Source organism: Eleginops maclovinus, chromosome 2 (genome assembly GCF_036324505.1).
Source record: "Eleginops maclovinus isolate JMC-PN-2008 ecotype Puerto Natales chromosome 2, JC_Emac_rtc_rv5, whole genome shotgun sequence".
Lineage (NCBI taxonomy): Eukaryota > Metazoa > Chordata > Actinopteri > Perciformes > Eleginopidae > Eleginops > Eleginops maclovinus.
In genome coordinates, this window is record NC_086350.1 from 23,471,145 (window position 1) to 23,583,286 (window position 112,142).

Genomic DNA, 112,142 nt, shown 5'->3' on the forward strand with positions numbered 1-112,142 from the left:
GTTTAAAAACAAATATCTGTGTGGCCATATTAAATCAAATAATCTAAATTGGAGAGCAAGTCACAGTCAACTTATAATAAATTCATCCTTCCTTCATCTGTTGAGGCATCTTTTGGAGGAGGACAAAGAAATTGAAGCAAAGCACCTAGAGAGACGAGTCCAATTATATTTGGTCAGAAAGCTTTTAATATTTTAATCAAGCAAAGTGCACAAACACCCAATAGTTAAGATCTATATGAAATCCTTCACAGCCGCTGACATCTCTCCAGCTTATGTTAAGATTTTGTATGCTGTTACACTTTTACAAGCAAATTCAAAGAGATGTATAATATCTTTCAACTGCTTTAGTCACAGTTTGGACCGAACAAGCTACTCTACTGACAGAGTAGCCTAACTGTTGTTAGCATTGTTGTTGTTGTTGTTGTTGTTGTTGTTGTTGTTGTTAGCAATTGATTAATCTGCTAATCGGAGAAAATAAACACTTTGCATTAACTAACTTATTCTTTGCAGCCACTGGCTGCAACCACATAGCTTTTGTTTACCTTTTATACACCTGGACCAACAAATTCTGAGACATACAGCATGCTTTTAGACACAGTAAACTAGTTTACTGTTTAGCTAGCTGTTGTTAACAATGTAATAAGAACCAACTTTTCTGATGCTTAATGGGACAAATGAAAACATTGGCTTAACAAATGTATTCATTGTAACATATTCTCACTTACCACAGTCACGTTTTTCTTTTCCTCTTCCTCTTGCTTCTGTTTTCTTTTATTATGCCCTGAAGGGTAATTTCTCCTCATCTTCAGGCCGCGCTGAAATTATGAAGCATTTGACAGTGCACTAGTAGCATGGGGACCCTGTAGGGGTGTTCCCAACGTGTCATTGCAGTCTTCTACATGGCAAGAAATTTAAGGAGGTTTCATGTTGCCACTGCTGTGTACCAATGTTAACAGCTGTCTTTGGGGGCCTCCTTCCCAAGTAGCAAAGGGACCCTTTTATAGGGGTTCTGGAGATGTCATTGCAGTGAGTTTTTCATAGCCATTTCAATGTTGTCGTTGCTGTGGACCAACATTCATAAAATGTGGATAATCACATAACAACTTTTGGGCGGCAGTGGCTTAGTCTGAAAGGGCTTGGACTGGGGTCCAAAGGGTTGCCGGTTCATGTCCCGACTGGACCAAAAAAAATGGAGTGAGCTGGTAGCTGGAGAGGTGCCAGTTCTCCTCCTGAGCCACTACAGAGGTGCCCTTGAGCAAGGCACCAAACCCTGAAACTGCTCGCTGGCGCCTGGTACCTGGCAGCCTCCCTGCTCTGCATGTGTGTGGTTGTGTCTGTGCATGTATCCTCCCTGTGTGTAATGGGAGTAAACACTACAGAGTGGGGAAAGACATTTCCCTGTAAGGGATTAATAAAGTATTTCTTCTTCTGTTCAGCAACCAAATATTGAGCTGGGCCAGTACACTTGCCTTTGTAACATTATGCTAAACATTACAGTTGTTTTAGGAAAGTACTGAGAACTTTTTTTTAAATACACAAAAAATGAGGATTGCGAAGCTAATTTTATCCCTCGGACAATCAAATCCAATTTTGATTGAGATATTGTTCTTTGCAGTAACCAATTTTGGGCTCAGAGACAGTGTTGGCAACTATTGAGATGGTTTATTTTATGAAATATACCTTACGTACTTGCTGTACGTTATTTTAAGAACCCTTTCGCTCGCTTTAGTAAAATACACACAAATTTAGACGAAAAAAGATTATTAATCATCATCATTGAACTTAATCTTCTTGCAAAGCCTATTTTTAACAGGTTTTTTTTATTTTACTTGGAGATTAGTTTAACAATATACAGTATATTCCATTTATGTGTGCAAGCGGTAAAAGGCTGCAATGTTGGTATTGTTACCAAACCCACAGCTGGAAATGATGAGGAGCAATAATGCAGTAAGACATGCTGCAATACTTTATTCTTTTTTGAATTTGCCTTACTAAAGACCATATTTCCCAATGTTTTGCATTGTGATGCAAGATGAATGTTTCTTCTTCAAGCTTTAGTCTTTTTTTCTCTTGAGATTTGTACTAAACAAGTGGAAAGCTCAGGTATTTACTCTTTATTCCAAACGTAACTGCAGAAGGTTTTCTGTTTCATACAATAATCAGACAGGTTTCCCACAGGCACATTCACAATGGAAGCACAGTGTACAGTCCAGAGGCTGATGGGTATCAATGCTACTATTATATGATAAGAAATATAACAATGACTTTTAAAATTCTTCACTTTTTACAAGCAAATATGAAAGGGTAAAAGGTTCAGTAAACAAAGCTGTGAAGTGGGCGTGGGAGAGCCCCTTTATTTTTTGCAGCTGTAGTAACATCCATTGTGTTTCCTGCTTCTTTCCCAGGGAATCTGGAAGTAGGCTGACCCCCGAAGTCATCAAAAGCACAAACATGTAAACAACCCTTCCCAACACAACATTTGGCAATAACTCATGAGCTTTGTAGTACTGCTTATAACATCTGCTGTGTTTTTATAGGTGGAAAGTGTAGCATTTTCAAAGCTACACGTGTCAGAGTGTCTGCACTTGCTAAGTATAAAGCTTTTGCTTTTTTAGTTTTACATGCTTTTTATAAAATGCTTTGAAACAGCATCAGTCAAGCAGTGGGTTGCCCCTGTGAAAGACCCTGACACGTAAAAATATGACCATTGTTCGCTACTAAAAGGTTAACTGGAACATGTGATTTATTGCCCATGGAGTGAGCTCCCCCAAGATACGCAGCTTCCTCCAGTGGATGGGTCTTTGCATCCTCAGTGTTGTTGTGCCAAGTGTGTCTGCTTTTTAAGGAACTTGCAGTAAGTGTCAATCATCTAGTACAGAAACAGATACAGTACATACAGAGCTGGCAGGCAGAGTTCTGGGGCTCAGTCACTACTTTGAAAGATGCAGGTTAAAATCCCTCTTGCAGTCCCTTCACGTGTCAGCCCCTTCTCAAATATATCTCTAATGAAGGATAAAAATCAACTAAATAATCTTAAAAAGGACATACTATGCTAATTTGTTCAGGTTCATATTTGTTATTTTTCTGGTCGTTTTTCTCACAGGCAGTATGTCTGTGCTGCAGCACCTCTTTTCAACCTCTGTCTGAAACCAGAACCTAGTCTGCTCTGATGGTTAGCTGGCCAATTGGTCAGGTGAAGATATCACTGTTCTATTTCCTTTAATACAGTTCCCCTCAGCGCTAACAGGTGTTTAGCATTTACAGCTAACTCTTTTGTTTTTTTTACAAGATGCACCTGTTTCTTTCTGCAAATAGCAGGCAGCTGTTGTCAGCAAAACTTCTCTAAACAGTAAAAATTCTGCCCAACACCAAACACCAGAAAGACAAAGCTGATAGCTAGTGGGTTAGCAGCTAAAGTGGCTTAAAATTAAGGCAGATATTCCTCCGTGTCGGTTCGATGTGTAAATACGTCTTTCCTATCTTATTGGCTTGTCCGCAATAGCATAATATTGCCCCCAAGTGGCCAAAAATCTATTCATGTGCTAGCCATTTTAGCACTAGCGCATGATGCAAATCAACACAAAAATGAACAATACACAAGCAACCACTCTAATTTGTATTTTTTAGCAAAATGCTCTGAAGGATCTTCTGTCTGGTAAACATTACGCAATGTCGCCTATTTGTGAAGAGTTGTTTTTATTGAGCATGTTTTTATGCCCTGCCTTTGTCTTAAAAGTTGAAAGGAACAACAAAGTTTGCTGTCTTGGTTAGAACTATGCAGACTCTGTGTTGCTGTTAATACAAGTTACTAGTAGCTTAGTGGAAGTTTTGACGTGACAGTCAAGTCAACTTGAATAGTTAATGCCTTTATTCACGGATAAAAATCAACCTTGTTACAGAAAAGTAACAAGTTGAAAGTATCCATGCTAGAAACATAATTTCGGAAAAAAATATTGATGTGCAATGAAGAAAAATCCCCCGATGTGAAAAACTCTTTAGATGGTAGCCTTTAAATACGAAGCAAAATTCAACCGTATTCTAAACTTAATAAAACAAGAATTCATTATACTAAACTTTCTGCTTTTATATTGTGTTGTAGGCCTTTCATACTAAATTAAATTATGCTTTTACTTGTTTTTTTTATTTGGAGTATATTTTACTCTTTACTAGGATTGTGTTTTGAAAAAAGGAACTGAACAGGTACACACCATCCGTGAACTGCAACACTGGTTGGTGTCCAGCTCCGGGGCCTTAATATTCTACATGGCTGTCCCTTTGTCTCTACTCCCTCATTTCCTATCATCTCTCTTTTGTAAAGCCACAAAAATGTGCCCAAATGGCAGAATGGTGCTTTAATGTAAGTCAGTCCAACTCCATAAACCTTTTGCTGTTTTTTAATTAAAGTCTAGTAACCCACATTTGCATAAAATGTACTTTGTACGTTCTTATATCAGCAAATTACAGTTTATACTTTTAACTAGGAGTTACTACTAACTGTGCCTGTGTATAATGTTGTGATATACTGTATGGTGCAGTCTGTATGGACATGACCTAGTGAATTAAAGTGCACTCACAAATGCCTTCCAGCAAAGCAGTTTAGCATTAAAGTGAAAACATAGATCACATGGAGGGAAGTCCTTTGTCTGAAATATCTGAAGCAGCAAACAATCAGATCAGAGAGGCTGAAGAGCAGAGATGAGTAAAACAGGAGGAAGAGCATCTGGCTGCAAGTTCAGAAGGAAGGGGGCCTCTCGTTGTATGTTCCTGTTTATATATCTGCGGCCTGTATGGAGAACTGGTGGGGTTCTTGGCTTGTTGATGTAGAGTGAGAACAGTAGGACAGCAGGAAGAGCAGTTCTCAAATAAGAAGCTGCTCTCTTCTTCATCTTTTAATCTCTGATTCATTGATGGCCAGTCACAATGGGGCAGACTAAACTCTATTTTTGGATATCATACATGAAATACCGGTGGATCTCGTAAATGTTTCCTAAATCTTCCTATAATTCCTGCGCAAATGTTTACCATTATTGCATGGCACTGAAAATTCAAAGAAAGCAGAGGAACTGATACAAGCTTCATGTATTGCGCTGACTGAACACCACTGGATTCCAGAGCCATCACTTCCTCAGTGTAACGGCACACCTAATCCATGACAATTGTTTTGCATTAGTTTGCTAGTGTGGTGAAAACGGAGGAAAAGCATTATGCTGAAGCATGCACAAGGTTACACAGGAATGGGAGATACAGGACAACATCACCACTGTAGGAACAGAAAGCGCTTGGAGTATGAAAGCGGTAACGAAAATACTACTACACTAGAACTTTAGACCGTTAACTGCTGTTAAATATCGTAGTTTAGCATGTTAACATTTGTTCATTTAGCACAAAGACACAAAGTACAGCAGAGGATGATGGGACCCACAATGTAAATTTTAGAGTGATGCTAAACGGCAGTGATGCCAATTTAAAAAGGCTTTAAGATCCATCCGCTGGGAACTATGCAAATCAGTACCTTCATGGCAATCTGTGCAAAGAAATCAGATGATCAGCAATGTAAGCAGGGTTCATCCTCTGGCGACCATCAATGTCTGTACAAAAAAATCAACCAATAGTTGTTGAGCTGTCTCAACCAGGAACAAAGTAATGGACTGTGTCGTAGCGGGGCTAAAAGTATTTTAAAATGCGTCACACTGTTCCACTACTTGACAAGTAACTCATTCATTCTGGTAAACACACACACACAGACACACAGACACACAGACACACACACACACACACACACACAGACATACACACACACACACACACACACACACTACATTTTATGTTGACTCAATCCCCCATAGACCATCGTGCCGCTGTAAATAACCACTAGAGCAGTGATTCTTAAACTAGGGGTCGCGACCCCAAACGGGGTCGGCAAAAACTTCCGTGGGGTCGCAAAATTATTTGTTACTTCAGTCGGAAATTAGCTGTTATAACACCTGGTGAAACAACGAAAAATAAAATGTCAATACAATGAAAATCTGCCTTTTTCTCATTCCTACACGCTGTTAAGAGGGAGAGAGAGAGAGAAAAAAAAAAGTTGCCCAGCTTTAAATGGCGTTTCGAATCGTTTATTGGTCCTATGATAGAAACAATGTAACAATCTGCGCCCACTGTTCAAACTCAATTTCTTCCCGGTTTTTTTACAATACGTCATAGTTAACTCGCCACGTTACTAGCCACGTTTGTGATACTAGCCACTTTTTTAGCCACTAGCCTAGTTATAACTTTCATCAAAAATGGACAGGTGGCTGCTAAAAAACAATGATTTGAGCTCAGAAGTGCCATCTACCTCCAGTTGTGCACCTACTCCTCCGCGATCCTCAGATGGGACAAGTTTGGCCGGTGGTGAGAATAAAAAAGACCCACCAACGAGGCGTCGCCGATACCTGAAAGAATTTCTTAAATATGGATTCACGTGCCAGGTAAAACATGAGCTCGACCACCCACAGTGTGTTATTTGCGGCGATGTTCTGGCACATGAAAGTTTAAAGCCCACAAAAATGAGACGACATCTCGAAAGCCGACATCCAGATGATGCTCAGAAACCCATGACATTTTTTTTACGAAAAGAAGCTGCGCTGCATGGGCAAAAGACCGTTGTGCATAGCCAAGCTACTGTGCCCACCAAAGCCTTGGCAGCGTCATACAAAGTGGCCCACCTTGTAGCCAAAGCACAAAAGCCACACACAATTGCTGAAAGCCTCATCCTTCCTGCAGCAATTGCGATGACCACAGCAATGCATGGTGAAAAGATCGCAAGTGTGCTTAAACAGATTCCCCTCTCCAATGATACCATGTCCAAACGCATTAACGACATCGCTAATGATATGAAATGCCAGCTCATCGAGAGAGTGAAAAACAGCCGGTTTTCTTTGCAGTTAGACGAGTCTACTGACTTGACTAATGTAGCCCATTTAATGGTTTTCATTCGCTACAGTCATGACGGGAAACTGCATGAGGACATGCTGTGCTGCTCTCCGATGGAAGGAAGATGTACTGGTGGAGACATTTTTAACTGTCTTAATGGTTGGATGGAGGAGACAGGCCTGGATTGGGATAAATGCATAAGCATATGCACTGACGGTGCCGGGGCTATGATGGGAAAACACAAAGGGCTGAAAGCCAAGGTCCTTAGCGTTGCACCACATGTCAAGTTCACACACTGCATTATCCATAGGGAGGCCCTGGCATCCAAGACACTTGAACCCGAGCTTAACAATGTTCTTCAAACAGCAATCCAAATAGTGAATTCGATCAAATCGCGCCCTTTAAATTCACGACTCTTCGCCCTTCTCTGCCAGGAAATGGGGTCTGCACATGAATCCCTTCTTTTTCATTCAGAGGTAAGGTGGCTTTCACGGGGCAAAGTTCTTACACGCCTGTTCGAGTTGCGAAGCGAGGTGCGCACCTTCCTCTCAGACGTGCATTCCCCTCTTGCAGACCATCTCACTGACTCGAGATGGTTATCACGTCTTGCATACCTGGCGTGCATATTTGACAAATTAAATAGTCTCAACCTGTCACTACAAGGCCCCAGCACAAACATCCTGACCCTCTCAGACAAAGTGAATGCTTTCACAAAAAAATTGCAGCGTTGGGCAGCCCGTGCAGAGAGTGGGGACTTTGAAATGTTCTCGGAGCTGCACGACTTTTTGGAGAGTGACATGAATGCCAATTCATTGAAAGAGTCAATAACCTGTCATCTTCGTAGTCTCCTCGACAAATTCAATAAGTATTTCCTCACGGAGAATGTAGAGCCTTTTGACTGGGTACGACAACCATTCACCAACTGCTCCTCAAACAACCTGCCATCTGAGCTCGAGGATGCGCTGATTGAGCTGTCCAGCGACCGCACATTGCAGGCGTCGTTTGCCTCAAAAACTCTAGATGAATTCTGGCTGTCAGTTGTGCAGGAATACCCCGGGTTGTCCAAGGCTGCCATGGACATCCTCACGCCGTTTGGATCAACCTATCTGTGCGAAAAGACATTTTCGTCCCTGGCCTACATAAAGAACAAATACAGATGTCGTCTCAACAGCATGGAGGAGAATCTTCGTGTTGCTGTGAGCAGCATCGATCCCCGAATTGACCTGCTATGCTCGCGGAAGCAGGCCCATCCTTCTCATTGACATGGCGTCCGTATAAGAGGAAGTGAGATCGTTCCAATCATACACACTCTCTGTTGACTCTTGACTCCCGTTTGATTTGGACATTTGTTTCATTGCTTTGTTTGTTCCAGTTCTTGTTTGCGTTAATAAATTGTTGCCGCCCAGGCCTTTTCTTACACATTGCCTATTTGTTTTTGCTTGATTGACAGTCGTTACCATGGGTTTGCAATGCATAACGTTGTCCTGGCAACGCGATTTACAGCCCGCCCCCAAACAACCAAACTGCAGATGGCATTGCTGTTTCTTTCAAAATGTATGACTATCACTCAAATCATTGGAGACGCAAACTCGTAAATTAATTCACACAAAATCGTTCCTTTTCCATAAAATAATCGTCATACATTGTTAATTTGTTTGGATTGGAACAAAAAATCGGTTGCTACGGAAACGTGACGTCACACTTACACACTTTTGGGAAAGTGGGGTCACCAAACCTCTCCAGTTTTTTTTGTGGGGTCGTCAGACAAAAAGTTTAAGAACCACTGCACTAGAGCACCAAAAGTAGCTGGAAATAATCCCCACCATTTGCAGCTTTAAGCAGCACTAGCCTCTCATTCACCTCCTATAAGGATGCGCGTTCATGCTCAGAGTCACATATATTGTACAGTTCAAAGCTTCTGGACTCCAGTCAGTCTGTCCATTCATACAATCAAGGGAAGCCCAGTCCAGACTGAGTGTGTGTCCCGGTACACTCAGGCCCATCTCCCCGCAGCCAAACACAATAAACACTCCCAGAGGTCGGCTTCAATCGCCATCTCTTTAGTTTGTATCAGGTGGAGACCCAAATCACAGCGCATAAAAGAGTTTAAACAAACCGCCCTCAGGACCCCAGGCGTCTGGGTGGGGGTCATCAAACATCCCCCCCGCTGTGTAAGAAGGCTTCAAAGAAATCTGCTGGAATAGGGCGGGGGTTGAGGAAGAGGCACAGATTTTATTTTCAAACGTATGGTGCTACGAGAAGAGGAGGAACAATGGGGATGTACCATAGACTGTATATATACGGGATGTACACATTTCTTAGAACATCTTTGAACGTGCAAAAGGACTCTTGTTGTTTTTTATTTAACATTATTATCATTCAGTTACAAATGCAGATATAGTTTTATTATGCTGTAATTCTCCAATGTGGAGCAAAGTTACAAAAAATGTTATAAACTGCAATTAATTATTTTTCAATTGGCTAGTAAAGGAACTGACTAAGCTGTTTATGTAAACAGTAGATTGTTAGTTCGTTTATTTATTTAATTTTTATGTCATATTTTATAAACGTTTTGCTTTTATGCAAAAATGGTAGTAAAGTTGAAGTTTTAAGTTGCATAAAAAGAAAAGACTGTAGTAAAGTACAAGTCACCCTTCATTATACTTAAGTAGATGTACTTAGTGACATTCCACCACTGCTAAAATGTCACCACTTCATTATATAGTTTTAGAAATGTCGTGAAATTTACATTCTAGCGTGAAAATTCTGAATTTATGCCCAAGCAAGTGTTTCGTTAGGTGACACTGACCTTGACCTTTGTTTGACCACCAAAAACCATGGGTTGGAAGAAGAACTAAGATCCTTTTCTTAATTAAAACTACAAATACTATGGTCTTGAAATACTCCACTACAAGTAACGGCCCTGATTTTGAAATGTGTCTTAAAATGGCCCAATCAGTATAAAAGAAAGTACAGATGACTTCAGCCACGTATCAACAGTAAAAGTATCTTTTTATATTATGATGGTTAAATGTATGGTTAAATAACGTTGGTATTATGGTTACCACATGTAAGAGCATATAAGTTTATCGATGTGGACCAAATTTAGATCAGAAATATACTGTGTAGATTAGAAGTAATGTACTGCATTTGACCATATCAGCAATGTGTTTGTATCTGCAGAAAGTGGTGTGGGTGTAAAAATGTATGTGGTAGAGTAAAAAGTATGATATTAGTCTATGAAATATTATTGGAGTACAAGTACAAAAGTAGCGATAAATGAAAATGCTCAAGTAAAGTACAAGTATGTCAAACAATTACTGTACTAAATGTAATGTGAATTACTTTCTACCAATGCAGAAATCTGATCACTTCCTCCTCGAGTCAAAGTGGATTTCTGTGCCAAATATTATCACATTTAATCGAGGTGTTCCTCAGATAATGTGTTCACATGGACAGAGTGAAAACATTGGCTATGGCTCCTAGTACTAGGATGGGTTAAATGCAGAGGACCAATTTCACTGTGTGTGCTCTGCTGTGTGCATGTATGTGACTAATAAAGAGGGTTTCATCCTCCGATTCTATCTAACTTACATAAAGGTGTCTCACGCTACATAGAGAGGCAAGTTAAAGAAACACAGCGAGATACAGATCCTTTTCACATCACACATACTTTATTGTTATACACCATCTATATATATATATCAGTTTCTTTACAATCATTTTTACATCTATATCATGTGACACCTTTGGGTGGTTTTCCCCATTCTCAGAAAAACACATCATGGTTGCACAGCTGCCTATAAGGAGCCATCCAGGTGGAGCAAAGCATGCTGGGAGGGGAGAGGGGCCCACTGAAACGCCCACAGGGCAGGAATGTCGGCTGCCCACTTAGCAAATAAACAGCTAAAATACAGTATGTACTGCATACACCTGCTAAAACATCACACTGGGCTACACAAGGCAGGGAACACGTATGGATGGTGTAATGAGAAGAGTACAGCATCATGACAGAGTCCCATCATATGTTTAGAAAGGCTGACAGTGATACGAATCTCCATTTTTGAAAGAAAACAGCAATGTAACATTTGCAGTGGAATAATTGACATTGAACTCAAGTTAGAAAAAAGGCATAAAAAGGATAATTGTAAAATGTAGATGCCATGGAAGATGAAGGCAGTCAGTGGTGCACGATTTCAAATACATCGCTGAAACACGGCTGAACGAAATGAAGGCAGTACTGGGTCCTTTGTCTCCATGAAACACTCAATATGCAAGAAAAGAAAAAAGCTACGGTGCAACATTCTCAAAACTTCTACTGGCTGTCAGCGTCTATAGCAAATGTGAAGCCTTCAGAACAGGTTAACATCATCTGCATAAAGTTGGATCTTTGACATACATATCCAGTTTGTCCATTCAGAATATGGCATCCACAGGGGGGACAGTGGGGAGAGGGAGCAGGGTGTGAATGCCTGAGACTCAGGAGGGAAGGAACGGCTGTTTCTAAGTAGAGGCCCCGTTTGGATAGTTGCATTGTTCCCCTAGGATTATAAAGACAGCCTCCCACCCCTCCCCCAACTCAACTGTACGTACACAGAGGAAACTAGAAGTAGCCAGATACATGTGGGTTTCTGGATTATAGTGCAAATTCCTCTTCTCGAGTTAAAGACGTATGATCAGGCATGTCGGAGGAATTACGTTAGAGATCATTTCAAGTTGGGTTTCCAGCGAACTATCCGTCGTGTAACTTTTTATCCGTCCTACTCGTCTTTTTTTTCAAACCACTCCTTCTCTTTCTAATGGTGCATAGTAAGATTCACCCAGAGTGCGGGAACTACTGGACCGGAGCCCAACGGGCACCCTGCCTGACTTCTTTGTATGATGCAAGGTTGCATAAGCTGCTCTTTCTGTCAAAATGACAACATCCTCATCTGCAATGTCTCTGCAGAGTAGTTGTATCAAGTGGAAAACACAAAGGAGGGTTTGATTAAATGTAGAACTTCGTAAACTCGGAATACGGTACATGAAATGTTCCTTAACAAGATAAAATGAAGCCGAAATAAAAGTAGAGCTTTCGAGTTTGAGTAAAAAAAAAAAATAAAAAAAAAATGTTAAAAGAAAATGGAACAAAAATCCAGCATCACAACAGAGCTTTACATGCTTCCTTAAATCACCCTAAATTCATTGTTTAATGATATCTGGTTTATAGTAGCCTTTATAAACTCCATTACCCATAATCCCATAGGTCTGACATAATAACAGTAAACGCTGGGAGATTTATAAAAGCGGAGATAACACAGATTCTGTTTTAGAGATAGTTGAAAACAAGGTAATGAAGTTTTTGTGCAAACATTTCTTGGGAATTGTAGTTTTTTTTAGGTGTTACAAACTTGTTTAGCTTTTAAAAAAATCACGGAGGCTTGGAATTGTAGAAGCCGCTGTAGTAGATGCCAATTTGAGTTAGAATATGTAAAACCCAAGGAAAAGGCTTCATTCCCCCAGAAAGAAATCCTGAATGAGAGATAACATTTAGTTTTAGTAAGCAGTGAAAGCCAATATAAACACATTTTTAAAAGTGCTTGACAGGCGTTGTGATATACAAGGAAATTGTAGTCAGTTGGTCCCACTGTGTCACCTGTCAATTTGTTTAACCATCTTACTTTGATTAATTCCAGCCACAAATATTACACAGACAAATGTGAACCAGACAACATACAACCAACCAAACCAGAGAAAGCAGTTCCCTCAAAGTATACAGACTTGAGACCATTAGTGGACCTGAAAGTCTAATTATCCACAGGTTAACCAAATTCCTCTACCAGTGTGCTGAAGTCATTGGCTGGAGCTCAGCGGTATGTTGTGTTTATACTTTTGAGATATTATACATGCTCAAACATGTGCGAGGCTTGAATCACACGCTTGCATTGGTGAAACTCATGGCAGTGATTCGGAATATTTAAGGCACTGTAGTTTGAATACTTTAAACTCCTGTAAGACAAAAAGGGGATTGGGAGGGAACTGCTTCTCTTAATCAGCATTTTCCTATAATGCATTTATGTGCTACAGTGACCTGGCTTTTTAGTGCGCATCAGTAACGTTTCTTTTAAAACCTTCGGTGTGTGAGGGATTTCTGAACGTCACATACCGCAAGAAACAAGGGTTTCTGAATGTCAGTTGTCCTGTACACAGTATAATCCTTTTGTAACAGATTAAAAACCATACATTCTAAATCGTCTTATTAATGTATAAAGACAAATTCAACGATGACCCCAACACCCCGCCATACAGGATTAAAATCAGCCCTCGAAGATATATTATGTATTCTACAGGAGAGACACAACTCCTTTTTTATTTTTGGATCTCCTGGGCTCCCTGCTGTATAATTTTATGGATATGAACATCCCTGCTAGGAACTGAGGTGTAGCACAGACTGCGGCCAGCACATGGTGCTGCTGATTTATTTTATACGCTCCCTCTACACTGAGCTGCAGGTAAAACCCACATATGCTGTAACTAATGAGCTGTTAATGTATAATAGATAACATTTATGTTAAAAAAAAAAACCTCTGTAAAACTAAGTATTTCCCCCACAGCAACCATCCCTTTTTGCAAATTGTCTGCACCAAAATCAAAACATGGTTTGTATTAAAAAATAAATACATTCAGTAAAACTGAAGCTCCTGTGAGGAGACTTCATCATGCTTAAAAATGGGTTTTTGTTGAGACTGCAAAAAAAGAAAGCAGAGTCCGGACAGCTGATCACAGAGTAAAGGTAGTTCTGGTGGTGTTACTGTGTGTTCGGGCTCCGGCAGCGTCAGTATGTATGTTTGTCATCTTCAGCCGACGGCACCTCCTGCAGGAAGGGAGAGAAGGACGAGCGCACGGTGCGACCGCACAGAGACTGCTGCACGCGAAAGTTGTTCACCATACCCTTCTGCACTTCCTCCTCAGCTGAGGTGAAGAGAAGGCTGCGGAAGACCGCCAGCTGAAGGTGGGGGAGAAGACGCGGTCAGAAAAACATAACATACACAGGTTCATTTAGTTCATCCTGTCTGTAGAAGGGCATAAATCTAAGGGAACAAAATGCTGCCGTGCAGGTTTGTTCAGCTCAGTGCGACTTCCTTCATTGTTCAAATAGTTGGGCACACCCCACGATAGAAAGGATTGTTGTAATGCTGTACTGAAAAGGACTACTGATAAGCTTTTTAATTTTTACTTAAAAGCATAACCGCTACTTAAGATTGCCAGAGACTCCTGTCGAATGTGAACAATCAATCTCCTTTTAGCTCTGTTTTGGTCTTTGCAAACTCCACCATATGTCTCTAAATGCTGCACTGTGTTTACATGCTAAGGTTTTATCCGTCGGCTGTTTGTTGCAGCGAAATGTACAGATGTTTATTAGAGCAGAAAACAGACCTCCCCTATGTTTGGAAACAAGTTTCACATGAGGGGAGATCGTAAACCAGACGAAAACAATAAGCTAAAAGACCATAAAGAAGTCCACAAAGCTGCAGACTTGGATTGTACTTTTCTGTGGGTTACGCACAACCCTTCACGTTATGCTTACGTCATTTGATCGATTCTTGGTATAAAAAGTGGATTTACAACAGCTTCGAGAGGAAGTGAAGCAATAAGATAAAGATGTAGCGCAATATTAAAACATTATCAACAATAAAGTAAAGCTGCACCAAAAGTCATGCTGCTTGTTATTGCCGTAGAGTTCATGTAAGTGATGGTGCTACTTGTCAAGAAAAAAGAGGTCAGTATAAAAACGATTCGGTATGTCAGAATATGAAACCATTATTTAAATAAATAAATATTTTAAATAATTATTTTACCATTTTTATAAATGTTGTTTTACCATCCCTTTTGTTAAAAATAAAGCAGAATATTGTGTATTCTATAAAACATCTTAAGAGTTTTAGAAATGACATCCCTCTTTTTTGATACATTTTGACTTTTGGATTTAACAACGCCTTGGAGTAATAATAAATGTTTGGAACACACAACTGGGAAACAATCCCAGTTAGCCACCACTGGAACAGAATCCTTAAAATATCCTATAATTCTACTGGTGCTATTATTAATATCAAAAAGTTTTATTGTTAGTGCAGCCCAATCAATATCTGCAACAAATAGCATGTTTAAACAAAAAGAATAGACATGAAATATTTGTTTGAATCTCACAAACACACACACACACCTGGTCATGGCTGACTTCTATGTGCTGCTTCATCACCATCCAGGTGACGGACTCTGTGAGAGGTGGGGTTGTCAGAGAGCCGTGGTAGGTCCAGTAGTCATCAGTGTTGCTGGGTAACAGACAGGCTGGGTCGAACCGATTAAACTCCACTACACTGCTCTGCAAACACACAGAGACAACAGCAAAAAAAATCAGCCTTATGTTGAATTATTTTAATGTTACGGGCACGAGACACCCAAAATCATAGAAGAACCTAAACTATCCACACAGAAGCTCTTATATTTAAAAGATAAAACACTACACTATCCTGTTATACTCGACTCATTCATGTATCCGTGGAAAACAACACTATCATTAAAGCCCAGGCGGTCACCATAGAGGAATAAAGACATTCTCTAAGTAATACAACCATCATTCTCTAATGATTATCCAGTATAAATATGCCGTGTAACTGTTGCATTTCCTTTTATCGGACAAACAGCATTATCAGACATTATTAGCGATAAGCATGTAGTAGCAGTAACGTGAAAGAGGGCAAATCATGACCTCAGACAGTGCCCTTAAACACGTACAGCCAACACAATATAAAGATATATTAATATTTTACATTTAGAATTCATTTAATATTCCTTTCCTTAAACACTTCATGTACACATTATCCTGCTTTATATTGGCCCTTCAACAGTGTTTTATTTGTCAGATCTTTTATCTTCAGTCGTCTGTATATGTATACTCTCTAATGCCGGTTTATTTCTATTTGTATTTGGAGTTTCTATATTTTAGAATTGTTTATTTCTACACTTTTAATTTCTAATATGTGCTATGCCTTGTTCTTTTATGCTTTTGCAATGAAAACATTTCCCAATTTGGGGGCAATAAAGTACATCTTATCTTGACTCATTTTCTGAAAATAATGTATTTTCATTACATATACTAGTTACTCCTAGGATGATTAAGCCTCAAAATCATTCAATTCTAAACTGGCAAATTAATTAATAATGATTAATGATGTATTGAAAACATCTTTAGCATTTTAATTCCTGGTATTTAAACACTGACACTGTGCATAACATAATGGTGGTCATTTGTAGGCCATGGTGGATACAATTGGTCTATTGTGGATATGCAAACAGGAATTTGTTATTTTTAAGTTCCAGATGTCGCTGCTGAATATAGTTTATGGGTTAAAACAGTTCATCAGTATTTATTTTTTCTGATTCCTAATCAGTCCTGTAGTGTCTTCACTGAACCACCAGAGGGCGTCGGTATTTACCTTCGAGGGAATTGGTGTAACCATGTTATCAGATTTTTTATAGATTTTAACTCGGCCAATATATCTATAAAAGGCATCAGAATGTTATCTTCAAAAAACAAAAATGTGCGTGTGTGTGCACTAACCTTGTGTCTGATAGCAGGCAGAGCGTCTACCAGTTTCTGCAGCCCTTCGTGTCTCTTTCCCACCTACACAAGGATTAGACACATTAATCTGTCACAGTTTAAAGATGCAAATGCAAAACACACCATGTTATGTATACCGCCTCATGTCAATTAAACAGGTCATCAAACATGTGTGACGTGTGTACCTTCAAAAAAACCCCAATGACAGCCAGCCCATTGTCCTCCATCACTGCCTCCTCAAACAAACTGTATTTGTCAGAGTTCCAGTGCACCAAGTGGAGCTGAAAACACACGCAGGATACAAACACATCACAAATCAGAGATCCTTTATTAAAAATAATTACAATTATAAAGATAAGTAAACATATTAAAGTAGAGGGTGCAGCGAGAAATAAGAACATCTAACCGTAACAACTATATACTGCACATAAGCAGTGTTGAAGATTATAATTATGTGTGTGTGTGTGTGTTTGTCTGTCTGTATCCCATACCCTTGATCTTTTAATCCCTTGCCCATTCAATCTGTCCTCCAAATGACCAAATAATTCCTTCTTTTCAAAATACGAGTTTATACTTGTGATTTTCTGACTGATTTGGAATATGTATAATGTACTTCAAAGGAGAAAAAAAAGGGAAAAAATGAGAATTTATTAAAGATAGAACAGGCATTAACAGTGCAAGCTATATTATTGTTGTAAACGGATAGCTACTGTTTAATTTGACTTTTTCTGTGGCTTTTCCCAATTAAACCTTTAAATACCATAGATTGAGGTAAAAGGGATGTTTAAAAGAGGAGCGGATCTTCAACTGGTTCATATTTAAAACTACCAGTCAAAATTCAACAATGGCTGAATTAAAACAAGTGATTTTTTATGATCAGGTACAGAAACATACATAAATAGTAACACAATTATTTACCCAAAGCCCTAATCATTTCACAGTGTCACTGACAGCTACAATGCTGTCAAACAGGACTGTAACTTGATCCTCTGCACACACACTTACACACACAAAGACTGAGTGATGACAGCTATGACATGGACACATTCCCATTGCTAAAACAAGAACACACACGCACAGTTAGTGGAACCTTGTGTTACATAAGTGTCCCGACGATAACGGAACAACATGAAAATAGATTTTCAGTGTTCACGTTAGACCACAGCACTCATGTCCATCCCACTAAGAGAAAGTAAACATTCCATGTTTGAATTTGGCTTTATTGATACAAAGGGAAATGTAGAAATACCGCTGGATCAAAGACTGACACCAGCAATACAAACAGCTATACAACTCTCAGTATTGTTCCGGAGATTTCCAGAACGCTCTTGAATAGAAAATAAATGAGATTGCAAGGTAAGTCAACACCTATGATGTTTTAACAGCGCATTCTTGATTGGTTTTTTTTTTCTCCGTTTCTCCTTTCTCTTTTAATCCTTAGGAGAAAATGTGGGCTTGTGGAAAGTTTTTTTTTTCCCTCCGTTATCTCAATACCTGTGTTTTGAAGTACATATCTGACTTTTTCTCCTCTCGATGACCTGGTCACACAGACCTGGCCCACAGCGCATTTATATGTAAAAATGTTTTATACATGACAAACGCTTGTATCCAAAGTGACTTCCATACACTTAAATAATGTACACATGACATGATGTACTACATATATTTGACGCACCTGTGATGCACCAATTCTTAGCTACTCTAAGACATTAGCCACGTCTAAGCACAATGGTTTCTCTCACTAATAAAAAGAAGTCCTCTGTTTAAATGTATCTTCAAACTTCAAATCCGTGGTGTTCTGTTGGGAAATGTAGTGGCTTCAACAGTCAAATCGTGGAAGATCTGACGAAGGAAATTAATGGAAAATTCCATAAACCACTAAGAAAATGCATGTGGTCTAAATATACATTTGCTTGAACTAACAGTGGAGACTGGTACTGACATGCCCCCTGGTCATATTGGCCCACCCATTTTGGTTAGATGCCTAAAAATAAAGTGTGTGGTTAACACAAGCTGAAGAGAGTTTCACGTTTTGTTTTGTTTTGTTTTGTTTTGTGTCTAAATGTCTAAAGCATCTATGTGGCATAAAGACGTTCAGAACAAGAGACTAAAGGAGACTACCTTATGCCTTCACGGTGAACATTAGCCACCTTTAGCTTAGCGGTGGTGATGTGAAGTCATGTGACCGTGGTGAGGTTTGTTTATAGCCTTTCGTTAGCTTTTCAGTTCTGGTGATTGCATTTATGCTTCAAAAACGATTTAAGTGGTGTAAAGATGTGGAGATTATCCTGGGGGAAAATACCCTAAGGTTTCATAAAGGTGTGTTAGCCACAGATATTATTCTCTGCAATGTTGCTATTTGTTGATGCAAGCCTTTCGATGCTAACTCATGCTCCGGCCTACGAAATACTTTATCACTGAACCACTCTATTATACTGCAAAGTGTTGTTGTTGTTGTGTTGACCCCCTGGACATGCTCACAATATTGCCATGCAGATAAAGAAATGCCTTAAGGGTATGACATATTATTACAATACAATAAAGGGAATGGATATTTTTCGAGGGTTACAGAAATATACTGGATCCGTCCTAACTGCAGTTTGAAGCTCACTCCCTGCTATGTTAGTGTATTGTTACATGTAACAGCATGTTACCTACCTCTGCAGGGAACAGCTTCCTGTCCACGGTGTGCTCCGATCCCCAGGCGTTGCTCTCCCCCCAGTGGAAGTGGAACTGGCACAATCTGAATTTGTCTTGCAGAGGGCCTCCTTTCACGGCTGCACCAGAAAGTAACAGATCATACCGATCAGAGCACCATACTTTGACTTCACAGCACTGTTTGCCATATACTTGTTCATAATAATCTTAAAGGCCAATTGAAACCCCCGTCACGTCACGTTTGACTGTGGCTCAGGGGGTTAATAGGCATCTACTCATCGGACAGTGAGTGGTTTGATCCCCAGTCAACATTTCAAAGTGTCCCAGAACATTTCTAGAAGGTAAGGTCAACTGTGTAGAAGTACTTTTTAAGTTGCTCTGGAAAAAAACTGTCATTACTGCTAAAAGACAAGTAATGTGATGTTAATGCTAAGTGTTTCCACTGTAGTCATGGCAGCGGTGACTGCAGTGGACCAATGCTTTGAGTCAGAGGCAAAAGTTTGAAGTTATTTTAAGTATGGAATAACAGCAAGCGAGTCAAAGTTTCTGTTAGCCAAACGGCTAAATTCAGCTAAACAAGTGAAGTGAAGGGAACCTTGTAGCTAGTTTACTGGTTACAAACTGATGTTTCTTTTAGCTGAGCTAGTTTGTAGCAGGACAAGGGAAAGACCTAAAACAATCCTTGAGATTCCCTGAAAAAAGAGGGAGTGGCTAATCAGGCCACCCCTGGGAGAAGCTGGGGAAACCATTAAGAGAATGAAGCCGATCTAACGAGAGAAAAAAAGTGGATTATTAAGAGACTTCTTAAGGGAAACAAGGCTAATGTTGGGAGTTCTTCTTCACTTTACCAGGAGCTGTTGGGAAACCAGTCATCCTCTTCTCAGTTAACCCTGCATTCTAGTGATTCACCCTGACCTGAGTCACCCTCAGATAAGTCTACTCTCCATACATAGGCCCCCCCCCCTTGAGCTTTACACTTTGGACTATTAAAAACAACTTTACTTTCTAACATCCCTATTCCCTGGATTACACTCTTTTTTTTTTTTACACTCTTCATCCCCAGAGTGACAAAGGACAAAAAGGACTTCTCCCCTCCCCCAGACACACATTCACAGTCACTCACCTTATCACTCTCAAATAATGAATTAAGGTTTTGGGATTTTAATTGCCTTATTTGTTATTTTGTTGCACTTGAGTTTCTTTGGTAAAAGATCTGTGGCATGATATGTTTGTTTTGATGTGCAGATTATGATTTGAGCTTAAAAATACAGACATTTTGTGTTGAAAGCAGATTGTTTGATTATTGGTTTTCTTTTGTTACTTCTGTAGCTAGGTGACCGGGCTATCCCTCTGTTTCTTTATGTTTAAACATGTCTTTTTAAAAGTTGGCATATAAAGTATTCATCTGTCTGGGGCCCAAATTTAATTGACTTATTCAGGGATAAGACCCACGCTACAAGTTCAGAGAATATATGCCGTTAAAACACAGTAGTGATGCTGTTTTCCTCTCATTGATCTTTTTGAGTGATCAACACATTTGATACAATAGGAAAACCTTCAACAGATCGAGTTTGAAATGTTTCCTGCATCACAGCATCTACATTTGCAACATCAACAAGGATAAATGTGAAGACAAGAAACAAGAGAATTTGTAACATGACGTTTAAATTATTGAGGACAATATGTTCAAGATTCTTTATAGTAATATAGGATTGATTGTTGTACAAAAGTGTGCTCCAGTGTAAGTGTACTGCATTTTTGGACCCTGTATCTCCGATTTGATGGCAAGCCCCAGAATATTCTTATTGTAGGTTAATTAAAGGAGATTCTGAATGGTTGGCTTGAGCTGATAAGAGTTTTGACTACTTGCCTTGAAAGTGTTTCATGTGGATTATAGTAAATGTCCCCTTGAATAAAGGTACTCTGATTAGGAAATAGATTGATCAATATTTGGGAAAGTACCTGATACATTTTTAAAGAAAGTTCAAATTTGAGAGCGGAATTTATTGTGTTGCATACGTGTTAGTGCACCCCGACCCCAACCGTTAACCTAGAAGAAACAATGAACAGATTTCACAATCCTTCTAAAAAGAACAGTATGCTCGTCATCCAAAAGAATCATATGTCTGTCTAGTATTTGCTTGCTCCTCCAAAAGGACGAAAAGTCTGCTGAGGAGCAGGTTCCGTCCAGGAAATATTGTATAGCTGAAAAATCAATTACCTTTTTTTGCGAGTGAGTTTTTATGACTCCAGTAAAATGCCAGTAATACTACGCACACATGAGGGAAGGAAAGATAAGGGGGTCAAAAACATCTATTTAAAGACCGAACTTAAAGTACCCGCAGTCCTGCCTTAATCCCCACTTTGTTTACTTTGAGTTTAACTGGTGATTAAACGCTGTTCCCAACATTGTAAACCTGCTTTTGTTCCTTCAGTCCCAGACTAAGCTCTTTAAGCACAGACTGAGGGCATGTGACACCTTTTTTAAAAGGAGTTAATTTGAAGTTTGAAGCATTTGTGATTAGTCTTTATGCTTTGGAAAGTTGTGTTGAGTCGAGCGCAGTGTTTACCATCACTTTAAAGATAGTATATGGTAGTCTTTGAGGTCAGGAAAACCACTGGAGTCACATGACGGTCACCAGATCTATTCTGCTTTTTATCAACAATAAGTGTAGCATTGACGATGGGGTTCTCTAACACACAGATGGCTCTTTAAGGGGTGGATAATCTTTTTGTGAATTAAAACATGCATTCCCCATGCTGAGATTTCCTTAAATCACATTGAGAGGGAAACTACTGACTTTATTTCTGATTTATTGGCAAGATTTTGTACATTTTCACACTCCTTTGTAGATGTTTTAAAACGATTTAGATCTAGGAAACTCAGAACTACTTACTGGACTTGTCTGTGGTGTCATCATATTCCACCAGGAAGGAGTAGCCGTTGTTCCAGATCTGTTGGCAGGTGTTCGGGTCGTAATCGGTGACCAGAGGCTTCAGCTCCGAATCATAGATGCTTTTCCGCACCACGATGTCGATGGGAGACTGGCGATCGCCTCCCGGTATTGCGAGGGGTTCCTGCCACATGGGATGCACTGGAGGAGAGAAAGCAACACAAGGAAGTAAATTAAAGAGAAAAGTCATTTTGAAATGTAAAAAGCAGTCAGGACTTCTTCTTATTCGTGTCTGCTGTTCAGGAAAAGGACACAAAAATCTGAAAAATGCTGACACCTACTTTTCATGTTGTGCTCTGCTGCTTCCTTCATTCTACAACAGTCCATTTTTAAGACAAACTCTGTAATAAATAATATAAAAGCTACTCAGTGCTAAACACACAGGTCCGTCTTCTTCCTTGAGCTGTTTTAAGGAACTGAATGAATATCGAAGAAGTGAGTAATAGTACTTCCTTCTAGTTTTCTCAAAAGGAAATTACAAAATAAGAGAGAATGGGCTGGCTGTGCAGAATCTGACACGCGGAATGTCCTGGCACGCCCCCAGCTCCTCCACAGCAGGGGAATCCGACCAGGACCTCTGGCCGGTCAAACTGCTGGCTCGGGCCAATGTCTGTCAACGTCCTGACGGCCAATTACACCAAACTCCGCTCACTTTCCTTTCCCCCCTCCTTCTCATTTCCATTATCCTATGAAATCCTTACAAAAACATCAAGGTAGAAATTGAGTAAAGGGTTGTACATTTAATTCTACAAGTTGTTATTGTCACAGGGCACAAAGGCAGCTCAGTCTTTTGTTTTCATGTCCACTCATCCGTCACAGGGCTTAAGGTTTCCACTGAGAGCCGAGCTGAACAGGTCCGACTGGGAGCTGACCTTCGTCTTCATCAGATTTCAGCGGCTCCTCCTGGGAGAGCTGGCTAGCTGACTCTGTTATTGCACAGACACAAAATAACTGCTTGCAAAGCCAATTCATGCTCATTCGCAGGGTGATAAATCAGCCGTGGAGCTGAATGGTGGCGTGTCAGTGTCACGGTGTCACTCCCGATAGCGCCACATGATCCCCAGATGTGTGGATAACTAGCTCTAGCTAACTAACACCAGCTGAGTCTACATCAACAGCCACAATAACCAGAGCGCAAGTTCCACTAAACATCAGTTCTGCTGGGCCGTTGATCAAGATGCTTGTTCACTCAATATAGTCAAGATAAAATCTAAAAGAGCACTTTCTAGCAGCCAGTATCACCACCTTGAGCCATGCCGTGAGAAACCATACCCATTCAAACTATTCTATCAAGCTGCAGATTAGGGCTGCATGATAAGAGGAACATATCTGATGAAGTGAATAGCTGGATAACAGTAATTTTGGAGAGATAACTGATGTTTGAGAGTATTCGGTTCTGCCTTTGTACTTCTCATAGTATAATGTTAATACAACAAATTGCATTGACATTACTGACATTACTTGACACCATTTTTTGAGTTTGAATTCATAATGTTTGTTTGTTTTTACATTCCAGTCAACTACTTTTACAATCATTTTCCAATCTGTTCAGTATGGAAACCAAGTAGGTGAACAAACAGACATATTTGAACCTTTTTAACGGCAAAACGATAATGTAAGGTTTATGTTCACTTTATAGTCTTGATTCTCCAGTTTCCAAACCGACAGGCAGGTTAGGATAACTAGCAACTCTGAATTGCTTGAATGCGTGAGTATGAAAGGCTCTTAAAGATTCAGTAGGTGCTTTGTAACAATGAACACAAAATCCTATAAAAATATGCTTGCTATGTAGCAGTCAAACATCGCCCACAATGACACAAAACACTAAAAGAGGGTGCCAAATAAACGTTTAAGTCTAACATCCAGTATTAAAGGGATGGATAGTATAGTTTAAATTATGTATGTATATGGACAGCCTACGGTATAGAACAACAAATGAAAATCAATGGCTGACTAAGGATAAGAAGTACTCAGACCTTACACCTGGCATTTTAAAAAGCTGACATGCCTCCCTACATCAGGGACCCACACACTGTCCCTTTCCTTTAAGTCACATGTTGCTACCTGGGGAGTGGGGGAAGCAGAAAGCAAAAAGAAGGCCAAAGGACTTCACATATAAACACATTTATGGTGGCCAACCATCCATAAAGCTTTGAACAGAGAGTGCCCAACACAAAAACCTTGTAAAAGTTAAATATGAACTCTGTTTATCATTATAGTTGAACATGAAGGCTCTGCTGCTCCGGCATATTTGTTCCATCTTTTCGTTGTTTTTTTTGGTTGCATGTTGACTATGGTATGGTGTTGATGTAACGGGTGTGGTAAGGAAGTTATGAGGACTTGTCGGATGAGCTTCAGAGTCTTTATATTCCACGGGCATAACATTTTTTTAAAGGAGAATGACTCATGCCACTGATAAACAAAGACATGCTCTTCAGTTTGCATAAAACATGTTTTATCATGACTGGGTGTGCATGCTATAACCGCACTATTAAACATTTGATCTTAACATTTTGTTTGCATCACATGATCTTCGTTCTGTGTACTATAACCAGAGACATGTGGAAAACAAACCTCAATAAGGATTTATACAGTGAAGATGTAATGGAGTCAGTAAAGTCATAAACTAATAAAAGTGTGTGGTTATACTTTCAGATTGCACACAAAAAGAAGAATGGAATGTTGAGTGTACTTTTAAACAAACTTTCGTAACACCAGTGGTGATACCGAGTGGAGTACTCAGAACTGAGAATTTCCATTTGTATTATTTTTTTTCTTATACTACCATTATTGTGCCTATTACTCCTTCAAATGTATCCCGACAGCTTTTATTTATTTTAAAGATTCATATTATTAGCAACTATTAACACTTTATAACAAATCATGTACAAGTAAGTATACATTAAAATGTCCAGCAGAAGTATTCAACATAAGTAAAATTAGCTCCAACTTTACCGGCTGGGATAAACACGCTCATGTATCAATAATCACATTCCAGTAATTTAATATAAATGATAATGAAATGGGCCATTTCACATTTTCATACTTTTTTTTGTAAATAAAAAAGTTAAACCAGTACTTTTCCACTGCTGCCTGACACTATACATAATAGAGTGACTTGACATACAGGCCCCCTATTTAGGTGAAAGGGCTTCAAATGGCCCCTAAACATAAGGACAACCATTGCTGTTTGAAAAACCTGGAGCCTGGGTCTGTCCCACTCGCAGCTGAGTCAACACAGAGATCAAGAGCATCCAGTCCGGGCTTTCCAGTGCTCCTACTGCACGTTTTCAGATGACAACAAAAGTGACCATTAACTGATGCTATAGGGCCAACAATGACAGGCCCCTGTAGGCTTAAGAGACACAATTCGACCAAAAATCAAACCATTTCCTTGCTTATACACACACTGCGAGAGTTTACAGTCATGTCTGAGGTTTAAATGTTCCCTTTGAAGGCAGTATTATAAGGATCCGCTGTGTTTTCACGCTAGAAAAACATACCCATTGTGCACAGCTCATTTATAATAGTACTTACTCTGTGACAGCACATATTTGCTGGAACATGCCGTGAGGTTGCATCTCCGGACAGGCGTTATCCGGTGACGGTTAGCTTGTCTGACGAGCTGTCGATGAAGCTGAGAGGCGAGAGGTCTTATTACGGATGACAAAGTCACCATATTGATAAAGCTTCCGTTAATAGCCTTGCAAAACGCGGTTACAAATGCGCTTTCCCCCCGCAGGCTGTTTATTTGACGCTAGCTGTTAGCACAAAGTTAGCTCTCGGTAAACAGACTGTTCACAACAAAACTATCTTCTACTTGTTCTACTCGCTGTCTGCCCTCCTACCGTGTGCCCGGGAGGCGGGGGAAGGGGCAGGCTTTACACACATTCAAAATGTGACCGCAGAAACCCAGAAACTGTTTGTCCTGGAGCTATGGCGTCATTTAACCAGGTAGCGTCAGTGACGGATCAAACACTCGATAAACGAGCAGATATCGCCGGCCGCGGCCGTCGGAAAACTGTTTGTTCCGCAGCGCTGAATTGAGAGGGGGGGCAACAGAGTTGACCAATCAGAGGCCTGCACTGAGGGGCGTAAATGATGATGATGATGATGAAGGACAGATTTAATACAGACCGATGGGGTGTTATATATATATTCCACAATAGTAATCATCAGCAAATCACAATACCATAATGTTAGTTATAATAATTAACATTAGTATTTAACAATATTGAACGCTATATTGATATACCGTAAGTATAATAATAATTGTCATTTTAGACAAACGTTGTTTTTTTATCTTTAAAATCCCTGGTTACTTTAAAAAAAGTGTAATTATTGTTTATTAACACTGCTTTCCAATTGTGGTGTGATAATTGTCAAATGAGTATTGCTGCTTTTAATTAAGTGAGTTATCTGTAAATATGCTACATTACATGTCAAGGATATTCATTCAAAAATGTTACTGCAGGTAAAGTACAATATTACATTGAAGTATCGCAAGTAGCTGAAATACATGATGTTAAGGCTGTTCATTTATTGTGTAATGGGTCGGAGTAGTTTATTATATGTAATACAATCATAATCAGACTGTTTTCTTCTCTATCTGATACAATCATTTTATTTTATATTTTTCTTGAATTGTTAAATGTAGAGCAAGTAAAGTCACGTCAGGAAAAAGTGATTTTCAAAAGAATAGCCTGAGCACATGTTCTGCTTTGGTCTATGAAAGGTTGTTTATATTCACAATATTTTTTCTATTCTGTAATGCTCTGTAATTCCTCTAAGTAAACAATATATCACCAAGCTTGTTTATAATGTATATTGTGTGGTGGGATCTAGGGTTGCATAATGGTTACTCTTAAGAATGTGATGCTCTGTACAGAGCTGACCGCATGACTGTCAGACTTTAATCCCTGAAACTAACAGATAAATTGAATCGGAACGCGAAGAAAACAGATTCATGTGCTGATGATGGTACACCTGCAAAACAGAGAGCCGTGTGTTATATTAGTGTTTACTTTCCATCATTCTCTGAACCTTCACAGTCATGATTAACAAGCCCTAATGGCATAAAAAACCACTCTATGGATTACCTTCCCTCTACAGTTTATAATATCAGGACGGATATGTAGCATAGTAAACACATACCAAATGACTGGGATTTTGTACTTAAGGGGCTCTATTCTGCTCATTTTCAGGTTCATATTTGTATATTTTGACATGTTTTAATGCTTTAATGTTCACAAAGCTCTTTATTTATGTCATACTGCCTGTGCTGCAGCACCTCTTTTCACCCTCTGTCTGAAACCAGAGCACAGTCTGCTCTGATTGGTTAGCTCAGTTGTGATTAGTCAGCAGCTTAGAGGTGTCCCTCTTCTTAGCCAGTCATGTACAATGTATGGGAGCACTAGCCAATAGAAGCAAGTGTTGCATAGTGATGTCATTATGTTATGGAAGTAAACCAAAGAGTCCAATCGAGGCATTTCAGGCAGAGGGGGGAACCTTTACAGAGCAATTACATGCATAAACACCTATATAAAAACACTACAGGAAAGGAAAAAAACCACAAAAAAACAAGCATAATAGGGCCCTTTAAATTGAAAGGGAGTCAGATAAACAAGACAACATGCTGCATTTTGTTGAGTTTATTGGTTTCACCAAATTGGTCCAACGGCATCAGCCTTTCAAAAACAAGTCAGATGAAATATGAAATAATGCACACTGAAACAGGAGATGGACTGGAGAAGACCGCAGGAGCTCAACTGCTGTGCATTGTTACTTCAGTGAAGGAATGCAGTGCCATCAGAGTCACCTCTACAGTACACTGCTTCATTAAACTACTAATAGCCTGCATCTTAAGCCTTTGGGATACACTTTCACTGTGCTACTCCATGGCCATTTTAGTCACTTTTCTTTCCTTTGTCTAAAAGCTGGACGCCTCACTGTCGCATAGTTTTGGAAGGCATGGTTACAAATGTGCAGCCAAAATGTCTGAGTTCTAGTAAAGAGGTAGCAGACTAACAACCCCCCAGCACATCATGGCCCCTTTCTCCATCAGTATCTCACCTACAGTTACAGTAGCACAAGCTGCAGAAACCTGGGTCTCACCGTCCCTTTATAACCGATCATCAATACAATCCAAGAACATTTTTTGTTTTTGACCTGACCACAAAGCACAAAAACACCCTGACTTGTGTAGCATGAGAAATACAGTACGTTTATAAAAAATACAAAAAAAAGCTGTTTTCTTTCTTTTTTTACCATCAAAAGAAGCATTTTATAGGGAACAGGGAATAATAACGATAACAAAAGTTACATTTTTTCTTCAAAATGTAAAGTCTATTTACAGCATCGTGTCAGAAAGGAGGGAGTATGAAAGCACAAACACAGAGTTTGGGGGGGGAGGGGGGTGTCGAAAGATGAAGCAGGGCAGTAAATTGTTCTTCATAAAAGAGGTGTTTTATTCAAACCTGTCAGTCTCCAGTCAAAACAGTAAGCGTTTAAAGAGTCCTTCAGGCAGGAGGGGTTAGTCCAGAGTGATGATGTCATCGTCATCATCATCATCGTTGGTGGGGGCATCTGCTGCACCTGACTCGTCCATTCGCAAACGTTTGCTGGAGGACTCTCCGGTTTCGGCGTCCGAGTGCCTCCTCTTACTGCCGCTGGATGGTGTGGCTGCTGCAGAGCTAGACGACGCCTCTTCCTCGTCAGACTCGACGATCATGAGGTCATCTTCGTCTGCCGGAGCTGAAAGGTAGAGGACAACAGCGTACACAGATGGTGAAGAAACACATACCATTTGTTTCCACCATCACAAGAATGCTCCAAATAAATAACTGAATTGCAATTAAGGTCTTCATAAAGTAAGTTATGTTTTGTAGAGCCACAGCATTTATTTTGTGTTGTTGTAGGTCAACTATCATGAAGACGACTTAAGCGATGCAAGAAGATGCCATCCTATGACAGAGCCTCAGTACAGGCAGTGTCCAGCTGCAGTTCTCCACCTGCGCCACCTTCTGGCATGGGAGGTTATTTTAGTGTACATTTTAACACTTGAGTTTCTACTGACTCGGCCATGTTTAGACTAGGAACTGACAATTATTTTTATTGTCAATTAATTTGTAAATTAGAATTTCAATTTATTGACGAGTAGTTCCAACTATAAAATCCCCCAAAAGCTGGTAAAAACATGCAGATAAGTGCTTTGCAAAACCCAAGATAACACTCAAAAGTCTTATTTTGTCCACAATTCATTGATTTGAATTTCCTGTAAAAGAGAGACACTCCGATAATTTTGAAAGCTCTTTAAAAATGACTAATTTATACTAATCGGTGTATCTTTGGAGCTCAATACATTTGAAAAAAAGGCAGCTCCCCTCATTTGAATGAGACCAGTCTGTGTAGTGAGGGGGTTAGCAGAATAAATTACCCAAGGCCGCATTGAAACTAGCTTATCTTTTCGTCTTGAAAGCAATGGAAGGTGTTTGCCAACCAAATTGGTGCAAGAGCAAATTCCTGGTGGATTAGTTTGGGACTTGAAAGCTTTATTTTAGTGTTCCTTGCCATCGTTACAGTAAAAGAGAAAACATCAGCATAACTTTAGAGTAGTCAATTGCTATTATAAACTGCTGTGCAGTGCCTTGGTGTTTGATAGGCCTTTAGATTTACACCTATGATTCTTATATCTGCACATAAAATAAAAGCCCGTACACACACGCAGTCACTGGGGAAAAAATACAATACAGTTTATACATTCCTGCTCAGTGTATTTAACAAAGACCCTTAACCCAAATTAAAATAGATAAAATAAATAAAGTGTTCGTCTCATGCTGACCTTTAGAAGAGGTGGATGGCTGGGCGGAGTCATTGCTGCCATTAGTGACGCTGTTAACCTCTTCTTTGTTTGGCTGAGGGGGGGGAGCTTTGTCCGGGGCATCACCTACCACCTCAAACTCCACATCCCGCTCCAGTTCCTCACTGCCAAAGAAGATGCACAGACTTTGTTAGTTTGTTCCGTTGAGTCACCATCAAAAACAAATCATGGGAACTCAACACAAGTTACTGTGCACAATGCATTTCATTCATCAAGGCCTATTCACAGAGGGACATACGTGTGCAGGACATTGACGAGGAGTGTGTAGTCTTGGAGGAAGTCATCGACTTGGAGGCGGCTGCCGTTGCGGATCCCGAAATCGGTGAGAAATTTGTTGTTGTTGCCTATTGACAGACAGGTATGGTGTTACACACAAACCTAAAAACATGCATTTGTTGTACTTGACATGTAGGCATAATCCATTCTGTCATACTTGAACACCAAATTGTTTAAAGGCTATCACACCCAAATATATATTTCCATTTTTTAAGAATGTGCAATCTTGTTGCATTTATAAACAAGCCCAAACCCTTTTTAAGTGCAAGTTGTTAATGTTTCATTACTCTGAATACCCTCTGAACTCTGCACAGCATTTTCTCTGATCTTCTCATCAAGGATAAATGAAGAAATCCAAAAATGCTCATTTTATTTTATTTTTTAACTTTGAAAAGACAAACTCTTCTGAGACAGAGGATGCAGACAAGGTTTACTGATCACACCACTCATGAACACATAAACAGTGATGCTTTTCACTTGTTTTTTTAAATTTCCACCTTTTGGGCCAGAATGTGTTTTAGGATAATTTAGTTGCAGAGATACAACAGCGCCCTCTGCTGTCGGCACTAAGAGTTGCTACATGTGATGCATTGAGATGTGTTTTTCCTGCTTCCTCCTTACTTTCTGTCTCTCCTTCCTCTGAGGAGATGAGGATGGTCCCTTTCCCATCCTCTATCTGAACATCCGGAGCCACCATGCCAAACCTCTCCTTTAGGATCTGATCAAAGCATACAAGATCAAGTCAACCACAAGCAGGACCAGAACAAACATTTAAAGCACATGACACCATTTAGGCAATGATTACAATTCCTCAACAAGAATTCCCTCATTCCATAAACATAATATACTGTGGTTCATATCCTCAATGGTTCCACAAGCCATAAGACTGTTGAACACCTGTCTATAATAAACCTTTTATCTATACATTTCAAATATCCACATCTTTATATATTGTCATCAGTAAACAGTATGTATTCTACTGTACAGCATTTCATTTTACATTCTATTTTATGTATATACAGGAGTTTATTTATTCTTGCAAAATTATATTACTTGAATTTTTATTTTTTTATTTCCTATTTTGACGTGTTAACTATTTTGTATGTCGCACTACTGGCTGGGCCTGGGACTTGAAGTTTTCATTGCCGATAAATACGTGTTAGCTTTTTCCTCAAGCAATATAGGCTATGCCCAGTATTGGGTCTTAAAAAAAAGAAATTGAGAGTCATCCAAGAACCCAGTAACAATATCTTGGAACCATGTCTTCAGTTTGAACAAATGTGCAGTATGGGAGTATGACCTTCAAACAATTCAGTTCAAGCTGAAGGGATGGACATTTTAAATACTTTTAATTTAAAATAAAAGTGTTGGCATAATTTACAATACTGTTGTTTTCAAGACCTTTGTGAATGAACGACACAAGTTCATGTTGGTGTATGTGTGAAACAGGTTGATGATATTACCCGGTCCTGCAGACAGAGGACGGTGGTTTTGTGGACGTTCAGTTTGACCGTGACTTCGGGTTTGCTGGTGCAGACGTAGCAGTTGGCGCAGGGCGGATCCAGGATACACGGCACCAGCAGCTTCTTCCTGACGTTGGGGCACTTATTCAGGAAGATCTGGAGGAGAGGAAAACAATGACCAGTGTGAAAAAACACTAAAGAGCTAGCAGTAGGGTTGGGAGATTGGAGGAATATATTGGTGGATGGTACGCCAGGTGTTTTTAAAGTCTGCATTGATAAATCATGTTAATTAAGTTGTATTATTTATTAAGTGTTCATTTATCAATGTATGCAAGGCTGCCAAGTGTGTCAAAATGAGAATAACATATATAGCTCAGATCAAAGCAGTGCAGTGTACAGTTTATTTATCAGTGAATAAAGTTACTGCTCCTCAAGATCCAAGCCTAACTTCAGAAACTGCTGATTAAAGAAAGATGGTTAGCTCTGAACAACTCAGGCTACCTTAATTTTGGTTGACCTTTAAGGTCGGCCCAAATACGATCCTTTTAGTGACAAGCCGCTCCTCTTTTCTCAGGTTTTCTTTTTTTGTTCTTAACCTTACAATATGCTAATGGTAAGTTAAGTACAAATATTTGAACTATAGGTAAATATTAGGGCTGTCAGTCGATTAAAATATTAATCGCACATTATTTACCTGTTCTAAATGTACCTTAAAAGGATATTTTTCAAGTTTTTGTAGGTGGATAAATATGATTGCTTTATAATTAATCGTAAATTATGTTTATAATAAATAAACAATATTTATTATAAGTTATAATGCTATAATTATTATTAATTATAAATAATGTAGATATTTATTCAAGACAGTAAACATCATTGTTATTGCAACAATCTGCGACGAAGTTATGAATCTTGTTTAAAGTGGCGTCTCTCCAAGGCTCCTAAGATGGTCGTTTTGACTCTAGCAGCGCCTCATCCTCCACAGTGTTCACTGACCTACAGTCTGTAGCCACCATTTAGCTATTATGCTGTCCTCTGTGGGGCTCTCTGTGGTCAGCGAGTGATATTTTAAACTCGGCGTACTCCGGGGGAAACTTAATTCACTTTGCAGCACGTACATATTACCTCGGTCTTTTCGAGAAATCCACCCGGCAGGGCTTTATAGCTCAACTTTCCATTCAAAAGTGACTTTTCCTTCTCCATTTGTAGTGTCTTTCTGCTGTGATCCACAATGTTACCATGGTTTCCTGATATTTTCTTAAACTACGGAGCGGGCCCAGGGTCACAGAACGCACACGCGTTAAAAAAAATAGTTCCGTTAAAAGGAAGGTGCGTTACCGCCGTTAATAACGCGATTAACTGACAGCCCTAGTAAATATCCTAAGCTGCACTAACCAGTCCTGGTACTAACCGTGCGACAGGACTCCAGTTCCCCAGACAGGATTTTCAAGCCCTCAAGCACAATGAGTCCAGCAATGATAGCGTTGGTTGTAGCAATAGCTGGGATGATGTTTCCCGCCATGGCTGAAACAAACAAAAAGACCACACTCTTAATTCAGGCTTTTAAAATGGGGGGCCTCTGAATGTGCACTACAACTATAGAAGGTAATCAAGATACGTTTAACCACTTAAGATCATTTACAATATTCATTATCAAAAACAAAAGGTCAATGCTACATGATGGTTTGATTCCAGAACTTACACTTCACATCGAAGCGACTCTTCGTGTTCATGCTGAAGATGTGCATACGAAGGTTAGCTGCTGCTGTAACAAAGTCCATGGCTGGGGGGTCATCCTGAGAACACGAGGCGGCAGGGAAGGCATTAAACACAATGCAAGTAACATTTCACTATGGCTGTGTATTGGGAGTTGAAGGTAATTTCATTTAACCCTGAAAGACAAGTTACTCAATGTTTCTTAAAGAACTTTACTATGCTAAGATTTACTGTGGCCCCCTCAGTGAGTGTTTGTGCATTACCTTGTCCCACACCAGCTCGGCTCCTTCTCCTTTCTCCTGCAGCATTGAGCGGAGAGTCTCCACGCTGTGCTGGAACATCTTACAGAGACCCCAGACACTCAGAACCTGCTGGTCCTTCAAACCTGAGCCCACAGACGCCTCCTGAGGACCTGCCAACAGGTTGAGATGAACATAAAAAAGGTCAACAAATGAACACCAGAGACTGGCCTATAATGTTGTTGGGACGTGTACTTGTCAAACACAGTATGAGATCATCACCTTTTTACTCAGGCTTTTGCTTTTTCCTGCAATACTTCAATCTGATTCACTGATGAAATAGCACACAATAAGTCCATATCTGGATATTAAGACCTGTTGTTCCTTATAAATGGCAGCTAATGAAGTTCTGCTAACTAAATGCCAAACAATCTGCATTTCCTAGAACTTCTTCACAACAAAATCCTTCCAATGCGCAAGTGGTAAGCTTTAAAGTTGAAGCTTAACAGCAGGACAGGTTCTGTTTGTTTGCATCTGTAGAAACTTAACACAGCTCCAGAACATTGAAAGTGACAGCTCAATAGAGCTGATGTCTGAAAGTAGGGCTGCACAATCAATTGGTAATGTACTAGTGCAAAATCTGAAACACAGTATGCTCAATGTTTAGTAAAGGCCAAGTATGTTAAAATATCATAATGAACGTTTGGTACAGATCCTCTTAAAGGTCCCCTATTATGCAAAATGCACTTTTTTAATGTCTTTTATGCATAAATGTGTCCCTGGTGTGTAAGTACACTTACAGAGTGTCAGAATATACAACCCTCTCTCTTTTCCTCCTTACCCACATCTCTAAAGACGGGGGTACAAACGAGCTGATCCAGATTTGCTTCGGTTATAACATCATATCGGAAATGTGGGCTGGCTTAACATTGACTCCTGGCAACGTCCCGCCCGAGTGACATGTCCCAACCTATCACCCGCAATATACAGTCTTGCGCAGCACCTCTGTGTGTGTGTATTCAGCAGGATGTCTGCAGGAGGGACTTAGAGTTGTTGTTTATATAATACATATAATGTCTCTGTTCTCGTGGTAAACACTGAGAAGTGTTTCAGAAATAATGCTGGATGTGGTTTGGAACATAATATGGGGTTTAATCACGGCAGCGTTTAGCTGAGTATATTCTCCAATAGAAAACTTTCACAGAGGACAGAGAGCTGCATGAGCTGCAAAGGGGCGTGGACAACTTCAGCTCAAATGTAAAGCTACAGTCACAGAATCAGCACTTCAGGAACGGCTGAAATAGAGGGGGATGAGGCATGCTACAATGGTTGATCTGTTTGGTATTTCGAGCAAAACACTTCACAGACACGTTTTGTATACATATGGCCCTACAATATATAGTTCAAATAAAGCATAATAGGAGACCTTTGAAAAGAGTTCAAAATATAAATCACACCATGATCATTTAAACACAGTTTTCAATGATAATGTGAATTATTACCAATTGCAATATCACTCACAAATGAAGTAGTTTTTTGCCTCATATCTGAAAGTACAACCAGGAAAAACAGGAGTAATCCACATTTTTAGCATGCAGTGCACTAATGTCACCAACTGAAAACAGCTGTCCAGCTGTGGCAAGCAAAATGTGTGAATTGAGTCTCATCTCCTGCAGCATGTGGTACTGTTTCTATAAAAGCTCTTTTCTCTGCACATAAACATCAGGTTCCAAAACTTTTCGGCTCACCCTAAAAGCTAAAATAGGGTTTGCATTCCAGATACATGCTCATTATCTTCCTGACAGACAAGTTGTTTTTTCTCGAGGAGTCGCAAAACACTGCCACCTATAGCTGCTCTGCCATTCCATGTTTCTTATCTTAATTGTGGTCTTTCAGGAATGTGGTTTATTGCTTAACAAGCCTGTTACTTTAACCATTTAACCAACAGTTAAGCTGCCTGTAAACAGACGTACCACTGTTCCTCAGCTGGTTCCAGTCCAGAGGTGTCGGAGCTTTCCTCTTCTTCCACAGCTTGTCCATGGTCAGCAGATACCTGATGTCATCTTTGAAAAGCTGGGGAGAACAGCAAATCAGAACAAAGCGCGTTACTGTACTGGTCTTAACCACCTGTTTTGCAGAAATGCTGTATGTAAATATTAATAATAAAACGACAGGAGACTTTTAATCCACCGCTTAAACATGTTACTGGGTTTACCGCTATGTGGGGCCAAAGTAACCCATTCTTTGTTTGACAGAAATGTTGTGTTTTTAAGGGACTGCATTCATTTTTTCACTGGTACCTTGTGGAAAAGTTTAACAGGGTCGTATCCTGTGGAGCGGGCCCATTCCTTGGTGGAGACTCGCTTGATGTCCCCGTCCTTTTCTGAGGCTGTGGCACGAGCTGCTGTTTCTTCGGGATTCCCTGTTTGCAGAACACACACATTTAAAAGTAGGCTACATGTGTATTTCCTGCTGTATCACTATCCATTCTGCTAAATTATTTCATTAGTTATTGGGGGAAAAATGCATTGCCAAGCTCTCACTCACATGAAGCCTCTGGGTCCGCTGTGTCTGGGGACACCTCCTGATCTGCGTCCTCTTCACCAAAAAGCTGACTATGGTGGCAATAATCAAACAGAGAAAATGACCATAAGAATAAATCATACTGGTAAATATTGTTAAGAGCAAGTGTAGTTTTTATAGTGCAATGCATCTATGTTGGAAACTAAGTCAACAACGATGCTTGTTCCGTTATGGTGCGATAGAGTCTTACTTGAAGAGGTACTTGGCCCAGACGATGCAGTGAATGGGCTCAGATGGCGTGTTTCTGATGGTGCATCCTGGGAAGGTTTTCTGGGTGGGTTTAGGTTGGCACTCGTAGCACTCAGTCAGTCCCTGAGGCGGAAAGGAATAGAAGGAGGAAAAAGTGCGACAGAGACATAGTGAGAGGCCGTACAGTGGGTGGCCACATTTTACTGCATAGCAAAAATGCAATCAATGAAATGTTTGAGTAGTGCATGAATTTTACCACTTCAAGTTTCTGATCAACTGTTTTTTTTTAATGAGTTTGTGGTTATATGCCTAAAATATGTTCTGTGGTTAACACTAACTGAAAAGATTTTACGTTCTGTTCCATGACATAAAACACGTCAGTAAACACCCCGCTTGTGAGTGTCTTAAGTTTATGTGTCAAAGAAACTAACAACGTTGCAAACAAGGGCGCAAATTAGACTACGAAACATCATCACACTGAACATTAGCTGCCTTTAGATTAGCTGTGTTGACATGAAGCCATGCGACTGTGATGTAATGTATTTTTGGCCATAGCTTTTTATTTTGACGATTGCATTTATGCTTTATAAATAATACAGCAGTGTTAATGTGTGGAGATGATACTGCTGAAAGAAAACATGCAAGTATCATAGACCTTTTATTTTCTGAAAAATCAAAAAATCCAATGGAAAAATCTTTTTGTCGAGTAACCAATTGCTATGCTACTTTCTGGTTCTACCTACAAAAACACATCACCACTGCAACACTATGTTGATGTCATTACAAATCAAATAATGAAGTGCATGTTCTACCTTCTTGATGACTGTGACTTGTCCCAGGTATCCCGCAGTGCCACTCTCTATCAGAGGGATGTCTGCTGCCAAACACATCCTGTTCACATGGTTACGAGCCGCTATGGAGACAGAAAGTGTTTTATTTTCCTCATTATTTCAATGTGTTGGCAGTTAGGAGGAACACTATGTGTGGGATGGGAGGTCACGTGAGAACAGTACCTCTGTTATCCAAAGCATTCATCACCAGGATAAACTGTCTGAAGAACTCCACATTGTAGTCTGGGCTGTTGGGAAAGAAAAATAAACACCATTACTTTCAAAACTCTGTATTTAATTTAATAAATTAAAAATAATAAGAAATAAATAAACTCACTTCATGATGCTGTCATGGTAGGCAGTGATATTTGCAGTCGGACAAAACGTCAATGCACTCTCCTTGGCCACCTGCAAAACGAAACAAAGCAACCAACTGAGCAAGAAATGCAGAAGCAGCACATCAAAAATGTTTCAGTCTACAGTGTGGTGTGGTTGCAGTGTTTCAGCATTGAATTTTACAGCGAGCAGTAACAGAGGATAATTTTCTGAGGATCTCATACCTGTGCTTTAGACTTGCCGACATGCTTCTTCTGGAATAGGAACTGTCGGTTCAAGTTGCTGACATCAATTGTGTCCAAGTCAATCTGCAAAATCAATTTGGTAGTCAGTCACATATCACAAACAGGCAGCTACAATGTACATGTCACAGCATTGGATGCAGCTGTTTGTTTATATTTCCTTTTGGATACCTATATATGTCTGAGCAGATGATGACAGATAGGAAGAGTTCCACAATGTAATTAGGGCCTTAAACTTCTTAAATTCCAAAGTAGGGCCACACAATTCATCGTATTGTAATCGCAATATGGGTTAGTTAATATAAAAAAATACTTTTCAATAGCACTGTGCATTGTGTTTCAAAAATGATATTTCTCTCTAATAATCCTGAATCATATCACTATGGCAATATTGGTCAAAATAATCCCAATTACGAATTTCTCCAAAGCCGCCTGGCCCTATACCGGACTGTTTTCAGTTATCTTCTCATTTTACTAGAGTACACATTCACCGTTACTTTAGACGTCTTATTAACTTCATTCAGGTACAATGCACATTCCAAGAAATGAGAAACTCCTCCAGTTTGAGTTCAAGGCCCAATCAGCTGTTGTTTAATAATGATTCTTGTGATATTTAACATTCATTTATATTGCCTAAGATTGTTGGTTCCTTGTTTTTTATGTGTAGTTATTGTCATTTTAAATTATGCTGTTTGTGTGGTAGTCTATAAATGTTTCTTGCACCTACCAGTCTCTTGAAATTAGCCAATATCATATAATTCAGTAAATTAACCTAAAGTCAAACATACTGTTTTCAAAAGTCTCTAAATCCTACAATCGGATCCAGTGGGTCAAAAATGTCCAACATATTAGATTTTTTTTTTTTTAAATATTACGCATATAAACAAAGGGGCGTCCAAATGACAGTGCAGTTGACACAACATCTGAAAGAAGTTTACTAGCTGACTTTGCACTGTTAATGGCGCCAAATACTTCAGCTAATGATGCTACACTACACCTCCAGGCGCAGTCTGTGCAGCACAAAGACCTAGCTAGTGTGTGTGTTAGCTAGCTAGCTAACACACACACACACACACACACACACACACACACACACACACACACACACACACACACACACACACACACACACACACACACACACACACACACACACACACACACACACACACACACACACACACACACACACACACACACACACACACACACACACACACACACACACACACGAGAGACGGACCACTTCGATGTTCTTGAAGCCGGTGAGGACAAGGTTCTTCAGGAGCTCGCAGCCGATACCACCCGCTCCCACCACCAGCACCTTGCAGGTGGAGAGGGAGTCGGACAGTTCTTTTCGGAGGGGACCCATCAGTTGGACCATGTTGACCGGCTAAAGACAGATTCCAAACCTGTAGCACAGAGAGGCTAGCGGCTAGCTTCTTTTTCTACAGAACCGGAGTCCCGCCTACTTCCGGGTTATTAACTTCTTCTGTGGTGTTCTGGGGTTGCTGGTTATTGCCTTAGCTTCCTCTGCTGGACGGTTTGCAACGCAATGTCGAGGTGCGCGTTTTTGAACCTGTGGTGTGCATAGATTCATTTTAGCATATCAATGGTTTGAACTATTATACTAAAGTGGTGTTTTCCTCTTAGTTACCCACATAAATATAACAGACGTAAAGTGTAGTATTTGTTCTGTACTGTCCCTGCAACAACTTGAATAAACTATTATACATGCTGGGTGAAATAATCTCGCACTAAAAAAATAAATGGAGACAATGAAAACCTGACATATAAGGTACAGAGCATAATACAATAACTGTAACTATGTAGAATAATAACATAAATAAAAGAGAGCTGGCCGGACAAAACTGGCCAGCATGGGAGACCGTGCTTTCTCCTCCCTCGGCCCTCGTCCGTGGAATCAGCTACCAGAAGATTTAAGGACCTCTGCATCCCTCTCAGTCTTCAAGAAAAGCCTGAAGACCCACCTGTTCCTCACCGCATTTTCCTGACTGTGCTTCATTTTATATTTAAAGCTTTTACGAACTTAACCTTTTTCTTTTATGTTTTTGACACTCTGAGCCCCAGTTGATTTTTTATTTTTTTATTTATGTATTTTATTAAATATGATCCTTACGTAGCTTTTATTTCATTTTAATTTATTTCTTTCTCCCCATAGCATTGTGAAGCACATTGAGAAAACGTTGTTTTTAAAGTGTGCTATACAAATACAATATATCATTATTATTATTATTATTATTATTATTATTATTATTATTATTATTATTATTATTAATAATAATAATAATAATAATAAAAATACTATTCAACTAAACATTAAGGATGATATTAAGTTTGCACTTCCACATTTGCTTTAGGGGTCATCATATAATTTCAGTTATTAATAAGCTCTGAGAGACTTATTAGCATCTTTATTTTCATTTGTCCTCTTATCAATGAAGGGTTGCCAAGTCTCATGAAATATCTGAGAATGAAATATGAAATATATATCAGAATCCATACCGTGGATTTGCAAAATCCAGAAATAACAAAAAGGAAGTTTCACTTTTTGGGGGGCTAGTTTATTTAGTAATGGAGTACAAAAACGTCCTTTGCCAAGGTCACTTAATCAAAAAGTGTTCGCATCTAATATCTGACAGCACATGTAACAAACACCATTGATATGAGCTACAGAGACTATTTCTATTTTAAGTAGTCTGTTTGTTTGTTCATACCATATTGAAGCTTGTTTTATGCCTCAGGAATCTATGTGTTTGAAATAGGCCCAATAACGGGCAGATCATTTAAGCCCTTAGAAAGACATTCCATGACATTATTATGTTTACAAGGGGGTGAAAGGTGTATGAGTCAATGATCAAATGCTTTAAAGTTACTTACAGTGTCCAAACATGTCCAATAAGGCATGTTTACTCAGGGTTACTATAGTTTATGTGCACTTATAGCTGCAAGTAAACACAATCTATTATGGTCAGGATATGGTTTTCGCAGTTGTCGAACTAAAACACATGTATAAGACTTAGGAAACAAATCAACCATGAAACCCTTTAAAATTAGGTAATTTCCTGATTATGAGTTCACCTGCTGGGGTATTCTGTATCCATGGTAAAAGCAAAGTATGATGACTTTTTAATATGCTGCCTTACTTTGCTATCTTCGTGTTATAGTTTAAAACATGAATTAGGGTGTTTAAAGATCAAAATGCCACTGAACAACAAAGCACACTTGTATAAATAACAAGTACCTACATACGTATAGGCAGTATAAATGTTACACAGACCTTTATGGGAGCATTAAAGTCTTTTCTAATTTATGGTTTTAATCTGTAGACCATATAGAAACACCTTGTTTCTCTTAATTTTGTCTCTTTAAAACATATAATGGTTAATTGTGAAACACATTACAAAAGGTCATACGTGTTTTTCATTGTTATAATGATGTTGCACCTTATACTATGTTACTTTCTTAATTATTATATTTCCACATAAAAAAGTCTGAAAGAAGTGGAGGTTACGCTGAACTTGAAAGCATCACAAATGGACTGGAAAGTTCAGGCAGTCCGGAGACTCCTGAATGGGAAGTCAAGTTTATCCTTTTGTGTTATCATGCAAATGTTTTAATACAAAATCAAAGGTGTAGAACTACTCAGACCGTTTACTTAAAAGTAATTCTATACTCAAGTAAAAGTACACAAGTAATGGCATCAAAATGTACTTAGATAGAAAAAGTTACAGTACTCATTTTCCAGTATGGCCCATATCAGATTTATAAAATATAAAATTTTTGGCAAAACAACATGTATTTATAAAAGGAATACTTTATTGTTCGTAGAAACAAATTGATCTTCCTTGTCATCTTAATGACGTTCTCTTGTCAATGCTGTTGGTCATTCATTTACATTCTATTGTGTAAATAAATAGGTGGGATTCAGGAGAATCAATAGGGCAATGGGTAACGTTCCACGTTGCATTTGTCCCTGTGCCTTCTGCCTCGTACGTGTGTGTTCTGACAGCTTGATTAATCATCGCGTTTGAGAGCCAAGTGTAACAGAAATGTTCTGTAATTTGTTCATAGTCGTCCAGGGAATGTAACTTTTTCACTGGTCCGCCAGTTCCCCGCCTCCAGCACACACTCACACGGACACCCAGCACCGCGCAGTGCTAAACGCAGTCAGAGGAACCATGGAGCCGGCTGCTCGGCTCTGCACCGGGCTGCTGCTCGTCTTTCTGCTCGGGCTCCATCACTCCTCCGGCTTCTGGATCATCAACGTCGTGTTCCCGCCAAACGCCAAATCCATAGTATTGAGCAACAGCACTCCACCTCTTATTATCGGTAAGCCAAGCGAAGGGACTGTCGTTAATGTGTAGTCAATGTTTATTAGTCACATCTATTTGAGCAAATCCATAATTTAATATCTGGCAGACCAAGGTTTAACAGGGGTCCTGAAAGCCTCTAGCTAAAAGTGTATGTCTAAAAATATTATATTATTTTTTAATTTGTAACAACTAGCTTTGATAACACTGTAATACATCAATAATTATAATCAACATATCATATATATTACTCTGAAATGGACAAATCTGCACAATGACTACTTTTACTTTTGGTATTTTAAGTATATTCTGATGCTAACCCTTTTGTACTTTTACTTGAGTAATGTTTGCAGTGCAGGACTTTTACTTGTAACAGGGTATTCCTACACTGTGATATTTCTATTTTACTTAAGTACAAGATATGAATACTTCCTCCACTCTGTGTGGGAAAATGCACCACCAGAAATGACAAGTTTGCTCCTGTATTATTTTTTTGATCTTGAGGCCCTGTGTCAAATTTAAATACTATGTTCTTTATTTCTGTGTTAACAAGCATATTTCTCAATAACTAAGCAACTTATGTCACCTTTAACCAATTATGACATCATAGAAACATGTACACATTGCAAAAACGTTCTTCCACTTCTCCTTCAGATATTGGAAGAAACGAGAGGTTAATAACAGCTTTATCTCTCTAACTCACTGTCTGTGTATTGATGTCTCTAGCCTATCAGTGATGCCGTAGACTGTATCTGTACATTTGACCCTGTATTTACTGTTTGTGACCCGCTTTTTTATTTTATTCGCAAAAAGGAAATAATACAAATGTAGGGGATGGAGTAGAAATACATGATAACAAAAGAATCAGGGAAATATCACATGGACAAAGAATATTATAAAAGAAAACAGATATTAGGTATGTTGATTGCCTTTCTTTCAGACTGATTGGAAAGTAATTTCACTTGTTGCTAAATCCTTATTATATATATTAAACATGATATTATATGTAGAAATGACATAACGATGTTGAAGGAAAAATTATAACAATGCCGCAGAAGTTTCAAACATTTACAGATTATTTTTTTAATACCTTTCATTTACACACCGCCCCCTGAAAGCCTTGGCATGGATTAGAGACAACATGTCTGTTTGTCTCCTGCTTATCTAGGTCATACTAAGTCTTTTCAGCCTCAAAGGGCCAAAGTTTGATCCGGTGGTCATGCTCTGTAGGGGTTTCACGCTTCTGGTCTTGTGAAGACCATGAATTTGGCCCTGTTTCAATTTTTGGTCAGTATTTCCTTCTTCTACTTCCCTCCCCTCTGACCTTTAAATCCGGATTCCTTCTTCTATTTTCATACTGGCTCTTTACTTTCATTTAATCACATCACTTTAGGAGCCCTGCTGTGTTAATCACACTACCTCACTGTTATCTGTCTGGGTGATGTTTTTCATTTGTCACGCTTTTAATTTTATCCCGTGAAGTATTAGAAGGTCTTCTTGGTTAGACGTCTTAGATTAAAAAGCCATACGACATGAGATTAGTTTTACATCTAGCTTGACAAATACACAAAGATACACCGCTATATACATCTCCATACAATTTTGTAAACATGATGACGCTAAAAAACAAGGTCACCCACCCAGATAGAGGAAAGCCGCCCCAAGTACAGACAATAGATAACAGTAAGTAGATAACCTGTCTGTTCCTGTGTCTTCGGTCATTTTCATCATGTGATTTGACAGGGGCCAGTTTTAGAAAGATGGACTTTGACTTTGGCTTGGATCAAAGCTCAAACTATAGCTAATAGCTAATAAGCTATGAATTTGAGAAAGAATTGGACTTGTTTGGAATCGTTTTCTAAAGGCTAAAAAAGGGCCAAAGAAAAGTGTCATACTGCTATGTGCCATACAGTCCAGCATAAAAGGTTTTCCTTCTGGAAGAATTCAAGAGTTACAAAGTCATTTTGGAAAGAATTCAGTAAAAGATAAGGGAGTTACTATCAGAACTGAGAGTTTTCTTGCACAATAGTAAAGAGCTGAAAATGATAAAAGTTCAGCAAAGCTCTTTTTGACACGTCAGGTTTTCCTGTATGTGATCAGATGGATGAATGAGTATTTGTTTTACTTTAATATGTCATGTTCTTTATACTAGTCTTTATTGAACAAGGATAATGCATACAAATACAACCCTAACCCTAAGTCTCAAGGAGAGAAAAGTTACTATATCATGGTTATGGCTAAAGGCTAATTTCCATGTGTGCAGGTACACACATAACAATCAACAAACACTTTAAACATTTGTTAATGTCCATCACTCTCACCAAAAGTGTTAACTTGAAGGGTACCAATATGTGTATTCCTACTACATAGTAAAATCTGTTTGTGTTATTAACTACTGACCTTCAAATTGTTACTACGATGGCTCTGGCATCAAATGACAATAAGAATGCAATGACTTTATGAATAGTTATATCAGAGATTAAACTAATTCCTATTCAAGAAGTTAGTTTAGTAGGGTTCGTTTGCGCAACCATTATTAAGAATCAGATTTTGTTGTTTATTTTAGGATTTCACTGCAGAACTTTTCTCCTCCCACAGCCTATGACCTTTTGTCTGCAGTCAAAAGGTCGTTTACCGAACATAATTCATGCAGTCTGCTGCAGAGAGTTGAGGGTTTCCACATGTGGAAAAATTGAGAAATCCCGTGCCAATCACTGTTGAAACACAGAGAAAACCTGCTGTTAAGTCAAAATAAACATTTAAATACGCAGTTTTATTTATTTTTAGATCCAATGTTACATATTCTATCTTCCAAAAAAGTATAAAGAGTATAGATGCTGTGGTCTTCAGATTCTGTTATGAAATAAAGGATATACCAAAGTTAATATTGGACATACTTTTTTATATATTTAATGAACCATCCCAAGATATTGTGTGATCCAAAATTGAGCCGTAACTCTGGTCCTTTCCAGATGTAACAGCCTCCCTCTTTTACAGTATAGGTTAAAAACAGGACAGTTCAATGACCAGTTATCTACAGCAGCAACCTCTTCAGCTGGTGACCCCTTAAAGTAAGGCAAAGTTGAATTGCAACAGCTTGTTTCAATATAAATACCAAAGAGGAATTTCTCATTCATAACTTTTAAGATAGTTTTACTTGCTAAAACCCTGAACAATCCAAGAATAGTTTTAATCTTTGTTACCCAATCGATTTCTAGCATTCATTTATGTTTTTGTCATTTCTGCATATTCTTTAGAACGTGATCAAGAGAACAATAATGGATTACTTGGATTATTATATGTTTAAGACGATTGATCCGAAGTAAGACCATAAAAATCCCTAGAGGATGAACTGTTGTGTCTTGAGCTTCTGAATGGTAATGTTAGATGTATTTTGATTCTCCTGTATACCCAGTAGCCTACTGACCTCGTTTGTTGGTAAATTGGCGTAGGGATCTTGCCGAAAATGTTTTAGATGTTGTTTTTTTGCACGACACCTATGTGTATGATGTTAAGGTCGCCAGAAAATGTGCAATATTAGTTCAGGATGATTCCCAACACATTGGTATGAGCAGATTTGGACAGTTAAACATTTTTGGTGCTCCTGGAATTGACTTCTACTACGTGGATCCTGAGCCGTGGATGCTGAGTCGTGGATCCTGAGTCGTGGCTGTGCCTTTCACTGTGGTCTGGCCTGATGCTCACCTTATTACTTCTTTGATAGCCCCCATGGGATTGCTGATATCCACCTGGACTCAAGGTGTTGTTATTTGAACACACGTGCATTTTCAAGCATTTAACTATCTATGTTATAAATGTATTATCTTTTTAATTTTCACAAGACATCTATTGCACGTCTGTCCGTCCTGGGAGAGGGATCCCTCCTCTGTTGCTCACCCCGAAGTTTCTTAAATTTGATCCCCAATAACTGGGGGGTTGCTTTGGAAGTTTTTCCCTTGTCCGATGTGAGGTTCTAAGGACAGAATGTGTTGTATTCATATTCTGTACAAACTGTAAATCCATGGAGACAAATGTAAAATGTGTGATATTGGGCTATATAAATAAAACTTGGTAAGATTTTCTTAGCAGAAACATTAGAGAAACAATAAGATAAATGTGTGGCACATCAAACTCATCCTTTAGTATACATTTTGAGGAAAAAGAGACAAATTCAATCTTCGACTATACAAAGTGTGAATCGTTTATTTTCCAGCGAAAAACTAAACAACGAACATTTTGGAAACAGTACTCTCAACACAAAGAGTTGAGAGTAAAAACTAACCCACTGATTCCGTTACTGTGTTAGCGTGAAGGTAAAACATCTTGGAAAAGGCATAGTTGTGAATTATGTCCTTAGAAGTTGGATTCTCTGAAACATTGGGGTTGTCGCGAATCAGGGGAAACACTTTAGACTTCACCTTACAGTGTTTCTCTTGAAGTTACATTTACTGATGTAACATGTGTATGTGTATGTGTTTGTGTGTGTCCAGTGCCAGGGAATTTGGGGAATCGTCTGGAAGCTAAGATAGACAAGCCGACGCTGGTCCACTGGATGTGCTACAAGAAGACTGAACACTGGTTTCCCCTGTGGATTGACCTCAACATGTTCATGCCTGTAGGTGTAGACTGCTGGATTGATAACATTAGGTAACACTGACTGCCTATTAATTCCTATCCTCTTCTGTAACATGTATTAGGTTTGAGCATCTTAATGAAAATAGAGTGGTTCAGATATAAGTATGTCAGCAAATACCCTGCTTGTGAATGTCCAAATCTTCTTTGTGTCATGAAAATGGTGGTTGATTAAATGAGACTATTTAATGTCATCATGTCAAACGTTAGCCATACTAGCTTAGCATGGGAGACGTGAAGTCATGCGACTGTAATGTAGTTGGTTAATAGCCTAACGTTAGCTATTTATCTATGGCAATTGCATATACGCTTGCGCACAGCTAGTTTGGGCATGGAGCCTGGCAGGTTACAGCTAGCATTTTTTAAAATGGTTTTACAGTGACTAATAATATCTGAAAAGAGAAAAGATATTGCTCTGCTTAATTGTCCTCTCTGATATTAAAGTCACATTGGAGAATGTTTCTGCCTAACTAGACTTTCATAACTCCCCTGTCCATTTTTGTGCCCCAGACTTGTTTACAACAGGACGACTCGGCGGTCATCCAACTCACCAGGGGTGCAGGTGCGGGTGCCAGGGTTTGGGCAGACATATCCCATTGAGTTTCTAGACTACAACAGACTGGCTGGTGAGAACAATGTACTGCTAGGTTATGGGATTTCATGAAAGCAATGTTACCTAGGAATTGTGCTCTGTTCCTACAATATCTAATAACATATCCTACATGCACTTTTTAGCCCAGCTGCTTTGTACCAATTGATGTTGATTTGGCACCTGGCATTCACTGAGACTGCTGCTTTTGGGTTTTGCAGGTTATTTTTACACTATGGTGCAACATTTGGTCAACGTGGGCTACACACGGAATGAGACAGTCCGAGGAGCACCGTACGACTGGAGATTAGCTCCTAGTAAGTAGCAAATCTACACACACAAACACACAAGAGCTTTAAAAAATATATATATTGCTGATTTAAGCATGGGTGCATAAAAACTGCATCAGAAGGGAGAAGGAGCCTGGAGACCAACTGTGCTTGTCCTTCCTGAGGTAAGTCCTGCATAGTTGGTATTTGGACTCCCTTTCGCTATAATGGTTTTAATAGGTGAAAAATAATTATGTTAAAACATTAAATGAGAAAACAAAACTAAAAATGGAACTCATAAAGAGGGATGATGTTCATTTTGTAAATAATTATCTCATTAAGAGTTAAATGGACAATAAATCATCAATATGGCAAGGGCCAAAATGCCAAATTAGAATCTTCAAAACGGTAGTAAAAGAAACCATGGGGGAAGTCATGGTGACTAGGTCCACTTCTTATAAACAGTGTTTGGTTAAGTCTCCATCCAAAACAATGTGGCCACCTGGGGGCAGCGGAATAAGCTATAACGCATTTGCTGATTTGCCCATCCAGCAAACACATAGCAACATTAGCATTACATTTGAGTTGTGTCTCTGGTCCCCTGATTAACATGAGTTTGATATTCACCCTCTTTCAGCCTTAACTAACTGCAGAGTAAAATATCTTCATTTCTAGGAGCTAAATGCTCCACTATTTCCACTAGCTAGTTGCTAACATTGTCTTTCTGTCTTTTTAAACAGTGGTTTTATCAGAACACAAGTTATATAACCAGATTAATGCAGTAAAGCTGTGGTCTGTAAAACTATAAGCTGGGAGACCTATATGTACATAATCTGGTAAGGAGTATAATTATGAACATACATTCTCCGACTCCTACAGTCCTTCTTGGCGAAATCAAGGGGCCTTAATGATTTGCGGCTCTTTCCATACCTGATACATCTCAACTCCTCCAACTAACATAGAATGATAAACCTGACTCAACTATTTTTAGCCAGTTTTAGCCCATTGTCTTGTTTTTATTTGACACAAAGTGACCAGCTGGTGAAGTCGAACATCTAGCAGCTAAAACATTTGGTTGATGGAGACCAAAACAAAGCTTAACACGACTCCAAACAATTAAAAATATTGCTTTTGTGTACTTGATGCCTAAATATGCGAGCACTTGATAGCATGTTAGCCACAGAGTTACAACTAAATCTGTACTGGTACCGTTGGTGGTTCAACCAATAGCTAGCATAGCATAAATGGTTAACGACTTGCTAGGTAAGTTAGCCCAACTTTGAACTTGCCAAATTGTGCACTGGTGTGTCCGCTCTGTATAGCTCTTCATATTATCACTAAAAGTGTAGTAAAAAACAAACTCTGTAGACAGCAGTTTGCTCATAAATGTAATATGTTTGCCCCCGTGTCTGCTTATACAGTTGTTTTTGCGTTCTGCTCTGTCATAATATAAATTTGTGTGAGCTGTCCTGTCATAGGCAGTGGTTGAATTCACACACTGTTCACATTTTAGGTACTTGAGTATTTTGAAATTATACTGCTTGATACCTTTATTCCACTTTATTCTTTATATCAGTATTGCAGGCTAATGTGCTTTTTACTACACTACATACATCTAACAGCTTTTGTTACTACCTACTAACTACATTGTTAAAACAAAGATAAATATATTATTAGTATTATGATAGATTATGAGACAGCATTATAGATTAAACTACAATACAGAGTAGTATTTAAAGTAAGTAAATGAGCTCCAACTTTCCAGCTGCAACATTAAAGTGATGAACACAATAATGCATCCATAATTATAATCCCACAAACAAATAATATTGCCATACTATTAGTATATTTTGATGCTTTGGTACTTTAACTTGAGTACAATTTTTAAGTGCTGGACATTTATTTGTATCTGAGTATTTTATCATCTCTTTTACTAGTACTTCTTCCACCTCTGCTCAGAGGTAACTACAGTCATTGAGAAACTCTGCCCTCTGGTGGTGGAGTTGGGAAGACAATTCCCATCTTGCCGCTCTCTACCACCTACAATGAAAAAACTGCTGAAATGTTGACTTTAATTAAATGTATTATGTCAACAAATGCCATATGACCCTATTAGATCGGTTGCAATAATATTAAGTTAAACCTATTTAAACGTAATATTTGGGCTTTCAATTAACCTAATACAGTTATCTGTTAACATAATACATTTAATTAAAGTTAACATTTCAGTTGTTTCAGTGTACCTCTGTGAAACAGTGTTTTCCATAGAATGGGACACAATCAGTATGAGACATCTTGATCTCCATAAAACTATCAATAAATATGGGTTTCGATAAATTATCAGTATCGCTAAAATCCTAACAATGCCCATTTTTAGTCATAATGATAATGATGAGATAAATGATCCGGTCATCATCCTGCAACCCTCCTCACACAGATGAGAACACAGAGTATTTGTCGAAGCTGCAGGACCTGGTGGAGGACATGTACGAGGAATACCAGAAGCCTGTCTTCCTGCTGGCACACAGCATGGGCTGCCACTATGTCCTCTACTTCCTCAACCACCAGCCTCAGGCCTGGAAGGACAAATACATCAGGGGCTTCATTTCTCTGGCAGCTCCATGGGGGGGCGCTGTCAAACCACTCAGAGTCCTGTCGTCAGGTAATGGCTGTTATCAATCAACAAATAGTCTTTATATATATTTTAAAGAAGAAACAAAAATGACACCTTTGCATACGTGTCATTTACACTGGGGACGCAGTGGATAGATCCTCAGTCATTTTTAATGACTTATTTTGTCACTTTTATTTTAAAATGTTTCGTGGCGGTGGTGTGAGATTTCTATATTTCTGACTTTCATTTCAGGGGAAAATGACGGCATCCCGATGATTTCCAACATCAAGATACGCGAGGAGCAGAGAATGACGACCACTAATCCCTGGATGCTGCCCTCAAAAGCCTGGCCAAGCGACCACGTGTTCATCTCCACACCCACCTTCAACTACACCAACCAGGACTACCAGCGCCTCTTCACAGACATCAACTATGAGGACGGCTGGTAACTAACAATTTTAATCTAATCAGGGTTTGCCCCTGTTAATCAGCTTAGTGGTTGTGTTGGTCTTTGTCACGATAGAATTCTTTGATCACTGATGAGCCATTTTTAAAGGTGTTTCATGCTGAATGAGTATTAGTTTTTCTCAGACTGTAATGACAAGGTTATTGATTTAAAAGAATAATTAGACTCATTCATTACACAAGAGCAAGGCAATCGGAAAAAGACAGTGACTATAAAAAAAGAGAGAGCCTGCACACTTCATGCTACAAAAACAAAAACGACAACATCTCTGGTTTCTCTACATATATATTTATAGTGTTCTTTCTTTTTGATAAGACTTTTCTGAAGGACAGATACAAGCATACAATGTTATAACTAAATAGTGTTTTCCCATCCATTTACATTTTTACACCCCTCCCTCACACACACTTAAATGTAAGTTCAATCCAAAATATTATTGATCCTATATAGGAAAAGAAAAGAGAATAAATAAATAAACAAGGAACAGAACAAAATATTGAGGAGATAAATTAGTTAGTATTCAAAAATAAACAACATTAAGTAACAGTGCATAACATTGAATACAAAAACCAAATACATTTTTTTTCCAATGCTATTGTGTGAGTGTTTGAATGACATTAAGATAATCTATCAAGCACAGCCATTTCTTAGAGAAGTTATTTACAAAAGGGAAAATGTTAATCTTAATTTCCTTTCTTTCCATCCTGGTACTGCAATCCTATAGCGGTGGAATGCTAAGTACTCGTTTAGGTCCCTTTATAAAGTAAAGTTATGAATGTGGAAACTGTAAGCAGGGGATATGATTTTGGTATTGGAAGCATTAAGGTGTCAGTTTGTAGTGCATGTAGTATTGACTAATCATTGGTTGCATGTACGTTAACTGTCCATGTGTGGAGTAAAAAAGGCAGAGAGCACTGGCTGAAATGCAATATTGGTTTGGTTTAAGGAAAATTTAGCTTTTAGCTTTTTTATAAATTGTTTCGCAATCATACACAGAAAAATTCCATCGGATGGAAATATATTGTAGACCTCTAATTTCTAGTGGCTCAAGTTGCAGATCAGACTGTAAACAATGACTGGCAAAAGGCAGAGGAAGTCTTTGCCCGGATATCCATTATCACTTATGCAGATATCCCCCTGGCAACACTGTAATACATCAAATGTTGGCAATTTTCCCCAGGGATTAAATCATCGTTAGATTGAAATCCAGGTAATCAGTATGAATGACCCTTTTCTGAAGTAGTCATATGATCCATTGTTAAAGTGTTTGTGCTTGTATTCACTTGTATTTACAACCCCATAATATTCTTGTTGGTTCCAGGCACATGTGGGAGGACACCAAGAACCTCACTGGTGACCTCTACCCTCCTGGTGTTGAGGTGTGGTGTATGTACGGCGTAGGCCTGCCAACCCCGGTGACTTACATTTACGACGAGGAGTTTCCAAACAAGGACCCGGTGGACTTTGTTTATGCCGATGGGGACGACACGGTGGACAGCTTTAGCATGAGCCTTTGCAAACGTTGGGTGGGGCAGCAGGAGCAGCCTGTGCATGTTACAGAGTACAGAGGCCTGGCCCACCTGGACATAGTGTTCGACGAAAAGGTGATCAACCAAGTGCAACAAATCATGGAGGGCCAATCAGACTTTCCCACAGAGGTTGATGTCCGATCCGGAGCTGAATAGAAGAGCAGTTAATAGGTTAAACAATAACATGACATGAGGTGCTGTATTTTCTACATAGTAGACTTCAAAATCTGTTTTAATGTCAAACATTAGCACATTTCACACATGTCCAACTTTATTAGCACCCCCTCTTGTCCAAGGTAACACTTTTAAACTTATCTGGACCAGCAACAAAGCTTACCTTGACCCACCCAGCCCATAACCTCGACCCCCTTATCTAAACTAAAGGCTGATGACTTGTTTGACCCTGATCTGTTTATTCCCATATATAAGCTGTGTAGCTAGTTTATCTTCCTTATACTTGTTGGTCACCATGATGAAGCTTATGGCAATGATCATGGTATGCCTAATTACCCCAATAATAACAGACATAGTAATAGGGATATTTGTTTTAATGATGGATTATTTAATGTTGTAGTATGTGTAGTCTTCCTACAGTCCATTAAGACAACTTCAAATCCTGATACATCTTTACAATCTTTACAAACTCTTTGGTGTGACTGTTATGAATATGATAAAGTGACCTAACCTGTAGCTTGTTTTTTTTTTTATCGTTTATGCTGTGATAGTAATATTTCTATTAGGGTGTATAATAGAGATATTTATATTCTTAAATACATTAAGCTAGTGATGTGATTGTTGCTGTTCTGTAAACATGCCAAATGTATTTGAATGTTTCCACTTACAATAAAGATTATAATTTCACAAAAAACACGCTAATGAAATGTTTACAGGGACTGAAGACACATGTCAAACTTTATCGCTCTTTGCGTCTGCGGTTGATTACTCGTGCCTTGATTGCTGAAAGTTGTGTTTCTGGGTGGGTTGCTCTGTAATCCTTACCTCGTGACCACTACCTTGTTTACTGTTCATCAGTCAACGCTGTGGTAAATCTGATCAGAGGGCTTTGACAGCAAACCAGAGAAGCTCCGCTCCAGACTGACACACACCAAAGAGGCTACCATGACCGCTTGGCTATGAGACATCTGGAGCCATGGCGGCTTGGCACCGGATAACCGCCCTATCTTCGCTGCTCCAAGTCGGTTTGTTATTGTTGTTGTCGGTTGGGAGCAGCGGGAGAACGCTGGATAAATGTCTCGGTGGCAAGTCTTGTCAGCCCCCGAGACCCCCCGTGGTCCTCAGTAAGTGTTTTCTTCATTGTATTTAAGCTTGTTCAACACATTGCTGTTGTTTAATAATTGCGCAACAACCTGGCAGCCAGCACATCAAGAGCTAGCTACGGTGAGCAATATACAAGATGGACCAAACTCCCTTCAAAGTTTAGCCTAGTATATACATGTTTGAATTGTGTAAACAATATAACGTTTCAAATAAATCTCAGCAATGTTCAGATTACTATTGGGCAATTCGGCTCGAATACAAATATCCAATGTGTACTTACGTCGATTACATTTTAACTTGAGTAAATATTCGGCCCGTTGGTTCATCTTCATCTTCCACCAAGACGCCCAAACATTGGTCTTAGAGAACAGTGTGTACCACGGGTTAAATGTCGAATTTAACCTGAAATGCAATTTAAATGATTGACGTTGGTGCCGAATAAAAATCAGGTTAACATATATTCCGAAAATGTATTTGTTCGTCGTGTGTTGAGGATTGAATGAGGCTGTGAAGGGATGTTTTTAAATTGTCATATTTCTGAAACGAGATTGGCCTCGTACTTTCAGGGGAAGGATTTCGGATATAGGGAACCAGAGCACTTATTACCACACAAATGTTGACATGTTAGTTAACCTTTAACCCCTTTATATTTATCAAACATAACGCAGTTTGTTCTCTTCAGTGTGAGAGTGTATTTGTTTACAGGCAGAGCAGTGATCATATGACTTGAGTTATGCATGCAGCCAATCATGTTTCAAGATTACAGAGGAAGGCTCTATCTGTAGACGTTGTCCTACAATCAACTTGTGTACCTTTTATTTAAATTTCAATCTAACATCCATGCTTAGCGATATAACATTACCCTTATCAGTTTACATATCTGCAATTTCTCCTCTTAAGCCACTCCTTTTTTGAAAGGTTCTTGGGTTTAGAGAAATCTTAGCATTGTTTACAACAGCAGCCTCTGTCTGTCCTCATAAGTGTTTCATAAAAGCCTCTAAAGCTGCTCGACCTACAGTGATCTTTTGCTGTTTGTTTGTTATGGTGGTTATATACTTGTGAGGAAAGGTGTCTTGAAGTAATTCTTACTTAACCTAGTGATGATGCTATTACAAACCAAGTTCCTGCAGATTGAATAACACTGTTTAAGATAAGGGATTGGTGGTATAACACACATCAAAAGAGAAAAGAACCAGTTACCACTGACTATCCTTTGATTTAATTATCAATAATACAGTAGATACAAACTGCCATTCAACAAGCCTTTGAGTGCTTACTGTCAATCAAATAAGTGCAATTTATTACATTTATAGACAAAAGCCTGTTTGTTGCTTTTGTACGTTTGTTTCACATTAACGACCTGAAGGGTTTTTTTGATTCCGATTTGCAGTCCACGCTGTAGTGGCCAATATTCATCATTCTAGACCAAATTTTTACATCACAGAAAAATTAACATGGACTCGAACTCACCCCAGGTCATATACCAATTTCTTTATGTTAAATTTAAGCCAAATCATCAGGAACATTATACCTTTTCTTTTTTAAAGCACTAAACCAAAGTACACATTATATCTTAACATATTGTACAACTTTCTTTCCATTTGAACGAATAGAGAGAACAAATCTACTTAGTTTCAGTCTTTCAAAAACATCACTGATGTCTTTTGAAATATTATTTATTTTCAGTGTAAGTGTTTAAATCTCTATGCATTTGCTACCAGGCATTCATCATTGAGAACTGGCCAAATACATTACTTCACAGCTTTGGGTTATTCACCTCAATTCCTTAATGTTCCAGTGGGATACATTTGGCTTACATCAGAGCTAAGATAAACAATTGCAGTACACATATACAAGTACAACAATAAAGTCTAATAAAAGAAATGTGAATGTTTTAAAATAGGACTGGACAGAATAATGTGATACAGCGCCAAATATAAGCCAAAAAGTGCTTGGGTGGAAAGTAATTATTACCTTTGTGCATGTTTATTGCACTAGTAATAAAATGAAAACTTTAAAGGAAAGCAAAATAAAAGCTATATCGTCTTAATTCAAGTTTAGTTATTGATAACTGACAACAAGTATATCCATTACTGAAAACAAGTGTATATGCCATCAGAATTGATTATAAATCAAATCTATCCACATTACATTGTTTTGGGCAATCTTTCATTGAAAGCAACGTTACTGAATTGTAGCTCATCGCTAATGTAGCTTATTGCTAATATAACGTTGCTTATGTGACTCTTTGCTAATGTGGCTAGTTGCTAATTTGACCCTTTTAAGCCTAATTTGCTAATGTGATATTTTACTACTGCAACTCATTGCTAATGTGTCTCGTTGCAGTTCCGGGGGATTTGGGAAACCAGTTGGAGGCAAAGCTGGATAAACCCAGTGTGGTGCATTACATCTGCTATAAGAAGACAGACTCCTTCTTCACTTTGTGGCTCAACCTAGAGCTGCTGGTGCCTGTGGCCATTGACTGTTGGATAGACAACATAAGGTATGACGTGGTTTTCTATGTGCACATAAAGTACTGTTTGTCAGTCAGGAACTCACCAAATGCACATGATGTTCTCTCATAAAGTTTGTTTGTGTTGTTTGCCATCAGAACAACAGATACATATAATGTTTGTTTTCCTGCCTAATATTCCATTTTATAATTATTAGATAAATCCGTGTGTTATTTTTCTGCGGTAAGGTGACCAAAATACGTTTCGCCTTTGCTGTTTTTGTAGGAATCACTTAATTAAAAGGGAAAAAAAAACATTCTGTGGGGCAAATTCCAAAAGTGCAAATCCCTGGAGGGGCTGTCAACAGGATAGAAATGGGGTACATGGGTTCAATGACCTCTCTGTGTAAACAATTATCAAACTACATTGTAAAAACAGACCTTTGAACCCCCATTAATCAACAATGTACAGAAGGAAACCAGAGGAGGAGTTGGAACGCCTTAAATGTATCCATCAGCAATCAACTGAAACTTAGGTCACATATTTAGCCATTCCACTCAGCAGATGAACAAAAAAAACATCAACTTATCAGATCACATTATAGTGTAGCTTCAATAGTATTCAACTTGGACAAAATCCTGTAATTCTGAGAAGATATATTTTTGTATCTTTTTTATTAAGAAATGTCATTCTTAAAAATGCTGTTGTGACACATTGTATTTATTTCTGTTGAGTTGAATTCTCATCCAAGAAAAAATCTTAAATTCAACATGTAAACAGCAGCAAAATAATTGGTTATCTTGACTAACACTGCTCTTATTGTGAGACTAGGGCAACCTGAGAAGATATCTTGTGTAACTGGCTGTTCATGTGACTGGCTGGCATAGGATTTTGACAAAACACTCTTTGTTTTGCAGATGCACAACAGTTTATGTCAAGCTAAGGCATCTCCTTAGATTTAAGGAAAATAATTATGTGATAATATTTTTAGGCAAAGTCTGCAGTCATTGGAAAGTATGAATTCTAAAACGTGACTATGATTTGATAGATTTAGGACTCTAATTTTGACGATTTAATTCCCATGAGACATGAGTCATGATACAGGCTAAATGCACATGTTACATGTGTAATTCTGAGTCAGTTTCAATCACATAAATACATTCTGACCAATAACACCAATTAGACAACAAGCAATAGACAACTACTAATACCAAAAAAATATGGCATTTGGGAAAGGCCCTTCCTGTCGTCTTGACAGTGTCTCCTTGCTGTAACCAACAGAACCAATAAGCTTTATTTGAATTATTGTGCGATTACATCGATAATACAAAATAAAACCACTTTTAGCTATTGGAAAAAAGGTTGGCAACACTAACCAGGACATAATACACAATATTTTCCCGGAAAACCAGACCTGGTGGCAGACAGGATTGCATAGTCATAGCGAGACCTTTAAGGAACCAATCAGAATGCAGGTGGTGTCTTATTCTTGAGCCATTACATTGTGCAATCATTATTTTCTTCATGATGCTTTGTTGAAGCAGAACTGTTTTCTATTGCCACTTGGATAGTTTTTGCACCTTCTAACAAAATACTCAAAATCCAGTTTGATTTCTTATTTATTTACCAAAGATATATTGCTTTAAAAAAAATCTAGATTTCAATGTGTGACATTACATTTTACACATCTTTTCTCACATCTGCATGGAAGTTTTAGACGGGGAGTTGTTGTCACAGAAAATGAGGATGTGGGACGATGGTGATTAAAAATGGGAACTGTTTCTGTGCGGTGTAGTGAGATGCATTTGTGAATGTGCATGTGATCCACCACAGAAGCAGAACTGACCCTGATCCAATTCCACTTGTGACTGTGTGTCTGTTTGTGTGTTTGTAGGCTGATCTACAACAGTACCACACACAGCACCTCGCCCCCCCCGGGTGTGGAAATCCGTGTCCCGGGATTCGGACAGACGTATTCTGTGGAGTATCTGGACCCCAGTAAACGTAGTGTGGGTGAGTCAAATGTCCAAAACCGTTCTTGGGAAGAGTGGGGACCAAGCAAAAAGTCCTCTCCTTCTAATGAGTCTTCACTAGGGTGGATAAACAAGAATGAAATGTGTCCGTATGAGACAGAAATGTTTCCTTTTCATAATGTTTTCTCTGTGTGTGTTTCTCCTAGGCATGTATTTCTTCACTATAGTGCAGGCGATGGTAGAGTGGGGCTACACCAGAGATGATGATGTCAGAGGAGCGCCCTATGATTGGAGGAAAGCCCCCAGTAAGCCACCAAGCATACCCATTTACATTAAACCCCCGGACCGTTACCCTAAATGATGAGCCTTCGCCAGTAAAACCCAAATTACCCTTCCTCATTCTTGTGGTTTTCACAAGTTTTAAAAGATGCTTTAATAAAACACTCATAAACTGGTTATATTTGGAGAACCTGTATGTGGTTTGTGTCCAAGATGGAAATCAAGGTCGTTTTTAAAATGTCCCCTAGAGTGTTTTTTGTTTATATATTACAAAACATATCATGAGGGAAATGAGCTGAGGGAAATGAGCTGGGCAAACACAGAACACACAGTCAGACAGCCAGAGTTTCAGGAGTCACATACCCAAAGAACCAATAAGGGCTGCACAGTTTCCATCAAAATCACAAAACGGACTATTGTGATATTTCAAATTACAGTAGGCACAATATTTGTAAAATGCTTAATATGTGCTGCAGACATATCTGCGCCTGTAAATCTTATTTTACAGACTTAACAAAACATAATTGTTGAACAGATCCTCTTTAAAAATCAGCCCATGCTCATATAAATACGTTTTTTTTACTATTAATGAGGATAGTTATGCAAATTCAATCTTGTAAATCATATCACAAATGCAATAACGGTGAAAGAACTGCATTCAGTTATTTTCTCTAAATCAGTCATCTTGTGGGCTGGGGCTTTCCATAACATACGCATAACGCTACTAGGAAAATGACAAGTTTCTGGGGTATTTAAGTATTTTTCAAGCTGTCTTGTATGTTAAACAACCACTACCACTGTTTCAACCACAGCTAGTTACAAGCTATCAAACTACATGAAGAAACAACAGATGCTAATTAGGATTACCATTCTGATACGTCTGCTTGTCACACGTGTTGCATTACAGACTTTAGGCTCAATCTTTCTGAAACTATCCCTGCAGATCAGCCAGCTGCGAAGACACATGGTGTTATTTTAATGTGGGAAAAGCATGTTCAAAAAATAATAACTGTAGTCGCATATTTCACATACCTGTTTTTGTATTCAAAACAAATGTATTTCTTCCCAGAAAGACACATAACATCTAGTAAAACAGGTATGAAATGCTCGTCAAGTAGGATAATGCAAAAAATATTTTCTAGCATTAATTATTCAGTTTTGATCTCTCTTACAATCAAACACTCCAATATACTCCTTAGCTGAGTTCTGTGCATTGTGGCGAAAATCACTACTTTAAATCATTTAGAGAATCATTTAGTAGGCATGTTAATTGGATTAAGATGCATTTGTGTCTTTCAATTTCCGTGTGAATGACTTTGTAGATTATGAGGAAACTAAACAAAAACAATGTTCTAGCCAGTCATGGGCTTTTTGTGAGGGGTGTTCCAGGCAGAGAAATCCGAATGGCCTCTCTATCGGGCCTCATATTTGACCTGTCACACTGTTGTTGCAGCCCTATATCTCCATTCCAGGAAGTAATGAAACAAGTGTTGGAAGTGCTTCAAACTAAAAATGAAAATACCGGGACTCTCACAGCCAGTGAGGGAACTTTGTTTACTGATCTTCTCTGTTGTTGTGTCCTCTCTCAGATGAGAATAAGGAGTATTTCCTGGAACTGCAGAAGATGATTGAAGAGATGGCGGAGAAGGCAGGAGGGCCCGTTGTGCTCATCGCTCACAGCATGGGCAACATGTACACCCTGTACTTCCTTAACCAGCAGCCACAGGCCTGGAAAGACCGATACATCAAAGCATTCATCTCTCTGGGACCACCGTGGGCAGGGGTGGCCAAGACCCTCCGGGTGCTCATCTCTGGTAAGAGATGGAACCACTTTTATGGAAACTGTTTTTCTTGAAAAGGGGTTTTTATCTAATCTATCACATTATGTTTTTTAGGAGATAAGATAGGTTATCTTGCTATCTTCGCAAATCCAGAATGAAAAAAAATTATAATAATAAGCACACAACAAAAAGATTAAAAAGAAAAAATGATCCAGACTGTTTTTTGAAAATAAGATATATGACTTAAAACATAACCACATATACCTGCAGTAATGGAGAAACAAAGCATTCACTAGTTATTTTTTGCATAAATGGTACACAAAATGCCCGACACAGATGAGTTACCGGGTAAAATATTTACACCTCTAATTTAAAGGTCACGAAACCAACTGATGAAAAGCCTAGTACACAAGCAGCTTTTTAAATGCAGGACATATAAAAGAGTCACAATACCTACACATCTGATCCGACTTAAAATTCTGTAATGCTGTTAAAGATAAAGATTTTAAATTGCACTTCGCACATATAATGTCACATACTACAAATTCCAAATGCCTAAAACATTAACTAAGCAGACAACACATTGGTAAACCTAATTCTTGCCCTTTTGAAGGCCACCTAGTTCAAATAAACATTTTCAATGCCTCGCTTTACTGTCAGACCGTGTCAACTGTCTCAAATCTATGCTCTCATCAAAGCGACCCGACTCCATTGGCAAAAAAACGCAATTTAACCTTGCAGAACATGGGAGTTTCTGGTCTAATGCTGCCTTTACTGGTACTTTTCTTTGTATTATCGGGTGACTTAGAGGACCAAACTAACCATTTTAAGCATCAGAGTCACAAAATACCACAAGCAAAGTAACCAATCAAGGCAGCAATAGAGTGTGTTCAGCAAGGTCAAATTGCCATTTTTGTCAATGGAGTCTGGTGGCTTTGGAGAGAGCATGGCTGGATATAATGGCATCAGTGCTCTGTCAGAAAGGGCTCTATGATGGCAAAGTAAAATGGTAAATATAATATTATAGTGTACCCTTGAACTGATATTGATGTTTAAGGATGCCACAGTGTTTTAGCTGTTTACCCTGCCCACAGCATTATATTGCTTAGCTTCTGCGCTCCTGTCTGGTTTTCAAAACTGGGGGTTGGCCAACTGCCATCTACTGTATGTCATACACCGACTGTGGATAAGTAGGTCATAAAACCCCACTTTGAAACTATCCAAACTGTCCCTTTAGAAGTGTGTGTTTTAATGTTGTCACCTTAGATCATTACTGGACAGTAAGCACCCTCAAATGTTTAAATACTTCCCATAGAGAGTTAATGTGTGGCATTTGAAATGATGAATGAACCGCCGTTGTTCCTTTATTAGTTTACTTTATAACCTGTCAGACCCTGTTGCATGAATGACCGTTACATCAGCTCCAGTGTGTTGATAAAATATTTTTAGGAAGCTAACAGTAAAACTCTCCTTGTTGGTTTATGGTCTGTGGCTGTTCTCAGCTCATTTTCACTTCTCTGTCACTAGTTTCTTTTCTCTGTTCCTGCAGGTGATAATAACCGCATCCCGGTGATCAGCCCGCTGAAGATTCGCTCCCAACAACGTTCGGCTGTTTCCACCTCCTGGCTGCTGCCCTACGCCCACTCCTGGACCAAAGATCAGGTGGGTTTTTTTTGTCGACTTGTCTGGGCTTTCCTAGTTTTCAGTATAGCATTGGAAACTTCAAAGCTTTGTTTATAATTAAAGCTGACCAAAGTCAAATATAGGTGAATATAGTGAAGCGTTTGGCCAATTTATTTATTTTCTACGTGGTAAAAAAAAACATTTTTATATATATATAAAATAAAACAAAATCATATTAATGGGGGATAATAACCCCAAATATATAAAACTATAATATTTATAGTAAGATTAATCTGATTGCAAAACTGCTATATAAAGGGGTCTTTGATATGTCCTCATAATGTCCTCCAAGTGCTTCCCCTTCCTTCAATTCATAGTAAAACACAAGGGCCAAATAATAGAGAGGTAATTATATAAAAATATATACATACATAGAAAATGTGAGCAACAGCACTGAGCAACAGTTATGTTCCGCCATCCATCACCAGGTGTTGGTGCAGACGCCCACCACCAACTACACCGTGTTGGACTACCAGCGCCTCTACAAGGACATCGGTTTCGAGGACGGCTGGATGATGCGGCAGGACACAGAGCCTCTGGTGGCTGACCTCAACCCCCCCGGTGTGGCTGTACACTGCCTCTACGGCAGCGGCATCCCCACGCAGGCGGGCTTCCAGTACACCGACAAGTTCCCTGACGTGGAGCCCACGGTGGTGATGGGCGACGGGGACGGCACGGTGAACCTGCGGAGCGCTATGCAGTGCGGCCGCTGGGTGGGGAAGCAGAAACAGCCCGTGATGTTGAAAGAGCTGGACGGGAATGAACACGTGAACATGCTGCTGAACTACACCACCGTGGCTTACATCAAGGACGTGCTGTTCTCTCCGTGAGGCTGGCAGGAAGTGACACGTCTCTCCGGACAGTGACTGCCAATGTATTGTTGTGCATGCCACAATGCTTTAGAAAACATCGTAACATTTTAGCAAACTGATTATAACTTAATTTTATGCCATGGAAAGACGAATAAGTTGACTTTAATTAAATGGATTATGTCAACAAATCACCCACAATTGATTAGGTTTGTTGAAAGCAATAACATTACGTTTAAAATAATATTAGGTTCAACTTAATTTTATTGCTTTCAAATAACCTAATAATACTGTAATTTGTTGACATAATACATTTAATTAAAGTCAAAATTTAGTTTTTTCAGTGTAGCTTCAATTATCAATGTATGCTAATGTCAGGTTGTTTACTGTTGAGTAATCCTAAATACAAAGACTTTTATAATGGTATCCGCTTTCAAACCCAAGATTTTACCTACTAAGTCTACAATAGGACGTGTGTATGTGCAAGTCAACCAGGGATATACTGTATGTGCCACTTTCTTAGGTTATTCATCAAAGTACAATATTTGATTAATGTTGTGAAAGAGATTTCTGACTCTGTTAGGCTCAACAGCAAAGCACGTAGTTTTTGAATATTTCCCAGTGCAACCGGTCAAGTTCCAGTGCTTTTAGTAGACACTTGCTTATTAATCGAATCGTGTGCTGAAGGACTGGAACCACACATGGGATATGGAAGTTGGTTTCAGTCTGGTTGAAGCCACTCAAAGCTCAAAAAGCATGAGGTGAAGTCCACTTACTAGCTTTTGCAGGAGATTTCAATCACGTTTCACAGTCTTAATTGAGTCAGCTCCTATGTCATAATGAATATATATTTTTAGCTTAAGATTTGGGGCTTTTTTGGCCTTTAATTATATGGTAGAGGCGAAGATAATCAAAAAGGAGCGAAATCGGATCAAATCCTGGACAATTGACAAATAAATTAATTTCAAATTTCTAATCGACCAAAAACAGGCAGGTAGGGAGAGGCTATTTGTTGGAGTAAGTGTCTCATCATTGTGCATACTTTAACCTGCTTTATTAAGCTTTCACTTTCCATGTTCTGTACAGTACATGTTAAGTAGTTCTGTACATTTGTTGTGCCTCCACGGGCTGGATTGACACAGGCACAAATAAGGGACATATTCTTTTAGGTCAGATTTTAGATCTTTTATTTACTGTTTCATTTGTATTTCTCTATTTTTAAAGTTCCAGTGCAGAGTTTTGTCCCTGTGGACCAGCCATCAGAGTCTCTCTGGCCCCAGTGATTGTTCTGTGCCATGCAGCCCTCTGAGGGCCACACCAATGATACTCTGCTGTGAACTATCATGTGTGATAAATGTGTCCAACTTGGTGTTCTATAAAGTAAAACATTTCAAATATCACATTGAATTATCTTTTTGTGCTCTAGGAGCAGTCAGAGAAAATTGTCAGTGATGACGTTCAGTCCTCCTAACCTTTCCTCCTCTGTGTTCATGTCTGTGTGGGAACCACTATTGAGGTTACAATACTGACAAAGCCCACAACTTCCTTTTATTGAGGCTTCACCCCTTTGAATGTGAGGCTTCTCACATGCGTCACAATTCTTTAAAATATTATTTTCGGGCATATTTTAACCTCTCTGAACACAACTCGTAGCATTAGCATACAAAACAAATAAGTAGAAAACCAGATGGAACTTTATCTATAAATATTTTTAAAAACCATAGAATGGTGCAGGAATGAATCCCAAAACACGGAAATTAGTAAGCATTTTAGCACTTCAAGTTACCTCGTCTCAAAGTCAACGCTTTTTAACATGTTTTTGGTGAGATGCCTGAAAAAAGGTCACAACACAAGCTGAGATACGTTTTGATACACGGCAAAAAATCAGTCAGTAATCACTCTGCTCCTGAATTTCCGAAACTTCTATGAATCATAAAAACATCGGTTGCTAACAAGGAACTAAAGAGCCTTTAGCTTAGCGCTGGTGTTCCCTTATAGCCTTACGTTAGATTTTTAGTTCTGGCAATTGCATATATTCTTAAAATTTCATGTGGTGGAGATTATCCTGCTGAACAAAATGTGTACGTATTCTAAAAGGTGTGCTTGCCACAGAGCTTATTTTCTGAAATGTTCCAAAATCTAATGGAAAATCCCATCACATTTGTTGGCAGAAGCTCTTCTGGGTCAGCCATCAAAAATACAAGGGGAGCCTTGATTGTCTTTGTTTGGACCGGCACCATATCCGGCAGCAGTGTCAACACTAAAACATTTTCTTAGCTCATTAGTGTGTGTCAGAACAAAACAGCTGTCAATCTTAAGAGGTCAGGGTATTCTTGTATCCACTTTCAGGGCTTCAGAGGGAAGCGGAAGGTTTTATTTCCTGTTCTGCAGCGCAGCTCCTCGCAGTCCAACTGCAGCACAAAGGGTCCTTCTTCATGGTTATCAACCAGACTCTAACAGGCAAAAAAGCAGGCATTGATTAGCATTTACATTTAGTGCAAGATATTTAGTCAAAATTCCTGTAAGTGAGACAAAGTCTTTTTACCCAAAGTTATCTCGAGTGCTGTCAGTAGTGTTCAACACAATACACATGCAAACAAATGTGGTGTTATCTAAGGCAAACATGATACCTAGACTCTACCTAGACTAGAGCTCAACTGTTTAAAGTTGGGACCTTTTTAAATTGTTAGACAGAATATTGGCCTCTTGGGTCACATGGTAGAAACAAAAACAGATCTGTAAATGATGCCTTTGGGATCAGTCAGTGTGAATACCTGTGTACATTTAGCTTGAGATACTTTAGGCCTATATAACTTTAGTCTTCTTTAAGGCTAAACAAATAAAGGATCTGGTTTCTTCTTCGAACGTTTGAGAACTTTAACTTTACTGTGTGCCAAAACTAAAGAGATTCCCCAATCAATAAATACATAGTAGAAAACAAAATCTACTTTATCTGTATAACAAAGATATGGTCAGTAAACACTTGAAATGTATTACACTGCACAATTGGATGTTACTCTCTGTAGGAAAATAACATTACAGTACCACATTAAATTCATATCATAAAACTGGCCAAAGGTTCACTAGGGTCACTGTAAATGTATTCTGTACCGCAGACTCATTATAAGTTCCCATTAGAAATATTATAGTGATAAAACAGCAGATAAAAGAGTTCCAAACGGTCCTATTAATCTAGGTTCTTTTCAGCGTGACCCGACCCAAGAGAGTCTTTTTAGATTTAAATAAACACACGTTTTTGAAAAGGATGCATTGCTGCAGAATGGAGACATTTGAAAAATGTATTTTTTACAGCTTTATATAATAATAATAATAATAATAACAACAACAACAAATATACTTATCAGTGCTTACTTTGTGACAAACTATGTGAAACAAACAACTGATAAATGACCCCCCTTACAGTATATATGGGCAGAACATTGAAATGATTTAAGATGTAAACAAGCACAGAGTGGTGTCAGTGCACCTGCATCCCCTGAATGCACTCCTCCTTCATCTGTCCCGTCACGTCTCCAGCACACCAGGCCAGACTCACGTGGAAAGAAGGATCCTAAAAAAAACACCAGGGGGAATGTTATGGAGGAATGTGCACTTTTTGGGGAATGAATTCAAAGGACAAAAACACTCATTCACAATCCTTAATTGAATAGTAATTATTTTTACAATAAGTCATATTGGAAAAGCTGGTTGTTTTAATGTGAAAAACACACCTGTCATATTAGCTCAATATCCATATTTAATTTAATAGTACCTAAACAACAGTAAGATACTAATTCAAGCTTAAAGAGTGACACACACGGGTCTCGCTATATATACGAAGGATAAAATGTGTCGCTCAGTGACCTTATAAAAAGTGTCCAGGTGAAACTCCGTCATCGTTTTGTCCACATCATGGACCAGGTCCAGCAGCTGAGCATGCCCAGTACACACCTCCATCCCTAGAAACGTCCTGCAGGGGGACAACACCTGGAGATATAAGATATTTCTCACAGACACAAGATTAAAATGCATATTTTACAGATAAGTCAATAACTTTTTTGCAGCTGTTACTAAATGTGTTATGTAAGATGTGGATATATTATTGATACTGTGATATGAGACTCGGTTATCCATTTTGTATTTGTATTATCATCCATTTTCACTTAATGCTTTCCTACAATTGTGTTATTTTATTAGAATTATCATTATATGGCCTAATGTCTTATCATGGTTTTAAAGGCTGCATTACAGTAAAGTGATAAGAATTTCTAAATTCACCAAACTCTTTTATTATCTGCCTCAACCACGTGTTCTTTATATCCAAATAAGTGATGAATATTTATCAAAAATACCGTTGTCTAAAAATGTGTGAATGTACCAAAGGTCAACTCTGCAATAATGTGGCTGAACCCATATGGAGGAGTTTGGTTAAAAAGATGTTGTGATATTTTCTGCATATCGCCCAGCCCTATGACTATATACCTATAGACCTATGACTGAACGATACCAACACAGAGACTTTTTGGTTTATAGTCCATTTGCAACTGACTTAGGTAAACATGTATAGGTTATAGTATATATGTTATGTAATGAGGAAGAGAGATGATAAAAGCAGTGCCTGTACCTGGTCCTCTCAGCGTTACAGTAGACCCTCAGTCTCCCTGCTGTGCACAGAAACCTGGCAACATTAACACAGCTAGGAGACATTTCCAACATTTCAGCTTCTGATGCGACTTCACTATCTTTTATTAACATTGTTCTCTATTCCACTTACCCCAGTGCAAGTTAAGCTGCTGCTGCATATGCAGTTTTACTCACCTTACCTGCAGAGTTCCAATATTTATTTTTGATTGCCTTTGTCGTATGCTAAGTACTTCCTCACATGTGCATTTTCACTAAAAACCTTAGTTTTTAATAAACTTCAGACTAGTAGTGCAGCTGTGAAAGTGTAAAACTTTTTTTTAAACAAGGTTTTAGTAAAAAGGCTTGTGTAATGGGAAGAAGCTGGCATAGCACTGAGTTATTGAGACTTTAATTATACTTAAATGTATAGATAGATATACAGTGGGGAGAACAAGTGTTTGATACACTGCCGATTTTGCAGGTTTTCCCACTTACAAAGCATGTAAAGGTCTGTAATTTTTATCATAGGTACACTTCAACTGTGAGAGACGGAATCTAAAACAAAAATCCAGAAAATCACATTGTATGATTTTTAAATAATTAATTTGCATTTTATTGCATGACATAAGTATTTGATCACCTACCAACCAGTAAGAATTCTGGCTCTCACAGACCTGTTAGTGTTTCTTTAAGAAGTCCTCCTGTTCTCCACTCATTACTGGTATTAACTGCACCTGTTTGAACTTGTTACTTGTATAAAAGGCCTGTCCACACACTCAATCAAACAGACTCCCACCTCTCCACAATGGCCAAGACCAGACAGCTGTGTAAGGACATCAGGGATAAAATTGTAGACCTGCTCAAGGCTGGGATGGGCTACAGGACAATAGGCAAACAGCTTGGTGAGAAGGCAACAACTGTTGGCGCAATTATTAGAAAATGGAAGAAGTTCAAGATGACGGTCAATCTCCCTCGGTCTGGGGCTCCATGCAAGATCTCACCTCGTGGGGCATCAATGATCATGAGGAAGGTGAGGGATCAGCCCAGAACTACAAGGCAGGACCTGTTCAATGACCTGAAGAGAGCTGGGGCCACAGTCTCAAAGAAAACCATTATTAACACACTACGCCGTCATGGATTAAAATCCTGCAGCGCACGCAAGGTCCCCCTGCTCAAGCCAGCGCATGTCCTGGCCCGTCTGAAGTTTGCCAATGACTATCTGGATGATCCAGAGGAGGAATGGGAGAAGGTCATGTGGTCTGATGACACAAAATAGAGCTTTTTGGTCTAAACTCCACTCGCCGTGTTTGGAGGAAGAACAAGGATGAGTACAACCCCAAGAACACCATCCCAACCGTGAAGCATCGAGGTAGACACATCATTCTATGGGGACGCTTTTCTGCAAAGGGGACAGGACGACTGCACCGTATTGAGGGGAGGATGGATGGGGCCATGTATCGTGAGATCTTGGCCAACAACCTCCTTCCCTCAGTAAGAGCATTGAAGATGGGTCGTGGCTGGGTCTTCCAGCATGACAACGACCCAAAACACACAGCCAGGGTAGCTAAGGAGTGGCTCCGTAAGAAGCATCTCAAGGTCCTGGAGTGGCCTAGCCAGTCTCCAGACCTGAACCCAATAGAAAATCTTTGGAGGGAGCTGAAAGTCCGTATTGCCCAGCGACAGCCCCGAAACCTGAAGGATCTGGAGAAGATCTGTATGGAGGAGTGGGCCAAAATCCCTGCTGCAGTGTTTGCAAACCTGGTCAAGAACTACAGGAAACGTCTGATCTCTGTAATTGCAAACAAAGGTTTCTGTACCAAATATTAAGTTCTGTTTTTCTGATGTATCAAATACTTTTATTGCATTATATCATGCAATAAAATTCTAATTAATTACTTAAAAATCATACAATGTGATTTTCTGGATTTTTGTTTTAGATTCCGTCTCTCACAGTTGAAGAGTACCTATGATAAAAAATACAGACTTCTACATGCTTTGTAAGTGGGAAAACCTGCAAAATCGGCAGTGTATTAAATACTTGTTCTATATTATAGTATATTTCTGCTTTGTTAAATGTGGCCAACATTTACTTGATTTCACTGAGACTTTTCTCCGTTTTTTTTTCTACGTTCACCGTGGGAAGGCTTGCTTCAGTATTCACAACAAGTTCATGGTAACCCACTGTGAATAATTAATAAAGAAATGGTTATTTTTGAGGGTAATACTACTGAAAATGGCTTCCTGTACATAGTGTATATGCTCTGCAAACACACTGGTGTCAAGCAGAAAATAAATCAACAAATCCCTTCAAATATATGTTTCCTTCTTTGTATGGGTATTTGAGCTTACCTCTTAGAGTGCATCAGACCTGCCTTCAGGCTTTGGGTGAAGGGTTGGATCCAGTGGTGTCTGAGCACCACCGTCTGAGACAAGCTGAGGTGAAACTCCTCCTGCGGGGTCAAAACTGCACCATGGGCATTGGCAAACAAGAGCAGCTCATCCAACAACTCCCTGAAATCTTCCTCGGGATGGTCTGATGTGCAGAAGAGAGTAAAAGAACACAGATTTTATTAATGAGAATCGATCTATCACCAGCAGCAGTATAGTGTGTTGGTCTTACATGGTAAATAAACGTAGCTGGCCCAGTTGCCTCTCTCATGTTTGAAGGAGCGGATGCGTCCACCATGAAGAGAGCTGTCTTCAGTCTCTGCGGCCACTTCATCTGGAAACATGGCCAACAGGCAGACAGGAAGAGGCAGCCTAATGAAACACAGACCAATGAGACCATAGGTTAATCCTCCAGGAGTTTGCAAGGAGAGGAAGTTCAGTAAGTTACCTTTAAAAAAAAAAACACTTTTGGTCATGTTACAAAATATGTTAACTGCATCAACCTGCATATGTGGTATATGGTTCTCTGTCTGTCTGATTGGTGTGTTGTGGTGTTGGAATGTACCTAAGAAGATGTACTCAAGTATTGTAATTAAGCTCAAATTTTAGATACTTGTACTTGTATTGAGTATTTTCGTATTATACTATATTTTTATATTCAAAAAACTTTTTTTTACAGCCTAAGTTACTTACGTTGCAGATTCAGATTATTAATAGAAAATAAAAATCAACAAATAAACTAAGCTACCCAGAACAATAAAAAGTCACTCAAATAAACCGTAGCTATACCAATTGCAGCATAGAAATGATGAACACAATAATGCATCAATATTTACAATTTCATTTTGTATATATGATTCTGAATTTGGCCATATTACAAAACTAGTACTTTTAGTAATTTAAGTGTCTTTAAATGTCAATGCTTTGTACATTTAATGGAGAATTATTTTTGAATGCAGGACTAAAGAATGTAACAGTATTCGTATTTTTTTAAATAAAAAGTTGAGTACTTTTTTCAGTTCTGCAGACTGCAGCCAGGTTCTATTCATAAATATACATACACACCTTGTTTTAGGAGCCTGTTCTTCAATTTTGTGTTTCTTCCTCGCTGGGCTGCCATGGTTACCCTCCTCTTCCTCTTGACACTTTCGAGAAAAACTTCTGTTTTCATCAGTCGCCGATGCCTCCTCACTTTCCTCCTCCGAGCTGCTGCTGTAGCCGACCAACATCCTGTCTGTTGTAATGTGTCAGCGCATAGCTAACCTTAAACATACACAAACATTTGCTATAAGACTAATATGAATGAACATAAATATTTAAAGTTAAAATGTAGGCCAGATAAACACGTTGGCTCTGCTTAAAAACGTATTTTGAGCGCGTTAGACAACCAACCGGCGAGTCGTCAACGCAGCCCTGTGCTTCCCGTGTAAACAACCTGTTGTAACACTAATTTTGGTCCCAGTGAAACAGAGCCCTAACTCTGATCAGTTCTCCTTCCAGAGGTTTGAAAGGATATGCATATTGACATCTGTCAAAATACATTTAAGCCCTCACAATATTTCAAAAAGGTGACAGTTACAGGTCAAACTAGAAGGAAATAAGAAACACCCTATTTTTAAGTGTTGTCTTATAAACATTCAGTTACATATTTTTATCTTTAGGACATTATTTGCGAATAAAAGGGGCGAATGAAGAAGAATCGGAGGATGAAACCCTCTTTATTAGTCACATACATGCACACAGCAGAGCACACAGTGAAATTTGTCCTCTGCATTTAACCCATCCTAGTACTAGGAGCAGAATGAGGAATGAGTAAACGTTTGCAACAGTAAAGCCACGAAAACCACCTTCCGTGTGTGTGTGTGTGAGCATGCCAATTAACTCTTGGTTTATTCATGTTCCCGTGCGCGGGCAGGGACTCGGAAGCTAGCTGATAGCTAGCTAACAATTTATAGCAAAATGCATGTGTTTTCGATTGCTGAGAGGATACCGTAGGAGCCGAATAAATGTATGCGTGAAACGACAGCGTTTATGTAGCAAATTCGGAAACCTTGGCAGAATTTTTACCAATTTGTATGACCCACAAATAACATATTTTCCGGCCCCTGGAGCAGAGCGCTCTAACAAGAGAGCATCGTTTGCGGATGTGAAGAAGGAACCTAATGTTATTTGGGTGAGTAACGCTAGCTAACATACCGCAGACTATCATTTTATCGGGGATATTTAGCAGGCTTGACTGGACTCCCCAGGTATGTAAATACAGTATTTCTCATCACTGTTTACATGCAACACACGCTAGCAAAGGTGTCGCTGCAGTGATAGCTACTGGACTATTATTTTCCTACGGCTAGTCCGTTAACGTTAGCTATTCCCTGCGCCTCTGTGGCTGAGTTAGCATGTGGCTAGGCTAGCTGGCTAACCTATCCTGATTACACTGATCTTTGCCTGGAGAAGAACAACGTTATGATGCGCAGACGCTGTCTTCCACTTTTTGTTAACCGCGAATCGTTGAGCATTTGGATTCCTGCTTAAACGTTTCCAAAAATAACAGGTTTAATAAAGATTTACATTTACGGCTAGGTGTTTAAGTGTCAAAGTCTGTATGTTACTGATTGATTCAATGCTGTGCAATTCTGCGTTCACGGTGCACATCTCAAGTTGTTTCAAATACATTTTATTGTAATATGAGGATTTTAGCAACGTCAACATGCAGTACATGTAATTGAAAATGTATTTTTTCACAATATATATATTTTGGTTGATTAATTATGACTGATGTAAACAGGCTTCCAAAAGTTAACCTCTTCTATAGTTGCTAGATAAATAACTAGAATACTTGCTGTGTTATTTTTCTCGAGAGGCTGACTGCATAGTCTTGACCCAGCAGTTACCTAATATTATAAACACAGAATACAGTACTTATACTTGGTAATAATACTGAACGTTGTAATGAACCTGTTTAAGCAGAGTTTATTCAAAAATATCAAAACTGATGTATACAATTACATTTGTAATCTTTCTACCATTTTGAAAAGCATTATGCTAAAACAATATTCATTTTGACCATGGTATACTGTCAGTTTGATGAGTGGATGTTGTAAATGCCACATAATGTTATATCTTTGCTTTTGAGTAGTAGCTCCTTTGTTTGCACATTGATGTTCTGTCTCACCTTAATAATTTTTTCCTACAGTTACCAGTTGAATGCCACAAATGAAGCAAAAGTAGGAGGTTTACTTCCATCCCTCCACACCCGATCTCCACTCCTCTGCACAGTTCCACTTGGTGAAATGGAGTAAGCTTTTTCTTCTATTTTTTCAAAACAATCTAAAGCCTCAGCCAATGATTTAAATATGTTTCAATCTCCATTTCTTACCGCAGTTGGGCCACACCAGCTGCCAAACTGAATCCCTACTCTCGAGCCCGCATGCCCGAGGCCTGGCAGCAGCATGCAGTCGCTCCACCTCCAGTCGTCCACACCATACCTCCATCTGCTGAGAACGCATTGGGCTGTGCAGTGTATGGCATCGTATTACAGCAGGATGCTACGTCTTTACAGCAGCAGCAGCAGCAGCAGCAGCAGCAGACCCAGCATGGACAGCACAGCACTCACAGCCAACCACATAACAACAGTCAGCAGCTTGGAGGGGGGCAGCTCAGTCAGCAGCAGCACCCCGCCCAGGCCCAGCAGAGCTCCCTGCAGGTAGCAGCGGAAGTAGGACACAAGTGTGGGGCCTGTGGACATGATATCTCCCACCTGGCCAACCCACACGAGCACCAGTGCATGGTGAATCAGGACAGGTCATTCCAATGCACCCAGTGCTTGAAGATTTTCCACCAGGCAACAGACTTGCTAGAGCATCAGTGTGTTCAGGTGGAGCAGAAGCCGTTTGTGTGTGGAGTTTGTAAGATGGGCTTCTCTCTACTCACCTCTTTAGCCCAGCACCATACGTCCCACAACAGCACCAACCCAATGAAGTGTTCAATATGTGAGAAAACCTACCGACCCGGTTCTTCTGGCAACACCACGCCCACCTCAAATACTCCCCAGCAGCCCAGCAGCGACGGGGCGTCGGCAAGCAGCAGCTCATCCATTCTACCATTTCCCTCAGCACGAGACCGGCCGTACAAATGCTCCGTTTGCCAGAAGGGCTTCAAACACCTGTCGGAACTCACGCGGCATGAGAGGGTGCACACAGGCGAGAAACCCTTCAAATGTGACACATGCGACAAGTCCTTCAGCCAGTCGTCCCATCTCCAGCACCACCAGCGGACACACAGCAGCGAACGGCCGTTCAAGTGCGCTGTTTGTGAGAAGAGTTTCAAGCACCGCTCTCACCTCGTGCGCCACATGTACGTGCATTCGGGTGAGCACTTATTCAAATGCAACTTATGCGAGCTGCACTTTAAAGAGTCGTCGGAGCTTCTCCACCACCCCTGCCATCCCCAGGGTTCCAGGCCATTCCGCTGCGCCACGTGTGGTAAAGGTTTCAAGCGTCCGTCTGACCTACGGCAGCACGAGCGCACACACTCTGAAGAGCGTCCCTTCCACTGTGAAGAGTGTCAGATGAGCTTCAAGCAGCAGTACGCACTGGTGCGCCACAGACGAACGCACAAAGACACTACGGACCGCCCGTTCAAATGCAACCTGTGTGACAAGGGCTTCATGCAGCCCTCGCACCTCCTCTACCACCAGCACGTCCATGGCATGGACAACCTGTTCAAGTGCGCCTCATGCCAGAAGGAGTTCAGCCAGTCCGGAGAACTGCTCAGACACAAGTGCGGCGAGTCGTCCAACAACTCACCGGACAAGCCGTACAAGTGTGACGTCTGCGGAAAAGGCTACAAGAAGAGTTCTACGTTACAGCGGCATCAGAGCTCTCACTGCCAAGAGAAGCCTCTAAAGTGCTCGCTTTGTGACCGCCGCTTCCTGTCTTCTTCAGAATTTGTCCAGCATCGATGTGACCCGTCTCGAGAAAAGCCGCTGAAGTGCCCTGAATGCGAGAAACGTTTTAAATACTCCTCAGACCTGAACAGACACCGGCGCGTGCATACAGGGGAGAAACCATACAAATGCGGCCACTGCAACAAGGGCTTCAAACAACGTGAGCACTTGACCAAACACACGAGCACACACTCCAGAGAAGGCCAGTTTAAATGTGTTTGGTGTGGGGAGCGTTTCAGTGACTTGGGCTCCTTGCAGGATCACACAGTGCAGCACACAGCCGATGGTGGGGGTTACCCAGTGCCCCAGTGCTTATAAAGACTTTTTCTCTTAAACAAACAGTCCCTAAACTGTTGTTGTCTTTTCCATCCATATTTGCAGGATACCATTATTGCATTTGTTCCCAACATCAAATGTTTGATGCTTTGCTAACCCAATTCCCTTTTGTTCTGTCACCCTGTCATTCCATCAGATGCTTCTTTTTTCTTTGTTCCACCTCTTTTTCTTCTTTTATCTGTCCTCTCCCCTTTTTATCAGCACCATTATCAGACGGTTCAAATTGTAAAGACTGCAGCCACTCTAACTGCCATTAGCCAAACTTAAACCAGAAAGAAACAGGTTCCATAATGCAAGTTGATGCATGAATACTTATGTCCCTCGTAATCTATGGAAAAAAAATATTATATCCTTAAATTGTGTTATGTATGACAGCTATAGTTTTATTTTTAATTTGGCACAAATAAAGAGCTTTTTGAACATGAAAGCATGGAGACATGTCACAGTAAAGGCACAAATTACAAAATATGAACCTGAATATTAGCGTAATAGTCCCCTTTTAAGATGCACTTAATGAATCGAGTATTTACCTCAACTGTCTAACTGATAGTGTCCACTTCTTTTGTTATTTCTTCCTCACTCTTTCACCCATATCTCTCCTCTGCTCTTCAAGTTTTCCATTCATATTCCTCTCATCTTTGCTTTTTTTGTGTCTTCCTCTTCGTGTCTCAGCCTGTTCAGTATCAGACTGGACATTTGACTAATGCTTCAGACTCAAAATGCTTTTGGTTGTTATCTCCCTACAGTAAAACAGAAGCAGTGTATCAACTTCTTTAGGCCATAAATGACTCTCTTTGGGTTTTAGTTAGGGCTGTACCGATTGTATGTTGGCAGCTTCTGTTGAGCTTTCAAATGAAGCTTCAAAAGTCAAATATGTCATATTTTATGAAGACATTACACTAAACAAAAAAAAATCTTAATGGAGCACTTGTATAAATTCCCAAAAATATGATCCCTTTAGCTCTTTTTTATATCGTGGTTCTATAAATGTAATTCATGGTGCTGTTAGATAATACAGGTGCACTTCAAATGCAAAAAAAGCTGTGCAGCATTTGAATGTTAATGTAATTTGACAAATTAAGTTTGGGGAAACTATTCGGTACAGCCCTAGTTTTAGTAAACTTTTAATAAAGTTCATGAAGTGGCAAGAGTTTTTCGATAATTATCCTGTTATACATCTGGATGTTTCAAAACAGCGGCCAATCCCAAAGGTGTCTAGACTAAAGCAGCTGAAGAAAACCTTTAAAAAAATGATACCACTGTTACCCTTCAGTATAGATACATTTATGATTCACACTAATATAATGCTCATATTCCTGCAGACGTCCGTCATGTTTGACTTATTTGTACTGAAAATATCCAACTTTGAAAGTTACACTTCCTGTCTCAGTCTGTACATACTATGGATGTGTGTCCATTTCTTACAATGTATGAACATTTTTTTTGTATTCTTGCTACTTTTTACCATGTGAAATGTATTTTGGAAAATGTTCTTTTTGTAGTCCATGTTGTGATTGTACTGGTGTGTTGCAGGGAACCTCAAAGAGCACTCTGCATGTGTGTGTGTGAGTGTGTGTGAATGTAAACAGGATTTTGTCAAACAGGGAAATCCAGACTGTAGAGAATTGTATTAGCAATGTTTCAGTAGACCTGCGCCTTTTTTTTTGTTTTTATATATATCTATATATATTTGCTAACCTTCCTGGTCTGCTGTTTTTGTTTGTTTTGTTAAACATTTTGAAAGAAATATTAATACCGTTGTTACATGTTACGTTGAGGTGGACGCTGTGTCCTACCAGATTGAATGACACCTTCCTGATCTTCGAGTGCTATGAGATTGTATTTGTGCTAAAGAAACCGAAGTTGGTTTACAAGTCAACTGTGATCGCCATGTTTCCCTTTTTCCTTTTCAACTGCAGTGCTCTTCCCCCCCTCCCTCCACTTTGATTCATGGTTTGAATGCAGTATTTCATACAAATGGAGAAAGCCAAGGGGATATAAGTAACGTTCGATTTGTTTTGGCTTGCAATTCTTTTGTTTTAGCATTTCAACCCTCTGCCCTTTGTTAACATCCTCCATTTTTATTTCCAGAATCTGGCATTATAGGACTGAAAACGACGTATTGTTGATGTTTAAAGACAATATATATTCCTTGATGGAGAAATCAGGCCCTTGGGATCAGTTTAGGACAAAAAGGGTTTGATTTTGTTGTATGTCTGCCAGAGTACACAATGTCTAAATATCACTAAAATCCAAAAGAGTGGTAAATGCCAAGAAATACAAATGCTAAAGGACTACATTTGTGCTTTTCAGTAGGTCGACTCAAAGTGAGAAATAATGAGAAGGAAAAAATGCATTTGTTAAATCTTGATTAATTCTGATTAAAAACTACATCCCATATCCAACATAGTCAGGGAAAGGAGAGTAAGATCTCCTCTATAAGCACAAATTCAATAAATACACCCCTCTTCATTTTAACTGGTGGTTTACCCCTCCCACTTTCATCCGTTTCTTTTACAGTTCCACTAAATGTCCCGTCAGAACCCGGTGTCTCCTGCTCTCTGCATGCTTGCTGTGTTAGTTCCTGTGTTCTGTTCCTTGGACCTGGTCCTCCTGGTCCTCCACAGCACTGTTCCCTCCTTTAGCTTTTTCAAATTGTAAAATGTACTTTATGTGAATGATGTTGAAAAAAAGAAAAGGAAAAAAACATTGTGTCAATGTAAAGTGTGTGTACATTCATGCTAAAACTATCTGTATGTATGTATGTAGCATTCAACTACACACAGCACTAACAAATAAAACCTTTTTTCATTTATAAATTACTTGGGTTGTGAGATTATTTAAAGAGAAAATGTGTTATTGTGACTCAAGGGAATTCTGATGTGTTTTGTTTTCAAGTCAAAACTCACATTTTCCTAACTGCTTTTAATGTGTGATTAAAGTGAATAATTATAGTGGAAATACAGTTATAGTGTTTTGTACATTTTAAGTGTTATTTTTTTCATTATTTTTGTAATTCATTTGACCCTGTTGATGTTAAGTGAAAGTGCATTATACATTAATGTATTAATATTACTGATTACAATTTAATAGCTAGTAAATGTGATTGTATTTGATTGCCATCGTTTTGCTCCTCTGTCACATCCTCGCCACTAGACGGCGCTGTGTCCCGGCTGCTCAGCGCTGCATCACATTCCTCCTCTTCACCCCGGCAGCCCGCGGCTTCACATCCGGGCGGCGCTCTCGCTCCTCTTCAATCGCAATCCTCTTCCCTTCCCTGCGCTCTTGACCGGGAGGTCCGTGGCTGCAGAAGAAACAGAAGAATCCCGAGCCCTCCGTCGGCGTCTGGTACTGGGCCCTGAGGCGCTGCTTCCCCGCACAGCCGGTTGCACATGACGCGTGCTCCGCCGATGGTGGTGCACGGCGCCGAGCGCTCCCCATCGGTGCGACATCTACGCGCTGAAGTAGCATCGCAGGCTAACGTCAGCTAACAACATCGATCTTTCTGCTGCTCCACCCCCTCTCCCTCCGGCCGACCCCCGTCACCGAGCCGTCACATCAACAGTTGATTGAAAGCTAACACTGGACCACCGAGGGAACCCCCCCCATCCCCAACCCAGCCCAGGCTAGAGCACGAAGCCCACCGGTTACCACCCCCATTTCCGAATTTAGGGCCTGCAACGACAGTTGCCTCAGAGTTTTAACCCGTGATATTTAAATCACCGACCCCCTTTCCTCCTCCTCTGTGGCCTTTTAGGGGTCCGCTGTATCTACCTCAACATCACGATGCCTCCCCGCCCCTGTGTAACCTCAGTCGTACCATCACCCCGACTCTGACCAGCCTCCTCTCGAGCCCCACCGACATCGGCTCTGCTGCTTCTGACAATCCCACCCAGGAGTGCTGCTCGGCGGGCACTGATTGCGGCGAACCCCATTGTACATCTCCGCTTCTCTCCATCCGTTTTCTCAGTCTGACTGCAGAGGGGAGCTAGCTGGCCTGTTCTACTTCACACCCACCTACTCAGCAAATTTAGTCTATCCACTACCACCCCATCCAGTGTGTCCCCCACCCCAGCAGACCTCCGCTCCGCAGCGCCCGAGCTCCGGGTCTCGCCATGCCGGGTCCGGTGGCCGGTAGCAAGTCCCGTGTTTACGCAGACGTCAATACGCTGAAGAGCCGGGAGTACTGGGACTACGAGGCCCATGTACCCAACTGGAAGTGAGGACATTTCTATTTACTGCATGCATGTCTGACCACAGCAGATCTGTGTTTGCATGAGGGGAAGAAGAATAAGGAATGTGTGGCAGATGGAGGTCTATTATTATACATGTAGCTGTGAGGGTGTGATGACACTGTGATAGTACAGTCTCCCAGCCCACCACCCTGCTGCTCTGCTGTCTGACACACACCTCCATCTCTGCCCCCATGCTCACCCGCTCTTGCTGACTTAAATAACCTCTCAAGATCACTACCACAAATGACTTTTCCCCTTAGGCTCCATTGCGTACACTTGACACACACTGACTTAATTACATGCTGAAAATATTTTTCTCTCTTTTTCACATGAGCACTGCACTGTTTCTCCATCTGTCCCTATAGCAACCAGGAGGACTACCAGCTGGTTCGTAAGCTGGGCAGAGGGAAGTACAGCGAAGTGTTTGAGGCCATCAACATCACCAACAATGAGAAGGTGGTGGTCAAGATCCTGAAGGTGAGCACTTTGATCTCCCTGCTAAATACTGCATGTTCTTTCTGAGTGATGGAAATTGTGATGGGCATCTTCAAAATCTTTTGGACATTAATTGGCAGATTTATCTAAGAATTGCTTATCTTTTTGCTGCGAATAAAGAGGCCCTCTTATGCTTTTTGGGGTTTTCCCTATGGGAGCAAATACAAAAGTTGGTGTTTAGATTTTGCTTCGCAAATATTTATTGATTAATTAATTTAGAAATTGGAAATGTATGTCTTTCAACAGTAAAGCTTTCTGTACACTGTCTAAATTTGAATGATTTGTATATTTAATATTGGATTATGCAGAGGAAATGGATAAACACAACTCTTGTTGATGCAGGTGCCTGTTATTACCTGTGCTATTTGGCCATGGTCAGAGTCAAAGCCAGCGTCGGTGATCATCTAAAAGTGTCTGTACAAACATACTGAACAGACTGAATGCAGCAGCTTCAACATGAAGAGCCAGGAATAGTACATACAGAGACCTCTCTGCTCCCCCCCCCCATCTTGTACCCTCTTCTCTTCTAAATCACTCTCTTTGTTTGGAACTAGCCGGTCAAGAAGAAGAAGATCAAGCGAGAGATCAAGATCCTGGAGAACCTGCGAGGAGGGACCAACATCATCCGGCTGGTGGACACCGTCAAAGACCCCGTGGTAAGATCACTAATGTCTTTTCTGTTTAGATCTGAAAATGAGTAGAACGCGTTCAAATAAAACACAATAAATGTTAAGGATATTGGTTGAAAGTGAAATCAACCAACAATATTATCCAGGGGACTGTTATGAGTTGTTGCTTTTATTTTTTGGTCAACAAAAGGATGGAAATAACTTAAGACCATATTTGCGGTGTTTGCTTCAATGATTCCTATAGGGACATGGGGTTTAGGGATGTCAATCAAAATCGCAACACAGGCTAGTGCAATATTCCAATGCAATACGCCAATATTTACAGTTACAGGCAAAATATTTGTGTGTATTTTTTCTGAATGAAGTATTGTGGTGGTGATATCACAATTCGCCTTTCGCTTAGCCACACCTTAGAATGCAGACTGGCCAATCACAGCGGAGCCAACAACGGACTCCGACAAAGCTCCGACACTTTCATGACAGCGCTCTATTGACTGTGTCTCAGATTTTCGTACACTGTCGTTTGTGGACTATAAGAAAGATATGGTTGGAGGGGGGTGTCCGTTTTTTCCCCTTCCCCAAACCAAAATCAAAGCCTGACAAGTGTCGCCTGTGGATTAAACTTTGTGGACGTCCTCACTCTCAGCTTAACCCCTCAAGGATCGACCGGTATACTTTTGTGTGTTCTAATGTAAGACTTTTGTCTTTAACCCTACAGTTAAGTTAAACTATTCGGTATTCTGTGATTTCAATCTAAACATTTGGTTGTTGTATTGGCAGAAGATGGGTCGCCTTTTTCTGTCTGTCTTGGCCCTGGCCACAACGATTGCTGTCACGGGCTGTGGTGTTACTTTGACACCTCTTGGTTTATGCCACTGTTGTGGTAAGCTTGTAGAGGACTGTAGTTCTAGGCCTACAGACATGTTGGCGTTTTGTGTCTTACATAGGTCCAGGGTATGGATAAGCTCGATGATGTGGGCGCAGAACCCTGCGGAGCTAACGAAAGATCACCTTGTTAATTACAGCTAGCCTGCTAACGTTGCCTATTATGGTTAGGATACGCTAGCACATAAGGCTATATGTTCTACGTGCTTTTGCTTTATAATAACAACGATAATAGTGAATATAGACCTACCCAGCTTTACAGGAACAGTGTTGCTCGTTGACATCATTTTTGCCAGCCTCCGTCTGGATCATCAGCTGATGTGGCAACTCACTTTTTGATGGTGATCTATACGCATTTGCCTCTATTTTGATCGCATTATGCTCATTTTTTGTTACCTTGATGTCCTGTATGTAACCCTCAAAGGTATACTGTAAACCTTTCTGTCTACTTCGGTCAGAAACAGCATTTGCTGCTTTGTAAAAGCCGGACAGCCGTTCAGCTGGAAGAGCTGTCAAAAACGCCATGTTGAAAGTATGTTTGTCGGACTTAGCAACAATAACCAAGAGGGGCGGGGCTTAGCGAAAGGTCAATTGCAAAATCAGTCAAAATCATGCAGACCTACACTGATTCATCTCTCTGAAATTGGGGTAGTGGCAAGTTTTGTGGTGCGTTGCCGTCCAGGTAGACGACACGTGTCAGATTACTCCGCAGTACCATAGCCATTTCATAATTCTGTCACAAACTGCTTGACAGGTCCTTGAATTTGTCTGACAATTGCCACATTGCCCCTTACCAATACCATTACCTTACCACCTTATTATACATATCTGTTTATAGTACACATATCTATATATTATACATATCTGCCATACACATCTGTTATACATAATATATGCATCTGTCCATACCTCCTCATTCAACAGTGTAAAGTATTTAAATACTTTCAATGTATTCCACATATGTTTATATTTCACATCCTCAAATCTGTATTGTTAATATTGTAAATATTCTTCTCTCTTTTTCACTATTTTATTTATCTTTTGCACCATGTATGTTGAGTTGTTGGAGGAGCACGCGACATAAGATTTTCATTGCCAACATATACGCTGTATCTGCTGTGCATATGACAAATAAAACCTTGAAACCTTGAAACCTTGAAACCCTACCAATAGACATTTCCAATTCATTTCTTGTCTCTGGTTAAATATTTTTCGTTCCCATTTGTTTGTGTGAATGAACGTTGTTCTTCTCCCACTCATGTTTGAATTGGAATTGAAAATGTCATTAACATGCAGATTCTCTCAGTGGCTGTGAATGCTTGGGACTCTATTCACTCATAAGCTAAATAGGACATTATACAGACTCAGTGCTAACTGCTGGCAGGCTAAAGTGTGTCTGCTGTCGGGTCAAACGAATCGGACACTTGTGTTCTCACATACAGCTGCTCAGATAATGTCTAGACGGCTACAGGGTTGCGGTGCATGTGTAAAGGGAGGTACAGTTACTCAGAATCTTCAGGCTTCGCTAAGTGTCTGCTAACAGAAAAATGAACTGTATTGTAAATGTATTTCTCTGCAATGTAGTTTACACCTTACATAGTCAGATGTATTGTTTATTTTGTTACAGCTACGTTTTTAAGAACTCAAAATTAAGTTCACTAATTTTTGAGTGTATGTTTTTGTTTGGTTCCGCTTACTTTTCTTAATCTCAAACGGCTACCTTTATTAATTATATACATATGTCACATATTGAAATGCTGCGCAAAAGTAAGCTACTGTCAATATTTCATGACGGTTTCAAAGAAATCGAGGAAATCTGTAGTGATTGTGTTTTGCAACAAATGTTAAAATCACTTTTTGAGAGGCACTGTTTTTTTTAGTGAAACCTGTTGCTACGTCGGAGAGAGAAACATTTTAAGTGTATTTTTTTGTTTATCATCATGTGAATATTTTGAATTCACAGGTTTAAGTTTCACAATTGTTTAGTTGTTTTTTTACCAAGTAAAGTCAGGAGTTTTATAGATTATTAGCAAAATATGGTTATTATGAGACAGTTTTACAAATGGACCATTTCCTATATTTTAAGTTTTAAGGGCACCATATTTAAGGTTTTTCTTCAGCAGTTTGTAAAAACAACATTTAAGGTTGGTCCCTCCTCCATGGGTCAGCAATGCCAACCCACAATTCTCTCTCGTTTTGTCGGCTTGATGTTTCGCCTCGCTATATTTGCATATTTTTGTCAGTGTAGTGCAGCATTTTCATCGCCTCTTCTTAAATCTCTGCTCAAGATCTGGCACCCGGTAGCTACATACTTATAAATCATCCGGAACACAGCCAAATGAAAAGAAAAGAGAGAATCCAGACAGACAGCTGCAGAGACTCTGCAGATACAAACACACTTCCCACACACTTCATGTGGGTCATAAGTGATGAGTGAGAGGGATAATTTTTGTATGAGTATATACTTTTTTATTTTTAGGAAAATCCTACTCATTAGGCCCCTTTACTCGGCTGTATCTCTAATATTTGAATTTATAACCATTAATTTCCCTCAGTTAACATAATCGAGTATTAAGTAATAAATAAATACACTTTAATTTTACATTTAACTTTGTATACTTTATTGCACATTTTACATGAACTGATTTTTATAGAATTTATTTTTCTACTTTTTCATTCTCAAATGTAGCAACTGTCATGAGGAATAAAAGTAATCGTATTCTGATTTTACAATCCATTCACTTATTTAAGTATGCACCCATAGTTAAATTTGTGCATACAGATTTACAAAAACAATACCTGTCATACAATCATGCACAATTTTGAAATAGCCATATTAAAACAAAATACATTAACAAAAGGAAACATGCAGGGTCCAGATCAGTTGGAAATGATTAAAATATTAACTGTTTTTTGTACAGTTTGAAATCAAGCAGTGACTGATTATTAAGCACGATGCGGAGGATTTTTACCATAAATCGGATTTGGGTCCAGTTAACTTCGAGTACGTGGTTGTTAAATCTGTGTTTTGATCAGTAATGAGCCACATGCTGCTCTTGCCTTTATTCCTGTCTTTGTCTGATTCCTTCTCTTTGACGCTTTCCTTTCCTCTCTCCTGTCTGTGGTGGCCTACAGTCCAGAACTCCAGCGCTGGTCTTTGAATGCATCAATAACACAGACTTCAAGGTACAATGAACCCCTCTCTTCTGCATGCTTTTTTTTCTGGGGTCCATCATGTCCCATGTTGTACTGTCTTCTTCAGAGTGCAGATGGCTTCAGATTTTTCCTAATTCCCAATGAAAGATGACATTACATTTCTCTTACCCGCCACTTTTATCAAAGTGCAATCAACCACAAAGAAACTAATTCAGAACAGCAAGTATCCTGAGAGTTCATTAGCTTTCTATAGACTGGTGGAGTGATGGCGTATGTTTGTAGGCTAATCTCCTACATCGCTACGGCTCCCTCGACAAAAAGCCAATGGGATTTTTCCATTTTATTTTAGATTATTGCAGATAATAATCTCTGTGGCAAACACATGATTATGACGCTTAGACTTTTTGTTAGACTATGGTTAGACTAAAACTACATCAGTTGCTAATTTCCCAACCACAATGCTAAGCTGAAGGCTGCCTACATTCGGAGGAATGACTATGGGTAGTCACTTGTTAGGACGCATAGAAACTTCAAACATTTACCAGTGTGGTATTTACTGACGTATTTTATGTCTTTGACCAAAACCTGAAAATATCTTAAGCTTGTGTTCACCACAGACGTTATTTCAGATATCTAACAAACAAAAAAATGCGTAAAAAAACCCATTGTCTTCCAGACGAGGGAACTGGAAGTGGTAAAATGCTAACTTATTTCCAGGTTAAAACTCATTCCTGCACCAGTCTATAAGCCAAACCCTTTTAGCCGATTCTGCAATGGCTTCAAAGTAGCTATACCGTATGACAGGAGATGTTCACACCCTGATGTAAATTTGTATTTCCCTGCAGGAGTTGTACCAGAAGTTGACAGACTATGATATCCGTTTCTATATGTATGAACTACTGAAGGTAAGACATTTTTTCAAAGTCTATTTTTAACTAGGTTGAAAAGACAAGAAATGTTCCCGCTTAGTCTCTTATTTTGGCATTGTGCCTGAGAATGAGAAACGTGGTGAACAGTAATGTATATGTTTGTCTGCTGTGATATTACGTCTGTGTGCATGTCAGGCTCTGGACTACTGTCACAGTATGGGAATCATGCACCGTGACGTCAAACCCCACAATGTGATGATCGACCACCAGTTGAGAAAGGTAGGTGGTGCTTTATATAGTTCTATCTTTCCTCACACACCCACACACACTGGTTGTTATTTCACCCTTCTATTTCAGCCCCTCACACTCACTTTTTTTTTTATACTCTCCCACATTTGAAAGGGACTCATTATTGTTGGTTGGTAATGCGTTGATAGTGGCTTTTATACATATGGTGTACAGTTGGGGTGAGATCCTCAAATGAAAAGCAGATGGAGAAATAATCAACAGATTATATTCAAATGTTTTCTGAAAGTTGTTTTTGAATTGTTTTCAGCTTCTTAATTGTAATTTCCAGCTTTTTGCTGTTTTGTTCTTGACTGACAAAACAATTAATTTAGGTACATCACATTTTTTAATATTCCTGTCATTTTTTCCCTTTAACGTTTAATCGGTCGATCTTGAAAAGAATTGCAAGATTAATTAATGATACAAAATCATCTTTAGTTGCAGCTTAAAACACAATTTAATCTGGACCCAATTCATGAAAGCATTTATTGACTTTACTGAAAATACTTTTCTATGGGGCAAAGCATGAGCAGTGATGGCAGAACAAAGTAAAGAGCGCCGCCTTTAAGAGGTGCTATTTCATTTACCATTGTCCTATATTCTGGCTGCCGTTATTCCACATGTGATGGCTATGAGTGATCTTTTTGCAGACAATACAGATGATTTCCGGTTCGTTAGAAGCATTATAGTTTGGAATTGTACACCCTTTTAATAAACGTCAAAGTTGGATAGTGTTAAGTGTTAAAAATAATATTGCATAATGAATATAAACAAAATAATATAACATGCTAACAGTATTGATCTGGCTCCTACAGGACGTCTGTGTCAACCTAGGGGAAAAAAAGAGCGAAACTAGATCGTTGCCATTAGGGTGAATGGGCGTTAGGGATGGAAATTGATCACATTTCATGGAGACCTTGACATTATTGTTTTTGCTTATTGCCTGATTACCTTATTGATTACTGATCAATTTTCTGTATGGAAAGAAGTAGGCCTTCATGCGTTTCAGCAACACTGCTGTTTTAATTATCTGACTCTGAACACGCAAAGGTGTGTCTGCCTTATAACATGAACTAAACTTTGAAGGCACAGATTTTTTCCAACAGGATCAGTAAGTTCTCAAAGATTCAAAGCCTTTATTTATCATAGGCCCAGCAGCAACAGCTTAGTTTGATTAACATAAAAGGAAAAGACATAACATTGCAATAAACTAGTGAGTTGCATTAATAAGAAAATGGTTTACACATACAATAGAATTAGATAAAACAGAATGTAAAATACTGCAGAGTAGAAGAAACACTGTGTCGTATATAAGTACGTGGCCTGTAAACAGATGTTCCAATAAACAGCTTATCATTGACTTAAAGGTATATGGGGGATTATGGGGTTCTTTTTGATAGTGCTTTGGGTAGTAGAGTTCCTGTTGATCTGTCTATTGTGTGTGCCAGTTGCAAGGCTTGCTGACCAAAGGTTATAAGAGGTTACACATGTTTAGTGACACTTTTAAATGTTCTTTTGTGAGTGAAGTTTAATGAGGACGTATTGTGCGTTTCCATAGCTACGCCTTATAGACTGGGGACTGGCAGAGTTCTACCACCCGTCTCAGGAGTACAACGTCAGAGTGGCCTCGCGGTATTTTAAAGGCCCCGAACTGCTGGTGGACTACCAGGTAACACAAACACCTCGAACAAGCCCACATAAAAAACACATTTACAGATACACAAGATGGAAACACACAACGTGTTCATATTTAAAACGTTGACAATCACAAGTATGTAGGGCTGTACCAAATATCCTTATTTTCATTGGGTTTTTTTATGCCGTATTAATTTTCACTGTAGATACCAAAGGTATTGACACAAACAATAAGACAAAAAGGAGGAAAGAGAAAAGAGACGAGAATAGGAGAGAAAAAAAACATTAGATTTTAAAAAACATTTAAAGCTTCTGTTGGAGTCTTGAAAGGAAGCTTCTAATGTCTTATTTGTTATGTTAGCACTAAAAAGCACAACATTTTATTTATTATACATTTTACCAATAAATATTAATTTCTTAATCAACTTTTAAAAATGAATATAACTCGTCATTCTGTTCCTCCCTTTCTGTGCGACAAGCACTTTGGACTCAAAACAAGGCTTTGGACGTATTTGAATTCTACCTATGGTTGAATTTCTTGAATATTAGTGAACCCTAATTTTATATCTGACATACACACCAGGTTTAAACAGACTGGAGAAAAAAAAGGAAGCTACTATACCTCAAATGTTGATTTTTAGATTTCAAAGTCTACATTGAATGAATCCTAAAAATCTTTGGTGCAGCCCTCCATAAATTGGATAAACAGTTGTCAGCACACAAGGATAATTCTGATGTCTGTGTTCTCATCATCGGCAGTGCTGTTTGATGATTTTGTGTTTCAGATGTACGACTACAGTCTAGACATGTGGAGCTTGGGCTGTATGCTGGCCAGTATGATTTTTCAGAAAGAGCCCTTCTTCCATGGACAGGACAACTATGACCAGGTGCGTCTGACACAACCATGACATCAGCTGCCTAATAAAGCCAGAACAAATCAAAACATCTGGCTTGCTTCTCAGAACACTCGGGGTGTCCTGTGTCTCTGTTTGACATGTAAGGGAGACGAACTGTGTTAGTACCCCGGTCTGTTATCTGATGTCCTCTGTGGTTCCTCACTCTCAAGTGTCAGTTTTAGTAACAGGAAGAGGGCGCTGTCATTCAGTACACACATAAAATGTAACAAACATGTTTTATATCTCAAAGTGTTACACAGAGTTTATGTGTTGTGTTTTTAGTTGGTGCGGATTGCCAAGGTGCTTGGGACAGATGAGCTGTTCGGCTACCTGCGTAAATACCACATTGAGCTGGACCCGCGATTCAAAGACCTGCTGGGACAGTAAGTCCACAGAATCCCATCCCACTTTACTTATTGTGATATACAGTAGCATTGTGTAACGTTGAAGTCCGATTTGAATACAGGGCTTAAAATACCTTAAGGGGCAGCATAGTAACAGTTCAGAAATCGGAAGAGCATCTGCCCTTCTTAAGTCAAAAGGAAAATCAAAGAGAAGTGTTCATATTTGAACCTCTCAGTTCTGCATATGTCCTCACACTCAAGCCCTTCTGCTGTCTTGAGGGGGAAGAAATACGGTGTTAGTTTGTCTAAATTCATATTTTTCATTTAATTTAAAAAGTGACATGAATGAGAGATTTATTTATTTATATTTTCATAACAGAATTGTCACTGCAATCCCAAAAAATAATAGTTTGAGCCTTCACCTGTCTTCAATAGCTACCATGATCACTGGAAAGTGTGCACAACTCTCTACTTTTAAATGTGCTTCATTTAACACTAGGGATGCACCGATTGCAAAAATGTTGGCCGATACCGATGTTAGGGATAACATTTTTGCCGATACCGTTGGCCGATGTTTTACTATGTAAACTGTAATGGTAGCACAATGCAGACTAAGGCAGCTATCCCTTTAAGAGAGAGAGAGGGGGATACGTGCATGTGTAAGCGCGAGAGAGAGGTTGAGCGAGCCATAGTAAGTTTGTGGAAGTTAACGGGAGTAGCAGCAAAGTCACAAATATATACGACGGCCTCCCAAGAGCACTGAAGAATGGATTTAATTTACCGATCCTCCAGACACCCGCTACACGGGGCAGAAGTCCTGCAGCGTGCAGCAGCAGCTCCCCCCCCCCCCCGAATGACTTTAAAGTTACAACCTACAGTCACTGTTCTAATCCTTTAAAATGATGCCCTGACTTCAGATTTGGTCCGTCAGATTTTTAAAAATAACAACGCTAATGCGACTTCTCCCGGTCACGTAGCACAACATATACATCGGCGACTGCCATCGGTGATGTCACCTTATTTTACCGATGTGCCGATGGTGGTAAATAGGACTAACATCAGCCGATGCCAATGTCTCACCGATGTATCGGTGCATCCCTATTTAACACCAACTATCTGAACTGCGTCCATATATTAACACTCATATTTGTCAATTTTACAGTTTTTTGCTACGAGTTATGTTTGCATAGAAAGGGGCAAACTTTGTGCCGTATGTGCAGAAGCAGCGAGCCCCTCTTTGCTTAGCAGCTCAGTTAGCGGTGCATTTTACCATGCGCACTTTGAGAACTTTGCCGACTCTTTTTGTGTTCTTTGTTCCTGCAGGCAGAGCAGGAAGCGCTGGGAACAGTTTGTGCAGACGGAGAACCAGCACCTGGTGAGTCCTGAAGCTCTGGACCTGCTGGACAAGCTGCTACGCTACGACCACCAACAAAGACTGACTGCCGTCGAGGCCATGGAGCATCCCTACTTCTGTAAGAAACACAAGCATACCACATACATGTTTTGCTATCAGTGTGAGGACCATACGTACCTCAGTATGCATGATGTAAGGACACACATACACAAATGTTTTTCTATAATTGTGAGGACCTTAACCTTCTGAGACCCACATTAGGACATTTCCGATTTTGTATATTTTAGTTTTTTGCCGTGTAAATTATCATTTTTTAAAGTATAATCAAGTTTTACACATTCCAGAAATCAGCTAAATTAATATTAAATGCCACTCATTAAAGACTTCTATACACTATAATAGGGGAAATTTGCCCATAAAACAAAACAAATCTAAAAACGCACCTTATATTTTTAACTTATTTCATAAAAACTGAACTGCTAGCCATAATATTGAAAATCACATTCAACACAGAAAGTTGCCCACATTTGTTGGGATTGTGCCAGAAGTGATTAGAAGCTTCTAACTTCTTCTCTTCGTGACTTAGGCCCATTCTCATGAATAGTGTTTTTTTGCCAGGAACTTTTCTGTATACATCATGTCTAAATATGATGTATATCATGGCACTTCCTGTCCACAGTCACACACAGGCACCTGGCATGTTTTGAACCAGAATGGGGTATTCATGGGAGTAGTGATGCACCGATGTGAAAATTGTGGCCGATAACCGATATTAATATTGCTGCTTATGGCCGATACCGATATTGACCGATGTCAATATCTCTGTATAGAAAACACTTTTTTATGATAATCAAATAAAGAGCTATTTTCCTAAATGTATTTTTTTTAAACTTTTGTAATTCATTTTCAGAATTGACTGATATTTTGAAACAATTTAAGACCAAAACATGTTAAATAAAAATAAATATTTATATATTAATACATTTTTATAAGAGATACAAGTGTGTCCTGAATTCACATTATGAATAAGCCAACCCTGAGTATTCTCAATAAACATCTAACTCACTTGAGACCAAGTCACTGTATTCTGTGAACATTGTACAACAGTTCAAAACTTTCAAGTACAGTAGTAGGGCTTAAATGGCCAAAGCCAAAAGTATTGGTATTTATAAGGTAAAATGTGAAAATGGAGCCAGAAAAAACTGGACTGAACAGACACTGGCTTTTGCAGTCTTCCGAACTGTAAGTACAGTAACTGCCCAGTACTTTAGGGTTAGGCCTAACCCTTGGCCTTCCTGGGCTTTGGAAGCAGACGAATGGTGTGCTTAACAAACAGGAGCATTTCTACTCTCTCTGTACCGATCCTATTTCTATTTTCACTGACAACATTTGAAGCAGCAGAGAAGAGACGTTCACTATCCACGCTAGTGCAAGGAGCGGACAGGTACTTGCGTGCCACTGGGGTGAGGGCAGGGAAGCGGGTCATGTTGCTTTGCCAGTACTGCAACGGGCTCACGTTTCTGGGGATGGTGGGCTCACTCAGGTAACCATGCACCTAAAAGAAATATAGACGAGTCAAGTGTATAAATATACATCTCTGGCAAAACATCTGGAAATTATTATTCAACATTTTTATTCATGACTCCAAATGAAATAAAATAACTGTTCATTCAATTATCTATTTTTCTTGTGAGGCCAAAACTCTGAATTCAGAAAACTGTATAAGTCCCAGTATATGTAGGCCTAGTCATTTCAATGTAGTAGCCAATTGATAAGATTGTTTCACCATCTATCCACTGGAGAGATCACCTACCCCATCATTGGTCAGCCCAGTAGACCCATTACAGGCCTATCACTGGATTTTAGACAAGACAGACTATTGAGATGCACCCATTACAGAATCACATGATGGAGGAAAGACAGACTATTGAGATGCACCCATGTTAGCCGTGGTGTGCACCAGCAATCCTACAAGTTCAATAATAACTATGGACTGCAGTTTTTCAGGAAATTTGACTGTCAATAAATGATCTGATCACACAAAGAAATGTGAAATACTTAATTTGAATAAAACACTATTAAAAGATTCAAATAGTATAGTAACCTAACCTACCTGCACACTCGTTAGACCTGTTGCCTGTTATTCCTGCTCCTTTTCCTCCAGACTTTCATTAAACATGAACGAATGCCCTTCACTTGGCGTACACATTCTCTTTTCTTCTGGCGCTGGTCGTCGCTGATGCTGTCATCTTGTCCACTTCTTTCTCTAGCTTGTTTTTTGCCACTTGCTTGAGGTCTGCGTCAAAGTAGCAATCCTTGAATCTGGGTTCCAGGATTGTTGCCAAGTAGTAGAGTTGCTCGGAGAATGTGGTTTCGAAACTCTTGTTCACGGCTTCAAGCAGTGCAGATCTAGTTGTCACCCCACTGTCGGTTTTGGCCACAACAGACGGGATCACGTCAGCCGCTGTAGCTGTATGCGAGCTAATCTCTCTCGTCAACTCTTCAAAGGGTGCCAGGAGTGTAGTCATTTTGTCAATGAGACTCCACTGGTTTGCGTTGAGAAATACAGGCAGTCCGTGGTCAGCCTCGTACATAACCAGCGCGCGCTTCTGTTACAGGAGAGTTCTCATCATCAGGAATGTGTTATTCCAGTGCGTCGGGACATCCTGTTGTAGCATCTTGGTCTTCATTCCCATGTCGCTCTGGATGTCTCTCAGCCGAGAGGTACCAAGGGGGAGCATTTAAAATGTCAGACTATTTTTCTCACTATAGCCAAAGAGTCAATGACGCTTCGCTGGCTTGGTGCTGCATCGTGCACTGCTAACTGTCTACTCTAGTAGTAACTGGTAAGCAGATTAGCATCGTCTGCTTGCTAGCTAGGTAACGTAAGCAGTCGTACACAATTATAACGTTGAAACAAGGTTATAACACACCTAAACACTTTAACTTGCAGGTACAATGCCGCTGGATAGTCATTATTTTTTTTCTCAATGTTAGTGTAAAATAAATATTATAACGAGAGTGGAGACCCACTCACTCAGCACAGAATGCATTAAGACCAAACGGTCTTTCTGCCCCGGTTTTGCATACGCACCAAACATTGTAAACAAGAAACCCATGTATAGACATAGGCTAAATAGCTAAAAAAAAAAAAAAAACCAGGCCTACCTGTATGCGAGCCAGGGTTGAGGCTTGTTTGGTTGAGGTCTGAACTCCAGATATCCGTTGTAAAATTGATGTCATTGACATTGCTGTCGAGTAACTTGTGGACGTGGGTGGCTACGATATCATGTAAGGCAGGCAAGGAGATATCCGCAAAGTAACGACGAATTGGCTTGTCATAGCGGGGCTCAGCGACCTCAAGCACCTCGCTGAATCCTTCGTCTTCCACTACTGAAAACGGTTGGTCATCAACAGCGATCATCTTTGTTATTGCCATGGTCAATGCCTTTTGCTTCGGGTGGTTCTTGTGGAATTTCTTGGTCTTTTCCAGCGCTTGTTCTATGGGGCTACCGACTGGTGCAGCTACCGTAGCTTTCTTCCTCTGCTTGTTAGCATTAGCTAGTTTCTCATATTCTTTGTAGGCTTTCGGGATGCTTGTTTTTTAAGTGGGTGATCAAATTGGTTGTATTGAACGATTTGACATGAACTCCCCCATTCCGATTGGCTGTGAAGGCATCCAATCAGATTGTCTGATTCAGAAACGTGTGTCCTGCACTCTATACGTCACCAACATAAATGGCGGATGAGAATATAGCGAAAAAACAGACAGAAAAGGATAAGCAAAGCGCCAGGAAAAAAGGTTAAACTATCCCAATCTTTCCAAACTTTACGCATTCGTTTCACCAACGCAAGTAAACGGCTCACAATAACAAACTTGATATTGTTGTTTAGTGCTGTTTCTGTAGTTTAAGAGGAAAAAAAACAGCTGAAAAGTTATGACGCTCGGAAGACGATGAGATGTTTGGGAGCATATACGCTCCTGTGGGTCTCAGAGGAATAACTCAAAATGCATGATGTAAGGACACGCATACATACAGTGGGGCAAAAAAGTATTTAGTCAGCCACCAATTGTGCAAGTTCTCCCATTTAAAAAGATGAGAGATGCCTGTCATTTTTATCATAGGTATACCTCAACTATGAGAGACAGAATGAGAAAAAAAAATCCAGAAAATCACATTGTAGGATTTTTAATGAATTAATTGGTAAATTCCTCGGTAAAATAAGTATTTGGTCACCTACAAACAAGCAAGATTTCTGGCTCTCACAGACCTGTAACTTCTTCTTTAAGAGGCTCCTCTGTCCTCCACTCGTTACCTGTATTAATGGCACCTTTTTGAACTCGTTATCAGTATAAAAGACACCTGTTCACAACCTCAAACAGTCATACTCCAAACTCCACTATGGCCAAGACCAAAGAGCTGTCAAAGGAGACCAGAGACAAAATTGTAGACCTGCACCAGGCTGGGAAAACTGAACCTGCAATAGGTAAGCAGCTTGGTGTGAAGAAATCAACTATGGGAGCAATTATTAGAAAATGGAAGACATACAAGACCACTGCTAATCTCCCTCGATCTGGGGCTCCACGCAAGATCTCACCCCGTGGGGTCAAAATGATCACAAGAACGGTGAGCACAAATCCCAGAACCACACGGGGGGACCTAGTGAATGACCTGCAGAGAGCTGGGACCAAAGTAACAGAGGCTACCATCAGTAACACACTACGCCGCCAGGGACTTAAATCCTGCAGTTCCAGACGTGTCCCCCTGCTTAAGCCAGTACATGTCCAGGCCCGTCTGAAGTTTGCTAGAGGGCATTTGGATGATCCAGAAGAGGATTGGGAGAATGTCATATGGTCAGATGAAACCAAAATAGAACTTTTTGGTAAAAACTCAACTCGTCGTGTTTGGAGGAGAAAGAATGCAGAGTTGCATCCAAAGAACACCATACCTACTGTGAAGCATGGGGGTGGAAACATCAGGCTTTGGAGCTGTTTTTCTGCAAAGGGACCAGGACGACTGATCCGTGTAAAGGAAAGAATGAATGGGGCCATGTATCGTGAGATTTTGAGTGAAAACCTCCTTCCATCATCAAGGGCACTGAAGATGAAGCGTGGCTGGGTCTTTCAGCATGACAATGATCCCAAACACACCGCCAGGGCAATGAAGGAGTGGCTTCGTAAGAAGCATTTCAAGGTCCTGGAGTGGCCTAGCCAGTCTCCAGATCTCAACCCTATAGAAAAGATCTTTGGAGGGAGCTGAAAGTCTGTGTTGCCCAGCGACAGCCCCAAAACATCACTGCTTTAGAGGAGATCTGCATGGAGGAATGGGCCAAAATACCAGCAACAGTGTGTGAAAACCTTGTGAAGACTTGCAGAAAACGTTTCACCTCTGTCATTGCCAACAAAGGGTATATAACAAAGTATTGAGATGAACTTTTGTTATTGACCAAATACTTATTTTCCACAATAATTTGAAAATAAATTCTTTAAAAATCCTACAATGTGATTTTCTGGATTTTCTTTTCTCATTTTGTCTCTCATAGTTGAGGTATACCTATGATGAAAATTACAGGCCTCTCTCATCTTTTTAAATGGGAGAACTTGCACAATTGGTGGCTGACTAAATACTTTTTTGCCCCACTGTACATGTTTTGCCGTAATTGTCAGGACCAAACCCAATAGCATGATGTGACACAGGAAAAATGTTACATAAAGCCCTTCAAAGATTTTATCCATTACTCCATAATAAATGTGTATTGTCTCTTCTTGAAATCTTATTTAGAACTGTAGTTGTTTCAAAGTTTTCAGCGTTGTTCCTCTCCCCCCTGCAGACCCAGTAATAAAGGAGCAGTCTCTGTCAAACTCTGAAAACAACATGGTATCCAGTGGCAACACTACAGCGCGGTGAAACACTGGTAACAGTTTGAAAAATGTGGATGATGATGTTTGAGATGTAGTCTTGTTTAAAGATTCAAAAGTTCTACATAATTTACATGATCAAAATATTTAGATAATATATAACTGTTTAGTACATCTTCATAGATCTGCCTCGTGAACACACAATGACTCGTGAACACACAATGACTCGTGAACACACAATGACTCGTGAACACACAATGACTCGTGAACACACAATGACATGATTTAAATAACCAAAAACTCTTGAATATCCTCTGAGATTAAATTTGTTTTGCACCAATTTACGACTAACTGATCATTTGTGAGTTTATCTCATTATGTAATGACTTTAATATTGACAATTCTCCTTTTTTTTTGAGAAAAAACTGTTGACTTTGAGAAGAGGGAAACTTAAAATGCTTACTCATCATGAGGTCTAAGACTCATTTCTGCACCACTGTATAGGCCGTCTGAGTATCTCTAAGACTGAAAGTGTTTATTTCCTGATTATTGTCCTCTCTTGTTTTGCTCTCTACAGAAGTGAAAGAAGAAGAAGTTTGTTACCTCAGCTTTGTACCCAGTTCTGACAGTAACTTTGACAAGTGTACAGTGACAATGGATCAAAGTAACTCTGACCAGTTACACCCACAGACATGTGCATACAGAAACACACATCTATACACACACCAATGCAAGCACACCTCTACACAAACACACATGAAGACATGTATACACACACCCTCCTCCTCTGTATCAGTCTGCCATTGGCTTGTCCTGGTTCCCTGTCCAGAAGCCTGACCAATGAGCTTGAAGCTGCTCCCCGTCCCCATCGTCCCCCCCAAACGATCTTTTCCTCCCAACTCAGTCTCATGTAGGTCAACACGGACAAACTACTTTTAAAGACAATTCAATCCCTCCTCTCAGTCGTCTCTTCTTCATATCGTCCCCTCTTTGTTTGCATCAGCATGGAGAATGAACAGGAACGTGAGCCTGTACAAATACCCCCCCTCCTCCATCCCCTCCCAACCTGTTCATCCATCCGTCTGTCTGTCCCCTCACCTTCATCCTCATCCCAACAGACAGACAGACGTCTTAGCACTACTCCAGTTCTGAAAGTGGCATGGTGGACTCTCTAGATAGAATGATTATAATAATATTAATGAAAAATAAATGATTTTTATTTAGATGAACTGTACCTGTGTCAAGAGTGAATTATTGCTCTGTTGTTGTAGGTGTTGACATGTTTCTGATTAAAGTAATATATATTTATCTTGATAAAATGTAAAGACAGGATTTAATGAAAAACAGCGATTAAAGGCACAATATGAACTTTCTGCCACTAGGGGGCTCCAGATCGAAATACAAATGATAGAGTAGCATGGGGACATGAGAGTTGTTGTCATCACTGCTTTTGCCCTCAATGCAGTTGGCTTTTCCCTATTTATCTGCAGATCATCACTATGCCCATTTCAGTATTATTAATATCTTTTTCACCCCTATGTCAGAATGGCACATGTACTAGAACCTTATTCTGTGGGAAAGTAGTGCTTCGTTTCCAAAACACACAAACCTGCTGATTTAAAACCATTAAAAAACCATAAGGAAGCAATTTCACGTTACACATCAGCGTTTCTCTGGCACTGTTCTGCTTTCTCAAATGTTTAGCTTGTTTCTTTGACCAAGATCTAGCAGGTGTATTGTAAAATGTGGCTTAAAATTGGATGAAAAGTACATTTATGACAGCTTATGGCAGACAACGTTGACCTTGGTTCAAATGGAATAAATGCCTATACAGGCGACTAAACAAAAATGACTAGTACCGTCGATAAAATGACAGAAGTTAAATAATTGTTATTTTAGATAGAATTATTCAAAAGCATTACGTTTGAAATTTAATCTAAATTAGTCTTAGCACTTGAATTGAGGTGTGTGTGTGTGTGTGTGTGTGTGTGTGTGTGTGTGTGTGTGTGTGTGTGTGTGTGTGTGTGTGTGTGTGTGTGTGTGTCTGTGTGTCTGTGTGTCTGTGTGTCTGTTTGTGGTTTCAGTTCTCTGTATAGAAACTAGAGCCGTGGCTTCCTGTTCTACAACCTGACTCCTTTTTCAAGTTCTGGTACTCGCACACAGTTTTGTGACACGTCAAAACATTTTGAGGGTGTCAGGGCAGCAACAGTAGCCATAGTTGTCAATGTAACAGGTGATGAGCCACACTCCTTGTTTTGGCCTCAACACAACAGGATTACATTTTGAACTTATTATACTCTTCAAAAGTGATTTATGTGTGCCCCCAGCCTCTTCTTTGTTTTGCCTTCAGCTTACACTGAAGTAATCATGGCTTCATAAGGGTCTGTAATGTATGCTGGCTCACTTTCACTACTACTCATACCATGACAAGACACTTTAAAGGCCAAGAAGTACAGCTAGGCTATTGTATGCTGTGTTTATTATTTAGATCACATTGAATTAAAAATATTTCTATATTCTATATTTTATAAGACGTAAAGGAGGGCTGTGACTCAGGAGGTAGAGTACACCACAAAACGGTCAAAGGCCCATTCACTTTGATGTTACAGTGTCCCTGGGTAATGGTTATGGAGAGCTTAGCACTTAGCCATTGACCTCATGTACTATGTGTGGGTGCATGTTCTCCCTTTTTTAGCACGGGTTCTCCCTGGGTTCCTCCCTCAGTCCAAAGACATGCAGGTTAGATGTTAACTCTAAAATACCAATAGGTTTGAATAGAGGCATAAATGGTTAGTCTGTCTTTATGCGTCAGCCCTGTGATTGCATGTCGACCTGTGTGCTGTATCATTGTGAATGTATCATAGAAACAACTTGGCTTTAATATCTGGGGTGCGCTTATCCATCCAGAGTCTAATCAGTTTGTTTGGTCAGGAAAAAATATTTGATACTGCAGTGATGATTTTCAATTTTTTATTTCGTAAAACTTTATTACACAACTCAGAAAAACCACAAAAAAACAATATGAAAAAAAGGCTGCCCTTTGGTTTATTTAGACATTCATTATTGTAAATTAGATAAAGATTTGTTAATAGCTTTCCAGCGCTTCACTGTGCATTTTTCTTTAAAAAAAAAAAAAAATCCATTTATCAAACCGGTTTAATAAAATGTTACCAAAACAACAAACAAGGTGCATTGAACAAGCCCTGTGGAGTGAAGGATAAAAGGTGCAGTCATCCCGATATAATTTCACTCCTCAATTCCTCTACAGGAAGAAACAAACACACCGAACAGCCCAAATGGTTTCTTACGTTTTTTTTGTCTGGACAGAGAACAACGTCATCCTCCTTTGACGGGCCGCAATTCAAACGCACTTCCCCAAAATCCTCAGGCACATGGCTTTCTAACCAAATTGGAATAATCTGGAAGAACTTTTCAATTGGAGGGGAGGATGATCTCCCATGTAGCTCTGAGAGTTGTAACTTGGTGGATAGTTTGCGGCCTGCCATGCCTCATAAGGTCAGCCGACACGTTTTATACTGCGTTTGTGTCTGAGACCGCTCGGGATGCATTTCTTCTCCAATTTGGTGCCGGGCAACGCGGGGGCCGGAGCTGCAGACACATGCTTTCTGTGCGGAGAGAAACCAGAGACAGGCATAGAAATGAGAGCAGGAAGTGTGATTGTGTGATTGTTCTAGTGGTGACACGAGAATATTTAATTATTAACAGCCGACTCCTGTGGCCTGATAGAACCAGTGTTGTGATCACAGACTGTGCTGGGGTGGCCATGACCCGCACAAACAGGATTGTCATTATTCTCCATCAATGCATCAATAATGAAATAACAGCTATCAGCTTGGTGGATGGATGGATGGATGGATACAAAACTCTGTAGCGTGTCATTACCCTCGAATAAGCAAGGCTTTTCACAATGGCAACGGTTTCTCAAATGTTAAAAAATAAACTTATTTGATATGTATTTCCTAATGTTACATTTTCTCCTCTTAACCAATTTTTAAATGCATTTTTTCTCGTTTCCTAATAAGAAATCAAACTCCGACTCACATTAGGTTTTTTTTGTTGATAAAACATCCATTTCTTTTCCAAAATATTCATTTAAAACCATGCTAGCATAATCGTTTGGTCCACAACCTTGTTCTAGACCTTGGTCCAGATCATGGATGTATAAAGAGAAATGGATACAACATTGTAGGTGAGGCCCAGTTGCTCATTTGAAGTGGCCTGACTCGAAAAGAAAAATACCTGGATCTTCCTTGGCTTTTCTAGCTATCTAAAGCGATGGCATTTTCCTTAAGCCCCGACTCCAATTTGCTCCATCGCAACCAGCCTCGCCTCAATCAAATGAATGTAGGAGAAAAAAAGGTATATTCAAGTGTTTTTATTGCTTATTTACAGATGTTTCTTTCACGATGTAAGTCAGTGGAAAAAGGCTTTTCGGGGCAAGATGTCACAAACTAACACAGAGGTATAGTAGAACCGTTTGGTCTTTACAAATATTTGCCTCGCCAGCCAGCCAGCTCACTTCCTGGGGGCTTGGTCCAGACTAAAATACCTCTACAACTTTTTGATATATTACCATGCAATTCCTTACACATATTCATGGTCCCTAGAGGATAAACTCTAATGCATTTGGTGACCCCTTGACTTTGCCTATGTTACCGCAAGCAGGTCAAACTGTTTACTTGTCCAGCTAAATATTTTATCATCTTTTTGAAGTATAACCATTTTCTGCAAAAGACGCAAACTAATGACTTTACCTGGCTTGTTCCTCACCTGGCAGCAGCAGCAGCAGCCTCTCTGTTTCTGACCTGCTTCATCACCTTCAGCATGCAACAGATCTGTCTCAGGGTCATTTTTGGAGCGTGGCAAACCAGGCGGGGACGCGGGGCGCAGCGAGGGCCCCGGTACGTAAAGAGAGACATGTAGTTAGCACTGGGTCCTCTTCCAAACAGCTGCAGAGGCTGAGGACTGCCATAGCAGGATGCAAACTGGAAGAAATGGAGAAGTGAGAGAAAGGTGAGAGGATTGACATACATACAAGTGGATGTTGTTTCTGTAAGCTTTTCAATTTTATCCCACAGACTGATTTGGAAACAGAAATAGGGTTATGCCATTTGAATAGTATTTCATTTGAGATAAATCTATATATACTTGAGTAAAAATGTAAATTTCTGGGATTTTAATACTAATTTAACTTCCCAAATGTACAGTGGGGCAAAAAAGTATTTAGTCAGCCACCAATTGTGCAAGTTCTCCCATTTAAAAAGATGAGAGAGGCCTGTAATTTTTATCATAGGTATACCTCAACTATGAGAGACAGAATGAGAAAACAAAATCCAGGAAATCACATTGTAGGATTTTTAATGAATTAATTGGTAAATTCCTCGGTAAAATAAGTATTTGGTCACCTACAAACAAGCAAGAATTCTGGCTCTCACAGACCTGTAACTTCTTCTTTAAGAGGCTCCTCTGTCCTCCACTCGTTACCTGTATTAATGGCACCTTTTTGAACTCGTTATCAGTATAAAAGACACCTGTCCACAACCTCAAACAGTCATACTCCAAACTCCACTATGGCCAAGACCAAAGAGCTGTCAAAGGAGACCAGAGACAAAATTGTAGACCTGCACCAGGCTGGGAAAACTGAATCTGCAATAGGTAAGCAGCTTGGTGTGAAGAAATCAACTGTGGGAGCAATTATTAGAAAATGGAAGACATACAAGACCACTGCTAATCTCCCTCGATCTGGGGCTCCATGCAAGATCTCACCCCGTGGGGTCAAAATGATCACAAGAACGGTGAGCAAAAATCCCAGAACCACACGGGGGGACCTAGTGAATGACCTGCAGAGAGCTGGGACCAAAGTAACAGAGGCTACCATCAGTAACACACTACGCCGCCAGGGACTTAAATCCTGCAGTTCCAGACGTGTCCCCCTGCTTAAGCCAGTACATGTCCAGGCCCGTCTGAAGTTTGCTAGAGGGCATTTGGATGATCCAGAAGAGGATTGGGAGAATGTCATATGGTCAGATGAAACCAAAATAGAATGAATGCAGAGTTGCATCCAAAGAACACCATACCTACTGTGAAGCATGGGGGTGGAAACATCATGCTTTGGGGCTGTTTTTCTGCAAAGGGACCAGGACGACTGATCCGTGTAAAGGAAAGAATGAATGGGGCCATGTATCGTGAGATTTTGAGTGAAAACCTCCTTCCATCAGCAAGGGCACTGAAGATGAAGCGTGGCTGGGTCTTTCAGCATGACAATGATCCCAAACACACCGCCAGGGCAACGAAGGAGTGGCTTCGTAAGAAGCATTTCAAGGTCCTGGAGTGGCCTAGCCAGTCTCCAGATCTCAACCCCATAGAAAATCTTTGGAGGGAGTTGAAAGTCCGTGTTGCCCAGCGACAGCCCCAAAACATCACTGCTTTAGAGGAGATCTGCATGGAGGAATGGGCCAAAATACCAGCAACAGTGTGTGAAAACCTTGTGAAGACTTACAGAAAACGTTTGACCTCTGTCATTGCCAACAAAGGGTATATAACAAAGTATTGAGATGAACTTTTGTTATTGACCAAATACTTATTTTCCACAATAATTTGAAATAAATTCTTTAAAAATCAGACTTTTCTGGATTTTTTTTTCTCATTCTGTCTCTCATAGTTGAGGTATACCTATGATAAAAATTACAGGCCTCTCTCATCTTTTTAAATGGGAGAACTTGCACAATTGGTGGCTGGCTAAATACTTTCTTGCCACACTGTATGTAGTATTTTTGCTCAATTCTAACATAAAATTAGAATGCCGTATTTATTTTACTATGTGGTCCTAAACAAACTAAAAACCTAAAAGTAGCATTTATGCATTCGATGTGTCCATAAATTGAATAATGTAATAGTTGGTTGTCTTTATGATAGTTTAGTAATAGAGAAATGCCTTTGAAGTACTCATAATTTATATGTTATGGTGGGTTGAAATCTAAGGTTAAATGACAACTGAAAAACAAACTATTGAACAATTCAATGTCAGCACATTGAATTATGGATTAGTCTTTAGCACACTTCTAGACCAACTGAATGTATGTGCTATTGCCTAAGTGAACAAAATGAGTGATGAACCCTCAAATGTGAACAGTGATTAATACGTTTTTCCCCTAATGCACGAAATGCAAAGTTATGTTTTTAACTCTCCCCACTTAGGAAATCATTTGACCACTGATGCATCATGGGAAATGGCGAAAAATATCGAATTACTAATTGCTATTGTTGGCCTCCCAACATGATAATCTACTGGAGCATAACAGAATGTGATGCTGGATACTGTAGCTCAGGCAGAATGAGGCCATGTGAACAGCTACAGTCTCAGCTGTGTACCGCTGTCATTCACACTTCAAGTGTTACACTCTGACACACACTGACACATATATCACACCATTTTAATTAGTGTAAGAGCCTTTGTCTTCCTCTCGCAGACATAATTACTGAAGAAACCAAAGACACACACAATCCCACTCACGTACACGTACGCACGCACGCACGCACGCACACACACACACACACACACACACACACACACACACACACACACACAAAGGAGCGATAACACGAAGATAATTCAGTTGAGCAGATTCATTTACTGGGCCGACACTTGATCGTGTGGATTTGAATTCCAACAGTTGGTTACACACACACACAAACACACACACACACGCTTTTACACAGACGGACACAGTAGCTGACCTGCTACAGTATCTAAACATTGTCTCGTACAGCAAAACTTTATCATATCCAATAACTACAATATCCATATCACTATTTAATGTGACAAAAAACATCTAGATATATATGTTGGCACAAAAAAGTACATTTTTGAAGTTTATAGGCTACTGTTAGTGTGAGAGCCAAATTATTGTTAAGTTATTTTGATTAATATTTTTGAATGTAAATAGGTCAGAATAATATTAACAATGTTGTAGTTAAGTTAAATATGCTGATTTCGAACTGTGTTATTAATGCTGAAATTTGATAGGTTAACAGGATTCTAAGGGATACGTGTAATTTTGTATGAGAGACGTGCTGCTCAGTTGACGTGCGTGCAGCAACGAAGGCACATAGCTTTTTGACCGTGTCCGTTTCCCTGGCCTTGTCCGTGCCTTATGAAGGATAATACCAAGTGATATTACTATTTATTTTACCTGTTTTGTGTTTGTACCAAGATACTTTTGTGTTACCAAGACGTCAAGAATTAAAGAAAACAAAAAGAAGCTCAACTGGTCCGTGAGTACACTGAAAGTAAAATGAATAACGGTGAAGCATGGGATATGGAACGAGTCAGAAAACCTTAGGCTGCCCACACGAAGTGGTCTAATTAATGAACCCTGAAAACGAAGTTTGGCCGCTACAGTTAGCAATGTAGCTTTCTTTATCTTGCTGATCCAATTGATAACATGCCTAAGATGCCATGCTCGATCAGCTTCAAGTAGCTACTTTTACTGCGCATTTTTACGTCAACATCTTTATTCAATTTATTGTATAATGCAGCAACTGTCAAAAACTCTAATTTCATCCTAGAATTTATAAGGTATTCTGATAACCGTCACGTCACAACACAAATTATAAATCAATGTAGTAACAATGTAGTGTTAGTATTTGCATAAGTGTGCATTTAATGCATTATTATATATTACAATTATAATTATTTGTATTTATTTCCTTATTATTGCCACCATATTATAGGCTGTATTGTCCCAGACTTTAAGCACACTCACTCTGCACAAATAAAACAGCATTTCTAAACAGATGTGAGACAATTTCTAAACTGTGACAAACATAAGGAGTAATCACACAAACATCTATACTTGTGAGGACACTCGTTGACATAATGCACTCTCCAACTCCCCAACTCCTCCCCTAACCTTAACCATCACAACAAAACATTGCCAAAACCCTTATCCTTCCCGTTATCTAACCTGATACTTAAAACCAATTGTAAACTGTAAAACAGGGCAAAGTGTCTTCACTGTACACAAATGTCCTTATTTTTATCCCTTAAACTCTTGGTCCTCACAATGTACAAGTACATGTACACACACTAACAAGCCACATTGGTACTTACAGGAACAACGGTAGCCATGTTCGTGGGTTGATGCTCTTCGGTAAAGAAATAGCGTTCAGAATGAGAATTGTTGCCTTCTTATAGATGTTGAGATGACCAGACCAGATGATAGGCCAATCATCTTCAGAGGACAAAATAACCCCGCCTACTTCTGACATCACCATGATAAGGTCCCACACACACAAGCTTGTTGCTTCAGGTTACACAGACACGCAGTCTATTATTGAGGACTCTTTTGTTATCCAGGGTATATTTAGAAGCAGCTGTAAATCTGGGAAAAAGCAGAAGAAAAATAGGAGAGCATGATAATTAATAGAATAAAGGGCAGACTGATGTCAATAGGGAAGGGAGAGCTGTTAAATGGGGGAGGAGTGCAGAAAAAAGTGATGGAGGGAGAAACCAGGTGGACAACAATAGGTAGTAGACTGGCGTCACACAGTGTAAGGTGATGCATCTGAACAATGTGAAGCATTGGTGCGTTGCATTTCAACCAATACATTATTACACATCAATGATGGGAAGAGACAATAAAGGTGTGACACACTAAGATGTGTTTTCTAGTTTGTATAGAGGCGAAACAGGAGAAGGGTTGAAGTCAACACATCTCTTTTAACCGTCATTCAAACTCATTGTCTCAACACATAAACCAAATGTTTGAGTTGCCAAAGATACTAAACGATATGCAGGCATGATACAAATTATTTAATTTGAACAATTTTAATTATACGATTTCGGTAGAGAAGAATGTACAGTAAAGGGAAATACTGCATCTACACCTGTATAAGGTATTATAGCTTATACCTTAAAAAAGCTCATTCTCCTGTTCATATTTCCGTTTCATATTTGTATTTTGTGCCTCTACTGTGATGTTTCTATGCTTTAATGTTCAAAAAGCTCTTTATTTTACTCTGGTTAAATCTGTTCAAATTTGCCTGTGCTGCAGCACTTCTTTTCATCCTCTGTCTGAAACCAGAGCCCAGTATGCTCTGATTGGTTAGCTGACCTGATTGTGATTTGTCAACCTCTTAGAGATGTCCTGCCCCTTAGCCTATATCACCTACAGTGTGTTGGAACTCTAGCCAATAAAAGTGTGTTACGCAGTGATGTTACTATGTGACGGATTAAACAAAGGAGTCCAATGGAGGCGTTTCAGGCAGGGGTGGAGTGTGTGGGAAAGAAACTCTCTATGTAAGGAACTTCAGGATTTTAGCCTTGGCAGACCATTTACATGCACATAAACCCAGTAGGCGGTTCTACATGGAATTACACCCCGGGCGAGACCCCCTCCGAGCTCCGATATGCTTGGCCCTTTTTTCATGATGGTTTGGTATTTTCACGGCCTAAACTAAACTGCAATTTTGTTGAGGTTTCAATATAATTGGAATTAGCTAAACATGATAGGTAAAACCCTGTTAAGGTAACACTTTTTAATAACGATCAGCCATACTTAATTTATACGTTTTTAGTTAATATTGAACTTAACAACAAAATATCGTTTGTAAATGATTAATAAGTGCTATGTTAACATATCATAAATGTCTTACAAGTCATCTATAAACCTGTAATACATCATGTCAAGTCATTTGTAAGCCTTTAGCTAATAATGAACTAATCATCAACAAAATGTTTGTAAATAATTCATATGTGCTATGTTAACATATCACTTGTGTTGTAAGTCATAGTAAATCATGAAATAATCATAAACAAATCATTAGTCAATGATAATTCATTAGAAATATCATTAACCTCTGCACATGTTATGACCTGCCAGTGAAGGTCCTCGCATGCAGGTGAAAATAAGCGGCTGGTGACTCCATGTGTGTCAGAGAAGGCATATAGTTGTCTATACCCTCTGTACTATAGTAAACACTACAAATTGGCCATATGTGTTCATTAACTATTAACTAACATTAACTAAAGGCATATATATGACGTATTAAAAAGTGTTACCAAAGAGGGACACTATTTAGAAGTGCTAACTCATGTCTGTGTTATTTGACTATAGGCAAACATGTGAGGCCATTCCAGCATTATCTGCGGATGGGGTGTTCCGTGGCCATTCAGCTTCGATACGACCGGAAAAAGGGGAAACTCTGTGTCACAAGAGTGGATGATGAACACAACCATCCTATATCTCATCTGCTTTTTCACAAATACCCAAAAAATAGGCGCCCAAATGCAGAAGAAAGAGCTGAAATTGAAACGCTTGTATGGTTGAAGGTGAGTCGGTAACACAATTACATTTTGTGTATATATATAATATATAATATAATGATATACTTTTCTTTCTTTTTTTTCTTTTTTTTAAATGTTTTTACAATTTTCTTACATGTAGGTCAGTTCATCCACCCTGAAGAGCTTTTTCAAAAAAAAGTAATGGAAAGCACCTCAAGCTTAATGACATACACAACATCAAACAGCAAGTTAAAAAAAAGTGCACGAAATGACCAAAGTGAAGCTGAAATGATGGTGAATATTGTCAAAAACTTGAAGGAAAAAGGATACACAGCAGAAATAGTGACTGACAATTTAGGACTTTTCCAAATGCTTTTTATTCAGTCCCCGGAAATGTGTCGTGCATTTGAGAGGAACCCTGACATTTATTTGTAGACTCTACATACAAAATCAGCCGGCAAGGCTATGTCCTCCAATGTTTAGCAGTAGAAAATGAACATGGTACAGTTGAACATGTTGCATATGCATTCTTACGGCATGAGACTGAACAGTCTTTCTAAGGTCTGCACTTTGTTCAAACAAGGAAATCCAAGCTGGCGGAAAATCAAAATGTTCTTTGTTCTACAAAGATGCTACAGAATTAAAGTTCTGAGAGAGAACTTTGTGGAAGCAAAAGTACTTTTATGCTCATTTCATGCCATTAAGCATTGGAAAAAGAAAGTTGCAGAGCTTCTTCTGACGAAAGAACAAAAGAAAAGTCTTCTGTGCACACTCTGCTCAATACTGTACAGTGAAACACTACAACGATATGACTCAGGCATACAGAAGCTGAAAGAGCAATGCCCAGACAAGAGATTTGTGGATCATTTTCTGACCAACTGGGATGCCCAAAGAGAAATGTGGGCTAATGTCTTTAGAAAGGACATGCCCACCATGGGAAATAACACAAATAACAGGATTGAAAGCCATTTCCAAAAACTGAAGATGTTCCTTGAACCAAATCTTCCAGTTTCTGAAAGCCTTATTGAATTGATCAGATTCATGGACAGTAAAGAATGTGAGAAGAGTTTCCAGGATTCAACACTGACCATGTATCAGTTGTTGGATACTAGCTGTGACAGCCAGATGGCAATGGATTTATCCAAAATCCTTAGTGACAGAGGTTTCCAAATAGTGGCTGAAGAGCTACAAAAATCTGACAGCAGTCAAATCTGCATTGGAAAGAATGACAAAGACTACAGTGTTTACTGGAAAGGCCAGGGTAGACATAACACATACACAGTGGACAAAGACATCAAAGGATGCTCTTGTAAACTCTCTGTGTCATTTGGACTTCCATGTGCCCACATTATTTCCTGCTGGAAATACGAAAATGTGTCCCTTAATGACCCATCATTGTTTCACCCCGGATGGCATAGAGTTGGCGGCCAACCTGAAGTTGTGGTTGGAAATCACCTTTCAGGTTCCCTTCAAACCACATTGAAGCCACTTGAACACGGTGAGAAGCTCAGTGGGAATGACCGATTTAATGCGGTCCGTCCTGTGGCCATGGAGGTAGCAACTCTGATAGCAAGCTCAGGGGGAAAAGAATATGACCGAATGTTCCAGATTCTGAAACAACTGCTTCACAGCTGGAAGCTTAACAGGAAATAAGCATAAAAAAATTGGCCAAATGTCTAAAACATCTAGTCCGGAGAGGTTGAAGTCGGATAGAGATGCTGCACATATAGTTGATGATGATGTCATGATGGTGGCAAATGAATGCACCGGAACAGAAAGTGAGCCAAAGAGGCAAGGGGGCCTTTCTTTAATGAATGATCCTGATGACATGAAAGTGACTCTGAAAATCACACCAGTGAAGAACAGACAAAGAAGACAAAAGAGACAGAGAAACCTTACTTTTAAAAAAAGAGGTGAACAGAAATAACTGAAGATCTGTCCCTGCATGCACGGTGTTTTAAAGTAAATATTATCAATCTGATTATTCCAGCCAAGAGACCTCGTTGTGATGACCTCCCTCCCAGACCCACACCCAAGGTGGATGCTTTGCTTCCTTTCCTTGTGCCCACTGAATCTACAGAGATACCATCACCTTCTGCTGGCTTTAGTGCTGGAGGATTCACTCTATACGAAGATGACCTCAAGACCCTCCAACCAGGAGCATGGCTCAATAATAACGTGAGTATAAAAACTTGTTTTAGTTTTATTATCGTAACCAAATGGCATTCATCAAACATTTTATTGTAAAGCAATGTTACTGAATGGTTCATTTCAAAATATTCACCCTTTTTACCCATTGCTTGTGGTCTTCAGCATGAGATTATATAGTTTGCTGGTATCTGTTACACTTTGCCTGATAGCAACAGCGAAGTTACAATTAAATACTGATTAAATTGTATATGAGGGTTTTCTTTTATATCACATGTAGATAATACATGCTTATCTTGGAGTCCTGGCACAAGAATCCACCAAGCAAGTGTATGTTATTCAGTGTGCCATTGTGAATTTTTGGAACAAGTCTGAGTACACCGTCTGGGATTACAACAAGGTAAACACAATAATTTTAGTCATCAACAATGCAGGACTTAATGTTGTTGTGCTCTTATTAAGAACATGTTTTGTTTGAGTGAACAGGTGCCGTTTGAGGAGTATAACTGGATTTTCCTGCCAGTGTGCACACATGGTCCCGGGTTCCTTGTTGCTGCAAACGTGGAATCGCGACAACAGGTCTTCATCATGGACTCTCTGCCAAGTCTTGCAAAAGAGCGGCAGTTCTTCTTGCACTGGAGGTATATTTACTCTTATGATAGTGTAAAATCAGTAAAGCCAATGACATGTTTAATTTATGTTATTCTTTTTAATTATGAATTAGAAACTTCATGAAGGAGAGAAGTGCTTCAACAGGCGAGTGTCTGAATGGATGGACCCTACAGAAAGTCCCAGTTGCCAAACAGCAGGATGGCTCGAGCTGCGGCCTTTTTGTGCTGATGGAAAGTATTGTTTTTCAAAGCACAGATTTTAAAATTGCCTTGTTATTAAGAGTCTATTTGTTTGTTTGTGGGTTAAACGTAAAGCCACACAAAGGTGGGGCATGAAATAATTAGTAAAGTGTTTAAATGTATTTATACTGTATATTGTAGATGCTATAAGGGGCATGGTTTGTGAGCCACTGAATGTTTTCTAATTGTGTCTTTCAGAATGCTGAAGCCCTGCTCAAAGATGCAGATCCTGCCATGGTCCAGCAGGAGCAGATGAAGAGCCTCAGGGGGTACATCCAAAATCGACTGATTGGGGCACAATTACAGAACTAATAAAATAAAAATACCTCCACATGTTGGTCTCGTTGAACTTAAACACACTTAACCTGTGAACCTAGAGTGCTGCAGGAATGAGTCCTAAAACCCTGAGATGAGTCAGCATGTTAGCTCTAATGGTTCCTTCACCTCAAAGTCAGTGTTTTTTTTTGTTATGGGTTTTGGGTTGGATGTCTGAAACAGGGTCTGTGGTAACACAAGCTTAAGAGATTTTAACGTTCTGTTACTTTCTTCTGTGCGAACAGAATTTACATATCAATGTTTCAAAGAGGAATTTTATGACCTGAACTTGACTTTATACATGGGTTCTTGTGACATACATGATTAAGTAATATTTCCAAGGCTCTGCATAGATGTGCATGTTATGTGCTAGAAGCCCAAGGCCCAAGTGTAAATAGAGTGCTCCTTTGCCATGTTCATGCAAAAAATTACTTGTAATGGGTAGAGCTAATACTAGGTATTGTGGGTGTTTGTAGTATTAGTGACATAGGCATACAGAGGCTGTAGTAATAAACCTGAAAGTAATGAGTGCCTTAGATGTGCGTATCTACACTTGGGTGCAAATATTACACAGTTCAGTTCAGTCACTTTATCTTGATATATATTATCCCAGATGGGAAACTTCACTTGTAGTCAGGGGCACTAGATGATAAAAACAAAAATGTTTCCTACATGTACATACAGAAATAATACAACAACACAATCTTTAAAGTGCTATATTACATGAGCAGATTAAGCAGGGTTATTGCTCAGGGAACTAAGGAGTGTCTACTCCTATTGCACTTGAATCGGGATACTCTAAATCTACGGCCTGATGGAAGAGTTTCAAACTCAAAGTGAAGGGGTTGGTCTGTGCAGCCCAATACAGACCTGGTCTATCGAAGAACCTGCTGGTCAAAGATAGCCATCAGGGGTTTCTGTGGGACACCTATGACTTTACAGCCACGTTCACAATATAACAGGTGGTTTTTGTGTTGATCTTCAGGTTAGCTTGCAAATCAATCATAACAAAAGTAAGAACATATATACAGTACAGAAATGTGATGCAGAAGCACAAGGGAATGACGTTAATATCAAAGAGACATATCCATAAATACCTATACATCAAAAACGGTATCTATGTGTGCCCGGGTGCAAATAGCATTGTTGACTACGGACACCCGGATGTAAATAGCCTCATTGGCTATGGGCACCCCGGGTGAAAATAGCATCTGCCAACATAATAATGCCTCTTTAGTACAAAGCAGTGCTTACTTGTGGTCCCTCATGCCAGATTAATAAGGGTCAATGTGGACATGTGCTGGCAGCAGTTTAAACACATCTGTAAAGGATTTTTTCTTTAGAAATCCTGTAAACTTCAAGGTATTTTGAAATATGTAGCCAAATATAAAGAAAGTGTGTTAATTAATCAAGATTCTTCTCCATCCTTTACATTTAATTCTTTAACAATGTATTATAGAGAAGGTGATGTGAAAATATTGTATTAGCAACTGATATTTCATCTCAAAGGGCTTGTTTTAATGTTAAATGTTATTGCTGGCATGCCTATGGATAAGGAAAAAGGGATAAGTATCATAATATAACATGAGATGATGTTTATTTCCAATATAACAAGATGTTTGTTACACTAAAGTGCGGTTTCCTTTCCTTCCTAACACCTTTCTATTTCTATTCTAATTTTTTTTTTTCAGGTGATGTTTCACCAACTGTCTGAAGACCCAACCTCACCCATTTACTACATGTAAACTATAGCCTACTGTTGATCTTTTTGCACCCACTGCTGTTTTCCAGAACACTCTAGGTCAGGGGTTTAGTTTTCATTATTGTATATCATATTTAAGCAATGTATTTAACTGGGAAAAAGTGCATCAACCTGTATTTAATACCTTAATAAAAGGAGAGTTAAACCCTCTTGAGCTCAACCGTAACATCTACATCGTTTTAGGAAGCTAGCAATGTGATAAAACGTAGCTACTATTTAAACAACTGCATCAACTAAAAATGAAGTCTAG

General features: G+C 39.5%; 8 protein-coding genes across 12 annotated transcripts; 5 read left to right on the top strand and 3 right to left on the bottom strand.

The window, feature by feature from the left end:
* Positions 1–10,567: 10,567 nt before the first annotated feature.
* ca5a (carbonic anhydrase Va) lies at positions 10,568–26,088 on the bottom strand. Of its 2 annotated transcripts, none has more exons than XM_063901477.1 (7): positions 25,666–26,088; positions 22,072–22,269; positions 19,175–19,293; positions 16,702–16,797; positions 16,517–16,579; positions 15,119–15,277; positions 10,568–13,900 (listed from the first exon to the last, which is right to left on the bottom strand). In XM_063901477.1, exons 1-7 carry the CDS (start codon positions 25,805–25,807, stop codon positions 13,730–13,732), a joined length of 948 nt encoding a protein of 315 aa, XP_063757547.1. In that variant the 5' UTR covers positions 25,808–26,088; the 3' UTR covers positions 10,568–13,729. The 2 variants fall into 2 exon arrangements, with proteins under 2 accessions (XP_063757547.1, XP_063757556.1); XM_063901486.1 differs by lacking the exon at positions 25,666–26,088 and adding an exon at positions 22,410–23,744.
* A 1,676-nt stretch (positions 26,089–27,764) lies between these two features.
* uba2 (ubiquitin-like modifier activating enzyme 2) lies at positions 27,765–39,367 on the bottom strand. Its single transcript, XM_063873813.1, has 17 exons — positions 39,125–39,367; positions 37,864–37,947; positions 37,641–37,711; positions 37,487–37,551; positions 37,286–37,386; positions 36,475–36,596; positions 36,249–36,316; positions 36,002–36,123; positions 35,675–35,774; positions 33,726–33,874; positions 33,449–33,542; positions 33,158–33,270; positions 31,747–31,902; positions 30,905–31,001; positions 30,246–30,351; positions 29,969–30,111; positions 27,765–28,881 (listed from the first exon to the last, which is right to left on the bottom strand). The coding sequence occupies exons 1-17, from the start codon at positions 39,263–39,265 to the stop codon at positions 28,661–28,663; spliced, it is 1,953 nt and encodes a 650-aa protein (XP_063729883.1). The 5' UTR covers positions 39,266–39,367; the 3' UTR covers positions 27,765–28,660.
* Positions 39,368–41,857: 2,490 nt separating this feature from the next.
* Positions 41,858–53,182, top strand: lcat (lecithin-cholesterol acyltransferase). Its single transcript, XM_063911679.1, has 7 exons — positions 41,858–42,234; positions 46,706–46,862; positions 47,358–47,473; positions 47,658–47,753; positions 50,143–50,367; positions 50,572–50,764; positions 52,107–53,182. Exons 1-7 carry the CDS (start codon positions 42,084–42,086, stop codon positions 52,468–52,470), a joined length of 1,302 nt encoding a protein of 433 aa, XP_063767749.1. The 5' UTR covers positions 41,858–42,083; the 3' UTR covers positions 52,471–53,182.
* A 94-nt stretch (positions 53,183–53,276) lies between these two features.
* pla2g15 (phospholipase A2, group XV) lies at positions 53,277–63,970 on the top strand. The gene is made up of 7 exons (XM_063911690.1): positions 53,277–53,612; positions 55,939–56,095; positions 57,940–58,058; positions 58,225–58,323; positions 59,887–60,111; positions 61,628–61,740; positions 62,190–63,970. Exons 1-7 carry the CDS (start codon positions 53,465–53,467, stop codon positions 62,589–62,591), a joined length of 1,263 nt encoding a protein of 420 aa, XP_063767760.1. The 5' UTR covers positions 53,277–53,464; the 3' UTR covers positions 62,592–63,970.
* usb1 (U6 snRNA biogenesis 1) lies at positions 63,741–71,067 on the bottom strand. Of its 3 annotated transcripts, XM_063911702.1 has the most exons (8): positions 70,974–71,067; positions 70,647–70,844; positions 69,814–69,953; positions 69,543–69,726; positions 67,195–67,248; positions 66,435–66,540; positions 66,058–66,141; positions 63,741–65,023 (listed from the first exon to the last, which is right to left on the bottom strand). In XM_063911702.1, the coding sequence occupies exons 2-8, from the start codon at positions 70,808–70,810 to the stop codon at positions 64,916–64,918; spliced, it is 840 nt and encodes a 279-aa protein (XP_063767772.1). In that variant the 5' UTR covers positions 70,811–70,844; positions 70,974–71,067; the 3' UTR covers positions 63,741–64,915. The 3 variants fall into 3 exon arrangements, 2 of the variants coding, with proteins under 2 accessions (XP_063767772.1, XP_063767780.1); XR_010168266.1 differs by having other exon boundaries at positions 65,992–66,141; positions 70,647–71,063; XM_063911710.1 differs by lacking the exon at positions 67,195–67,248 and having other exon boundaries at positions 70,647–71,063.
* A 401-nt stretch (positions 71,068–71,468) lies between these two features.
* znf319b (zinc finger protein 319b) lies at positions 71,469–77,684 on the top strand. Its single transcript, XM_063904865.1, has 3 exons — positions 71,469–71,754; positions 72,775–72,876; positions 72,963–77,684. Exons 1-3 carry the CDS (start codon positions 71,744–71,746, stop codon positions 74,842–74,844), a joined length of 1,995 nt encoding a protein of 664 aa, XP_063760935.1. The 5' UTR covers positions 71,469–71,743; the 3' UTR covers positions 74,845–77,684.
* Positions 77,685–78,094: 410 nt separating this feature from the next.
* csnk2a2b (casein kinase 2, alpha prime polypeptide b) lies at positions 78,095–96,738 on the top strand. Of its 2 annotated transcripts, XM_063904875.1 has the most exons (12): positions 78,095–79,081; positions 79,463–79,574; positions 80,147–80,248; positions 84,242–84,292; positions 85,108–85,167; positions 85,327–85,410; positions 86,978–87,088; positions 87,840–87,941; positions 88,233–88,333; positions 89,618–89,766; positions 95,481–95,564; positions 96,086–96,738. In XM_063904875.1, exons 1-11 carry the CDS (start codon positions 78,978–78,980, stop codon positions 95,555–95,557), a joined length of 1,053 nt encoding a protein of 350 aa, XP_063760945.1. In that variant the 5' UTR covers positions 78,095–78,977; the 3' UTR covers positions 95,558–95,564; positions 96,086–96,738. The 2 variants fall into 2 exon arrangements, with proteins under 2 accessions (XP_063760945.1, XP_063760953.1); XM_063904883.1 differs by lacking the exon at positions 84,242–84,292.
* Positions 96,739–106,732: 9,994 nt separating this feature from the next.
* Positions 106,733–110,127, top strand: LOC134880295 (uncharacterized). The gene is made up of 6 exons (XM_063907164.1): positions 106,733–106,861; positions 108,807–108,994; positions 109,245–109,364; positions 109,451–109,605; positions 109,689–109,797; positions 110,014–110,127. Exons 1-6 carry the CDS (start codon positions 106,852–106,854, stop codon positions 110,125–110,127), a joined length of 696 nt encoding a protein of 231 aa, XP_063763234.1. The 5' UTR covers positions 106,733–106,851.
* The last annotated feature ends 2,015 nt before the right edge of the window (positions 110,128–112,142 follow it).

What these genes read in the sequence shown, in the direction of transcription:
- ca5a (XM_063901477.1), bottom strand. Translation starts at nt 25,807, where the DNA reads ATGGTGACTTTGTCATCCGTAATAAGACCTCTCGCCTCTCAGCTTCAT. An exon ending in TCATTGGGGTTTTTTTGAAG is followed by an intron (nt 16,580 to 16,701) that starts GTACACACGTCA and finishes ATCCTTGTGTAG; the next exon opens with GTGGGAAAGAGACACGAAGG. An exon ending in TAGAAGTCAGCCATGACCAG is followed by an intron (nt 13,901 to 15,118) that starts GTGTGTGTGTGT and finishes CCCCACCTTCAG; the next exon opens with CTGGCGGTCTTCCGCAGCCT.
- uba2 (XM_063873813.1), bottom strand. Translation starts at nt 39,265, where the DNA reads ATGGTCCAACTGATGGGTCCCCTCCGAAAAGAACTGTCCGACTCCCTC. An exon ending in GAATGCTTTGGATAACAGAG is followed by an intron (nt 37,387 to 37,486) that starts GTACTGTTCTCA and finishes CTGTCTCCATAG; the next exon opens with CGGCTCGTAACCATGTGAAC. An exon ending in AGCGGACCCAGAGGCTTCAT is followed by an intron (nt 36,124 to 36,248) that starts GTGAGTGAGAGC and finishes TTCTGCAAACAG; the next exon opens with GGAATCCCGAAGAAACAGCA.
- csnk2a2b (XM_063904875.1), top strand. Translation starts at nt 78,978, where the DNA reads ATGCCGGGTCCGGTGGCCGGTAGCAAGTCCCGTGTTTACGCAGACGTC. An exon ending in TGGTGGTCAAGATCCTGAAG is followed by an intron (nt 79,575 to 80,146) that starts GTGAGCACTTTG and finishes GTTTGGAACTAG; the next exon opens with CCGGTCAAGAAGAAGAAGAT. An exon ending in AACTGCTGGTGGACTACCAG is followed by an intron (nt 87,089 to 87,839) that starts GTAACACAAACA and finishes TTTGTGTTTCAG; the next exon opens with ATGTACGACTACAGTCTAGA.
- LOC134880295 (XM_063907164.1), top strand. An exon ending in CCGTCTGGGATTACAACAAG is followed by an intron (nt 109,365 to 109,450) that starts GTAAACACAATA and finishes TTGAGTGAACAG; the next exon opens with GTGCCGTTTGAGGAGTATAA. An exon ending in CAGTTCTTCTTGCACTGGAG is followed by an intron (nt 109,606 to 109,688) that starts GTATATTTACTC and finishes ATTATGAATTAG; the next exon opens with AAACTTCATGAAGGAGAGAA.
- lcat (XM_063911679.1), top strand. Translation starts at nt 42,084, where the DNA reads ATGGAGCCGGCTGCTCGGCTCTGCACCGGGCTGCTGCTCGTCTTTCTG. An exon ending in AGACTACAACAGACTGGCTG is followed by an intron (nt 47,474 to 47,657) that starts GTGAGAACAATG and finishes TGGGTTTTGCAG; the next exon opens with GTTATTTTTACACTATGGTG. An exon ending in ATCAACTATGAGGACGGCTG is followed by an intron (nt 50,765 to 52,106) that starts GTAACTAACAAT and finishes TGTTGGTTCCAG; the next exon opens with GCACATGTGGGAGGACACCA.
- usb1 (XM_063911702.1), bottom strand. Translation starts at nt 70,810, where the DNA reads ATGTTGGTCGGCTACAGCAGCAGCTCGGAGGAGGAAAGTGAGGAGGCA. An exon ending in GAACAGGCTCCTAAAACAAG is followed by an intron (nt 69,954 to 70,646) that starts GTGTGTATGTAT and finishes GTGTTTCATTAG; the next exon opens with GCTGCCTCTTCCTGTCTGCC. An exon ending in AGTGCATTCAGGGGATGCAG is followed by an intron (nt 65,024 to 66,057) that starts GTGCACTGACAC and finishes TTTGCCTGTTAG; the next exon opens with AGTCTGGTTGATAACCATGA.
- pla2g15 (XM_063911690.1), top strand. Translation starts at nt 53,465, where the DNA reads ATGGCGGCTTGGCACCGGATAACCGCCCTATCTTCGCTGCTCCAAGTC. An exon ending in TGTTGGATAGACAACATAAG is followed by an intron (nt 56,096 to 57,939) that starts GTATGACGTGGT and finishes GTGTGTTTGTAG; the next exon opens with GCTGATCTACAACAGTACCA. An exon ending in CCCCAGTAAACGTAGTGTGG is followed by an intron (nt 58,059 to 58,224) that starts GTGAGTCAAATG and finishes TGTTTCTCCTAG; the next exon opens with GCATGTATTTCTTCACTATA.
- znf319b (XM_063904865.1), top strand. An exon ending in GTTCCACTTGGTGAAATGGA is followed by an intron (nt 72,877 to 72,962) that starts GTAAGCTTTTTC and finishes TTCTTACCGCAG; the next exon opens with TTGGGCCACACCAGCTGCCA.